Source organism: Dasypus novemcinctus, chromosome 29, assembly GCF_030445035.2.
Source record: "Dasypus novemcinctus isolate mDasNov1 chromosome 29, mDasNov1.1.hap2, whole genome shotgun sequence".
Lineage (NCBI taxonomy): Eukaryota > Metazoa > Chordata > Mammalia > Cingulata > Dasypodidae > Dasypus > Dasypus novemcinctus.
In genome coordinates this window covers 25,335,910-25,479,719 of record NC_080701.1, presented here as the reverse complement: position 1 = coordinate 25,479,719, position 143,810 = coordinate 25,335,910, and the positions used below count along the sequence as shown (strand labels likewise).

Here is a 143,810-nt window from a genome sequence, read left to right as displayed (position 1 = left end):
GGTGTTGATGCAAAGTACCAGAAATCTCTTAGCTTTTCCAAAGGGTATTTATCTGAAGTAGAAACTTAAAGTTCCCAGGCGATAAAGCATAATTTACTTCCCTCACCAAAGTCTGTTGCCACGTGTTGGAGCAAGATGGCTGCCGGTCTCTACGAGGGTTCAGCCGTCCTCTTCCTGTTCAGGCTCCATGGTCCCAGCTTCTTCCATTCTCAGCCATAGGTCAGAGGTCTCCCCACGGTACATTTCTCTCTGGGCTCAGCTGCTGTGCTCTCTCCACAAGGCCAGCTGTAAACCATCAGGCAAATGGCTTATTTCTCTTCCCCGGGACTTCTGCCATGTCAAATGGACCTTTTCTCTTTCCTCACATACCTGCTTCTCTGTGTTCTTTTCTCTGTGTATTTATTCCTGGGACTCCAGCATCAAAACCAAAAAACCTCTTCTCTGCTGTGTTGTTTTCTCCATGAGGATCCACCCACCAAGGGGGTGGGGACTAAATGTCCAACTGATAGGGCCGAATCAAAGCCTTAATCATAATTTAATCAAATGCAAGTGAAACTTCTGAATCAAATACAATCTAATATGCCCAGAGAAACTGACCAGTTTACAAACATAATCCAATATCTGTTTTTGGAATTCATAAACATTACCAAACTGCTACAGTGGCAAAGCTTCAATATGTGTTCATCAACTGTAACAAATGTACCCCACTAATGAGGGGTGTTGTTAGTGTGTGAAAGTGTGGGAGGGGGAGGGAGGGGGACATATGGGAATCCCCTATTTTTTTTTTAAAGATTTGCTTATTTATTTCTCTCACCCCCTTCCCGCCCGCCCATTGTCTGCTCTCTGTGTCCATTCTCTGTGTGTTCTTCTGTGTCTGCTGTATTCTCATTAGGTGGCTCCGGGAATCAATCCTGGTAACTTCCAGAGTGGGAGAGAGACTATCATTCTCTTGTGCCACCTCAGCTCCCTTTTCTGCTATGTCCTTATTGTCTCTCCTCTGTGTCTCTTCTTGTGTCATCTTGCTGCACCAGCTCTCCATGTCAGCTGGCATTCTGCATGGGCCAGCTTGCCTTCACCAGGAGGCCCTGGGCATTGAATCATAGACTGCCTATATGGTAAATGGGAACCCAGCTGCTTGAGCCACATCCGTTCCCACCCCCCCCCCCCCTATATTTTTTTAAGTAACATTTATGTAATCTAAAGTTTCCTTAAAATAAATAAATTAGATATATTAAAAAGAGAAAGAAAGATTCTGGAGGCAGGCTACCAGATCCACTACCTCCTAGATTTGTGAGCTTAAGCAAGATATGTAGCCTTTTAGAATAATGGTAAAAATGACCTCATGGAGTGGTTGTAATAATTAAGTGAGCTAATATATGCCAAACACCTAGAACTGGGACTGGAATATAATAACCTCAATGTGAGTGTTAGCTATTATTACTTTTCTTTCGAATCACTCTACATCTTGAATTCTCCCATATCTTGCACAGTTGGGGAAAGCACAAGCATGGAAAAAATCTAGTTTTTCAGAAGAGAGAAAAATCATGGTAGATAAGGCTTGAAGATGTATGGGGAAAGTTGAAGTCTTACTGCTGTGCTGTAATTTTCTTCTGATCCTGACCCCATCAGACCAAAGTCCTGGTTTCCCAGTTGAGAAATGACACTCAGTGCTAATCAGTTAAAATATGCAAGCTTGTCCAAATTGTCATTTTTATCTGTGTGGATGTATATTTTGGTCTGATTTATTTGGCACTTGTAAATCCATATTTCTACCTTGTTGCATATTTATTTTATGTATTTTGAAAAATTGAGACTTGTGTGAATGTGTTTGTATTTTGACCTCCCTCTCAGAAATAATTATGCCCTCTGGATTAAATTAGGTTGTTCAAGCAAAAACAAAGCAAAACAAAAACAAAACAAAACAAGAAACAAACAAACAAATTTATATGTATCCAGTACATTTAATAGAGAAGTGTATATTTTTATTCAACTGTTTTTTCTTTCTTTTAAAATTATTGTTTGTATTTTCAACTATTAAATGTACAAAATAAAGTTTTAAAAAAATCAGTTGACTGTTTTAGAAACAGTTAAGCCTTGTGTCTCTTGTGAGGAAAGGCTTTGGTTATCAATTCAATTTCTTTGATCATTTTGTTTGTTTGTTTATTGAGGCTTTCTATTTTTCCTTAAGATAATTTTGGTAATTGATGACTTTTAAAAGAAAATTACCCAATTCATTTAAATTTTCAAATCTATTAGCATTTCATTCATACCTGGTTTTTAAAACTTTTCAGAGGTTACATTGCCTTTTTCAGTTTTAAATATCGTTGATTTGTACCTTTTCTTTTTTCCTTGATCAGTTTTATTGCAGGTTTATTCTGTTAATTTTTATAAATCCCACCTTTCAGTATTATTGATACTCCCCATTATTTCTGTGTGTTCTATCTCATTAATTTTAGCTTTGACTTTTTTCTTCTCCTCCTTCTGCTTTCCTTGATTTATAATGTGGTGCCCTGTCTTGCTTTACAGGTTGGAGGCTTAACTGCTTTTTTGTCTTTAAAATTTTTTTTAACTGAGTGCCTTTAAGAGCATAACTTTACCTCTAAGTAGCAAAATAACTGCATCCCACTGGTTTTAATATGTACCAGTTTTATTGTTATTTGACTCTAGATATTTAACATTTCCATTGTGGTTTCCTCTAAATTCCAAGAGTGATTTTTAAAATTTGGCATATTTGTTTATTTCTCGGCTTGTGAAAATGTCTTTAATTTGCTAATGCAGTAAACAAATTCCAACTCTGATTGCTATGCAAAAAGAACAGAAGATAATCTGCTTCACAATGAACTTTATGCTCACCTTCAGATAGCCATCATTCTATACGATAAAATTACTAACTGAACTACAGGTTTTAAATGCTGAAAAAAGTTAACAGTTTATTATAATTTATTTTATTTAACAATCTAGGGAGTTTGAAGGCATCAGCAGTTGCAGCACAATTTTAGGTGTAATTGGGAATTTGGGAATTTCAGTGGAGCTGTTAGTGCAGTGAAACTGGGTAAAATACATGCATACTTTTGAAAACACCTGTGAAGGGATCTCTCTCAAATTGATCTTATTTGTTTCATCCTCAGCAAACTGGTCTGGGCCCTTTAACATGGCTTTTATTTTTCCTGATGTTAGTGCATATTCTCTTTTTACAATGAATTCACAACCATCAGAAGATATCAGTTTGACACATATAGCATTAGGGTCTTCACAGCCACCATTGGTTTTCTCCTCTCCATCTATTATGTTCTTAGGAAATTCTACTTTGGTTCTACAGGAACTTTAGTACTTTCTCATCAGCCCTGCAGCCACTGCAACCACCACAACTGACCACCGCCACAGTCTCTCCAAGAGTGATTGGAATACCTTAAAAAATTTCCAATTTTATGATTTTAAAAATTATCTCATTTTCTAGTTTAATTGTACCAAGATCAGAGCATGTGGTTTGTGTGACATTGATTCTTTGACATCATCTGAAACGTTTCTGTAACTTAAGATCTCTTTAATGTTTGTAAAATTTTATGTGTAATTTAAAAATTGTGTTTCCTGTTTTGGGGTTCTAATATGCATTTGTGTGTCAAAGAAAGTTGAAATTAATATTTGAGATGACAATTTTCTGAGAAGTGGGAATGATTTCTACCCTTTTTTTTTCCAGTTTTACATCATTTTTTGTACCCCATTTTCTTCCTTTGATGTATTGATAAAGTTTTCTATATTCCCCTTTTCTTTTCTCAGATGATTTGGAAGCCATGAGTGATATTTTCATTATTTGCAGACATCCATACCTAAGTATACATTTTTTGTAACAAAGTGTATTATTCAGTGTCTATTCTCTTCTTAACCATGGAAAAGAACTTATCACATGTTGACAACCCAGTTAGAAAGAACTTATCACACGCTGACAACCCACTGAGAAACCTTCTCTCCCCTTCCCTGCCAGTCCCTCACCTTGAAATTGTTGTGCAGATACCACTATCGAGAGCCACGTAGGTAATTTCAAATTTTGTGGCAGCCAATTAAGAAAAAGTAAACAAAAATAGTGAAAATAATTTTGATAACATATTTCATTGACCTTAACATATCCAAAATATCATCATTTCAATACTTTATAAATACAACTCTCCTGCGGTTTTCAAGAATACCCTACCTCCTAGCCTGCTACCCCCAAGCCACACACAAGAAGAATTCACTTTTATAGCCCCTTTTTGACCCCAGGCTATAGTGGCACTCCAGCCCTCTCCCCACAGGCTAACGTTTCCCTGCTATTGATGTGCTGTATGAAGTCATACCCACCACCTTCCACAAGTGGGATCAAGTCTAATCTTCAGACCCCCTCTGCTGGGAGAGCTTCTCAATAAACTTCCTGCCAACAGTCTTCAGTCTCTGTGTCCCAGTGAGTGCTGTTTGTCTCTAACACAGAATCTGGTGTGTGTTTATACGTCATCATATCCCAATTTGGACCAGCCCCATTTCAAGTGCTCAATAATCACATGTAGCTGGTGGTTACCATAATGGATAGTTCAGGTGTGTAGGGTTTTCTTTTTTTTTTAATTTTAAATGCAAATATTGACTATAATTATCATTTTACAGGTAGTAGTTGAATTTGCCAACAAGCTTATCCACTTTCGTCCTCAATATTATATCTTAAACTCCATCATTTTGTTAAGGGTTTTGCTTTTCTTTTTGCTGAAGTACTTCGTTTGTTGTTCTTTTAGAGAGAGTCTGTTATATATGAATTTTAAAATTCCTTTTAGGTCTAAAAATGTCCTATTTTTGTCCTCATTCTTAGGTTAAAATCCTAAATTGGCAGCTGTTTTCCCTTAGGGCTTTAAAGATACTACTCCATTGTCTTTTGCCTTTGAGCAGAGCCTGGTTCTGTCCCATCCTGCATGGGACACTTTCAATGCAATTTTTCTGCAAGGAGCTGAATTCTAGAGTTATTTTCCTGGTTCTGGACAGAATCTCAGCAGGCCAATAGCTTCAGCTTCACTCATTACTTTGTATTTCTCTTCAGTTTCTGATCTATGGTGATGCTTATCTTATTTTTGAAGTAGCTATAGTTTTCTTGTATTCTTTTTTTAAAGATTTATTTATTTTTGTTTGTTTATTTATTTCTCTCCCCCACCCCCCTCATTGTCTGCTCTCTGTGTCCATTTGCTGTGCATTCTTCTGTGTCTGCTTGTCTTCTCTTTAGGTGTAACTGGGAACCGATCCTGGGACCTTCTGGAATGGGAGAGGGGTGCTCAATCTCTAGAGCCACCTCAGGCCTGCTGAGTCTCTTATTGTCTCTCCTTTGTGTCTCTTTTTGTTGTGTCATCTTGCTGTGCCGGCTCTCCATGTGGGCCAGCACTCCTGCGTGAGCCAGCTCTCCACACAGGCCAGTTGGCCACACAGGCCAGCTTGCCTTCACCAGGAACCCTGGACCTCCCATATGGTAGACGGGAGCCCAATTGCTTGAGCTACATCCGCTTCCCAAAAGTACAGATCCAGTTCAACTGAGATTTTGAACTCAGATCACAGGATTCAGAATCCAGAGTGCTATTACACCATGGAACCCCACTCTTGTACTCTATTTTACATTTCATCTATCATTGCTAAGTGTCTGACAGACAACCATGAGCTTATGGGTCCATCTTATCCAGAAATCAGTGACTTTGTTAAAGTTAAACCCTGGGCATTTTATTTACTGTTCTGTTGTATCTATAGTATTTTTTCCCTTTACAATTTCTGTTCTTTCATTCATGGCACATAGGAAAGATAATGAGTTTTGCATGTGCATGTGTAACTATACACTGCCTGTCTTTTCTAATGCTTACTTTTTCAGCTGATTTTGTAAGTAAAAGGTAAAATAACTTCCAAATAATTTATTATATCTCCTCTTCAGATATAACTTGTATAAGTTTCTTTTTAAAATTTTATTAGATTAGAACTTACATGTTAGTCAACAGTGGTGACAATTAGTATCTATATCTTGTTTCTCTGATATATCTGCTGTCTCATCATCAAGTAAAATATTGGAACTTGATTTAAAATGAATTTACTTGATTCAGTTAAGGGAGTATTCTTTTATTTCCAGTTTACTGTTTTTAAAAGAAATAAGATATGACCTTTAAAGTCTTCTAAATACCTTAACTTTCCTTCAAGATAGTCATATGTTTTGACTTATTATTGTGTTAATGTATATTGATTTAATAAGATTGAATCATCCTTCATTCCTGGAATAAACCTTGCTTGGTCATGAAGTATTATTTTAATATACTGCTGGATTCCATTGTTAATACTTTAGTTAGAATTTTAGATTAAAATAATAAATGAGATTATCTTGTAGTTTTCCTTTCTGTGCTTTCTTAGGTTTGGTTTGTGAGTTATGCAGACTTTGTAAAATTAACTGGGAAGTTTTCCATCTTTTTATATGCTCTGAGAAGGTTTAAAAAACATGGGAATTATCTGCTCCTTGAAAGTTTGAAATAATTCATCTGTGAAACCATCAGATTATTGTTTCTAAATTGTTATTTTTACATTATGTATCTCTGTTTCAGAAACTTTTTTTTTAACATTTGCAATTAGTTAATTGACCAGACCTGCAACAGTTATTCTTTCTTAACCCTTTGTTTATCTGGTTTAATTGCTCTTTGTCATCATTTTATATATACCATGGCTTCTCTGTTCTTGGGCTCTCATTCTGCTGAGTGATATTTTAAGACTCTTTTAGGATGATTACATATGTTAAGATCTGGTTCTCATATGACTGTATCTTCATACTTGAAAATTAATTTTCCTAGGAATAAATTCTTGGGCCACAACCTCTTCTCAAAACCGTGTAGACTTCGCTTCTAGCATTAGTATTGTAGCATAGAATTCTAAAAGAGTCTAGTGTTTATTCCTTTGAAGATAATCTGATTTTAAAAATGTTATTCCGGGATCTTTAGAGAATTTTTATCTGTATCTGATAAGTTAAAAATTCAGAGATCTGCTTAGACTTGGGTCCCTGCTTATTGATTTTTGCCTGGATGTGGTTTATTCCTTCAATATGTGTTCCCTCATCGTTTTTTGGCTAAGGACATCCCCTTGCTTATGTATTTTACTTTGCATGTGTGCTTGAACATGTTTGTGTGTGTATAACTGTTTTTTTAGTTCTAGTTCTCATTTTTTATGTGATCAAATACTAATCCTTAGGTTTGACTATTCATCCATATTACAGATATTTGAGGGTGTGCTCTGTAGCAGTCTTTCTTAGACACCCATAGATAATTAGATTTTCTCCCACAAGTTTCTTCCTCTATATTCTGGTTTGATTTAGCTACCTTTTTAAAACTACCTTTTAATGCATTTTTAAATTTCTGACATACTTTTACTTTCTTTTTAATTCTTCCTCATCTCATCCATATATCTTTTCACCTCATCTTTCTACTCTCTTTTTTTTTTAGGTACTGGGACCTCATATGTGGGAAGCTGGTACTTAACCACTGAGCCACATCAGCTCCCCTGAGTTGTTTTTTTTCATTTGTTTGCTTGTTGCCTCTTTGTTTTTAGGAGGAACCAGGAACTGAACCAAGGCCCTGCCATGTGGGAAGCAGGTGTTTAGCCGGTTAAGCCGCATCTGCTTCCACTTTCACCTTTTCATGTCTTTTAAAAAAATAATATTTGCTTCTGTTTTTGCAGTCTCTTGTGGATATATGTTCAGTCCTAGAATCTTTGGATTGAGTTTCTTTTCCTTCCAGGCTTATGGTTTATGTGCCCAGATCTCAGCCCGTGTTAGACGTCTTTTGTTTTCCCTTCTCAGTACCCTAGTACCCTTCCTCCTCTCCTGCTAGAACTACCCACATCTCTTCTGGGAGCCGACTCTCCCCACTCCAGCCCCAGAATTCTGTCACCAGGCCACATTTAGGACCCCTAGAAGAGGCTGGGAACATTCACTTTTTCATAGGAATTTTGAAATTAGAATGATGACAGATCTCTTTCTCCCTGCTTAGCTGAAATTACAACATAAAATTTGGGAACATTGGCATCATGTTTTCCATCATGTGGACTGAAAAAATAGAGAAAGCTGATCCAGAAAGAGAGAGAGAAAAAAAGAGTAAAGCAGATAATCATGAAGAAACAGAAATGAGAAAGAATTTATAAATATGGAGAAGGGGAAGCTAAAATAACCCTGAAGTTTTGGACTGGTGTTAGCAGTATCAGTATAAACTCCAACTAGATATAGATGATTATAGATGTACATGTATGAATCTCCTTGGAGAAATGGCTGAAACTAGGTTGGGGCAAGGAAAGTACAAGATGAGAGATGGGTCTGAGCCACCTTATTGTATTAGAAAGAAAGGCTGCACTCAAAGAAAAGAAAAAAAGGGATGGCGTCAAAGGACACAAGTCATACAATGTATCTTCATTACTCCTATTAGTATGAAGCTAGAATTCAACAAGAGAGGGAGAAATGGGAAATTCAGATATGTGAAAATTAAACAATGCACTCTTAACCAATGGATTAGAGAGGATATCAAGGGAAATTAGGAAAAATTTTGAGGCGAATGGCAATAAAAGTATAATATACCAAAACATATGTGATACAGAAAGGCAGTGCTGAGAGGAAAATTTATAGCTCTAAATGCTTACATTAAAAAAGAAGAAAGATTTCAAATCAGAGAATGTGTTAGTTTGCTAAAAGCTGCCGAAACAATTTGCCGGAAATGGGTTGGCTTTTACAATGGAGATTCATTAGAGTGCCAGTTTACCGTTCTGAGGCTATGTGTCCAAATCATCTCCAAAGACTAGCACATGGAGGCATCTGCTGCTCTCCCTTCTCTTCCAGGCTTCAGCTGCTGGCTTCCTCTCTCTTGAGTTCCATGGCTTTCAGATCCTTGCTCTCTTTGCTTCCTCTCTCTGCTCCTGTGGCTTTTTCTGTCAGCTTCTGGGGGTTTCTCTCTGTTGTCCCATGTGCCTCTCTCCATAATCATCCCATTTATAAAGGACTCCGGTAAGAGGAGGTTAAGAGCCACCCTGGGCAATTAACTGAATGACCTAATCAAAGCCCACCTACAGCAGGTTCACACCCGCAGGAATGGGTTAGCGCTAAGGACATGATCTTTTCCACGGTCCATGAAATTCTCAAATTACCACATAGACCTAACCTCAAAACGGGAAGAACTACAAAAAGCAGACTATACTAGACACAAAGCCAACAAAAGGAAGAAAATAACAGCTATTAGAGTGAAGATAAAATAAGGAGAGAATTAAAAAAGCAGAATCAACGAAACTAAAAGTTGGTTCTTTGAAGAGATCAATAAAATTAACAAACATTTAGCTAGACACTGATGAAGGAAAAAAGAGAGAGGACCCAAGTGAGTAAAATTAGAAATGAAAAGGGTTTTATTACTACTGACCCCACTGAAATAAAAAACTGTAAGAGGATATTATGAATATCTATACCCCAACAGATTAGATAACTTAGAGGAAATGGACAAATTCCTAGAAACACACAAACAACTTATACTGACTTAAGAAGAAATAGACCTGAACAAACCAATAACTAGTGAAAGGATTGAATCATTACTCAAAAATCTTCCAGAAATGTGCTTGTGACATCAAATGGTGATGTTAGACATTGCTTGAAAAATCCTCTTCAGAGAGGAAGAAGTAATACTTTCCCTCTTGTAGACAGCATGATCCTTTATATTTAGTCTTCCAATCCATAGTATAAAAGGGAATGGAGTTCTGATACATGTGACACTGATGAACCATGAACACAACATTTTTTTTCAAGATTTATTTATTCTATTTATTTCTCTCCCTGTCCTGCCCCCCCACCCCAGTTGTCTGTTCTCTGTGTCTATTTGCTGCGTCTTCTTTGTCCGCTTCTGTTGTTGTCAGCGGCCCGGGAATCTGTATTTCTTTTGTTCCATTATCTTGTTGTGTCAGCTCTCCGTGTGTGTGGCACCATTCCTGGGCAGGCTGCTCTTTCTTTCGTGCTGGGTGGCTCTCCTTATGAGGCACACTCCTTGCGCATGGGGCTCCCCTACGTGGGGGACACCCCTGTATGGCAGGGCACTCCTCGCGCGCATCAGCACTGCACATGGGCCAGCTGCACACGGGTCAAGGAGGCCCGGGGTTTGAACCGCAGACCTCCCATGTGGTAGACGGACGCCCTAACCACTGGGCCAAGTCCACCGCCAAAGACAACACGTTGAATGAAATAAGCCAGGCACAAAAGGACAAACATGGTATGATCTCACTGATAGGAAATAATTAGAATAAGCAAACAGAGTCAGAGTCTAGAATATTGTTACCAAGTATAGAGTTTCTATTTGGGATGATGGAAAAGTTTTGGTAATGAACTGTGGCTATGGTAGCACAACCTTGTGAATGTAATGAACAGCATTGAATTATATATTTGAATGTGGCTAAAAGGGGGAAATGTTAAGTTGTATGTTTGGTAATAGAATAAGTTTAAAAAAAATCTATGGACCTGCACAATACAAACAGTGAACCCTAAGTTGAACCATTGGACTATAGTTAATAGTACAATTATAAAAATATGCTTTCACCAATTGTAACAAATGTACCATGCCAGTGCAAGGTGTTAGTAATAGGGTGCTATACGGGAATCCTGTATCATATGTAAATCCACACCTTCTCTAATAACTAGAAAAAGAAGGATGCAGGAGCCAACCTGAAGGTGCTCCCACCAGCCAAATTTAGAACATTAAACTAATCAACAATAGTATTGGGTTCTTTAATTTGCAACACAAAATCTAATTGGGACATCAGAAGTCCTTCACAAAGATACTGGACTTTAACCATATGTGTAGGAAATATATTTTTAGTCAAAATATTTATTTAAACATTTCAATAATCTGTTCCTTTTAGAAGGAATCATCTCACAGTAAGTGGACCTCATGGGGAAAATGTTGAAAAAAAATAAGTAGTTCCCATCACAGAGATTCCACTCACAATCCGTTCCCCTCATCCACACGTTATTCATTCTACTGAAAATTCTTTTTACACCATCATTTGAGACAGGAACAGATACATAACCCTGAAACGATTTCAACAAATGTAGACTAAAACGTCAAGAAGAAATACAGCAGGTGTACGGCATTTGCCACGACATCCTTGCCTACTTGGGCTTTTTATAAAGGATATTGCTCTGGCTATGAAATAATCATGCTACCAATTTGGTACAACAGAAATTTCGAAGTGTTCGTAATAATGAAAGACATGGCTCGTAAATTTTCATTTTGCTGGGCAGGAAGCCAGAACTCTAATTCATCCGTTTGACAGCAGACACTTTGGAAGCCCCCTTCCAGAAGGAACATTTTCTTCCTCCTACTCCCTTGGATTTAAGGCTAGAGGTGCTGCCTCCAGACAGTGACACCCGTCTGCCGGGAGCTGGGTCCTGGTGATATTTCTCAGGGCTGAGCTTTCAGGGAGGGAGGGTGAGGAGGAGAAGCAGGCTCTGTTCTTTGCTGTCCTCTGAGGTGGCCCCCTTGGGGATCTGAGCCAAGAAAAGGCTGCCCCAGACCCTCGAACCGGCTCTCTAACCCTTGCTAAGTGTTAAGTGACCTCAAACAGTCCATCTCGCTGTTTCTTGGCTCAGGTGATGTAGAAAGGTTATGAAAAGGCCTTTCCACCAAATTCAAACATTTGAAGCTGGAATATTTAAAAACCAGAACAAACTGAACCAAACCGAGCAGCGTTATCGGCAAGACGTTCCTTTCAAAAAGTGGTAACCACGTACTGGTTTTCTGCCCCTCTAGGATTAATTGATGGATCTTCTACCCAATTAACTATGGCAAACTTCACATTTGCATTACTGCTCCCTTTAGAATCCAACGGCACTCAAAAAAAAAACAAAAACATTCAATGGCTCATTTCAGCTCTACCTAAATGTCCTTACAGCGCAAACGTTTGCTTTTGGCTCAGGGCATATGCTTTCGGCTATCTCCCAAAGGCTTTCTCCCTCCCTGTCTGTGGCAACCCAGCTTTGCTGAGTCTATTCAGGCCCCTTCACATTTGCATGTCTATCAGTTGTCTTTCACAGCCCAGTGGCCCCAACCAGCACTTTCCAATGGGCGCTTTGTTCTCCAGAACCTCCCCAAATCAGAGCCTCCAGCTTCCTTCCCGCCTTGCTGCTGATTCAAGTGTGGCTGAAACACCTGTTATTTTTCACGGAATCCTAAAGCCTTTGGCTTCTACTTCTGGGAATTTTACCTGCCCGACTTGCTGAGATGATTCTTTGGAAGGGGAAAGGCTAGAGTTTTTCCTCTTGGTAAAGCCATTAGAAACCACATCAAGTTTTTTATTAGTAGCATTTGATCTTCCTTATTGCTCCTTTCCAATTCATCCAAAACAGATGGCAGACAGGATTGACAAACGCATAAGGGAATGAAAAATATTTGCTTCTCTCTCTCTGTCTCTTTATAAATTTAAAATTTCCCAAAAGTTAGAGTCTGCATGAATATATTGTGATTATATTGATAATACTGTGAAATCAACAGTTCAAATTAGATGATTAAAATATCACTATGTTCAGGGGAATGAATTAAAACTTACTTCAGATACACCCTCTAGGCTTTGGCAGGTCCAATGAGCCCACTTTTACAAAAGAGTGGAGTCTGAGTAGATATTTCTGTTTTGACTTGTGCAGTTGTATGGCTGCATGCGTATCTATATGTACATGTGCATGCGTTGCACATAAATGTGTACTATAAATGTACCTGTGTATATTTGTTTGCACATATACACATTCATGATTACTTATATGCCTTGAAAACTAAATCATGTCTTTCATTTGGTTCTTTAAAATCTGTTCTTGGGCTCTGTACAGGGATCTGCTCCCCTGTAAATCTATGGAATCCTATTATATATATTAATTTGATACTCACTTCAGTCCTGAGAGTGAGGCAACCCTGGATTTTTATTTCCATGTGATGAATGGAACATTATCTTTACCATTAATTACTTGCCTAAAGACATTCTACTATGTGGAAGCAAACTCAGGAGAAGAACTGAGGATTTAGGACTTGTGGTCTACCCCTGTGCTGCCTTTTCCCCAGTGTTCCCAGCTTCATGGCAAACTTCCCCCAAAGTTGCAATCATTTTATACAATCATAGCTCAATTTTATTGCATTAAAATGTTAAAAACAACCAGCAGATAATTAATAAGAAATCAAGCCATAAAATTTAGTTAACTCAGGTAACCCTTACTTAGATGAATAAATTGTTTAAAATCGTTCATACTCTCTGAGTTCAATGAAGCTGTTGTATGTTCTTAAATTTTGCACTGTTGCTTCCCAAACTTTTGCTTCACGATCCAGAAAGTTTTATTCACCGTATTTTAGAAGGGTAGCAAATTTGTATTTGGGTTGGTTTCAGCAAATCATCTCTGGGTTTCTGTGTAAACTGTATATAAAATATCACTCTATTGAGTCACCCCAGAGAAAAAGCACACATGGCCATTTTTGGACATTTTTGTGATTTTAGACAGAGAGAGAGTTAAATAGCGTAGCGTCTAAGGAAGACTTTTCAAAGCTTGACTACCCAAATGAATGTGGCATGAAAGACGCTCAGTCCCCAAGTCCCCGAGTCCCCTGGCATCGTTATGACATCAGGAAGACAGTGATACGTCAGTGCACTTGTTCAAAGCTCAGCCTCCTATTATCTGGAACCCCCTTTCCTTTTCCTTCTGGATGGAAGCATTTTCTCCAACCACTGGCTAAGAGTCCCTGGATTTACCGCAGCAGACTTATATTAAATCTCCCAAGTGGTTTTTTTTTTCTTTTTCTTTTTCTTTCCTAGGCTTAGAGCAAAATTGGCTGGGGGAAGGAAAGTTGGGACTATCTGAAGGCAGGATGAGGGAATCAAAGAGTCTGCTGGAAAGACTAGTGTTCCTGGGGGGAGAAGGGGGAAGAAAAAGGGAGAGAGAGGGAGAGAGAGGGAGAGAGGAGTCAGCTTCTAAACTGTGCTGTGTGGAAGATGAGTTGCAACCACCTGGCTTGTGGCAGCACAGAATGCTCACTCAGCTCAGGGCTCTTTCTGCCCCGTTTTCTCTGGGGAGTGACCAGGAGAGAGGGCAACAGTGTCACCGTGTTTCCCAAGGAGCAAACAGTGGAGGTTGCCAGAGGTGAAAGGTTAAACACTGGTGTCAATAAAGTGAAGGGGATTTTTGGGGAGGGGGAGTAGGTCAGCAGGGAGGTTGGAGAAGAGGTGGAGGGAGGGAGGTGAGAGCCATGACATGCCTGTCCCAGAGTTGAGACAAAACAGACTGATCTTTTCCCCCTCCCTCTGTCCCACGCCCAGCCAACTTTAGACCATGCATCTGTGTGCTGGTGGCTGTTTTTCAATCTTTTGCCTCCTTGGGCTCTGTGGTTTGGCATTTGTCTCATTGCTATAGCAGAAGGTGGGTCTCTTAAATTATTCTGAGCCTGCCTAGACCTTGGCTTCTCCGGAAAATACTCTGCTCTTGGAATTGCCTTCAGTACTGGGGCATATTTTTTTCTCCATATTGCCCTAATGGTTGCTAATCTTCCCATAACTAAGAGTAGACTTAAGTTTTGGAAAAAGCCCCACACCAGTCAGAATAAAAATCTGAAAAAGGTGGAGAATGAAACTAGGCCTGACTGAAAATGAACTCCTTTGAAAACGTGGGTTCCTAGGAAGTGTAACTTTCACACTGCTCTTATACATTTTGTTTTTCCTAGAAACATCTCAGAATAAATCTGCTGATTGTTAATACATTTGGAGGTAGCTCCTCAAAGTGACTGGTCATTTTGAAGGGCCAAGTTAGTTTCTAGAAGATTTGTTCAGAAAGAAAAGCTGTTTTCTTCCCCTCTCATCACAGCACTTACGATGGACTCTTCCTCGACAGCTGAAGAGAGGCTCTACTCAGAGCTTAGGAGGAGTTGAGCTCTTGGACTCAGTTCAGGTTGGTTGCCAGGATGCCTTAGAGGATTTTTGCCACCTAAGTCAAGAGGAGAAAAGTACACTCTGTTCTGATGGTGAGATTGGAGGCAGGGATACCCATCAGGAGACCTGATGGGTCCTTGCTGATGGATTTATTTGGCGATTTTGCCCCTGACTTCCTTACTAAACTTAAGATCCCGCAGTTGGGTTTTTGTTCTCGTATGCATAAAGTAGAAACCATGATTTTTCCTTTTGCACCACCCAACACTAGGGATGGCTGTGAAATTCTGTGGGTTCCAAGAGGAAAAAGAGAGAAGCAGAAAAACATAAGGAAAGATAAGGGGGAGAGAAAAACAGAGAAGGGCTGGCAGGGAAAAGGGAGGAAAGGAAGCAGATGGAAAAAGAGAAGAGAGGAAGAAAGGAAGAAAGTAAAAGGGAGGAAGGAAGGCAGAAGGAAAGAGCAAAAGAATTGTGCTCCCCAGGGAAGGGACAAGGGTAAGCTTGAGGATATCTAATGCATCTCTGGGGAGAGAGACTGAGATTTGGTTTGAAAATCTTCAGTGGGGACTTGATTTCCTAGAATTCTCTAAATGCCCAAAGAACATCGTGTGTGTTCTTTTGGTGGTGGTGGTCCTGGGTCTGGGGGGAGGAGAAGGAAACTCTCTGCAGAAACAGAAAGTAATGGATTCCAGCTTTGGGTTTGCTATGGGAACTCAAAGCATGGGGGTTGGGGTGGGTAGGGCACAAATTCTCAAAGAGGGCAGAATTTATAAGTATCTGAGGTGGAATGAAACCATACAACAAACATGAAATCATGTATATAAACTTCAAAACGCATTATAGTTCCATTTTTTATAGGAAATGTAAAAAGAAAAAAAAAATCACTACCAGGCCGGAGTCATCTGTGCCCATCCCCAGCTCGCACATTCAAAACACGGTCGCCATTCTCTGCTTGGGCATCGCCATGAGCTGTGGCTTCCTTGTTGGCATGTTGTCTTACAGCAACCTTGTATTCTAAACCCAAAATGGAGACAGGCATCTTCACACGAGGTCTGACGTGGGGATGGCGTATGTGAAGTTAGGTTATTCTGGAAATCATCAAATTTACAGACTTCTCATTTAAGCCTCAGACTGAATCACAGACCTGCTTTATCCTGACAGTGAGGGGACCCCAATTCCCCACAGGGAGGAGGCCTGTTCCCTCAGAGTGAGGGAACCCCGATTCCCCACAGGGAGGAGGTCTGCTCCCTCAGAGTGAGGGGACCCCGATTCCCCACAGGGAGGAGGTCTGCTCCCTCAGAGTGAGGGGACCCCGATTCCCCACAGGGAGGAGGTCTGCTCCCTCAGAGTGAGGGGACCCCGATTCCACACAGGGAGGAGGTCTGTTCCTTCACAGTGAGGGGACCCCTATTCCTCACAGGGAGGAGGTTGTTCCCTCACAGTGAGGAGACCCCAATTCCCCACAGGGAGGAGGTCTGCTCCCTCACAGTGAGGGGACCCCGATTCCCCGCAGGGAGGAGGTCTGCTCCCTCATAGTGAGGGGACCCCGCTTCCCCGCAGGGAGGAGGTCTGCTCCCTCACAGTGAGGAAGTGCTGGTTCACCCACAGGACCTACCAGCCTCGGGTCTGTGCCTGGAAGCACGAGCCAGCATTAGCTCTGAGGGATTGTCGTTCCTCAGAGCAGGTTTCTTCTCCCTGAGTTCCTCAGGGTGGAGAACCTGAAGAACCCTAAAGGGGCGCTTCCTCTGAGGAGGGCACCGCAGGGGGTCCCTGATTTTGACTTGGCTGTCGGCATTAGGCTGCGTGCTCTCTCCTCCACAGGAGCCAAGCCAAGGAAAAAAGCAAAAGGATAAGCAGGGAAGCAGTATGGCTGGTTTGAACCCAGGAACGCTAACAAAATGCAAACATTTCCCCTGCCCCCCACTCCTCGTGCCCCCACTTCCCCAGCCCCTCGCACCACCCCTCTCCTGCTGGTAACGCAGGGTGTAATCTCACTTCTAAACACAGAATTACAGAAAACGAGGGGGAAAAAGCCCCGAAAAGAATAATTAATTTCTGCTTCCTCATGCAAATCCTTTGGCCAGTCATTTAAGGTTCAGAGCAGGACCAATTCAGGGCCTTGTGCAAATTCCAAGCTGAAGGCATTTAGAAAAGAAGAGAGAGAGAGAGGAGAGAGAAATTGAATGGATTTACTTTTCTAAGAACCAGAATTAACAAAGGTTCCATTTTCCATGGTTATGGGTCTGGCTAGACAGCCGGCACTGACAAGCTCTCCAAACACATGTGCTGGCCTGTTGAAAAGGCCTCAGTGTTGACTGACAGATAATTGAAGTGACAAATTGTTTCATTGTATTTGGCAGGGAGAGTGCTGTATTAGATAATTATGGGGAACAGAGGAGCTCTGGGGTCTCAGGTCACAAGACATGCCTGACCCTATTTTCTGAAAACTCTGAATGGAGTTCTTGGTCTCAGCGGACCTGAGTTTGAGGCTGTCTCTTTTTTGTTGCTGTGGAGGATTTTTTTGTCCCCTTTTCCTTGCCCTCCGCCTCTGCTCCCCCACCCCTGCCTCTTTTTCTGATCTAATGATTAAGAGCTAAAGAATATGGAGGGAGACCTCCAGAGCGAGAGCACTGGCCCCACTCCCACCCTGCCCACCCCTCACCCCCATTCCTTGCCTTTTAGGAAAACAACTTGAGGATTTTTTTTCCTGGGTAGCAAGTGTACAAACCCTTCCTCTTATCTGCTGCCCGAGGTGGTGGCCTGAGACAGGCTGTTCCTAGAGGGATGGTGGCTGGAGAGAAGAAACAAGCCGCTGAAATGGTTGAGGCGCTGGGGGCGCATCCCGGCAGCACAAGAGCTTCTGCGTGTGGCCTTGGCAGGAGGGATGGTCTGTGTCACCAGTTCCTCCTATCTTTGGTTTTCCTGAGGGAACATTTTAGGCTGGAAGAGACTTTAAAGATTAGTGGGTTATTTTGCAGCTGAGGAGATGAGAGGTTCAGGCCCGCATCGTTTGTTAGGGGCAAAATAGGGTAGTTCCTAGGTTGTGAAATGCCCTATCATGCGTTCTTTCCCTCCAAACCATGGTGCCTTGTGGAAGATAAGTTCACATGAGTGTAAAACCCAAATGTACTGTTTTCCTCTTCCTTCATGGCTCTCCTTTACTGCTATATAAGAAACTGGAAGTATCTTCTCAATGAACAATACCGAGCCTCATGTTTGCCCGGGGGCCTTCTCTTGTATCACGCAGGCCAGCAAGGGCCCTAGCTCATCCCCTCCGCTCCGCATTCTATTCCCACTGGAGCAGCGATTTGACCGGAGAAAGAGACCTGCCGAGTGGAGATATTCCTTGATGGTGCAGCCCAGAGCCCAGAGCTGGCCACAGGGACTGGGTAAATAGCCTTCTCTTTTAGGGGGAAAGTTAAAGAGCAGCTTTTCTGCTTCTCGGCACTGCAGCCATCATGTGGTTGCTGGTGGGGAAGGGGTATGGTAGATTGGAGTGGGGGATTTCCAGTATAAACCTCATTTTCTTCTCTATAGAGCAGGGGTGCTTAACCTTTTTTTGTTCCATGGACCCCTTTGCCAGGCAGGTGAAAACCACAGATGCCTTACTAAGTCCACACTATCTTGTGTATTATTTAATAAATACATCATACCTGCACCAACACGTCCCCACAAGAATCATATGTATTTGAATTTTCAATTTAAGCTCACGGACCCCCTGAAATCTCCATGGACCCCTGGTTAAGAACCCCTGCTACAGAGCTTTGATGCTTCTGAAGAGATACTTTGCTTTCAAACAGAAAGGTTTTAGAATTAAGGAAATTCTCAAGATGCTTTTTTTTTTCAGCTGAGTTTTCACTTTTCCCCCTTCTGTTTTTTCTCCTGTCTTTTGGCTTATCAGTCTTAAAATAAGGCCAGAGAAGAACCTCGGAAAATGGTTTATTGATTAGTTTCTAATTTTCTTTTCTTTAAGGAGCAGTTTTATTGAGATATATTCACATACCATACAATACATCCAAAGAGTACAATCATCTAATTTTGTCTTCTGAAAAACGAAAGTATGGTTGGAACACCTGAAAATAGCTGGAGTATGTGTGATACAGCTGGGTCTCATGGGACTTTCCCTGACTGTTTTAAAAGCCCAGTAAATGAAAAGAAGAAAACATTATCCGGTGACTTCAAGGCAGCCACTTCTGGGTCAAAAACCTATTGTGCTCAATTCAGGATTGGCTTTACAAAGAAAGTCATCAAATGTCTTTTCTTTGCCTGTAGAAGATATACTTCCTAGTAGAGGGCATTAATTAGAGGGCTCGTGAGTTTTAGGGGCAGGGGATAGAGGCCGCACAGGGCCAGAAATGACTAAAATGGTTTCAGAATCTTGGAGTAAGAGAAAAATATAGTCTAATAATGAGGGAGAGGGTCTCCCAACCTGGCTGCCCTTCACCCCCACCCTCCCTGTGCTGCATGCTGCTCATCTCATCAAGAGGCAGAGGCTAATCCCTCTCCTCTTGAAACTGGGCTGTCCTTAATGACTTGCCCGAATTATAGAATGCAGTGGAAGTGATGTTCAGGGATTTCTAAGGCTAGGCCAAGAGGGTCTTTGCAGCTTCTGTCTGGGTGTCTTAGAAAGCTAGCTTCTTGGAACACTCCCTCTTAGAACCAAGCCACTGTTCTATGAGAAGCCCAAGCCATATGGAGAAGCCACATGAAGACACTTTGATTAACAACCACAGCTGATGCCCCGCTGCCCATCAGTATCAACTGTCAGCCATGTGAGTGAGGCAGCTTGGATGTGACCTTGCAGTCTAGTCGAGCCTTTGGATGACTCTACATGTAGTCTCCACCCCCCTATAATGCCGTAAGAAAGCATAAGTGGAAATTGCCCAGCTGACCCAGTTGACACACAGATAAGTGAGAGGGAATCATAAATTGTTGCTTAAGCCCCTAAGTTTTGGAGTGGTTTGTTACACGGCAGTAGCTAAGCAGAACAATGAGGCTTTTGTCCCTAAAGCCTGGTCTCAGAGAAGGTGCCGAAGAGAAAAGGGGCTCTTCAGAAGAGGTAGGAGAACTGGAACACAATCTATTAACCATAGACAAAGCAAAGACCTGGGGGCAGGTAACAGAAATTCTAGTGGGCCAAAGGACCTTGCCCAGCCACAGATGTGGGGCCCCAAAAGATCTGCAGGATTGGGGGGAGTCTTTATTTTTCTCTCTTTTTCACTAAACAGATGGGTTTCCCTCATGAAATGGGTCTGCCTTCCCACCCCCACCCCCACCTCCACATTTGGAATTGAGTATTAATGGACTTGAAAGGGAAGGAAGATAATTTATGGAGTGGTCAGAGTACGGTAAGTAAAGATTGAGGATGCCTTAATGTACAGAGGGTTGTGAGTGAACTTTCACTCCCAGAAGCTGAAGGGGCTGACAGAAATCCCAGGACACTAGGAAAATAAGCTGGACTCCCTGTGGTCTCTGTCCCTGGGTCTTTAAAGTACCTGGCCTGACCACAGGGCTGGATGTAGGAGCAAGCGCAAAGCCAGCAGCATCAAAGGACCCTGTCACAGGGTTTCAATCTCCCTTGCCCAGTAGGCTTGTTATTTCTTGTTTTCTTTTCCCTTCCACTCCATCCCATTTCTTCCTCTGGCACAGATTCTCCCACACAATTCAATGACCTCTTTGGGGGATGATGATCTCATCTCTTTCTCTTTTGGAAAATCTTCCTCTTGGAACTGGGCTTTGAGTGCATCATAGGACCTGAGTACAACTCTAGCTAATAGGTGCCCCCAAGAAAACTACATCTGCAGCATTTGCAAAGGATCAGACATGCCTTTGTGCAGTCTGCAAAGAGCCCAAGTTAGCCCAGGGCTTCCTGACCGTGTGGGAAAGCCCTGCCCTCTGTGACCTCACCTCTGTGCTGCCAGGTTCTGCATGATGCCTTCTTCCCTCCGCATGGAGGGGGATGCCATTGCTGTGTGTGTGATGTGGGTAAGTTGGGGGAGGGGGCCCCTGGGCAGGTATAACCCATCTTTCCCAACACATCTGCTGGAGCTTGAATTTCATTAAGGTCCCTTTCTCCCCTCCCTGCTGTCAGTCTAGCACAAATAATAATTATGAAAGTCTCTTGCCCACTATTGAAATAAAATACAGCCAGAGAGCCAAAGCACAGCCAGTCCATTGAAAGCCGGTTGAAGCTACATAAGACCAATAATTCAAAACAGATGAACGGAATGGCAAATACTATGGGTTCAGTATCCCAGGCTGACCCGACCTTTGAATCTTGCTGAAAGTTATCCTTGAAATTCCCCAGAACTCCTTGAATAACTTCTGTAAAAGGCTTATTTATCACAGAGTCATAAATAATATTTGCTAGGTATTTGCTCCATCTATCTAGAAAATGAATTAGGCTGGAAGACATGAGCTCAGTGGCTGCGCTGGGGTTGGGGGTGGAGTGGCCAGGGTGGTGGGGGCACTGTTCACAGTTCTGGGAGGGAATAAAGGAGACGCACGGCTTTCCATCTTCCATAAGTAAGTGGGGGTGGGGTGAAGCTAGGGCCGCTGGAGGAACTTGGGTCAATAGAGCGGTTTTTAATTTCACTGTGTCTACACAGAGGTGGCTATAGACTGCTGTCAAGAGATAGAGCTCTGGTAACTAATTCGAGTGATATTTTTACAATCACCAAATTGCCTCTGGGCAAGAATCTCAAAGTTCCTACCTTAAGAGCTACAGAGGCTCTGTGACTGCCTGCTGTGAAAGCTGGGGTCTTCATTCATTCATTCACTATTACTTCAACAGCTTATCCAAAGACTTTGTCCTTTTTCTGGAGGTGCTGCAGTGATGCAAAGGTCTTAGTTACATCCCTCAAGGAACTTATTGCCAGCAGGGAGATAAGAAAATACGCAAATGGCTAGGACACAAAGTAGACAAAGAGGAGTGTCCTAGGACAGGTACAGACTCAGAGCTATAGGAATTTAGAGGATGGTACCATGACTTCCAGCTCATGGGGGGTTGGTGATGGGAGGGGGCAAGGTAGGAGATGGGCTGTTTCCTGGAGGAGGCTGCATTGTAGCAGAATCTCGAAAGCTGGGTAGGATTAGCAGGATGGAGGTGAATCTCTCCAAGCTGGAGGAGTGTGGGAGGATCAGATGAAAGGTCTGTAAAGGGCTTGGCCCAGAGCAGGCTATTGAGTCCAAAAGGTGGGTAGGAGGTGGAGAAACTAGGGTGTGAAGATTCTGACAATAGTCCTGGTGAGATGAAGCTTTTATGGACGGTTAATAGGGGTTGGCTATTGATTGGTGGGTGCTGGGGAATGGGGAAGGGAGGTAAAGGAATAATCCAGCGCTATATATATATTTTTATTTAAAGATTATTTTTATTTATTTCTCTCCCCTTCCCCCTGTTGTCTGCTCTCTGTGTCCATTTGTTCTGTGCTATTCTTTGTCTGCTTGCATTTTTGCCAGTGGCACCAGGAATCTGTGTCTCTTTTTGTTGCGTCATCTTTCTGCGTCAGCTCTCCGTGTGTGCGGTGCCACTCCTGGGGCAGGTTGCACTTTTTTTGAGTGGGGCGGGTCTCCTTGCGGGGTGCACTGTTTGAGCGTGGGGCTCCCCTACGTGGGGGACACCGCTGCGTGGCAGGGCACCCCTTGTGTGCATCAGCACTGCGTGTGGACCAGTCTACCACAAAGGTTAGGAGAGCTGGGTTTGAACCCTCTACCTCCCATGTGGTAGGTGGATACTCTATCTGTTGAGCCAAATCCACTTCCCTAGCAATATTTTTAAGAGCATTTCTCATCTTGAATGCATGGTGCTATTAAAGATGAAGCTCAAAGTCTTAGCTGACATGGCTGGGAATTGGGGGAGAGCAGGGAAGTGAGAAAGAGGAGCCTGTTTGGGAGAGAGTGTCCTGAAGGGGAATCAACAGAATCTCATGTGCCGACAAATGGGGATAAGGGAGGATGGTGGGATGTGGTGTTTGTAGGCAGAGAGGAAGAGGAAGGAACCAGTGGGGAGAAAGGCTGAAGATAAACTGTGGGCCAACATGCAGAGTTGAGGTACAAGGAGAGGGGGAATATGTATGCCTGCAGGAAGGAAAGAGGAGAGGATGAGAGTGTGCCCAGGAAATTTGGAGAGGGAGAGGGAAGTTGAGAGAGCTCCTCCCGCATCCTGGTGAAGTCCCGCACCACGTCTTGCCCTAATTTGTACTCAACACAAGGGGTTCTTAACCTTTTTGTTCCATGGACCCCTTTGCCAGTCAGGTGAAATGAACGCGACTGTAATTTATTGCCTACGTTCGTAAGTGAAGGAAATGCTAGATTTCTGTTAGAGGTCAGAGAAAATAAAGATAAGTTGATTTTTTTTCAATTCAAGCTCACGGACCCCCTGGTTATGAACCCCTGCTCTACACCCATAGCGGGTGGTCTCAGTTGGGGTGCTGTGGCAGCCATTTGTTCCCTGGAGTAGGGGGGCTCTGAACTGGGTGATCGAACTGTTGGTTTTCACCAGGGAAGCTGGATAACGACCGGGTGAGAGATTGCGGAGAGCAGATTTGTCCCTGGCCAAGGAGCTCTTTCTAGGGGGTGCTATGAAGACTGCCTTCCTTGCTGCTTTCTGGCTTTTCTGGGTTGGCTGCACAGCTTTCTGTGCAGCACAGGATTAGTCGATGTGATGCATGGTATCGCTCAAGTGCTTATCACGGTTCTTGACCTAGAATATTCAAGCTTAAAGGGGCCTTTGAGTTCACATAGGTCAGGGGGCCCCCAACGTGTCAGCCCAGAAAAGGAGACCCGGATGGAACTCCACTTCCTTTTTTTTAAAGATTTATTTTTTATTTCTCTCCCCTTCCCTGCCCACACCCTACCCGCCAGTTGTTTGCTCTCTGTGTCCATTCACTCTGTGTTCTTCTGTGTCCGCTTGCATTCTTGTCAGTTGCACCAGGAATCTGTGTCTCTTTTGGTTGTGTCATCTTGTTGTGTCAGCTCTCCATGTGTGCAGTGCCATTCCTGGGCAGGCTGCACTTTTTTTGCGCTGGGCGACTCTCCTTACGGGATGCATTCCTTGCGTGTGGGGCTACCCTACATGGGGACCCCCCTGAGTGGCATGTGCAGCACTGCTCATGGGCCAGCTCACCACGTGCGTCAGGAGGCCCTGGGTTTGAACCCTGGACCTCCCATGTGGTAGGTGGATGCTCTATCCGTTGAGCCAAATCCACTTCCCTTCATTTCTTAAATTATGATTACAGAAGGAGCCAAGGTAGGGGACTTCAGGCATTTGAGTCTTAGTTTCATTTTCTCCCACTGCTGCCACTAGCCTTTTCTCTCTAAACACCATGCCCTTTAGTGGTTTTAAACTAAAAGAGCTGGTGTCCTTCAGTGGGGTGTGGGGAGTGAAGGCCCTTTGAATGGTAAAACTACATTCACTCGCTCACTCTGCCCCTCATTCTTCTCTTTCATTGTTTATCTATTTATGCATACATTATTTTTTAACATACTCTATGATTCCATTTACATAAAATGTAAATATAAATCAATTTATCACAATGAAATTAGATTGGTGGTTATGTAGGGCTGGGGAAGGATAGAGGGATTGCTAGGTGACTGCTAAGGGGTGTGGAGATCTTCTTTTGGGAGTAATGAAATTGCCCCAAAGTTCTCTGTGGCAATGAATACACAACACTGTGACCATAACAAAAGACACCAATTGCTTACTTTGGATAGGTTGCGTAGCATGCAAATATATCTCGATAAAACTGCAGGAAAAAAAAGAAAGTAATAATACCATCATCATAATCCAGGAATACCCCAATGTGGCCTTTTCTACATACTGAAGTGAGAGTGAGGAGGAGGTAAAGAGGCTGCACTGCTCATTCTCTTTGATGCAATAAAGTAGAAAAATTCCCTTGGAATTCACCAGCGTTATCATTGCTCACTGACCAAGAATCATTACAAAACCCAACACCCTGGTTTGAACAGCTCTCCACTTAGATCTCAAAATAATGTCTGCTGGAAGTGAAGGACTCAGCTCCCCCCTTACGTGTACATTATTAAATATTTATTTGGACACCTATTATAAGTCAGGAATAGTAGAGAAGAGCTGTTCTTGTAAGAGGACTAGGCTAATAAGAGACAGCCTGATGCTTCCTTCAATCCTGGTGGTAGAAAAAAGTGAGCACAGATTCCTCCCCTCCCTGGGTTCACACCCCTCCCGGCTGTAACTTTGACTGCCCACCCACTCTGAGACTTGACTCTGCCCTTGGACTTGCTGAGGCTGTTGAACATCTGTGCCAGGAGCTCATCCTCTCCTGCGGCCTTTTCCATCACGTGAAGAAGCCTGGCCTAACTTCTGGTGATGCCTCCGTCATCCTGGCTCACAACCTGCCAACAGCACACCAGCGACCAGAGCCGCTGAACTTGGCAGCTGTTTGTTTGACAATAGGTAACTGATAACACACTCCCCCTCATTATCCTTGAAGAGGTTAGGATAAGTGAGGAGCTCGTATCTTTCCCACCCAGAGCTTCCTTGCACCATTGTCAACATCCAGTTCAATTCTGCAGGGTCTTGTTTATCTTGTTCACACTTTCCTGAAAGCCCCTAGCTCACTTACAGCTTCTGGGCAGCGAATCAGCAATAATATTTGTTGGGCTCTTAGCCACAGATAAGACACAGGGTGTGGGCAATTGTCATCAGGTTCCCAGATCTGATTGGAGCACATCAGGCAGATACACTGGAGGCAAAAGTGAGCATTTGAGGTCAGCACCTGCAGAGGCTCCCTTAAGGAGCACAGGGGAAACCTGCTGCTTCAACCAAGGATGGGGGTCATTCCTCCAGGCCAGCTGGGGGGACCATCCAGGAGGACCATGTAGCCTTGAACGGTCAGGGACAGCCATCCTCTTGTGCTTCCCCTGTTGGGCAACTTCTCTGTTCACCCATTCAGGAGTCTTCAGCAGTTTAAGGGCAGGGTCTCAGTTTGCAGAGGATGAGGTCTCAGCGGAGGTGTCTGCACTTTGTCTGTAGAAGGGGAGAGTTCCAGAAGTTAGGGCTGGAATCTGTTTGGGGCAAAGGGGCTACTCTGTGACTCAAGTGGTCCTTGGGTTGGTGAGGAAGAGAGTTATGTGGGTAAACAGGGATCAAACACTGGCATAGGTACTGTGAGAAAGCAAAGAAGATGCAAATCAGCCAATCAAATGGTGAAGATAAAAGCAGTAAAAGGAAAAGAACAGCTCTTGTTTATTGAACACCAGTTGTTTACCAGGCAAACACTCTAGATAAATTTTTGTGAACGTCCCTTGCCAAACAACACTTGCATTCTCCACCAGGTAGGACATAACGAGCGCCCAGCCGGTGGGGCAGGCACTAAGGGCCACAGCTCTGTCAGTGGAAGTGGAGGAGCTCATAACCCTTCCAAGCTGAGTTTGCCACCTCATCTTTCTTACCTTGGGTCAGCCCAGGTCAGGAAGATGAAGCATTTATACTTGATACCCCTTCCCTTTGGGCTCTCCCACCTGCATCCTCCAGACTTCCCTCACCCCAGTCCCTTGGATAGCCCCTTGAACATCTAACATCCCCTCCCCAAAATCAAATTGTCCCCGTCCTCTGCAATAATCCTCTTTTGGCTCTGTTCTCTACCAACAGGCAGTTTTGCCCAGATAAAGGCAACCTCACGCAGTTGATTGCTAGCTCACGTGTCACCCATTCCAGATAACACAACTCATTGACTCAGATACTTTGCAGGGCTCTTGAGGAAGGCCCTTAAACAGCAATCCTCAGGCTGGAATTTGCTAGTACCTTGTGGGTCCTGGGGGAGCATTTGAACAGATGGGGTTTCATGGCTTCTTCTAAACCATCCAGAAGGTGGCAAGCTGGTCTTCATATGTGTGTTTGATTCCCGACCTCTGGGAGCCAGGCAGTTCTGAACTGGTGCAGTGGGAAAGTCATCAGCCTTGGAATCAGATGAATATGACTTTGTCTCTTTGAAGCTTTGTGACTTTAGTTTTACTAAACATGTCTGTGTCTTAGTATTTCTCCTAAGAAATACTTATACCCACCTTGTAGGTTTGCAGTGAGAATTTCAGAATATATTAAAAAAAAAATGTTTAACTCACTCTAAGTCTCCCCGAGGCAAGGCTGGTGTGGGAAAGTCCTCTGGTCTGCATCCACGAGGTGCAAAGCAGAGTGCCGGTGCATTGCTCTGGAGCCAGATCCTGCAGGCTCAAAGGCTGGTTCTACACTAGTTAGATATGTGGCCTTGAGAAAGTTACTCTTCTGAGTCCCAGTTGCCTTATGTGTAGGGGAAAGTAACAGTCCTGACATCATAGTGTTGTTATAAGATTAAATGAGATATTTTAGGTACGTTATGGAGCTGGCACTGTGCCTAGGGCAAAGGCTGGCCAGAGAGGACAGTCATTTGGGAATGGGTGTAAGGACTTTATGGGTTGACTGTTCTGTTTCCTCCTTTTCCCACTTCCAGCCTTCCTGTTACTGCTGAGTTGCTGTTCTCAGCAAAAGTATTGAGGAAGCATGAGTGTGGGGCTGGAGTTTTTTTGCAAAGGTGGTAGCTGGACAGGACACTCCTCGTCTCTAGAGGGCAATGTCCCAGGGTTGTCTCAGGGTCTTATGATTCCAAGAAGCTCTTCTTTGGTGTCAGAGGAACTGTCTATGGACTGGAGGACTTCTTATTTTAATCAAACCTGGAAGAGAAATCTCCAGGAATAATGGCCAGGACCTGGGTGGGTAAACGTGGTTTGGAATGTGGAAGGCAAGAAAGGACACTCACGTTTGTTTAGCTCCTACTGTATGCAGGAGACTGCGCCAGGCACTTTCATCTACATTGTCTTAACTAATTGTCACAACAACCTGATGAGGGTACATTATCATCACCATACTTTACAGATGAGGACCCTGAGCCGGAGAGATTCAGTAACTTGCTATCTTAGTTTGGCACAGAGCTGCTGATGCAAAGGACCAGAAATGGGTTGACTTTTATAACAGAAATTTTATTAGGGGAAAATCTTACAATTCTGAGATGGTGGAATGTCCAAACCAGTGCACTATTAGAGATGCTTTCTCACTAAGGCTCACTGGTGCCATGCGGTGAGGCAAGATGGTGGGTCTGCCGGTTTCTCTCTACTTTCTCCTTGAGCTCCCTGTGGGCAGTCATGCATCTCCTCCTGGGCTTCTCTCTTCGAGCTTCTTGGGGTTTCTCTGTCTTTCTGCAGCTATCTGTGAACCTGGAGTCCTCTCTCTGCTTTCTCCTTTCTCTCACATGGCAGGATCAAGATGGCAGCCTCCTTTCTCTGTGTCTCTCTGTGTGTTTTCAGATTTTGTAAGACCCAGCAAGAGGGCAGAGACCCAAGGTGGGTCATGCCTCCTTGACTTAGTCCAATCAAAAGCAATCTAACCAAGTGATCTAATGGAGGCCCCTTAACTGAGTCTAATGCAGTCAAAAGGTCTCTTTTCTGAATCTAACCAAAAGGCACTCCCCCATAATTGGCTTCCATGCATGGAATGGGTTAGCTTAGGAACATAATTTTCTGGTACCTACAAAAGACTCAAACTAGGATGCTTGCCAAGGTCACATAGAATAAGTGATGGGAAAGAGATTTGAATACTCATCCGTGGGATTCCAAAGTTCTTGCTCTGTTTGCTGCAGTAGAGGAAACCCTTTCTTGGGCAAGGCGGATGTGCAATGACAGGTGGTTGGGGGCTGGGAGCTTTAGTCACCATCCTGTCGATTTGTTTTTCAGTCCCCAGGGAGAAGGAAAGAAGGCTGATTTCCTGGAATCCTTTGGTGTGGGGTTTTGTGAATTGAACCAATCAATCAACAAATACAGGCAACTTTTGACTTACAAATGCAGAGCTTAGGGCGGCTGCATGTTCTCATTTTGGGCAGAGTGACTAGGGCTCCCTTTGCTAAAATTGCTCCTGAAATTCCAGACGCCCCCCACTCCACATCTCCCCTCTTCACCTCCCCCCCCCCCAACTCTTTGACCGCATTTTATAGTCAGTTCGTATCTTGGGATTGTTTCTCCTTTTCCTCCTAAGTGGGTCCTAAGATGGAAAAGAAGATACACAACACAGCAAAAAACAAATACCAACTTATCGAAGTGAGGATTTCAGGGGAGTTTGGTTAATTGAAGCTTCACTGTTGAATGTGAGGCTTCTTGTCGTCAGCATTGGCTTAAGGTGGAGGCTTTTGTGTGTCTGTGTGGCCTGGAGGATTTGTCACAGCCAGTGACAACCAGTCACTCCCTGGGTGAGGGGATTGTGTGTGTGGTCACAGTTGGCTTCCGGGGTGTCGGGGCTGTGGGATAAAGAGGGCCCAGCAGGCTGGCCTGCCCCTGGCTGATTTCCTGAGGAGGCAGTGGCCCTTGAAGAAGACGATTTCACGGAGCAGGGCCACCCCTGCTCTGACTTTGCATATTTTTCCCTCAATGAGCCCAGGCCCGGGTGACAATTGCTGCTGAAAGAAGGCCACAGGGAGGGGAGGAGGGGCAGAAGGAAGCCGTTCAGACGCAGGCCTGCACTTCTACCTTCTCATCTTCAGGGAGCCAGGATTCTGGACACTTATTAGGAAGCTGCTCGAACCCCAGGGCAAAGGAGTCTTGCTTGTTCATTTATTTCCTTGTACATATGTTCATTCCTCTTTCCTTCTCTCCTTCCCTTTTTCCATCCATCCATCCACCCTTTCCATCCATCCGTCTTTCCATCATCTATCCATCCATCCATCCATCCATCCATCCATCCATCCATCCATCCATCCATCCATGATATATTGTGCAAGAGTTGTGAGGGAAATATACAAGATAGGTCCCTATCTTTTGAGAGTCTCCAATCTAGGATGGAGCATATGACAAATGCACATGAATGCAGGGTAGAAAAGCAGCAGGGTAGTATGGCAAAGCACAAACTGTCATTCAGAGAAGGGATCCTGCTAATGGGGGTCAGGAGAGACTTCTTGGAAAAGGGGGCTATTGAGTTGAACCTGGAGGGACAGGTGGGGAGATTTCAAATGCTGGAGGTGAGGGGATGAACTTTTCAAGAAGCTTTGGAAGGTGGTAAAGCCTTGCGGGTGTTGAGGGAAAAGTGAATTATTCGGCTTTGTCCTGGAGTAGGCAGGAGTGGGAGGTTGAGCTGGAGGGATGGTTTTGAGCCAAATAGCACAGGGTCTTGAAGTCAAGATTTATTGCGGTTGGTCATCAGAATGCTCTCAAGGCTTCTGGAGAAATGTGTGGCATTTTCAGATTCGTGCCTTGGTACTAGCGAGCTGACGGAGACATAGGCATCCACAGGGATTCCTCATTGCTCTTCTCGGATGCCACACCCACTGTCACTACTCCTTGACCCTGAGAAGTTGGAGCCCTTGTTGGTCAGCCTGGACTGATCTCCGCTCTCCTTCCCTTCCTGCCCAAGTTCAAGTGGTACTTGTGGCAGTGGCCACCCAGGGCCGCACATATTAAGGTGGGAATCCAGGAAACAGACCCTGGCATGAGAAAGCACCACCATGCATGGCTCATGACTAGGGATGGACAGTCTTTGTGGAAGAAAACATCAGCCAGGAGAACTACCTGAAGTCTCTGGGAAGCAATTAAACTTTGTCACAGAGAGGCACCGTCTGGTGGGTAAGAATGTCCCAGGCTGCCCTTTAAAACTAGAGGTTAGCTAACTTCTGAAGGTACTTTCATGAGTGCCAAAAGGCATTTTGTTCTACAATAATTATCACCACCCTGCCCCCATATCTTAAGTGTCCACCATTAAGCATTCTTGTGGTTTGAGGATTAGAATGTTCCAGGAAGGGAAAAAACATTGGGAACCACTGAGAGCCTCTTACCTTCATACAAATGGGTTGCTCAGGCCAGCAAATCCTGCCTTCACCTTCGGAGAGATCCACACCCAGAGACTGAATGGATAGGGATTTAGACAAATATTTAACAAGAGCCTACTGTGTGCAACCGTGTAGGCTGGGCCTGGGTCTGGGGGAATGAAGATGAACATGCCTCAATTACTATCAGATACTCAGATCAAAGAAGATTGATCACTACTAACGTTTTGGAGGTAATGAATACTGTTTGGCAGGCAGGCATTGTTTTTAAATGCATCATGCCATCGAAACACGCTAATATTCCCTTATAAGATAACTACTATGATTATTGCTGTTTCAAGATTAAGAAACATTCTCAGAAATGTAGGGAAATAGTCTTAAGTATCAAACGAAGAGGCATTGTGGGATGGACAGGAGTTGGAGAGGGACTGAATGCAGACTTAGCCAGCCTCCTGCTCCTGTGTTGTAACTATGGGGTTATGAGGTAGAAAGGTCATTATAAAATCTTACCCCAGCAGTGAGATTGATAGGAGGCAGGAGAGTAGAGTAGATGGGAGCCAGGGCAGAGCTGGAGCGTGGAGTAAGGACGGGGTGACTAGTTGTAGGAATGATTGCCTCTTCTTCACATAGTATCCCCATACCTGGCATAGTAGGTAGGTACTTGGCTAATGCCGCTGAATTTGTTCTTCTTTTTTCATCATTAAATTGAGGCACTAGGATCAAAAGAAGCAACTGTGGGAGGCTTCTAAACTTGTAGGGTTCACTTAAACAAACTGAATCCAGGTCCCTCCCAGATGGGACCTGCCAGTCCCCAGATATAGTGAAGTTTCAGTCAAATTCCTCCTTTCAGATGCCGTGATAAATTTTCATGCATTCCCAAAGTTAGGTTCGGAATAAAAGCTTTGCCTGGGGGATCCTGGGAGGGTGTGTGTGTGTGTGTATGCATCAACCAAGCTCTCTCACTCCCATGCAAACACGGATGGCTTCCCTTGGAAGGTCAGTGACAGCCCAGCCTCCCATTCAGAAGTTGGAGAAAGAGCATTAATCTTCTTGACATGACAGTGGTGGGGGAAGGGGATTCGAGGTGAGAATCCGTCAAACGGGGGCATCCCTGCAAGTAGAGAGACCTTTGTCTTACTTGGCTGTGTGAATAAACTATAGTTGATAAGCCTAGGGCATCAAAATGTCTAGTAGGCTTTAAAACATCAAGTAGCATTATAAAAAACTAATATTCAAATACTGTTTCTACTTTTTTTGTTTTTTTTTTTGGTCTTATTCCTTTCTCTTGGGTATAGGGAGGAGTGGAGAGGACTCTGTCCCAGGGAGGAACTTTGAAGTGTTTTCTGAAGACAGGAAGAGTAGGCAGAGTGTGCAGGATGAGAGGTAACTCATGCTGGATAGAGAGGGCAGGGCTGGCTCAGTCTAAGCTTGTGAGTGGAAAGTAATTGATACAGCCAAGGTTTTGCAAAGTTCTGGCAAGCTGGTAGGCTCTCCACCTCTTGCTAATGGAGTCCTCTGCATCCCTGGATATTCCTTCCCAAGCCCTTGGCCTCTGCTGACCTGGGCTCTGTAGCTACAAGTTGGGGCTGGCCAAGAAGGGCCAGGATCTAGAGACCAGAGAGGCCCACTGGAGTAGGTCTCATTCATCTGTCATGAGGAAGGAAGGACTGGAAACAAGGAGAGTGGAGGGCACTGAAGTGCCCAGATGCAACAGTTAGAGAGACACAGGACCAAGAGTCAAGGGGGTTTACCCACCTCCAGCGTGGTCCCTCACCATCTCATGAGCAGGCCATGTTCTTTCTGCCCCTTGCCCTAGCTCTAGCCCTTGTCCCTGGCCCAGAGCACCCAGTAACCTCGGCTTGGGCCGGCCCTCCTCCCCAAAACCCGCAGCCCCGTCCAGCTAGGTCCAGTCCCTCCTAACTTAGCACCAACTTGCTCCCTATTTGCTTTGTGTGTGATAGCCCTGACCCTCAAGGTCTTTGCTCTCTTTTTTGGGGAGCTGGGACTGTCCTAGACCTGCTGTTCAGGTCTCAAGCCAATTGTCAGAGAGGGCTTCCTGATCAAATCACCCAGATGGAATCACCCACTTCTAGTTTTTATTTCTATAGCACTTTCTACTTTCTGCATGCTTGTTGATGTACGTATTTTTCTTTTCTTGTCTTACCCCACTGGAAAGTAAGTACCATGAGAGAAAGCAACTTGCCTGCCTCTTTCTCTCCCGTGTCCCCAAGGCTGGAACAGTGCACAGCATGTTGTAGACTCAAAAAATAGGTGTGGACCAGTCTGATGAATGAATGACTCCATTTCCCCTCTAGGGTGATAGCCAACGCAGGTTTGCTAAGGACTGGCGCACAAATAGCCCACAGGAAAAAGCTAAGGCCAGCTCGGGAAGGAGCAGCAGAGGGTGGCGCTGGCCAGAGAGAGGGGCCATGGAAAGACCTGGGACTAGGTTTTGGGTCTAACTCCATCCCCTGGGTGACCTTAGGTGAGTCCCCTGAGCTCCCTCTGTTTGCATGATACAATCTCTGTGGTCACTCCCAGCCCTTCCTCCTGTGCTCCTGGAGCTCTGGAGGTGAGAACATTTGGAAGACTCTATGCCTGGCGTGGGAGGCTCTGGCTTGGCAAGCGGACCTGCCTTGGCAGCGGGAGCCCTGCGTGCAGTGGAGGTGCTCCAGTTACCGCCAGGGGCTGGAAGGCTCTTTATGGAGCCACTGAAGCAGGGCATCGTTAGTGAGGAGAGGAAAGGGGAACAAAGGGGAACCTTCCCAATTATTAATAAGGCAGCAACCCCATCCATCTTAATGAGACAGGACGGAAAAAGAAAAAAACAAAACAGCGGCCAGGCAGCCTGCGCACAATAGGATACAATGGGGATCTTGCTTTCTTTGGGGCAAAAGGGTGGGGGGCAAGAAAGAGGCAGAGAGAAAGGAAAAAGCCGCACAGATTAGAAGGCAGCTCCAAAACGTCCACCTCTGTGCCCCTCTCATCAGGTGTCATCCTGCTCTGCAGCTGTTTTAAAAGGCAGAGGACATGGTGGTCCTGGGGTGGGACGGGGCCACTTCCCGGGCAAGTGGGGGATGCAGCAACACCCATCCCAGCAGAGCTCGTTCCCGGGGTGGTGCGGCCCAGTGCACAGGCCTAGGGCACAGGACTTGAATGCCTGCTCAAAAAGCCACTCATTTGTTAGCCTTTTGAATGAAAAGCTCCCCTCCCCCACCCACTGCCACCATCTCATACAGTTTCTGGGGCTGTGATCTTGGCTTCTCTATTTGTTAGTGGTGTGACTTTGAGCAAATCACTTAACCTCTCACCCTCGGTTTCTTCAGGAACTTATTTACCTCCTAGACTTGTTGGGAAGAGGATACTGTGCTAATTACATATCAACAATTATCAAGGAGCCTGACACTGAACAGGCATTCAGTAAATCTTAATGGGGATCAGAATCTGAATCTTCAGATGTGGACAGGTGAATGAGGGAGGTCTTCTCCAGGACGCTGGGAATACCTTGAGAGTGAAACAAAATCATAGTAGCTGAATGACGACAGAAGGCCAGAACTATTTTAACTTTGTCAAGACAAGATGTTGATCGAGTGGAGAATTTTCCTTCTTTCCGGAGAATGTCTGATGGAGCGTGATGCTCTCATCAGCCACGGCTCACCCTCCACCCCCAGGTAGGCCTCCCAGGCTGCAAGGCCAGCTGGGAGAAACTGCCAAGCTAGTCTACTTCTGCTTGATGTTCTCCACCTGCATGGGAGTGCGGGAACAGGAAGATGGGAAACGCCACATGTGCGCAGAGGGCTCCTAATCGGAGCGCTGGAGAGTGGCTTGGACACAGATTAGACTGGAGGCCCAAAGCACAAAGGCGGGGCGCAAAGAATGGAAGGAGCTGGACTTTTCTCTGCCTAGGTTGAAACTCACTGGGGTTGTGCCGGTGGAGATGTAGAAAGCATTTTTTAAAAAAGATTTATTTATTTATTTTTAATTTCTCTCCCCTTCCCCCCCCCCCCCCCCAGTTGTCCGCTCTCTGTGTCTACTCGCCGCTTGTTCCTCTGTGACAGCTTCCGTCCCTATCAGAGGCACCGGGAATCTGTGTCTCCCCTTGTTATGTCATCCTGTCACGTCATCCTGTCACGTCATCTCTCTGTGTTTGTGGTGCCACCCCCAGGCAGGCTGGGCGGTTCCCCTTACGGGGCGCACCTCCTGCGCGTGGGGCTCCCACATGCAGGGGACACCCCTGTGTGGCATGGCACTCCCTGTGTGCATCAGCGGTGCACATGGGCCAGCTCCACACAGGTCAAGGAGGCCCAGGGTTTGAACCGCGGACCTCCCATGTGGTAGACGGACGCCCTAACCACTGGGCCAAGTCTGCTTCCCATAGAAAGCATTTTGAACTGGAGGGAAGAAGAACTGCTGGTAAGGTTGGAGACCTGCTATGCAGTGTCCCAGGCTTGAGCCCCACCATGGGGACTGAGGGTGGGGCAGAGAAGGTTCTGTGGAGAATAAGGCTCAGCACTCTCACATACTCAAGTCTTCAGGAGAAACTGAGCCTGGATCCCTTTCAAGCCTGGATTCCTTCCAGTGTTTGCAGTCCATCTGCCCAGATCCTTGCAAGTTTTGTGGGAAGCTCTTGTGATCCTGCTGTGTGTCTGGACATACTCTCCAATGTCTGAGCCACCAAGCTCTCCGCCCCCTTTCCCTTTCTTGGCGAGACATGGCTTGTCCAGCACTTTTGTAGGACAAACACCTCTAGGCCTCTGCAGGAAACAGAACTCTCATTCTTACCCTGAGAAGTCTTTTACCGCCCTCCTGTCCTGGGCCAGCGTCCGGTCCAAATGGGAAAGGTGTGTTTCGTGTGGCAAGTTATTACAGGATGAATCCCTGCAGCTTGAAAAGAGCGTCTGCCGAGCATTCTCCTGGTATGACAGGCCTATGACCTTCCAAGTCATCCTCTTGGCATGGTTGCTTCTGTGGTGATGGCCTTAGGCAGTGCTTGTTCCAAAATAGAGTACAGGCAGGAAGGAGGAGGGATCAGAGGCGAGCATGCTGGCAGGGAGTCCAGAGGCCTGGGTGTCAGCTGTGTGTCCACTAATGGCTTGCTGTACCTTGAGCAGGTGGTTTAACTTCTCTGAGCCTGTTTCAACCTCACTGAGGCTTCCCTAACCTTGAACCCCAGAGTCAGAGCTGACAGAAGCAGCCCAGAATCTCTTGTCTTAGGGGGATGCATGGTTCAATGAACAGACTCCCAGACCAGGGTCTGTCATGCCCAGGGAGGAGGCCAAGAGAGTCGGCCTGGCCTGGTGAGAGGGACAGGGGCAGTGGCAGGGTGCTGGGTGCGAGGGAGAGAGACAGCAAGGATAAGCACCAAGTGCACAGAGCTGCATGGAGTAGGAGCTTATTAAATATGTGTTGATTGACTGTTGGCCATCAGCGTTCTTGTTCCATGGCTCACGTCTGTGTGGTCTGGAAGAAAGATGTAGAATATGACTACACATGCAGCATGAACTGGACAATGGGGGCAATTATCCAGAAAATGGGAGCCATTGCTCACCTTCCCTCTAAGTCTTTTGCAATAATTACTTGATATTTCACATGCGTAATTGAGTCTAGTATCAGGGACTCAGATTGTACTTTCTGCCTCGGAGAAAAACTATTCATGCCACTCTATTTTTACCCATTATTTTTCTTTAATATAAATATTTATACTCTTTTTTTTTTGTTTGCAAAAGTGATACAGGGTCATGTTATGTGATACAGTTCCCCAGAAAATGAGGAAATACAAGGAGATAGCTTAACCCACTTATGATCCCAGTAATCAGAAAAGTTGATATTTTTGATATTTTAGTGGACATATTCCCACTTCTTTTCTAAAAAATTTAATTCTCTCCCCTATGCTCCCCCCCCCCCGCCCCTGTTGTCTGCTCTCTGTGTCCATTTGCTGTGTGTTCTTCAGTGTCTGCTTTCATTCCCATCAGCGGCACCGGGAATCTGTGTTTCTTTTTGTTGCATCATCTTGCTGAGTCAGCTCTCCGTCTGTGTGGTGCCACTCCTGGGCAGGCTGCACTTTTTTTGCATGGGGCGGCTCTCCTTGCAGGGCGCACTCCTTGCATGTGGGGCTCCCCTCACCCCTGAGTGGCACTGCACTTCTTGAGTGCATCAGCACTGCGCATGGGCCAGCTCACCATGTGGGTCAGAAGCCCTGGGTTTGAACCCTGGACCTCCCATGTCATAGGTAGATGCTCTATCAGTTGAGCCAAATCCGCTTCCCCACTTCTTTTTAGTTATGTTTTCTTTTTTTCTTCCCCCTTCTTCCTCTTTCCTTCCCTTCTTTATGCAAAATTGATATCATGTTGTATATGTGTTTGTATCTTATATTCTCCTTATGACATTCATTCATTGATCTATTCAGCAAGCTTTTATCTATTGGGTGCTTCCCAGATGCCAGGGCACTGTTCTATGGGAATACACCTATGAACAGCACTGAAAAACCTCTGTCCTTGGGAAGCTATGTTCTATGGGAGGAGACAGACATAAACAACAAAAATGAGCAAACCATGTGTGTGTTGGATTACACAATTATGTATGACAATAAAGCAGAAGAGGGGATAGGAGGTGATGGAGAGAGTTGACTGCAATTTAAAATAGGAAATGCCTCACTGAGAAGGTGATGTTTGAATCTGAACTGGCAGGGCACTATTCTCTCTTAAGAACTTCCCCTCACCTTTTTTTTTAGGTACTGGGAGTGGGGCTTGAACCCGGGACCTTATACATGGGAAGATGGAGCTCAACCACTGAGCCACATTGGCTTCCCTGAGTTGGTTTTAACATTTGTTTTACTTGTTGTTTGTTTCTGGTGTTAGGCACCAGAAACTGAATCTGGGTCCTCCCATGTGGGAGGTGGGCACTCAACTGCTTGAGCCACAAGCTCTCAAGAGACCCCCTTTCTAACATCATGTCTTTGGGTGATCAGAATGATTTTGCTAGGTGCCAAGGAAAGTCTTTGGCAAAATTTTTGTATCAGTGATATGGATAATACAACTGCCAAGAAGAAGAATGCAAAGAAATGTGCTAAAATCTTATGACATGCCTTGCCACTGTGCATACAGGGAAACACCATTTGCAGTGATGAAAGGCAAAACAGTACTGCAAAAAATGTCACTACAAAACATTTTCATTTTTTCATTTTTTGATACCCCAGTTATTTTTACTTTATTTTTCTAAATTAGTATGTATTCTGTATCTAACCTTTAAACCCATCACTATATTCCATTTTACTATTAATGGAACCTGGCAATATATTAGGCTTCATTTTTTAAGAAGTTTTGGACCACAGAGAGGTTCAACTATGGCAGGGGAGGTACACTGGTGTGGGGTGTTATTGATGGGGTCACATGGTTGGGAGGGAGTTGTCCAGGGCATGTATACAGAGTACATAAAAATGTTTAATATTTTCATAGTAGTTACAGTTAAAAACAACAACTGAGGGAGTGCTGAGTTCCTAGTCAGGGGAGCTCTATCACATTCCCCAATGGAACAGCAACAATCCCCCAAGTGCAATGGCAAAGACCAACAAAGAAGGATGGTCCAACAATGAGCCCTTGATACTGATGACTATGCTTATGAGCCTGTGTACCTGAAATATGATCTAGGCCTAGAGCTGCAGGGTGTCTAAGAGTTACCTCCTGAGAGCTTCCATGTTGCTCAAATGTGGCCACTCTATAAGCCAAACTCAGCATGTAAATGCATTGCCTTCCTCCCAGCATGGGACATGACTCCTGGGGATGAGCCTCCCTGGTGCCAAGGGATTCCTACCAAGCACGAGCTGGTGATGTAACTAGAAAAAGACCTTGAATAAAAGGGTCAACTCAGACCAGTAGAATATCTCAGCCTACATGTAGGATCAGGTGTTAAAAATTGCTTTTTGATCTTGAATAAAAGGGGAAAATGGAAAGGGCAAATGAGTTTATATGGCTATGAGTCTCCAAAAAAGAGTCAGGAGGTCATCAGAGAGGTGGAGTTTACACACGCCTCAGCAAGATCCCAGAGATAGCCAAAGTAGATACAACCCCAGGTACTGGTTCTCCTGAGGATTACAGAGACCCACAGATTCTATGGTCATGGCAGATGGCTCTAGAATTAAGTGCCATGTCAGTTGGCCCTATGGTGGAGTTTGTGTTCCTGAGTGTGATGGAGTTGGACTCAGATGTGACCTTTCTACACATGCCTCTTCTGTCACTTTTACTGAACCTGTGGTTGGTGCTGGGGTTGGTGTTTACTCAGGAGATCTGAATCTCTGGACTGTCCATGTGACAGCAGGGCCCTGAGCCTCAGCAGTCTTGCAACTCCTACCCTCTCGTTCATTGGACTTATACCAGCCAGCTAACAGGGAGGTGAAGAAGGTCAATCACCACACCAGGGAACTGAGAATGACTACAACTGCAAGCAGGAGAATTGCATTCATCATCCATGTGGAATCTAAACCCCCTTTTGATATAGAGGTGGAGTGGACATACCATCTGAGGGTCCACAGGATGGAGGAATAGAGTATGGATTAGAATGGACTTGCTGATATTCTACTATGGAACTATTGTGATTAGTAATGGAAGAAATTGTAGCACTGATGTGGAGAAAGTGTCCATGGTGGCTACTGAGGGTAGGGAGAGGGAAGAAGAGATATGGTGTGGGGGCATTTTCAGGATTTGGAGTTGTCTTGGGTGGTACTGCAGGGACAGACGCTGGACATTGTACGTCCTGCCATGGCACACTGGGTGGACTGGGGGAGAGTATAAACTGCAATGTAAACTACTATCCATGTGGTGCAGCTGTGCTCCAAAATGTATTCACCAAATGCAATGAATGTGCCGCCATGATGAAAGAGGTTGCTGATGTGGGAGGAGTGGTGTGAAGGGGGTGGGGGGTATATGGGGACCTCTTATAGTTTTTGAATGTAACATTTTAAAAAATAGAGAAAAAAAGATGGTTTACTATGACAGATCACCTCAATAAAAAAGTATGCAAAAATGGAAAAACGGGGGGAATAAATGATGAAAGGCTTATTAAAACCAAATAAAAAGTAAATCATGAAAAAAAAATCTTATGACAAGTCCTGAATTTCTCTGCAAGTGTGATTCGAGTGTGACCACAATAAAGAGCATGAGTTGGGTGAAAGCAAACTTGATACTGGTACGAGGTGGGCACTTTAATCTGTCTACTTTTATGTTGTGTTACAAGAATTTTTTTAAAAAGTCACATTGGAACAGTTCTATATTTGATGTCAACATTCCTCTGTTCCCATTGATCTTTGCCAAAGGTCATAATTATCGCCAACATTTGCATCAGGGTTTGCTGTTTTCAAAGTCCTGGTATTTTCAGAGTTCCTAATGTGGCATGGCATGGTAAAGGAAGAATGATCAGAGTTTTCTTTGTACCTAAAATTTATATGTTTGATGAGGTCTAAGGTCCATCAGTCCAATCTCCTCATATGACAAAGATCTGAGGTTTAGAGAAGGGGAGAGCAAACGCCCCTTGGTTACCTTCGGCCTGACAAAGCTGGGTTCAGCCTTGTGTTCTTTCCACAATAGCAGTCACTGTCACATCTTTTGACATTACTATTGGATCATTCCCTTCCAGAAGCCTGGTTGGGCTGTTCTGGAGTCAACCACTGGGACCAGGGAAGAACCCCTCAAAACCAAAATCTTTCCTGCCTGTTTTCAGAGCAGCAGCTTCTTTGGCTCTCTGGGGACTGGCGTGGACGCTGAAGGGCGCTTGGAATAAGGGCTGTCAAGGGACAGGGACAGGGTGGTTGGTGTGAGCCTCAAGCCTCCTTCCTGAACCCCGGAATGCTTTGGGCGCAGCCTGCGGTCCCCAGCAGAAGACCGCTGCTGCCCCAGAGCCCATTAGCCAACCTCTTCCGAAATCCTGAATATAGACTTTGTCTGGCAGGCTCCAATCTGCTCCTAATGGACTAAAGCCAGTCATTTGGCAAAAATCAGCTCAGTTGCCGCCATTGTTCTTAAAGAGGCAGAGCTGAATGGGCTGCGGGGACTAATGTATTCTATTATGAGCCTGGAGGCTGGCCTCTGAGGGGTGGGGGAGAGAGCTGCATTCCACAGCCCTGCCCGCCCCCAGTTCCCTGTTCTCCAGAGCTGCAGGTCCCCTTCTCAGAGAATTGCCACTCAGCAAGCTGGCCTATTCAGAGCCCCTGGGAATCAGCTACAGGGGAGGCACCCCACCTAGAAACCCTGGGGTGCGCAGCAAGGGTGTTGAGAGGATGAGAGTCCAGGAGGAGAGTCAGGAGAACCCATGGAAGGACGAGGAGGCAGGGGGCGGCCGGGTGGCTTCTCTGTGCCCAGGCATGTCTCCCCTTGGCCGCCCTCACGCCATGGCTCCTCAGGCTACAGTCACCCAAAGTGCAACGTGGGTCTGCAGCCCCTTTCTCCTCGGCCACCCATTCCCTATTAGGAACATTCCTCCTCCCGAGGGCAAGGAGGGGCATGGGATTTGTTCTGAGCAGCCTGCAGAGTTATGTCTGAACCAGGAGAAATACAACGTGTGAAAGATAAAGGAGAGGGGGGTATGGAGACAGAGAGCCTGTGCTCGCACATTTATCTTCTCTGCCCTTTGACGCATACAAAGGGGGGTTGTTGGAGCCTTTGGGCCACTACCTTGGTTCCTTCTGTTTTGCAAAGCTGGGCTCCCATCCAGGTCTTCCCTTCACCTTGGAGAGGCTGGAGGGGAACTTGGCCAGGGAAGGAAGAATGGGTGGCAGGGTGCGATCTGCTGGTTTAGGTGTCTTTCCTAAAAGACAGAGATTGGGAAGTGAGCTCATTCTTCAGAGCTCTCCCTCCTTTTTTTGAATGTTAGCCCTGGCTGTCCCAATTGCTCCCCCCGCCCTCACTTATAAGTGCACTGATGCTCACTGACAACACTGCCCAAGCTGTGGGAGAGCTAGCTGAAGGTGGAGAGCCTGCTTGTTTAGGACACTTAGGGCCAGGCAGGGAGATGGATAGAACGGGGATCCCTGGGGGCCTCATGCCACAGTGGGGGTGATGGGGGGTTCCTGGTAGACTTTTTCTATGTCCCTAGGATGCCTGCTGATTTCCCAAGGTTGCTGGACAATGGGTGGGCAGGTGAATCCTCCAAAATGAAGCAAATTGTCCTGGCTGGCTATGACATCCCAAGTCCAAGCCTGTCCCCACATCTGCTTTCCCCTACCCTTTGCTCTGAGGGCACTGCCTCCTTCAGTTGTCTTTGAATGTGTACCTCCCCGCCACACACACCTGTATGGTTCTTGGGGTTAGAAATAGCATCTTCCATAGCTTCTCTTTCCTACATGCCTCAGTGCAGGGCCAGGCATACAGTAAGTGATCACTTAACACCTGCTGATTCATTGGTGCCTAGAATAAGGAGGGACATAGCTCCGAGAGTGCCAGCCAAGGGCAAAGTTGGCTATGTCAGGAGAAAAGAGAGGATGGAATTAAAATCCAATCTGAAATCTCCACTAATAACAAAGAGGCAATTTCCTTGGAGGTATGGATGGAAATAAAACTGAAAATCTGGGAAAGGGGTGAGTTAAAATCATGCAAGTTGTAGAGCATGTCACCCTCCAGAAGGAATATTTTATTCTCTTGTCAAGGTGCCAGTGATAATGGAAATAAAAGAAAGCATAAGTCATGGTTGTAAGGATTATGCAACAATTTAGGAAGCCACTGGTTATATATTTATGGACCGAAATGGCTGGAAAAACTCTCACACCCGAGGAGTGAACGCAGAACTTGGAAAGCACTCCGAGGCTGAGTGGCTGTTCTTGGGAAGTTGTTATTTATGGAGCTTTATACTGTGTGTTAAGCAATTTGGTGGTCTAGACTACAGTTAAGAAAAAAAAAAGAACAAAAGGGTTTGAGGGACAAATTACACTTTTCTGGGGAGTGGGGCTGGGTTATGGCTTTCTTGACAGTGTTAGAAGGATTTGATAAAAGACCACGTTTGTACAAGTGGCAGATATTAAATATGATAGAGTGTGAAACTGCTGGAAGATTACAGAAGCCTCCAGGTATACAGCCACTTGCGTTACCGAGTATGGGGAAGAAAGAGGGGTCTGTTTGGCTCCTGGCTGCTACCGCCAACCTCTGAGGGCCGAGGGGCAGCGCTTCTTTACTGTGGACACGGCTGCTTTGTGACATCCTTGCAGCGCCTGCTGCCTTAAAAAAAAATGTGGATTGCCTGTCCCTGCTTTGTGCCTGAGAACTTGATTTCATTTAAAAAAATTGTCCGGAGGCTGTGTAATTGGGCTGTCTGATGAACTTCTCTGGGATTCAGTCTCCTCTTCTAAAAAGAAAGCCACACTTAGAAATGGGGTATTTTGCAGCTGGAAGGATTGAATCAGGAGAAAGAGATAGAAACTTCTAGGCACGTGGAGGAGTTTCTAAGGCCGGTGCTTATCAGCCTTAAATGTGCATGGGGATCTTGTTAACATGCACATTCTGAATGAGTAGGTTTGGGGTAGGGCTCGAGGTTCTGCATCTGGGGACCACACTTTGAGCAGCAAAGTCCCAGGAGATGGAAAGGAAGAGAACTTTCAGGCTTTGAGCTCCCTGTCTACTGCAGGAGTCCCCACACTACAGACCTGTGGTCAGTTAGGTTTGACTTTAGCTGCAAGAAACAAAACTCAAATAAGTTTGGGTTTCACCAGGTGAGAGAAAGGGATTGCACTCCTTCCAGGAGTGGGCTGTTCAGGGTTGACACGGTGGCTCCATGTGACTCAGGGCAGTCCACAACCTGGTGTGGAAGGCATTTACCTCCGTGCTTGGCATGCAAGATACTTGCTGCTCCTTTTGGTGTCACATCTGAATTCCAGGCCGGAAGAAGAGGGAGAAGGGTCAAGGTATATGTCCTCTACATAGACTTTTTAAAAACTTACCAATTTCTACTTCCATCTCATTCGTCAGTATCATCCGTGATAGTCTGAAGCTGGATGGGCCCCAGAAAATTATGTTCTTAAAGGTAATCTGTTCCTGTGGGTGCAAACCTAATGTAGGTGGGGCCTTTCGACTAGAACTTCAGGAAAAGTGTCCCAGGGTGGGTCTGAACCCTCTTACGGGAGCCCTTTATAAACAGGATAAAGGGATGAAATCAGACAGAGGGGGAGAGCCACAGGAACAGGAAACTGAAGGCAAGGAAGGCTGGAGGAGAAGGGAGAGCCCAGTAGATGCCGCCATGTGCCTTGCCATGTGACAGAGGAGTCTAAGATCACTGGCAGCTGATGGCGCCTTTTTTTTTTTAAGGTTTATTTTACTTTTATTTATTTCTCCCCCCCCCCATTGTCTGCTCTCCTGTGTCCATTCACTGTGTATTCTTCTGTGTCTGTTTGTATTCTTGGAGGCACTGGGAATCTGTGTCTTTTCTTGTTGTGTCATCTTGCTGCGTCAGCTCTCCACATGTGTGGCACCACTCCTGGGCAGGCTGTGATTTTCATGCAGGGCGGCTCTCATTGCAGGGCACATTCCTTACACATGGGGCTCCCCAACGTGGGGGACACCCCTACGTGGCAGGGCACTCCTTGCACGCATCAGCACTGCACATGGGCCAGCTCCACACGGGTCAAGGAGGCCCGGGGTTTGAACCCTGGACCTCCTATATAGAAGACAGACACTCTATCAGTTGAGCCACATCCGCTTCCCCGGATGGCTCCTTAATTTGGACATTTTCATAGCCTCAGAACTATAAGCTTATAAGTGAGTAAATCCCCATTGTAAAAGCCAACCCATCTCTGGTATATTGCTTTTGCTAGCCAAGCAGACTAAAATACCTTCCATATGAGAAGGTGGTTCACTCTGGGCTCATTCAGGCGTCACATGTAAACCGTGCACCTATTATATAACAGGTATTGGACTAAGTGCTGGAAATACAAAGTTTCCTCAAGAATCTTCCAGAGGAACTCCAGACATGTAAATGAGCAAAGGAGTGTGCAAGAAGAGATGTTCCGACAGCCACCCTGCACCAAGGACCCCTTTGGCAGTTCTACGGGGCAGACCCTGGGAATAGTCAGGAAAGAGAAGATGGCTCGCTGAGTGCTGGACGATGAGTAGGTGGACATGGGCTGGGAGGAGGGTCCAGCTTGGAAGGGCAGGGTGAGCTCAGGCATGGAGGCTCGAGGAGGGGGGCAGCACGGGGCATTCTGGGGACTGCATAATGATCGTGTGGGGCTGCAGCCTGATACACCACCTTACACCTCCATGGGCACTGCCCCAGTGCTCAGCTGGCATCCACCTGGAGGGATGCACAGGTGGATTAGGTTTGGCATACATTCTGGTGGGTCAGTGCCTGTGCCATACCGGTTTTCAAAAAAAAATTTTTTTTTAAGATTTATTTTTTATTTATTTCTCTCTGCTTCCCCCCTCCTACTGTTGTCAGCTCTCTGTGCCTATTTGCTGTGTGTTCTTCTGTGTCTGCTTGGATTCTTGTCAGTGGCACTGGGAATCTGTGTTTCTTTTTGTTGTGTCATCTTGCTGCATCAGCTCTCTGTGTGTGTGACCCCACTCCTGGGCAGGCTGCACTTTTATCGCGCGGGGTGGCTCTCCTTGCAGGGCGCACTCCTTGTGCATGGGGCTTCCCTACTTGGGGACATCCCTGCGTGGCACGGCACTCCTTGCGCACATCAGCACTGCATGTGGGCCAGCTCATCACACGGGTCAGGAGGCCCGGGGTTTGAACCCTGGACCTCCCATGTGGTAGGCAGACACTCTATCTGTTGAGCCAAATCCACTTTCCCAAATATTTTTCATGTCACCTCTGGAAAGATCAGGTAATTCTAAATCTCTAGGTCCTAGAGCAGCCTACAGACCTCTTGCCTTACACCGTGGGTCACGTCTTGGTCAGTTACGCCTTCTTAAATGGGCAGCCATCGTGCTTGGCTCAAGCCCAGCATGGCCCAGTCTTTCCTCCTCTGGAGCCAGTTTTCTCTGGGCATCCAGTGATGGCAGGTCAGCCACACACGGTTCATTGGCCGCTGTCTGCACAGAGCACTGTGCACCCATGATTTCACTGACCTTCCTACACCCTTCCTTGCAGCAGCCCTACCCCTCATTCCTGGCCCCCCACAGACATGCCCTGCTCTGTTCCACCACTCTTCTTCCTTTCCAGGCGCCCACAGCAGGACAGCTCCTGGACAAGCTGAGAGCTCCAGGCCTATCTTGCCAGCCTCTCCTCTTTCAAAACCTCTGGAACCCAATGGCTTCGAGGAGTCTGAAAAACAAATTCACAATGTCAGTGACTACCAAAGCTTTTCCAGCTTTCTCTGCCCCGGGGACTGGCATTTAACAAAGGCCTGGTGGAAGGTCACCCGGATTTGGAATCCCCAGATCTATGCTCTGACCCGGGTGCTTTATGGCTGGACGGCTGTCCCCCTGGAGCCTGTGTCTTCCTCCGTAAAATGGAACAGTGACCTTCCCGGCCAGCTCAGCAGATTTTGGTGAGACCTGGTGATCAGGGCACATTTAGAGTGGACTTTGGGAAAGACTGCAGAGAGGCAGCATCGGACTCAACAGGGGAAGCCGGCGGGGGGCGGGGGGCGGTGAGTTCTTAGAAGGGGTCGGGGGAGCCCCCTTGGCACTGTGCAGATGGACACGGAGGTGAGCGTGCTCGCGGTGAGCCTGAGGCCACCAAGACCCGGAGAGGAGGGAAAGGCGCTCCGGCAAGGGGGACGGAGGGGGAGGACGGCTCCGTCCCCGCGCCTGCCCCCAGCACCTCATTTATATCCGAGCCGTTTTGGGCTAAAACCCGTCTGGCGCGCCGGCCGCGAAGGGTTAGGCAAACACGCACGCGGCTCCCGGGGGACCGCGCCCCGCCGCGCCGCGAGCCCGGCAGATTTATGGGGCTGCCGTCACCCAAGCATGTGCCACTTCACTTTCACTTCCCGGGGATTACCAGCGGGGAAGGGGTTTCCTCCAGGCCCCTTTCTCCGGCAGAGCCGCGCCGGAGCCTCCAGCCCTCAAGCCACTGCGGGGATTGACTCTCTTCTCTCGCCCACCCACCCCCTCCTCTCCCCGCTGCTGTTAAAAGCTTCCAGAAGCCCCTGCCTTCTTGGCACCGATGTCCCCGTTGTGACACAGGATTGCATCGGGATTTGGGGGTGCGTTGTCCACGGAGTTTTTCTAGGAAGTTCTGCTCTCCAGGAATGGGCTGCTCCACTCACCAACCCACCCTGTACTACCGATACGGTGCAGGTCGGTGGGGACGGACTGAGGAGCGACTCAGACCTGGCATCTGTCCCCAGAGCCTCCCTAGGATGGCAGGAGGGCACACAAAAGTCCCACCATCTGTTTACAGTCTTTATAGAAAGCACTCGATGCTAAATACGTTTTTGGAATGCAGATCTAGAAGAGGTGTTCCTTTCCTGAAGACAAAGAGAACCACGTGCATTATTCCTGGTTCTTAGGAAACTCAGTGCAAAGCTAATACTCCCCGGCAGTGTGCCTGTTACTCTAAGTATTTATTTCACACATCTGCTGCCCTCTACTACATATTTATTCATGTGTCGGGAGAGGTGGGTTTATTGAGCATTCAATATGCCCGGAGCTGTGCTAGATCCTGGGGATACAGGCAAGGGTGAGACAAAATAAGACAAGTTCCTGGCCCTCCGAGAGCAAACTGTCTTGTGGAAGATAGGGAAAAGTAAACAGTAATAAATTATGGATGTGAGTGCCAGCATGGGAAGCACAAGATGCCCTGGGCACAGGGAATGGAGAGGGTCTGAATCCAACCAAGGATGGAGCAGGGAGGTGGTGAGCCAAGAGGGGGTGAGGCAGGGCTGCAGAGAGGAGGAAGAGAGGGTAGGGTTATCAGATAAAAAATGGGGCATCCAGTTAAATGCGAATTGCCGTTAGCTAATGAATACTATTTAGTGTAAGTATGTCATGTGCAATACTTGGGATATACTTATATTCAAACTTTATTTGTGACTTATCTGAATTTCATATTTAACTGGGCATCCTGTATTTTTGTTTTCTGTCTGGCAACTCTAGGAGTAGGCGTTTGCCAGGTGTACAAAGGTGATGGAAGGCACTATAGGCAGAGAAAAGAGCACATGCGAATGGCACGTGCAAAGGATGGAAGTGGGCAAGAAGCTGTTGTGTTGGGAAATGCAAGTACTTCCATTACCGCATTACCTGGGGTGGTAAGAGGGAGGGTTGGGAGATGAGGCTAGAGGGACTTTTGAGACCCAGATCTTGATGTCCTGTGGGAAAGTCTGGGCCTTTTCCTGTGGGGAATCAAAAAGTTGGGGAGGTTTTAATCAGAGAAATAGCCAACCAGATATTTTCCCTTCTATTTGTTAAAAGTAGGCCTTTATTTTTAGTTCTCTCAGACTCTTTCTGGAAGCAGGTGGCTTATAAATTGTATGTCATATATTTACAAGTACACAGGCTTGTAAGTGGGCAAACATCATCACACCCCGTTTGGCAAAGCCTCATCTGCAGAGTGAGTAGGGCAGGAGCTGGCATCATGTCCAAGGCGGCTCCTGGTGGATTAGGGTGAGCCCTACTGCTAGGGAGGCTTTGTGGGCACCAGGGGAGCATTTCCCTTCAGGAAAGGAAGAATATTCCAGTGGAGTTGCCCGCACTTGGTGACCATGCACAGAGAGGTGAAAGGATCACGGCAACAGGTGGGATGCTAAGCCAGCCGCCACGAAGGATGGTGCGGGGGGGACTTGCACTGGGAGGAAGTGGGGCAGGACTTTACTTTCAACTCCAGATTTTTATGATTCTCCCTAGACGTTCCCAAAACTAGACCGCAGGCAGGCTACTTCTTCCAAGAGGCAGGTGGATGGTGGCCGATGAGGAAGCAGTGCCAGTGGGGGCACAGTGTTCGCCCCTCAACAGAAGTGGAATGGAAACGAGGCTTGTCCAAATAAGAAACTGCAGTGCTTATGATGCCCTGCAGTGAATGCCACTGGACACTTCAGATTTTATTGAAGGCTTAACTATGTGCCTTCTATTACACTAGACACTGAGAAATCACATGCTTTAGTTCATGAGGTAGCAGGGCAGATGTTAATAGCTGTTTTACAGATGAAAGCTTGTGACACTGCCTGTCATTCAGCTTGTTAGGAGAAGAACCAATGCCATACTCTGTTTTTCCAGACTCTGGGGCCAGGAATCTTTCCTGTTCTAGATGCTGCACTGCCCAGGCACACGTCCAGGCCCCCTCCTGCCCTGCTGTGCTGCTTCTGGCCGATGGAGAGCATTCTGGGTGTATCTTTGGAGAGTGTCAGAAAAATCGCTGATGATATGACAACAGAATAGGAGGAAAGGTCTGCGGACCGCCCTCCCCCCCCCAAGGTTCTCTAGGAGATGATGGGAAGGAGCTCTGTGGGTGGGGAGAGCCCAGCAGGCAGGCCCCTGGGTGACCCCTCCAGGACCTTGCTCCAGCTGGGCAGTCAGCTCTGGGCGATGGGGAGCTGAAGGAGGCTGATTTAAGCGGGCGTAAGAAATAACAGGGGGGCCGCGGACTTGGCCCAGTGGCTAGGGCATCTGTCTACCACATAGGAGGCCTGGGGTTTGAACCGCGGACCTCCTTGACCCGTGTGGAGCTGGCCCAGGAGCAGTGCTGATGCGCGCAAGGAGTGCCCTGCCATGCAGGGGTGTCCCCGCGTGGGGGAGCCCCACGTGCAAGGAGTGCGCCCCGTAAGGAGAGCCACCCAGCGCGAAAGAAAGTACAGCCTTCCCAAGAATGGTGCCCCACACACGGAGAGCTGATTAGAAGATGATGCAACAAAAAGAAACACAGATTCCCGTGCCACTGACAACAGAAGCGGACAAAGAACACGCAGCAAATACACACAGAGAACAGACAACTGGGGCGGGAGCGGGGGGAAGGGGAGAGAAATAAATAAAATAAATCTTAAAAAAAAAAAAAGAAACAACAGGGACCATGCTTCCAATTTTCATAGATGGGCATCTGCATCTGGTGGTCCCATTTTTGAAATGAGAAAGACAGGTTTAAAGTTGTAGTTCTTTGAAAACCATCCAGGAAGGAGGAAAGTGTGACTCCTGGCTCCCAATTCTCATTCCCAGGAACCCTGGTGTCTCATAGCTGCCACGTCATTAGCCTGTTTACCGAAACCCTTGTTCTAGAACTTTCTCCTCTACACACACACACTTTTTGCTGTTAGGGGAAGGGAGACTGGACTTTGAACTGCCAAGGTCTGACAATGTTAAGGGCAGAAATAACGTATGCACCCCTAAAACATGAAGGATGCAGCTGTGCACGTGGTGCGTGAACTGAATGGCAGTGGGTAGCCACGGTTTAAGATCGCAGGTGTGGATTAAAGTCTCTCCGCAAGCACCAGGGTGGGGCAGCACATGGGGAGAGGGCACTGGGGCCAGGAGGGGAGCACATGGGGAGAGGGCACTGGGGCCAGGAGGGGAGCACGTGGGGAGAGGGCACTGGGGCCAGGAGGGGAGCACGTGGGGAGAAGGCACTGGCACGAGTCTCCTTCCTTCCAATTGGACCTTGGGAGGAGCCAGAAAAGCACGGGGGTTGGAATTCTGGGACCTAATTTCAACAGCACCGCCCCCCATCCCCCCCTTTGCGTGAGGCAATCCTGTCCCTGTCCTGTCCCTGTCCTGTCTCTGTCCTGTCCCAGGAGGTTATCTCTAAAGCAGGAAGACCATTTGGGGGTGGGGTGGGGAGCTGGCGATTGGGGTGACCCAATGGGGAATAACAAGATCCTCCCATGAATGGGCTCGTGAGATTTACTCCCCGACCCAAGCCTTCCAGGGGGTGTCACCTGGAGAAGTCTGCCCACCGTTTGGGGCAACTCTACACACACGAGGGAGGGGTCAGCAAGCCTGGATTTAGAAATGAGAGGATGTTATCTACAAATACACCTCTCTCCAATGAATGAGTAAACAGACACATTTGGCTTGGGACGGGGGGCCTGGCTGTGGGAGAGAAAACAACCCCCTACCAAACAGCATTTTTTTTCTCTAAATGTCCCTTGAATTGAGACACAGTTGCCTGGTCTCCTGCGGTCTATTTTCTGTGAGGAATTTCTCCGACAGAGCATTACCAATTGTTTTGGGATTAACTCTTTACCAGCCAGAGTCTTGCTCTATCTCTCTCTATTTCTTTCTCCCGGTCCTATCCCCCCTTGCACTGGGGCATCTTTCAGTGGCCAAAAGGGGCAGGGAAGTGGACTGTCTTCGGAGCCTTGCTGTGTCCACAGTGCAATCACAATCTCTTGATGGGCATGATGGCTTTAAAAGAAAACAGCCCCACTTCTTCACAAACTCCAGTAGTTTTACTTGGAATCTCTCCATCAAGAAATTAGGTTTGCAGAGCCCAAAGCAAGCTTCCTTGGAGCTTTCCAAACAAGCTGGCCCGGCAAGGCAGCGCCTCCTGCAGTGTCCGCCTTGAGTTCTAAATCTGATCCCTTTGCCACAGGCTCAGCTATGGTTTGGAGCATCCTTTGCCGGCCTCCACCTCCTGCTTCAGGACACAAGCCGTGTGAGTTCCCAGCAAACTTCCTAAATTGCTTGCTTCCCTCTCTGGGATTGCGTCACGGTCCCCTTCCCAGTTCTCTGAAGTTCGACCCTCCCTCTCAGGGATGCACGCAAAGAATTCCCAGGAATTCCTCAGGTGGAGGGTGGAAGGGAGATTCTACTGGGTGTGTGTGTGTGGGGGGGCGGGGGGGGGGGTAGTTAGATGAGAGAGCTGAGCTCTGTCTCTGCTAATGCCTTCTTTTGTCTTCTGCCTTAATGAGGATCCTTGGCTTTGACCCTGGAGGTCCCTGAACTCAGCCTAAACCTAACGTGTGCCTGAGTGATGGACTTGGTATTTACACAAGCCACGCTGATAAGTGCACATGTGTTTTTAATGTGTGGCCTTTCGACACCACAACCATGTCAGTGTGTACATACTTGCCCACTGCCGGGTGGGCGCTTGAGTACCAGGGTTTGGGCTGTCCCCGGGGAAGCCAACATCTTTTGACCAACATTTCCCAGCACCCCGAGCAGCCAGTCACCTGGGGCCTGGCCGTGTAGCTTGAAGGGCATGTCTCACCTGGAAAGGTGCAGCCTTTTGAGCCCCGCCAACAGACCCGACCCAGCCTTCCCCTTGGCTGGGAGGGAGCCAGCCCGAGCTGCTGGTCATCTGAAAGCAGACCACCTTGTCTTCAGCCTCTCTGAGCCCCGGTTTGTCTGGAAACGGCCTTTGCCGCGACGGAGAACAAAACGCAGGAGGAGAGCCGCTCGCCTGAAACTCGGGAGGGAAAAGCGTAGAAGAGTCTCGAGGAGCCCGTGGGTGTGCAAGTGGCGCCGAGGCTCCTCGCTCTTCTGCAAACCGACTCAAGTTAATTATGGCATTAAACGTCCTCCGTATCCCCCCCTCCCCACTTCCATCTGTCCCCCCTCTTTCTCTTCTTTTCCTTTTCTCTTCTCCTCTCGGTTTTGTTTTTTAAGGGGTGTTGACCTGCGTCGAGTTCTAGTAAACCGAGCCCTCTAGCAAGTGAAGCGATTGGTTAATTGAGGCGGTGACTGACGTGGTGCCGGAGTGCGGCTCGCAGCAGCCGGGAGCTGATTGGCTGTGCGGGGAGACTGCGAGGACTTTGCAACAGGCGCGCCCCGCACTCGAGTCCTGCAGCCGCGCGGATTAGGTGCTGCCCGCCCGCCCGCCCGCCGCGCGTCCGGGAGCCGGCCCCGGGACCCGCGCCGCTCGCCCGCGCCTGCCCCGCGCTCCCCTCCCCGCGCGCCCGCTCCCGCAGCGGCTCCCGCCGCAGGCCCGGCACCGGCGCGGCGGCGGGCGGAGGCGGGCCGGGCCGGGCACGGCGCCTTTTGTCCGCGGGCCGTTCCTAGAAGGCGCCGGCGGCGGGGCGCGGCGGGACGCGCGCGGGGCCGGCATGGGCGGCGGGCGCGGCGCGGGGGGCCGCCGCTGGGCCGCCTGGGGCGCGCTGCTGGCGCTGGGCGCCGCGCTCCTGGCCGCGGGCTCGGCCAGCGAGTACGACTACGTGAGCTTCCAGTCGGACATCGGCGCGTACCAGAGCGGGCGCTTCTACACCAAGCCGCCGCAGTGCGTGGACATCCCCGCCGACCTGCGGCTGTGCCACAACGTGGGCTACAAGAAGATGGTGCTGCCCAACCTGCTGGAGCACGAGACCATGGCCGAGGTGAAGCAGCAGGCCAGCAGCTGGGTGCCGCTGCTCAACAAGAACTGCCACATCGGCACCCAGGTCTTCCTCTGCTCGCTCTTCGCGCCCGTCTGCCTCGACCGGCCCATCTACCCGTGCCGCTGGCTCTGCGAGGCCGTGCGCGACTCGTGCGAGCCCGTCATGCAGTTCTTCGGCTTCTACTGGCCCGAGATGCTCAAGTGTGACAAGTTCCCCGAGGGGGACGTCTGCATCGCCATGACCCCGCCCAATGCCACCGAAGCCTCCAAGCCCCAAGGTAAGTCGCGCGAGCCACCCTCGCCGGGCCGGGCCCCGGCCGCGCGCGATCGGGGCTGCCGCGGGGGCTGCGGGACGGCCCCCGCCTCGCCGCGCTCCTCCCGGGAGGCCGGAGGTGCTACCTGGAGGTCACTCTCCAGCAGTGCCGAGGGCTTTTCAAAGGCTTCCAGTCTGTGCCACCAGTCCTGGGGCGCCTCTCCCGACCAGGTGCCCGGAGGGGCTGCGGGCCAGGGGCGACTGCGCCGGGGCCCCGCCGACCTCGGGGACCGGCTCCCATCCCTGCGGCGGCTTTTCCTGGGATCCAGTCGCGCTTTTCCCCGGCCTGAAACAAAGCCCTCCGCTTTCAGTATACGGCGAGCTCTGCTCTCCTCTGGCCAGGAGTCGAGCCCCCACGCAAGTTTTAGCAAACGCAAGAAGCGATGTCCCGCTTGGAAAAAAAGAAAACTCAAACCCCCCCCAAATGTAGAAAGCTCAGGAAGGCAGAATGCTCGGCGCAGCTTTGTTTATTTTCATAGGTTCGGTGGGGGATGAAACACGCACACGCACGAACCTCTTTCCTTAGTCCTTCAGCCAAGTATCCTCAGGACTTACTGGAGAACTGGCTGGGAAAAAAAAGTTTAGAAACTGCGCGAGTTTTTGTTTGTGCGCTCAGGTCAGGTAACCGCTCGCGATTTAGGGCTTCGGGATGGTTGGGGGATGGAAAATCTCTTCCCTCTCATTCTTGCCTACCCCCAGCTTCCTACATTTACGCAAATCCTCAGGTAATTAGAAAGATAAAAAAAGTAATTAGCTCATTGTTCATCCTCTCCTAGGGGAGCAGGGCGGAGGCTCTGCAAATTGGGGACTTTCCTAATAGCCTCGGGGAAGGGCCTGGTGGCCTTCTCAGACCCCCCCATCCGCCCCCACTGCCTCTTTCTCATTTAAAGTTAGGCTATTCTTGAGTGCGAGGAAAAAGGAAAAAAAAAAAAGCCCCGGGAAGGGTAAATCACCACACGGTGATCTGGCATTTATAGGAGTGAATTCGCTCCAGAATTCTTTGGAAGAAGAGTTTAGACTCAAAGATGTGGACAAAATCTGGCATGGGGGAAACTGTACCCCAGGTGCGCTTAGCACAGGGGCATGGATCCTTAGAGTTTTTTTTGGGGGGGGCGGGTTGAGGATGGGGGTAAGGGCTGCTTCTTCCCTTAGCTGATCATCCTGCAGCGGTCCGTGCGTTTCGCCTCCTCTGATATTGATCCTGAAAGCAGAAGTGTCCACTGAGAGGCAGTGCAGTTATCTGCAGCCCCTGGCGTGAGCGTGGGTGGGGCAGGCGGGAGGAGAGGGGCACCTCTGATTTTAACTGCTTGTGCTTATTCTCGGGAGGGAGGAGATGGGCCGGAAGTGGCGGAGGTTGGTTGGGTGGTGCGGGCCGGGTGGGAAGGGCTGCTCTCTGCCTGCCTTGGAGAGGTCCGGGCACCTCTGCTCTCCGCTTCCTGGTTGTCTGCACAGGGTTAACCCTGGGGAACGTGCAACTCCTTGAGAGTAAGCTGAGCAATTGCCTGGAGCAAACAAAGCACTTTGTGTTCTGTCCCAGGGGGGCCATCCCCTGCAGCCCACAGGATTTTCCTTCTCCCCTTCCTCCCTGCCCTGAGAGGTGGTAGCCAGCTCCCTGGGGGCTGAGCTTGAGTCCACCCCCAATGGCCATTAGTCCTCGCTTTCTGGGACGGTTGGTGGATAAGAAGTGGAGACCTGTGGCGGGCTAGCTATGGAGAAAGTAGCTGGCAGTCCATGGGGGTGGTGGGAGGTCTGGATGGGCTGCCTCCTTATGAGGGGAAAGCATCCACCCGCACCCCAAGCCCTCCGAAGGCTGGCGTGGAGTGGGCTGCCCTTGACACCTTGGCTGCAGTTCCCCGTGTTTGCTGCCTCACCCATAGCATCGGCTGGGCCCTTGTAGCGTCGTCTTCTCTCCTTCCCGTCCACCCCGAGGGTGTCCATGCCATCACCCCTCCCAAGACCAGCTGCTGAAAGAGAGAGCGAGAAGCTGTGAGAGCACCAGCCAGCAGTGGGAGCTGGGACCGGGACCCACCCCCTCAGCATTTTTGGTGAGAGGCAGTGACCTCTCTTTCCCAGGAGACTGCAGTCCCTTGAGGTGTGGGAGCTCCCAGTCAACTTCCTCTGGGCCCTCAAGGCCACTTACTGCCAACTGAGTATGCAGGTGGCAGGGCAGGCTCCGTGCATGTGTGTGCGGGGGCATGCGGGGGCATGCGGGGGCAGGTGGAGACAGACCCAAGCTGGCGGCTCTGGAATAAGAACTGGTTGTTTGGGACGAGAATAAATACCCAGGCGCTACTTTCATTCTTTAACATTAAAACTGAAATTTCAAAGCGGCGTCCTATCTCAGCATACTCGTAGGCTGGTTTCTGTGTACACTTTTGGTGTATTGGGCAGATCTTAGTGGCCCTGTGTGATTCAGGATAAACCTGATAATGATAAATGACTCAAAAGGCATCTTCCCCCCCACAGGCTGATACCCAAGCTGGGTCAGCATCGATGAGCGGTGAAGCAATTGTTCATTTCCCTGGAGAGCTACTTCTAAATCTTGCACTTCCAGTGAGCTCTGTAAAGCTCCCAGGCTCGTCGGTTGTTTCCTCTCCCTGCTAGGTTTTACTGATTCGAGTATGAACACATACTTTAGTTTTATTTTGTTGTTATTTAGGCATATTGGGCATTCAATCAATCAACCTGGCTGTTTTATTCACAGATTGCAGAGACTGCAGTGCTATCATGTTCTCCCTGCAGCCTTCCCTTCTCCATGCCTTAAGGAGCTGGCTGGGAAAGACGAGCTGTATGTGTGCATGCCAGGTTGTGCTTTGGTGTGTGTGTTGATCTTTAAAAATCCATGTAATCCTGATTCCAGGGTTGAGCTCTCCTCTCTTCCCCTTCAATAGTAATAAAACACAAAACCTTTCGGTTTCTCCTTTATGTGTGTGTGTGTGTTAGGCATGTTTTATATGTACCTTAAAGCAGTGATTTAGTTCCACTTCTCAGATGGATGACCTGGCAGATTTCTCCCACGGAGGCGGCTGCAAGGGCCCCAAGGGCCCACCGAGGAGGCACGGATTAATATTGCATGATACATTCCTGCTCCTTTCTGTGGATCAAGCTGCTCCAGAGTTGGCTGTAAGAAGAGTCGAGATGGAGGAAAGCCATGTTGAAAACATGCAGCCTCATCCCAACGGACTTGCCTCCACGAGAGGCACTCAAGTCCAGAAGTAGTTGGAAGGATTGAGGAAAATGCCCCCGGGGGGTGCAGGGCCCTTGGCTACTGTTCAGGTCAGGGGAACTGAGTGTGTCCAGAGGAGATGGTGTGTGTGTGTCACGAGGGGCGTTTGGGGCGGGGGGATGAACTTTATGTTCTCATAGCCCCGACCCTTTATCTTCTCCCAGACTTGCTTAAGATTGTATTCGTAGAACCTCACAATGCGGTAATTCCTATTTTCCACATTTTGATAACCTGGACAAGGGAAAGTCCAAAGCCCAGTTCACCTTCCTGGCCTTGCCAGGTTGGGAGATGTCCTCATCCAGCTTTTCTCCCCACGGAAGCGAGAACCAGAATGCAAAAATTCTGGGTGGATTTTCTCCTTTGTCAGAAATAGCACACAAGCTCAATTTCTGGGAGCAAAGCAAATGTCTATCCTCTGGGTCCCCAACATAGTCACCCTGTCTTCTGCTTGGAATGAGGTTCTTGCCGCACTGAGAATCCCCAGGGAGTCAAAAGACTACGGGGCGTGGCCTCTGCTGGGCCCGGCAGGGACCTGCTTGGAAGTGGGGAGTGGTGGAGTAGTGAGGGAGGGACGTTCCCGGCGTGGCCTCCTACTCAGGGGATCTGCCAGCTGTGGGCCAGCTGTGCCCTGGGGCAGCATGGCCCTGGGAGGGCTGGGCCACTCCCTTCTCTCCCCCCATCTTGGAAGGGTTTGCCCGTTTCACCGTGTGAGCCACGGAGGTGCTCAGGGTGTAGGAAGCTGAGGAGCTCAGCGCACCACTTCCAGCCAGTTTTCCACCACTCCCTGGGCTTCAGTTCTAAGGGGTAACTCGTCCGTACCTTTCAGCTCCAGCCACCTAGCCCAGTGTCCCGTGAGGGGCCAGAGGTACGGCGCCCTTAGAATGTCCTAATGCTTTCCTAGATCAGTGGGTAAGCTTCAAGTTGTTTGATAGCTGCTGCTGAAGATGATGACCTTCTGGAGCTCCCTCTGGGCTGCTTTCTCTGCGTCCTGCTGTTGCGGCCACCCTGCTTCCAGGAGCTCTCTCCTGCTTCCATGGCGGTTTGCCTTGGAGCAGGGGTTCCGGGCCAGCCTCGGCAGTGTCCTTCCGCTGGGGCTTAGCCGCGGCCCAGTGGCCTGTATGCCCCCCCCCGCCCCAACACACCTCCTCTTCAAAGAGCACTTCACAGTCACTCACGAAAGGGCCTCCCAAGAGTGTCCCTATGGCGCGCTGGCCTTCCATTTGGCAGCTCTTGCTGTTGCCACCTCCAGCACACACCGCGGCTGCCCCGGCGTCCTGCTCTGGCAGAAGCCCTCACTGGAGCAGCCCTTTGGGAGCGGAGTTTTCAGGGCCCTGGTGTTGGAGCTGGGGCTTCTGTCGTTGCTGCTTTCTTGGTTGGCACCTAGAGAGCTGGTCAGGTTGATCCGCCCTCATTTTGGATGTTGGAAATGGGAAAGGGGCAGGGATCAGAAGGGACTTTTTAAAGAGAAAAAGGACAGGAAACAAACAAAACCGAACTAGATCTTTTGGGTCTAAAAGCCAGCTTTCCCCAAGGACCCACAAAACCCCATCAACTCACACTTCCCAGAGCCTTGCCAGTACCTGGCACCAGACAGTGGTGGTTTATTTTGTTTAACAGCTCTAGCTCAGAAAGTTTCAAGGGTGTACCCTATGCCTGCTTGAACTCCTGGGCTCAAGAATTATTCTTTTTCAATTCTAAGGTACTCTTCAGAAATTCCAGAAGACCTTTCACTACTTTCAGCCTGTGCTGAGCTTGACCCCGGGGTGGTCCCCACACCCCACATTGCTTACAGCTCCCGTTTCTCCCCTTTATCTTTCCTAGGCACAACCGTGTGTCCGCCATGCGACAACGAGTTGAAATCTGATGCCATCATTGAACATCTCTGTGCGAGCGAGTTTGGTAAGCAAGTGCCCCTGGCCTCCTCTGTGAGGTTAGGAGTCCCTGCCTTCTCTCTGTCCCTGTTGTCCACAGAGAGCCTGCTGGTACATCTCTTTGGAGCTTTACATTCTCTCTCTGTCCTCATATGGCCGCTTCTCTAGAAGACTAGAATGGGTAGAAGAACTGGTCAGTTTTTATAAAAGTCGTTCTTCTGCCCTTCTGCGTGGGATCCCTGCACAGATCTGGGGGAGGGGCGCTGCTCTAGGACTAGAGGGAGGCAGGGCTGGGGGACAGCTTCTGGGGAGACTTGGAAGCTTCCAGGGGCACCGCCTCCCTCACCCTCACCGGCAGCTCTGGCCGGGCTTGGAGCCTCTCCGGGCTGGCTCTTTTTTTGCATCTACCCCTAGGTGTCAGCACTGCCTCACGCAGCAGCATCTGAAATGGCCCAAAGAAAGACTGACCACGGGGTCCCTTATCAGGCAGGGGGGTTGGAGGCTGGGTTTCAGTGCTGAGGGGATTCAGAGAAGGCTCCCCCCAGCCTGTTCTTCCAGGTAAGGAAAATCGATCTCCCCACAGTGGCCTGATTACATCGGGTTAAAAGAGAATTCGGAATCAGCACCTATAGCGCAAAGAGTAGGGCCGGGGAGCCCAAGAGGGGATTTTCAGGGATGGTTCCCTTGACTCTGGCCTGCGAAAGACCCAAATTCCAAACGCCCTGGGAATCTCTCCTCTGGGGAAAGTAAACGTAAGCCCCATCCTGGCTCCATTTTACGTGGATGCTGAGAAGTGGTTCAGTCCGGGCCCGCTTTGCAGGACAGAGTCAGCCCGAAGCTGAACCGTGTGTTCCTCCAATTCTTGGATGGTGTCTCTGAGCTTATATTTCTTAGAGAACTCTTATCAGGAAAAGCATCAAGGTAGGTCCTGTGAGTTTTCAGAGCTACCCCTTCCATGTTTTCATTAATTGAACACGACACAGTATATGAAAGGGCCCCGCACTGGTAAAATGCCCTGTCTAAATGAGCTGCACGTGTGTGCACACACAGGCAAGTTGAAGGAAACTTTGCGTTAGAACACACTTACCTTCTCGGGGCATTTGTGATTGTGAATGAAGATGGAAGTTGGAGAATTCAGACCCTTTGCCACCGGAGAGTGTCTTGAAAGTAACTACGGTTTGCGTGCTTTATCTTTAAATGCATTCCTGCAGGCCTCCTTTGTTCTCCTGGAAAGACAACAGAACCTGCAGAACAAACTCCACTCAGTACACATTTTGCTGCTTGTGTTTGAGTCCTGCCCCCTTTTCCTGTTGCCATTTTATATGAAGTTGAACAAAATTGTAGAAGGCACATGCAGCGATGGATGCAGGCTCTGTTTACCCTGCCAGCTAAGTGTGGTCACATTTGCTTCTTGATGTTAACACTCTGGCTTCATCAGGGGATGTCCAAGCTGGGCCGAGCCCTAGGGGTCTCCTGCTGTAAAATCTGTGGCTTAGCTTTCCATCCAAAAATAGGGTTGCAGGTCCTTCCCAGAGATGCCCTTGGACACAGAGAAAGCAAGACGTGAGTAAAGCTCCAACGAAGAAATCCTTGCGGGAAGCCTTTTGCTTTGTGGGGCAGGAAGAATCTGCTCAGATAGGGCTGTGATGCCTAAGAATTCTTACAAAGGATAACTAAGGGGCAGCTCTTTTAAATTTCATTGAGCCTCTTCAGCTATTCTAAATCAGAATACTCATATTTAGAAGTTGACCCCCTGACATTTCAGCAAATCCAGGAATCATATTTGGATAAGCTTCGAAGGATAATGATGCTTTATAGTTGCCTGACTTCTTTTGGGTTCATCTCCTAAGGGAAGAGTGATGCAAAACCTTGGGACTGCGTGTGTGGAGGTGACTGGCAAGTATTGCCTTGCAAGTGGGGAACTGAGAATTCAAGTTGTTCCATCATTTATTCATTCACGTATCCATTCATTCAAAAAGGTTTTGGTCATGGATAGTGGTGATGGTAACACAACATTGGGAACATAATTAACAGCCCTGAATTGTATATTTGAGTGTGGCTAAAAAGGGGAAATGTTAGGTTGTGTATATGGTAATAGAATAAAGATTTTAAAAAAGATAGGACCGTACAACACAATCAGTACCCCTTATTGCAGATGATGGACTGTAGTTAATAGTACAGTTATAAAAATGTTCTTCCAGGACTTGTAACAAAGAGACCACACTAATGTGAGGTATTACTCATAGGGCGGAATATGGGAACTCTGTATTTTATGCATTATTTTTCTGTTAACTTTAATGTATTTTCAAACAGCATTTATTAAGTTCAAATCACTATGCTAGGAGCTGTGACCCAAAAGCACCCAGAATAAATTTGCTTTTTCTAATCCTGACCAAACACCAGGGGTTGTCTAGAGAGTTGTGGAGTCATTTTATACCTCAAGGGCCATGGAGGGGGCTGTGGGAACCTACAATGTTATTATGGACCTGTGAGAAATGGATCCAGGCCTGTACGCTCAGAATCCTTGTTTGGAACGCACCAATCTGAAATTGTCATTGGCTCTCCTCCTTACTCCCGCAAACGACCACCCAAATTCTGGCACCCTGGCGTTTCATGGCAACTAGTTAGACTAGAGACATTCCCTGGAAGTGGGCTAAAGAGCCAAATCTTGGGAAAGAATTTGAATGTGGTCTAAAAGGGGCTCAGAATACTCACCTGGGATTGGACATCCTTTATCCACCAAAGTAGGTGCCTGCTAATCTGCATGCCACCTCCTTCCTGCTTATAGGAAGTGAGTAGGTATGTCTTATTTAAATAGCAAGCCGGGGCTTTTTTGGAAATGTGTCCCTTTAACCCTGAGATTATTTTCCTCTGGGGTTGATAGAAGTTTTGAGTTTTTCCTGGACCTCAGAGGTCGTCTTAGCAAGTCAACTTATTTGATAAGTAAGGGATCTGACTTTCCCAACTAGATTTCTTTTTTTCTGCATCGTGCTGCCTCCTTCTTAAGAGAAGATGAATGCCAGCTAGGAGCTGGTGTACAAAATGGCTTTGCCCTTGAGCTTCTAGTTGGAGCAAGAGGCACTTGTCTCCTAAGCACAGGTATGGGGTTGATCTGTGACAGATTTCTTTGATCTGGATGCAGTAGAGGCTTTTCTGTTTGTTTGCGATATTCTTATAAAACAATAAGTAGGTTTTTCTTTCTCTCTCCTTCTGCAGGGATTGAGCTTAGCCCTGCTCTTCTCAGCACCTTGGAGAATGCAGCCCTGTTGAAAAACTTGCTTCCTAACCCAGTTCAGTTCAAGTCAGTGGGGCAGTCAGCCACGCTGATGGGATTCAGTTAGGAAACAAAGAAATGCAACCATCCAAGCTGACACACAATAGAGAAGAAAAAGACGGTTTGACTCTCTACTTCAGGGATCAGACTTAGCATTAAGTGGCCCTGACATCCCCAGTGGGAAGATCTCAGGTTGCTGAAAGGTTCTCTCTGAGCTCCAGGAACAAAGTGCGCATTCCTTCTGGGTCAGCACGTACCCTCGCCCTCCCACCATGCACCCCAGCGCTCCTGCAGCCCCCGTGGGGCTGGCATGCCCAACCCATTACCATCTCCCCTGGCAGTGCAGTTTTCACTCTCTGGTAGGTCTGCTTGGATACTCTATTCTCCATCCCTGTACTGCAGCCCCTCAGTTCAGAGCACATTTTTTCCCCCCAACAGGGAAAAATCATCAGTAGAAACACCTGTGTGCTGATGCTCAGGAATGCAGCTGGATCAGCCTGGATCAAGTACCAGATGTGGGAAACCCAAAGTTGGATGGGATGGTCTTTGAATTCAAGATGGCAGCCCGCCGGCCAGCTGTGCTTACATTAGGATGCACTGGTCTGGCTTTGCTGCTTTTTGGTTTCTCTCTGCTTTTCAAGTGAGAAATTCTTGTCCTGCTGTATGATAACAGGGTACTGCTCTTAAACTGGTCAGTTTGGAATTTGACCACACCAATAATCTTGTTAACAACTCAGTGCCCACAGGTCATCATTCCTTCAGGTTGGTTTATTCCAGAGTTGTGAGGATGATTTATATAATTGCTGTGAAACTAGGACCCCCACCTGCAGCCACCGTCTCTAGCTGCTTCTCCAGAATCTGTAAACACCCTCAAGCTTTTCTGGCAGAAATTTGCATTACGATCTACTTTTATTAACACAGTTGTACTGGCTTCTCCAGTTTTTCGATCTTGAGAGTTCAGGTGGCAACTTCTTCAGCCCAGGCTTTCCGTGCTGTGGAAAAAAGAGTTCTTTGCCCCCAGAAATTTTCCTTGCCTTCTGGAAGGAATTTTTTTTTCCGTTTATATTTATACCTTTCCTCATAAAGAGTAAAACTGTACTTTCAACTCTGAAATTAGCCAAATAGGAAAGAAAAGAAACTCAGTACTCACTGTTAGCCTTTGGGAGTGTTTCCTAGAAAACAATATTTTCTGAGATCCCTGAACCTTCACTAATCTCTTTCTGCCATCCTCTTCTTCCAGACTATCCCGATGGTGCTATTGTTTGCAAGCAGAATGTTTTACTCTGCAGGGCAATTAGGTATCTTGCAGAAAGTGGGCTCAACCTTTCCAAACTAAACCTGTATTTGCTTATTGGAGAGAAGGAAAATCTGCCAGCACAGTAATTGCAAGCAACGCCATTTTTTACTAATCTAAGAGGCCCGATAAAAGCTTGTCAAATCACAAGGCATGGCAGGGCTATGGATATTGGACATCCCCTTTTTTTAAAAACAAAAGAAAAAGAAAACTCCTTTCCAAGCAAATATGTGCAGCTCTTTTATTAAGTTCAAGGAAAACTACATGCCCCTGGTTCGGGTGACTGAGCATATATGTTTATATAAGTGAAAAAAGCAAAAATAAAAGCCGTGTCATCCAGAAATGTAGTTTAGCCAAGGTAAAATTAAGTAGACATGGGAGAGAACTGTTACCCTGGGGTGGAGTTGGCAGGCTGAAAAAGCCTGTTTTTTTATTTTTTATTTTTTTATTATTATTGTCATTGAAGATACCTAAAATATATATCCCATTCAGGTATGTAAATGCTTAGGATGAACTGTTACGGAGTTTCACATGTATGAAAACCTGGGGCCAGACCTTTTGGTAAGTGCCCTGGAAGTATAACCCACAGCTCCCTGCCTGGGTCCCATTTGAAACAGTCTTCCCATGCCCTGGGATGGGTCATACTGCACAGAGGACACAGCTAAACCAGGAGCCTTTGAGGCGGTGGGCTGAGTTTGTGATGTCGGTGACCAGGTTGGATCATGTCTGAGCAGACCCTGGAAAACCTGGGGGTCTGGCCAGAAGCCCCGGGCTCTGGGCATTTTGTGCTGAGGTCACAGGGGACCGCTTTGCACTCTGAAGCCATGTTGAGGAACCACGAGGAAAGCCTGGGAAAAGAGCCAAATTGCCCCCTCTGGTGAGCTCGGTGCATCCTTTCTCCATCTCTAATTTTCTCTTGGCTCTAACTGTGCCAGGAAGGTACTTATTTAAGGCAGACTTCAATGAGAAACATATTTCTTTAGCTTCTTTGTACAAGGGAAGGTATATTGAAGTAGAAGAAAGGACACAAATTCAGGATCCATGGATGGGGCATGATGGCCTCTGGAACTGAGTTCAAATCCTCCTGCCACTGTAGGAAGGCTCTGCAACACTAGGCAAATCTCATAGCCTCTCCAAGCCTCAGTTTCCCTCTAAGAAATGGCAACGGATACTCAGTTTACAGGCTGCGTTTACAGATGATAAGGTGTCTGTAAAGACTCCGGCACACAGACTGCACTGGGTGAATGTTCATTTCAGTGTTGGTTTCAGGGACAGAAGTTAACCAGCCGTCTCTCCCGGGCAGGCGAGGCCTCCCTTTGTGGCATCACCAAAGTGAGGGGCGCCTCTCAGAAGTTCTTCTGTCCTTCCACTCTCAACGTATTTACTTAGGTTTATTTAAATGGAACCCTGATTTCAGCCCTTCCCCTCTCTTTGTACCATGATGGAATGATTAATTTGCTTTGTCCTAAGACAGGCGTGGGTTCAGCAGTGGCTGATGCGTGGCCTCTCACTTGTGGCAAGGCCTTCCTCCCTCCAGTGCTGATCAGGGGATTCCTTGGGATGGTCAGTTGCCAAACCGTGTGGCTGAGAGGCCCTCTGGAGGACTCCCCAGTTTCTTGCAATTCTGTGATTCTCTGGTTGCCAGTGGCCCTGCCCCATTTCCTAGCTCTCTACCTTTTGCTAAAGGCATAAAAGATTGTGGCAAGTGGGAGGAAGGAGAAGGATTTCCTTCCAGTTCACTCTTGCTCTCTGAAGCTTTTCAGGGGTGAGGTGGAGAAAGAGGGAAATGGCACGAGGCAGGCAGCTGCTCGCCGCCCACCCCACTTTGGGTGCTGGGCTGCTCATCCAAACCACTTTGCCATTCTAAAGAGAACGCAGAGTGGATGGGACCACAGAGCTTAGCCCGTCCGGTCTGCCCTCATTTCACAGATGGAGGAAAATCAGGCTCCGATAAAGGAGTTAGTCATTTCAGACGACCGCGGCCTGGCGTCCCTCACAATTTTCGTTTCCCTCAGTGTACTGGGCCAGATGCCACACCCGAGTTTCTTCATGTCCTCTCATGCCCGTCCACTCCCACCCTGCCAGGAATGCCAGAGGAAGCTCCCCGAGAAGAGGGCAGCCAGTGTTCCTGTACGACTTTCAGAGTTTGTGGACGTTAGATGGACGGACGTGGGTGCCTAGCAAGAAGGAGCTTGGCCGGCGCGCGTTTCCTTCTTCCCGGAGAGGCAGGCTGGGCAGCAGGGAGAATGTGCGTGGGTCAGACAGACTTGGATTAAATCCCGACCCTATAAACGGAGGCAACTATGCGAAAGCCTCTCAGCCTCCCTGAGCCTATTTCCTCGTCTGCAAAATGTGGAGAGTAATTTTTACTTTCCTGTATTCTGGGGAGAATTGGATTGCTCAATTGTGTAAACTTCCTGGATTGTAGGCGCTGCTCAGTTCGTGATGATTATATCTTCTTAGTGAAAAGAATTGTTCCAGAAATGGCAATTAGGCTAGAAAGGAAGATTCTCGAACTCAGGAAATCAGCATGTTTAGGAAAAAAAATTGGAAAGTGGAATGGCATGTCCTGGTTAATTCTCTGGTTAATGGGATTAAACTGATAACGCCTTTTAAATAAAACCATTTTGGAAAAAAATTTAAAAGCTTTCTACAGCTTCAGAGTGTTACAGTTTAAAAAAAAGAGAGAGATGAAATCTGTGTTAGATGACACCCTTAAGTCATTGTAAAGGTGGAAGACATCAAACAATCCTAACTGCAGAATACAAGGAGCTTTGATTGAATATGCACCGATTTCAGAACATGCTCGCAGCAGAGTTTTGCTTTGTGTTTCGGTGTGTTTTAAAACTCTTATTCCTAATGTGTTTTTCTGTTCATCACTTATTGGGGACTGTTTAAGGGAGATTTTTAGAATACTTTTGTGCTGTTTTACTTTCCTATACCCTTTTTGCTCAAGTATTATCTCTAGCCTTTTTCTTTCTTCTCCAGCTGCTGCCTTTAAATAAAAATAGGCTATATTCAGAAGCAGAAGAGAATTTAAATATTGGTCAGTTTCTTTCAGTGTTACAGAAAGGGGCCGGAAGCTCCAACCTGAAGATAGTGAACAAATGGCCAAAGAAATGTCAGGCCCTTGCCCTGCCCCAACCTGCTTCGAGGAGCCACTTAAACATGCATTAGCTTCGGAAAGCTTCTCAAAGGCCTACAGATTGCGCTTGAAATCTTTGTTTAGTCTTTGAGGAACACTGTCACACGGATGATTTATCAAAGAAAGTTGTTTATCTGGCAGTAAAATAAACTCTGGGCCTGTTCAGACTAAGATTTCCCGTGAATTTCTACCAAGGTAAACACTGGTAACTGGCAGGTTGCAAATTCCGTGTGAAAGCCAGACACATACAATAAATATTTGAACTGCAGCTTTGCGGCGGAAGAGGCCCTGCCTGCCGGTAGCACAGCGCTGTCACTCCCGCTGTGCCCAGGAGGACCTGGCACCACGGCCTGCCGGCCGGGCCACCAGGAAGCACGGGCAGCGCCCGGCTCTGCAGGAGCCAGCCCTGCTGCATGGGTCTCCCGGGTCTGAGGGCCACTTAGTGCTGGCAGCTGGGACATCCGGGTGCCGAGGGCAGGGGGCCAGGGTGGGGGGACTCTCAGGACGGCTTCCCTTAGCATCACACAAACAGCCTTGTGGTGAGTTATGGGGGAGGTGAACCAGAAGCAGCCGCCTTGGGTTTCTTTGCAAATAGACATTTGTTGAACCAGATTGGCTGGGGGGGACAGAGGGGATACTGGATGTGTGGGGCTGTGGGGCAGGGAGCTGGGGCCAGGCCACGGCGGGAGGGTGTGAGATCACCCCCCGAATCGGGGAGCTCGGTTCATCTTGGCGGAAATGGCTGTCGGTGTTTCCCAAGACCTTGGCTTTGCTCGCTGGTGGTTGTGCGGGACGCAGCTGGGAATAAAGAGGACGGCCCCGGCGCTGGGAGGCTGCAGGACGAAGTGCCCTGCGCGTGAGCAAGTGGGTGAGCAGATGAGTGGTGATGACGGGAAAGAGAAGACAGGTCGCTTTCTCCGTCTCTAACAGGGCGATGGTGTGGGGGTTCACGGTGAGTTTTCAGGGAGGGACCACTGAGTAGTAAATGGCTTGTTCTCAGACACTCCTTCCTGGAGGTACCTCCAGTGACTTCAGCGCTTCGGCGGTCCTTGTGTCGTACTTCCTTGGTGATGCCGGGCCAGGGCTGGGTGGTAGAGGAGCTGCTGGCATGTGAGGCCAGGCTCTAGGGATCTAACCTTAGTGTGCAGGTAACAGATGGGTATTTAAGAGAATGACAAGAGGATTTTCTTTTTTTTTTAAGGTCCCAGGGCCAGGGATTGAATCCCGGACCTCATACATGGGAAGCCGGCACTCAACCACTAAGCCACATGGGCTCCCCTGAGTTGGTTTTTTCGAACGTCTGTTTGCTTGTTTGTGTTTTGGTTTTTAGGTCTGGGAAGCAGGCGCTCCGCTGCTTGAGCCTCATCTGCTCCCCAGAGGATTTTCCTTAGGGTAGAAATGAAGGGAAAGCACTTACACATTCTGAAAAGGTGTCGGCGAGTTTATAAAGAGATACCCTAACAGTACTTTGACAGCAGGGCGGATAATTAGGAAACAGCTTTCTTTCCTAAACGATGTTCTCACTCGTCCAGGCAGAATTATCGGAGGGATTTTCTCTCTGTTGTTTCCTTTAGCCCTTCTATAAGCTTTCTCCCCAGGACACTTCCTTTTTGGACTTCCTCAGATGTGTTCTCTTCTCTTTGTAAAAGCCCTTTGAAAATTAGTTTGCACTGGTGTGTCTTGCACAGCAGATCAGTTCAGCCTTTGGAGATAGCTTTGTGGCTGAAGGAAATCCCCGTTTCTGTGCCTGGGGCACCAGCGCTGTGGGCCGGGAATAAGGACTTTAAACCCTTAGAAACAGCTGGTTCCTGCAGGGCAGGTTCCCACTGCAGCAGGGGTCCACGTGGGTGCTGCGGAGCAGCCGGCGATGCAGCTCTCTCGGCCACAGGCGCTTGTCCCTGCTGCAGGAGTGCCAGCAGAGGCTGCTTGTGTTTCTTCCTTGCTTCTGTGAGCCACGGCTCCATGCAGGGACCTGGTTCCCATCCTCAAGAAATTTAAGACTCTAATGGGTGAGCCAGGCCTTGGGCGCGCTTGTTTGGTGCTGTTCACCAGTGACTTCACGGTGTCAACGGTTCCAACTCCCAGGCCTGAGGGAGGAAGGGCTCTTCTGTGGGGGCTGGAGAAACTGGTTTCCTGGAGGAGATGCATTTTCTAACTGTCAGGATGAAGAGCAAATGGAGAAAATAAAGAAGGCATTTCCGGGCATGGGGAGATTAGGGCGGGGAAAGGGCATTAGGCCTCAGACCCAGGAGTCATTCTTCAAGATGCAAAACCCAATTCAGGTACACAAATACAGGTAAGGATGATCCTCTGTCAGTTCCAGCAGCTGACTCGGCCTTCTGGGTCAGCGCTGGGGCCCTGACCACAAACTTGGGCCTCGGAGCCCGAGGTGGGATGGGAGGAGTTAGGCTATCTGCTTAGCCACTGCCTGTGTGCCATGACCCCTGTGCTGTTGGAGGGACCAGGCGTCTCACAGCCGTCACTGCTCTAGCCGTGGCCATGGGCCACGTCGGAGATGCCACCTGAGCAGGGCGAGGCTGCGGGAGGGAGAGAGGTCAGGCCAGCAAGTACTAGTTGTCTGCCCCTGGCAAGGTGCTGAGAAGTGGAAGGGCAAGACGGAGCCGAGGAGGGCAGCCTCTGACCTACCACATGACCCTCAGCCCCTCTGACCCTGAGCAAGCAGGGCTAGCTGGAAAGAGTCACCGGTTTTGGTTTTGTGCTGACATGCAGAAGCCCGAAGAAAAGGGCAGCTTGCATACTTGCCAGGTGCCAAGCACTGCTGGGCCAGCACCCAGCCTCTCTCTTCTTTACTCTTAACACGTATTTGTTGTTTTTTTTTTTAAGATTTATTTATTTATTTAATTTCCCCCCCTCCCCCTGTTGTCTGTTCTCTGCGTCCATTTGCTGCGTCCTGTTTCCTTGTCCGCTTCTGTTGTCATCAGCGGCATGGGAAATGTGGGCGGCGCCATTCCTGGGCAGGCTGCACTCTCCTACGCGCTGGGCGGCTCTCCCCATAGGCGCACTCCTCGTGCGCAGGGCTCCCCCACGCGGGGGACATCCCTGGGTGGCGCGGCACTCCCCGCGCGCACCAGCACTGCGCATGGGCCAGCCCCACACGGGTCGAGGAGGCGCGGGGCTTGAACCGCGGACCCCCCATGTGGCAGACGGACGCCCCAACCGCTGGGCTAAGTCCGCTGCCTCGTATTTGTTTTAAAACAGGTGTGATGTGTGTTTCCCAGCCCTCCCCCCCCTCCCCAATCTAACCATCCACAGGCATCATGCACTCTTGCATAGATTTAATTCAACAGACAATTGTTTAGGTTCTACTGTGTACCAGGCCCTGCTTAGACCTTACACTCCATTTACTGACTTTGGAATCCTCATCCAAAGAGGTTTTTGTTGTGCAGATAGAAGTATTTGTATCATTTCTTCCTGGAGCCGGGGAAGGAGGGACATTGTCATAGTCAAAGCCAAAGAGGACAGCTGTGGAAAGAGCCATTCCTGTTCCCTCTTAAGCGTTGTGCAAGCTCCTCTTCCTTCTGGATGCTCTGAACTCTGAATTGAGTCCTTGGCAAGGAAAGTAAGACCTTAGTTCTCTTGACGATTGCTCACACCTGTGCTCATGAGTAGAAGTAGGGGAGCTTTCTAGAAGGTCAAATCAGTCTGGTTCCATGTGGCCTTTGACTCGTATTCTGAGTGAGGAGCCCTGCATGGAGCTGGAGAGCACTCCACTTCATCATGCCTGGTCTGACTGCCTGGAGCTGGTGAGTTTGGAAGTGGGGCTGGGAGCGGCCAGGCGTCTATGGTGAGCTCATGGGAGGACCAGGGCACCTGGGCATCCCCATTCCTGGGGCTGGCTCTTGGGAGCACAGCGACCCAATGGACTTAATCATGGGTTAGCATTAGAGATGTAATAAGGTTGTTAGCTGAGCTGAGGCTGTGCCATATGCTCAGCGTTGGTTACTGGACTTCAAAGAATGATTGGAATATGGCTCTTGCCCTCAAAGGACTTGACATCTGGATGGGCTATGGAGAAGGATATGCTGTGTGATTAAATGCTGTGTGATTAAATGCTGCCTTTTTTGCACTGGCTCAACATGGAGGAGCCATCTGGCTATAGAGGAAGGAACAGTTCTTTTGAGGAAACCTACAGAAAGGAGATGCATTTGTACTGTGTTCTGTCAGGCAGAAAAAATGGGCATAACAAGTTTGTTCCAAGCAGAGGGCCCAAGAGGATAAAGACATGGAAGTGTGACATTTCTGGTGTATTGGAAGTAGTGAATCTCTCTGTGGTTAGCAGATGGGGTGTATGGTGGTGAGTGTCTGGAAATGAGGTTGGCAAAGCAGCCAAAGGCCACTTGTGAAGGACCTTGACTACCAGGCTAAAGAATGGAAAGTCTGTCCTGCTGGCAGTGGAGTGTCATCAGGATGCTGTGTTAAAATGTCTGTGGCAGTTTGAAGCTTTTGTGGACCCCGAAAGTTATGTCCTTAGAGCTAATCCAGTCCTGTGCATGTAAACCTGCAATAGGTGGGGCCTTTTGATTAAATTAGTTCACTTAAGAGACTTTGATTAGATTGTATGACCCAGGGTGGGTCTTAATCCTCTTACTGGAGTCCTTTATAAACAGAAGAATAAAAAGCTACAGAAGCAGAAAAAAACTGCAGAGACAAAGGCGGAACCCAGAGGCTGAGAGCTAAGACCCCAGGAGCCAGAAGCTGAACTCAACCGAACAGAGGAGCTGAGAAGAAACCACTCTAGCCAGAAGCTGAAAGTAATGAGCCTGGAGGAGACGGGAGAGGCCAGTGGACACTGCCATGTGCCTGGTTGCCCACAGCTGCAACTCTGGGGGAAAGCATCTCTGATGAGGCCTTGACTTGGACACTTTCACAGCCTCTGAACTGTAAGCTCCTAAGTCAATAAATCTCCATTGTAAAAGTCAACTCATATTGCTTTGGCAGCCTTTAGCAAACCAAAACAATGTCATTAACATCTTAAAAGAGGACCTCAAAAAAAAAAAAAAAAGACAACTTCAAAGAGAAGGTACTCATCCATCTAAAGTAATGAAATACTAGTGGCAGGACTTTAAGCCTCAGTGGGTGAGATGTTTTTGGCCAGAAGAGCCTTGCGGGTGAGGGTGAGGAGTGGGGAGAGAGCTGGTCCTCAAGTCACATCCCTTATGAGATGCAGGGCAGGGCAGTGCTGGCTGGGTGGAGGCCACCCACTTGAGGGAACCTTAGAGAGGCTGGACTGGGGAGGTCAGCAAAGCTGCTCCAGCAGCCAGGGCAGGGAATGTGCTGCAGTCAGGGCCCTGGGAAGCCTTTGTTCTGGGTGTGCGGAGCGCGAGCCAGGGCCTGCAATCAGCTCATACTTGGGTCACCGCAGAGCTGGTTATTACCAAGAGCCGTCGTCATTAGGCAGTGTCATAAATTGCCCTGATTTTGCTCTCCAGACCTTGTTAGTGGCCCAAGCAGGCAGCAAAAGGCAGCACTTCTGGAGCCAGCCCATAACTGTTGGACTGGTAATGGGATTTGGCAGGGCCTGAGGGGCCGGGTCAGCTCAGGTGTTTGGGGGGGTTCTGGAGGAGGGAGGTGAGCGGGGCTCGTTGAGGGACATGGGGTGATGCATACTGATGGACATGGGCATGTTTCTGTCTGTGAGGCGTGAGTGTGGATGCATGTGCGTAGTTGCCTGCTGTTGTGGGCTGTGTGCATGAGCACGTGTGTGTGTTGGTGTTGGTGTGTGCACAGCCCATTTGTTTGGAGAGCATGAGCCATGCCAGCCAAGTGCTTGCATAGCTAATAGGAACACTTAATCTTGACTGGCTAGGTCAGAGGCGTACTCCTTTCCCACTGCTTCAGAGAGAGGCCTTCCAGAACACACTGCTGATTGTCCTTACTCAGGAAGGGCCTTAGAGAAGCCCGTGACGGCTCTGCCACAGCGCCGTCATGCAAACCAAGGGCCATCTTTGTAAGCTGGGGGTCACTCCTGAAGTCTTGGGTGTTTTGTTTCTTACTCCAAATGCCAAAATGGGCCTGTTTTGTTTAGTTTTTAGTGTTTGTGGCAGGTCCATTTAGAATGGCTGGTTCTTCAAGCAGGAATCACTTCCTGGGCAGATTTCAGTGGCCAGCAGGGATTGTCATAAAGGTTTGGTGAAATTCTTGGGATTTAAGAAGTATATTGGAAAGAACATGCATCACCTTAGAAGTCATGCGGATCTGAATTCAAGGCCTGGTTCTACCACCTACTTAGTTACCTTCGGCAAACCACTATCTTTTCTGTGACTCAGTTTACCCACCCATTAGAAAACAACAAAGCAAACTTCAGGGGTGGGTGATAAAATATGATGTGACAGAAAATAACACAGATTCTGGAATTCTGGGATCTAATGACAGGTCTGCCACTAGCCAACTTTTCGATTATGGGCCAACCCCTGTTTTCTTAAGCAAAATGAATGTGTCACCGCAAGCTCCTTCCTCTGAAATTGAATGGTTTTGTTCTGCAAATACTCTGACTTGGGTTCTTGATATAGTACCCTTGTTGGCACCTCTCTGCTCCCCAGGCCTCTCCACTGGGAATACCTGGGCTTCATCTTGGGCTTCATCTTAAGCACACGTGGAAGAGAAGCCTGTGTCTAAGGAGATGGAACAGGTGGAAAGTGCCTTGGCCATACCAATTGAGGAGTTGAGTTTGGGTTGGAGGTGGGGGCTGTAGGAGCACCGCAGAGGGCAGTGCATTGTGTCCCTTGCAGATCAGCATTCTTTGGCTGGGGTCTCAGTGTCTGTTTTCTTTTAAAAGATTTATTTATTTATTTAATTCCCTCCCCTCCCCCGGTTGTCTGTTCTCTGTGTCTATTTGCTGCGTCTTGTTTCTTTGTCCGCTTCTGTTGTTGTCAGCGGCACGGGAAGTGTGGGCGGCGCCATTCCTGGGCAGGCTGCTCTTTCTTTTCACGCTGGGCGGCTTTCCTCACGGGCGCACTCCTTGTGCGTGGGGCTCCCCCACGCGGGGGACACCCTTGCGTGGCACGGCACTCCTTGCGCGCATCAGCACTGCGCATGGGCAGCTCCACACGGGTCAAGGAGGCCCGGGGTTTGAACCGCGGACCTCCCATGTGGTAGACGGACGCCCTAACCACTCGGCCAAGTCCGTTTTCCTCAGTGTCTGTTGATCCTGACTGCATCCTCCTCTTCTTGGTGGCACTCATATTTGGGGACCCTCTCCTGAAAGTCTTCTGAGGTTCTTCTCCCTGGTGCTTACTCAGAATCCCCAGGATGGACTGCACAGGGACCTTTTTGTCTGCATGGGCTGATAGAGCCAATTGAAAAGCAGTCATGAAACATGAACCAGTGACTTTCTAAGGTTTCAGAATTGGATTTTAGTTCCAGCTCCATAATTTATCAGTCATGTAACCTTGGCCAAGTCCATTTCTCCGTCTCAGTTTTCTCTCCTGCCAAATACGAATAAATCATACATGCTGCACAGAGCTTGGAGACATCATGAGATTGTATCTTAGTGTCCTGAAGACTAGAGAGTACAATTCACAGCTAACAGGTTGTTACATACCCTTTGGCAGCTGCGCACAAGTACCATCCTACACCTCTCCTTGACATCTTTAGGAAAGGCTTTCTGTTCAAGTAGGGGCTGTTGACATGCCCAGCATGGTGTTTTTATCCCCTAAAGCCTGTATAACATGATCCATATACTTGGATTAAAAAAAAAAAAAGTAAAAGAAAGCGTGAATACATTTTACAGATATACCAAATCAGAACCAGCATAGTAATGTTCGTGTTTTCCTCAAAAGACTTAAAAACATCTTAGAGGTTATTAAAATACAGGCTAACCTAACTCCTGAACATCTTTGTGGGCTCACAAGGGGAGCAGATAGGAATAAAAACTGAGGAACTAAGCATTGGTTGGGAGAAGCCACTTGGAAAATCTAGGATTGAGACTTTGTGACAGCCTCACCCCCAGGAGGGTCCAGTGCCCATTAAAAACCCTGGTATGGATGTGATACACCTTTGGGGGCCTTAGCCTCCACTGGTGAATGTGATCCGGTACTTTGTTTCCTCCTCACCATGTGTGGAATGAGTGCTCAGCATTCCCTTGGCCCCTGGTGGCCGAAGGCAGATATTTTGTGTTACCAGGACCTTTGAGGTGGGGGAAACTGAGTTGCCAAGCCATTGTTTCTGGATATTGAGGTGTTGGGTTGGGTGTTTGCCATTTTCCCAGGAGCCTGGCTAATCTCCATATCCTCTCTTCAATAGGACAGGCTTGTGTGTTTCCAGATGTCTGTCTTCTAGGGGTACAGGTGTCACAAGGAAAACTTTGAGTGACCGGAGACTTCCTAGTCTGGCAAAGGGAAGACTTGTTCTGGGTGGCTTTGGTAGAATATGGCTTGTTGAGGAAATAAAAACCTTGCTCAACAAAGGGATGTGTTGCTTTGTCAGGTAGTGGGGCTCCCTTTACAGTGTCCATTCAAAGGCTGGATGGCCTCTTGCCTGAAATACCTTGGAAGCCTCCGTTTGGCAGGAAGTCAGAAGACAGGGCACCTGTGATCCCCTACAAACCTGCAGATTCCATGAGTCAGTGATTTTTGAAGCAACTGCCATTTGCCTGCCCACCGATGGCTTCTATCCTGGAGATGGCTGGGTTTGCGGGTGAACCTTTCTTCTCTTGGGGTAGAAGGTGATTTTCTGGAGGAATGCAGAGAACTAAATTGGGGTCCCCCAGCACACTCTATCAGCTATTTAGGAACCCCACCCTTGAAATATGTTTCCTTCCAGTCCCTGGCCACACGTGTAGATACTCTCTTCAGTGAGGAAGGAGAGGGCTCCTGGGTGTGCAAAACCAGAACCTCAAAGTCATTCTGAGTTGAACGCTTCAAGGTGAAGAGCAGATGACTTGCAGCACCCCATTGGTCATGACTTTGGGGAATGGCCCCCACTTGCCAGCAAAGAGGCCTGGAGGATGTGACTTAAAATCCAGGCCCTGGGCATGGTCTCCTCTTTCTCCTTCTCTCCTCCTGCCCTGTCTTCCATACCAGCAGGACCATCTGATTCAACCCCCACTCCCTGTGCCTCCCTTGGTATCAGTTTTCCTGGTGATATTTTTTAACATCCTTCTTTTTTTGCCTTCACAATTGTATGACTGTGTGTGTGTCTGGGCTGGGGGAGGGTGATGAGAAGGTTGAGCATGGAGCTGTCAGTCCGCTGGGTCAGGAGTAAAATCAATACCCCCTGTTGACTTTTCTCTGTGACTGACAGCTCTTTGCCTGGAGCCTTCTTCTCTTACAGCCTTAATGTGTCTTCTGGCAGATTTCCTTGTTTTGAATGATTATTCGAAGAAGAGAACAGGCCAGCTCAGGAAGAAACGACGGGGTTTTCCCTACTTTTTCTCATCGTCTCCATCCCTGTCCCCTGCTTCCTGATGCCCTTTGAGAGTTGGGTTGGTGAGAGTTGTCTGATCAGGGCCGGCAGAAAAATCCCTGTGATCCCACCTTGCCCTCTGGCTTCCTTAGTAGGGGAAATCTGGGGTGGAGGTGAGAACCTGCCTGTTCTCCTGTGGGGCCCTCAGCTTGGCGCTTCCTGGGAGTACCGCAAGAAACTGCCACAGGACACCGCCCAGCTACTTCTGAGGACGCCTGGATGGATCGTTGTCCTCTCCTGGCCTGAGCACGTGGTGGCATGAGGTCTGTGAACCGAGTCCTGGGGCTGCTCTCTGACGTCAGCACGCACAGGAGCACATCCTCTGTCCTGGGTCCCTACCTGATCCCAGAATGCTCGGAGCTCAGCAGGGCAGGGACACTCCTGGACAAAGCCCTTGGAGAGCTCACGGAGTGTTTGCTGAGTTGGAAGGGGTTGAGGGCTGGGTTGCAGCCCCACTGTTCTATCTGATTGGGGGGCCCTGGGGATGTGGGAGGGGGGCCAGGTGGTTCTCCTGGAAGGGGGTGGGCAGGGGTGGCCGAGGGGCCCCTGGACCCTTGCTTTCCTCTCTACCACAGCCACGTTTCTTACAGGAAATGGCTTATCTGACAGTGAACAGGGGTGGACTTCTTCAGCCTGAAGTGGGGCTCAGTTTTTCTGGTTTTTTGGCATTTTGTTCTGGCATCGAAACGGAGAGGATTGCTTGCATTTGGAGCAGGAGGAGAGAATTCCGGAGCTGTTTGATCCAATGGGGCTGGGGGTCACCCTTCTGAGACAGAATGTGTGAGGAAAACAGAAGTGAGGGGGGAAGGGACGCTTGGGGATTTCGGGAAGGAGGACCCACAGTGGCTGCCGGGAGAAGGGCGTCTTTATCAGCGGCTGCTGGCGGAGTGACGGTGATACTCATTTCCCTTCTGGGCCGTCGTTTTCTTGGATGGCCTTTAAAGTCCCGTTCAGCTCTAAGAATCTGTGCGTCCATGTCCTGAGTTAAACACACACATACGCACACACACGCTCAACACTCCGTGAAGCAGAACGCTTGCTTCAAGGAAATCTTCCCCCTTAATTCCGTTATGGGGAACTGGTCAACCTGGACCACTGGGTTGGAGCAGGGAGGACCTAGAGTCATGTCTGCTTGGCCACTCCTTACTCCCAGGGCATGTCTATGGTGTGACACTTTTTGAAGATATGAAAGGGGCATGTGGAAAGGTATCTGGCCTCAGGACAGAGAAATAGGGGTGGAAAGATGGCAGTGAGATGCTTGCCCTGTCCTCTCTTCCTGGGCTTGAAGCTGTGGGACCTTTCTGGGCACCACCTCTGGGGACAGGGCTACCTTTCCATCCACATGGTGTGAGCCTGCTAGCCTGCGCTTGCTCGGATTCTCCAGCCCCTTACAAAGGACTCGTGGGCACCCTGGCTGGGCAGGGTGGTGTGAGCAGCCCCTGCAGTCTCTGCAGGCAGATGCCGGGACTGGCTGAGGCTGCCTTATTCGCTGCTTCTCTATCCTGTCCCTGGTCCTGCCAGCCACACTGGAGCTTCCCAGCCCATCTACTGCCAGGCTGAAGATACCTGCCTCACAGGGCCCCATGAGGATGGGAGCAGACCCTTGAGTGTGCTTCTGTGGGATGGGCCCTACAAAGGCTGTCTGGGCCTCTGGTGAACCAGCTCCTTCCGTTTATTTATAAAGCACTTTCACCCCACAGTGTGGAGAGTTCTAACAGCTCCTGTGCTGAACCCAGCTCCACCGCACCCTTCTCCCCTCAGGTCCTGCTTCGGAGTGTGGGCTGATCAATTAAACTTTTTCTTAGTCCTTTGGATTCCTCCAGGGGCTTCACATTCTAATGCAATGATTTGGCTCTGCTTAATTCCTCCACATATACCTGCATTTGTTTGGGCCCCACTCACTGTCCAGCTTGGGTTTTGTTTTCCCCCAAAGGTTTGTCACCACTCGTGTAAGTGGTCAATAGTGATAGTAGGTTTGGGGGGTGGATGTCACCCAAATGCTCTGCCAGCTAGGACACCTTGAGTAGAGTGATAGGCTGCTGGAGTAGTCAGTTTAAGAAAAGAAATAAGCTCTAATCAACTTTATGTATTAATTGAACTCATCAGTAGATGAATGAAGGCAGGAAAGATTTTTTTTTTTTCCTTCTAGAAAAATTAGTGTTGATCTGGGAGGTTTTTATAAGTTCAGCTGCTCATTTAGGTTTCTCCATTGGATTGTCTTTAATTAAATCTTGAGAATGACTGAAGAAAGCAATCTGGTGCCTGCATGCTGTCTTTCCAAGGATTGTTTCACTGGGTTTGCTATCCAGCTGTCAGATCTGTCTAATCTGGAGGATGTGAGAAAATTCCAAGGAAAAGGCCTAAAGACCATTCGAGTTCCATTTAAAAGAGAAACCACACACCTTGAAAGGAGATGAGGAGGAGGAGATACATGTGTAGACTGCCAGGTAGTCTTTCTAATTCTAATATTTGTTAGAGAAAAATACTTTTTTGTTGTAGGAAAGGGAAGAATAAGCAAAGATGTGATTGGGTCCTGAAGCTGAAGACATAAAGATATAGAGATTCAAATGCCAGAAAGAGAGGAGGAACAGGGAGGGGAAGATGTGTTGTCCAAAGTGCCATAGTAAAAAGCAAGAATCTAAATTCAGCAGTGCTCTTAACCAGAAGACAGTCTGAAGTTGTCACTCTTTGGGGAATGAGATCATAGTCACAGAGACCTTCTTGAAATTACACAGAGGAACAAATAAAAATTTCTGAAGCTAGAGTTGTTTTGGCCTGACCAAAGTAGAAGGCTTTAATTGTACTTTCTACTTCTCCTGAAGGCAGAGAAGTACTTAAAAATTGGGCAGAAGTTCAGGAGAATAAAATGTATGAAGGAATGGATAAATATAAATAAAAATATAGGCGTAGTGTGGCAGTTTGAGATTATTTATGAATCCCAAAAAGGGAGATTATGTTTGTGAACTGGTCTGTTCCTCTGGGTGTGATACCCTTTGATTGTATTAGATTTAGCTAAGATGTCTTTGATTAAATTATGTTAAGATTAGGGCTTAATTCAACCATGACAATAGGGTATAACTCAGTTTAAGTCCCCAACCCTTGGTGGGTTATATAAATGACACTCATTCAAGAAGACACACAGAAGAAGATACACGAGAATAGAGAAAGAGCTCCCTAACTGCCAGAGGTGAGAACTTTGTCATGACACAGAAGAGGAGAGAACTTCGATCCTGCAGCTCTGGGAAGAGAGACAAGTCCTATGCCAGCCTATAGCTGAGATCAGAAGAACCTAGGCCCATGGAGCCTTAAGAAGAAGAAAGGAGAGACCAGGCAGAGACCGTCCGCCATCTTGCTTCAACATGTGGCAACTGACTTGGGTGAGAAAGTATCTGTTATGGTACCATGAGTTGGACTCTTGAAGGCCTTGTAACTGTAAGCTTTTGTCCCAGATAAATACCCTTTTTAAAAGCCAACAGATTTCTGGTACTTGCATCAGCACCCCTTTGCCTGACTAAAACATGTAGACTTGTATTTATCAACATAATTTATTTTCAAATATATTATTACTTTTATAAGCAATATATTCTGAGGGTATGAAATTAAAAATATACACGAAGACAGAGCTACAAGTCAGAGGAGCTGTCTTCCACTGCCAAAATGCTTTCCCATACATGATCTCATTTTTCATTTTGAGCCTACCAACAACCCTGTGTGGTATGGAAAATATTATCTCCGTTTTTCTCAGTTGAGGAAAATGAAGCTGAGAGAGATAAGTGATTAGTTCAAGGTCACAGAGCAGAGATAGGGGTCAAATGCAGGGCAGCCTGGGGAGGCCATCACGAGGAGGGAGCCTACCCTCTCTGTTTCTGTTAGTTGATGGCCCACCCAAGTCTGCTGAAGTGGTGCTGAAGGGTGAAGAATTTGGGCTCTTGAGCCACACCACCTTAGAAGGAACCCTGCTTTGTCACTTACTAGATATTGGAAAATTAGATACCTAAGTTTACTTGTCTTAGAGGTGAATGATAGGACTACTGTTTGACTGGGTTGCTGTGAGGATTAAATAAAAAGCACTCAGAACTGTGCCTGGCACTTGACAGCACCAGGAATCCCTGACGAATCACACTTGGTAGGTGGAGAGTGAGGAGGGACGATGAACTCTTTAGCACCCAAAGAAAAGCTGACTTGATGTCCTGCGTACTGAGGTGTGAATCTGGGAATGGGTTTCCAGTGAAGAAAGTGTTCTTGGTCTGGAGCACCGGCTCGGCAGAGGAAATTCGAGACTGGGGGTGAGCCGCCAGGGGATGTTGGGTTACCAGGCAGGCCCTAGCTCTGGCAGCCACTGGGAGGGTTGGAGTAGCTCAGAATGGAGGCAGTGGCTCTGCTGTTTACCTGCTCTGGCAGGGGTTGGGGTGAGGGGGCTGCGAGGGAGGGGGTGGTGTTTCAAGACCTAAATTCTAACATTACAGGCAAGCGTTGTGAACAGAGCCAAAGAAAACCCAGAGCCATGAGGCTGTGTGCGCCCAGCACAGCTGAGGGAGAGGACATCTGCTGGGTACCCAACAAGGGAAGTCGGGTGTTTAGACATGGAGGGGAGCCAGTCAGCTACCCAAAAGGCGTCTTGGGAACCGTGTCCTAAAGGATGACTTCAGAGGGGCCACTCTGGAGAGGGCTCTACCATGCTCATGAACTGCCCCAGCAGTTCGTTTTCAGCGCTTTGAAGAAATGAGGATCCTTCAACAGCTCTGGTTGTTGAGCATTAGCTACAATATAGGCATTCACCGGGGGTAGCTGGGAGGAATCACTGTCAGGGTGGATTAGAACACCGGAGAGCAGTCAGCAGGGCTGCAGAGCACTCCAGGACCTTGAGACTGTGTCCTTCCTGATTGGTCATGCAAACGAAATTCTCCCTCCTCTAGGGTATGAGGGTTTATTCAGAACATTGCATATACCTCCCCAGGCTCGTGTTAATTATTGGCTATGGCATGTGGGCCAAGTTGAGGGTCATTTCACAGCAAAGTCTCAATCGATGACAACTTGTCTCCCACTTTATGCGTCCGTTTACACAAAGGCATACACTGGGACTGGGTACTTGAATAGCACCTGATGGTTGGCCAGATACCTTGACCACTTGCCCACATAACTGAAATGTTCTTAAGGGAGCTATGAATGGAGACATTTTCTGTTCAGAAAGGCCAGTGCTGTGTCTATGATTGTAGGCAGGACGGTGTTCAACTTCCATCAGCCCTTCCATGCTGAGATGAGAGCGAAGCGGTGGTCTTGTTTCTCTAGCAAATTTGTGCTAAGGACCTGCTCACCCTCCTCGACTCCTCCAGCTCTGTAATGGGGAGAACACTGCTGGGAGGCCTGTGAGAGGGAGGTGTGTGATGAGTGTCCTCTGGTGGAACACGGTGGCCTTGGAATGGAGCAGAAATAGAAAGGACTGTCCCTCACTCCCTGCGTGGGACGGAAGTCCATCAACAAGATGTAGGAGCCCATGGCAGGCGAAGCACTTGGAGGAAGTGTGAGGGTCAGCAGTGGGCGTGCCTGCTCCAGGGAGCTGGGAGCTTACAGGACTGTCTCCTGGGGCCCTTAGAACCAGTGCTCCTGTCCCCTGGGATTTTGACTGTCTTCAGTAGGAAAAGAAGCAGCATACATGGAGAGCACTGTAGCCCACTAAGAGAAAATCTGTCCTTTTGGAGCCAGGAAATCAGGGTACGTATACCCAGAAAGCATTTGCCTTCTGAACGGTGGGAATGAATTTGGGAGTTGGTGAAGGTGCCCCAGAATGTGCTCTGAGTACCTGTTTCCCATTAAGCTATCTCAGCTGGACCCCACGTCTGCCCCTCCACCAGAGTTGATGGGGGACCTCCTCTGGGGTCACTTAGGGCTTATGACCATAAGCTTCCATAGCCATGGGGTAGTTCTTTTGTTTCCCTGTTTTTTTATTTTCTTGGTTTATTTTTCCTGAGGAAGCCAAAAAAGGAACTCCGAGTTGGGCCATGTGAGTTTCAGTGCCTGTTCCTTGCACCTCTTGCTCCCCTCAGGCCCTCCGAATCTTTGGCTCACTACCCGCCTGCAAGTCTCTGAATGGGTTGAGAGAAAGAAAAGAGACTCTGAGTATCAGAAGACCTAGAAGCAGGAGCCAGGACGTCTGGCTCGAGGCGGATCCCACCGGCCGTCCTGAGTGCGTGCCAGCTGAGAACGGGGGACCTCAGGAAATAGAGGAGATAAGGGCCAGCTTGCAGATAGGACCTGGTGCCAGGTCCTGTTAACATCTGAGATTCTTGGCTTCGGCCAAACCTATCCCAGGCCAAGACAAATCTCACCTTTGGGAGACCAGCATTCCTCTCCATCCTGTCTCGTGTACGTTGCAGCCCAACTGGTAGGAGAGCCTTGGGCACTCTGTTGCCCCCGCCCCACTCAGCTCTTGCCGTGGGGCCAGGGCCTCCCACGGCAGGGGAAGCTGTGTGCCGTAGGCCCCCGCTCGGTCTGGGCCTCGGTGCCTGCCAAGGGGCCAGCGGCGGGGCAGGCTGCCAGGGCGACTCGTGTCTTCCCAGCCTCTCTGCTTTTTACACCAAGTCTAGAAAGGCTGGGAAAAAAATCGAGATGATTCAAGTGTAGCAAGTTGGATATTTAGGGTTAGAAATATGATGAGTCAGAAGAGAATCTGTGGCCGTGACACCACCAGGGGATGGCCGGGACCAGGTCCAGAGAGACGAGCGTCCGTTTCTGTGCCAGGGAGGATGGCTGGAAGGAAGGGTTTTCCTCTGGAGCTTTCTTATCTCGACTTTGGAGAAGTCTACGGTGAATGAGAGGGCTGCTTTTGTCTCTGCATCCTTTTATACCTAGGACGCCCTCGGGAGGAGAGTGCAACAGCAGCCCTGAGCCCAGGACAGGGGTCTTCTGTTCTGGTTCTGCGCCCAGGTGCTCTGTGGCCTTAGGCAAATCCCTGATCTCTCAGTGTCCTCACCTGTAAACCAGGGACCTGGCCTCAGAACGCTGGACTGTCTGTCCAGGTTCCTTCACGTCATGATGCTGTGTTTTCTCGGCTGATTCTCTGAAAGCCAGGTGTCCTTCTCTTTGACTTCTGTGAAATGCCTGGGACCTCCCGTGTTAGCGAGACAGCATTTTGCTTGGATTCCTGCTCTTGCCAGGGGGCTTAGGAGCCCAGGAGCGGGACAAGGGGACTGTTCTCTTCCCTCCTGTTGGCTTGGCTGTCACGCTTCCCTGCCCTCCACCCTTTGCACCCCAGCTACATCTTTAAAACATAGACCCACTCTCTACGTGGGCCAGTCTCTCGCTGGGGTGGCCAAATGCCCTGGCTTGCCCAGGATGGTCCCAGTGTATTCCGCTGTCCTAACATGATAATTCATTATTCATTGACCTCTTTCACTCACTAAAGTGTCCCAGTTTGGAAGCTAAATTATATGGTCTGTCTGCTTCCTTTCACCCTCAACCCCCATTGCTGCTTCTCAGAGGTCACCATCCTGAGAACCTTCACGGGGTGGCAAGGGATTTTATTTTATTTTTTTGGATGGGAAGTCCTGGTCAATTATTTAATTTGGTATCCTCTGGGATTTCTGCAAAGTTGCAGCAGAACCTCTTAAAAGGCAACAGAAAGTAGTTTCCCGAAAGCCAGTTGATGAGATGAGCGGGAAGAGATGTAAACTGTAGGTTCTAAACATCTCATTTTCCCCAAATCCGTTCCTGAAATGACTTCTGTCTTGTTTGTCAAAATTTTTTTTCCTCGATTATAAAATACATACTCATTGTATAAAACTCAGAAGATAGTGTAAAGTATAATTAAGAGCTTAGAAACCAGCCATCCTTTCACTACCAAGAGACCGCTGCTGTTAAAGCTTTGGTGTATTTCCCTCCTCCTTCCGCATCATCGATATGCACAGTCTTGCAGATTGATTTTATTTCCAATTACCATTATATAACCGTTTTCCCTTTTCTAAAATTACAGCTTCCCTCATCCTGGACCTCTTAAAAGTCGAAGTTTCTACCTGCCATTGTCAACACATCCAATTAATATCACCTTATTTTAAATTACTGGAGCCATCCAAGGCTTTAAAAGGCACTTCTGTGTTAGTGCTTCTTAGGGACATTGTTTGGGATGAATTTGTGGGAGAACATTCGCTGCATGTTAAGAAGAAACTCGAGACTCAGAGCAGAGTGGTTTCCTGCTCAGGCCTCTTGTCGTCCAGGTGTTCTCAGGTTACAGTACGGCCACAACTTCTCCAGCCTGTCAGTTTTCCCTCTGATACTGTTTACACTATGTGAGCCTGACTCCTTGGAATGAATTCCAGCCATAGGACCTTGGTCTAATTACTCAAACTGTTTTTTATTTTTGTTTTTTTAATATACTTTTAAAATTTTTAAAAAGATACTTAGATTGCGTAAAAGTTACATAAAAAATATAGGGATTCTCATATGCCCTGCTCCCTCCCCCTCCCACACTTTCCCACATTAACAGCATCCTTCCTTAGTGTGGTACATTTGTTACAATCGATGAACACATTTTGGAGCGTTGCCACCAAGCTATGAGCATGAAGTATGATCCACCCTTGAACTGTCTTGTGTCTCCATTTCCTTATCCACAAAGTTGCAGATCTAAAAGCGTCCACCTTCCTGGGTCCTTGGGGGATTTGACGAGTCACTATGTGTCAAAGCGCCTAGACCTGTGCCTGGCGTGCAGCAAGGGCTCAGTAACTTGTTGTTATTATTAATGGTAATGCAGAGCTTTAATTTCAGAGCAGATAATTCCAGTCCCTCACCAGTGAGGCTGGTGTTTACAGCCTTGTCTTCTCCTGCCTGTCTAATAGATGTTTGGGCACTCTGCTGGGCTGGACACGGTGCTGGTTGTTGAACAGAGGCACGGTCCATGCGCTGCACAGGCTCCTGCCTAAGTATACCGGCAAGCGATGCCAAAGCAAGATTCAGACAGGGAGGGCCGTGAAGGCCAAGGAAGGAGCGGTCCTTGCAGGCTGGAGTGGGATGGAAGCTTCAGGATGGTCCATAGCTGGGCCTGAAGGATGGGTCAGTAAAGCATGTATTTTGTCTGGACTGCACCCTTGCCTTCAGAGGGACCAGCTGAGCAAAGAATAAAGGCAGAAGAGCTGCAGTGGGCCTGCAGCAGGTTTTCAGAGGCACTGGACCCAGCTCCTTTGGGACTATCCCAGCCAAGACATCCCGGCTTAGAACCTTTGAACCCCCCCTGGCTGCCCGTCCCCTCTTCACACACCTCCCCTATGGCCTCTGTTCGCTTCGTCTGTCAAATGGGATAGCATGCAGACCTGCTGAACCAGGCTTGGAGTAGCTTTCTTGTGCTAGGGAGGGTGAAGGATGCTTTTCTGGGGCTGCCTTTGAGTTTTGTCAACTTCATGACCAAGAACAGACTTTGGTGCCATCATAGGATTAGGCCATGAAAAGTGAAAGCAAGGTCCTCAGGCAATGTGAACAGCCGGGGACAACAGTTATGATTTGAGATGTAGCATATTTTTCCTTTAATGATCAGGACTTCTGTATTGAATTTCAGAGACAGTGGAAGGAAATTCGAAGGTTTAGAAAGATTGCCAGTGCTGGAGTGGAGATGGAGATGAACTTGTTCAGTGCCCCCCTTCTGCAAATGTCTATACTGACAACCAGAGAAGTAACGTGATTTATTTACCTAGTTTATCCAAAAATTTAGTGGTGAAGTCTGAACTCCAGGAGCTGGCGTCTGCTTGAAATGTGCTGCCTCTTACTATCCAAGCCTTTGTTTTCTTGACTGTGCAAGGATCCACAGCTATGGGATAGGAGCAGTGCTAGAACCGGTGCTAGAGCCAGCTTGTCTTGGGTTAACTTGGCCTTGCACCTGCCCGTGCTGATCTTGTTGACTTCAGCCTGAGTCTCAGTGAGGTTGGAGGGCTTCCCTGGGCTGGAATTTTGAGCCATCACCCAAAGAAAGAGGCCTCAAAATGTGCCACTGGGGAAGATCAAGGTAAATCAAAAAGCCCAACCTATCCCTAACCAGTGGTTCTAAAGTGTGGGCCCAGATTTGCAGCATCAGCAGCCCTTGGGAACTTGTGAGAAATGCAAATTCTTGGGCCTCATCCCATTGCTACTGAATCAGAAAGCCAGGGCGTGGCTCAGTCATCGGTGATTTTAACAAGTGTTCCAGGTGAGTCTGATGACACTGAGATTGGAGAACCCTGGTCTCAGAGATCCCTCAGGGCCTGGGATAGTGCTAGGCTTTCCTGACCCTGCCTCCTCCCCTGTCCTTTTCCTTTCAAGAGACCCTCCCGCACTCCAGCTTGCCCTTTGGGTGAACAGTGGGGGATGGAATGGAGAGGAATGGAAAACCAGTGACCCTGCAGCAGGAAGAGCTGTTTGCCTTGGCAGGTTTGCCTGGACTTGGAGCCAAGATTCAATCTATCCTAATAATTGGCTTTATTGAAGTGATTCTCATATTCTCTTCTGCATCTTTTTGGGGGTGGGGGTGAGGGACTCGTCAAGGAGCTGGGAAGGAGAAGGACTAGAGCTATTCTTTATCCTGCTCTGATGCTCCCACCCTTGCTGCCAGAGCCACGAAAGGACATGTCTTCCCCAGTCAAACCAAACCAGGGGGCTCTCGGCTCTCAAAGCGAGGTTTTCATTTTGAACCATTACCTTAAATCAGTGGGGACTTAACACAATTCATGAAATCAAGCGAGTTTTGGGATGACTGGCATTGACATGGCGGTGGGGTGGGGGTGGCAGGGTGGACAGTGAAGTTGTAAACTCAGCTTTCCTGCCTGGCTCGCTCTCTCCAGCCCCACCTGCCCAAGTTGTCTGGGATCTAGAAAGCAGGGACAACTTCAGTTAAAGCATTGGCCCCAAACGAGTCATTCAGGAACATTTTCTACATCTATTTTTTTTTTTCAGTGAGAGGAAAAGAATGCTGTTTTTAATTTTTTTAAAAAAAATATATGTCCTTGTAGTTAACAAATGCTTGTCAGTATGCAGACTGTGGTTTGTGGTCAAGGAAGGGAGTCTGAGTTATTGTGACAGAGTGCAAGCTCCTTTCATTGCTAAACGAATTAATGATTCCAAATACTGGCTCCTTCTGGGAACGGGCAAGTCTGTCCAGCTGCCATTTGCTCAGCCTTTGTCAGTGGGCTCATTTGGGTCCGAATGCCCCCAAGCCAGCTCTCTACTGTGCCCCGACCCTCTGCTGAATGCTGGAAGGAAGCTGCAGTCCTCACAGCCGGCAGCCCTCACCCGGCACTGTTACCAAATCTCATTTGCACAATTGGATCTTGGGCCTGGCGCTTTCTGCCTCAGGGTTGCCCACCCAAGAGATTTGTGAAACTGGGCCTGGGAAACAGAAAATCGGATCCTCTATCTCTTCCGAACTTATAAGTGGAACAGACGTTTTAACGGGGAGGCTTCCTGTGGGAAAGGGGCGGGTGTCAGGCCGGGCCCACAGGGCTGGTGCACGGAGGGAGGGGTCCTGTCTGTGATCCTTCCTGATTGATGGGGCACGTTGAAGCCAGTGGTGATAGGCCAATTTGTGACGGGCTTCCTCTCGGGTTTCTCCCCCTGCTTCCCAAATTGTGTGTTTGGGTACCTTAGCCATCTCTGAAAGAAGTAATATAGGAAACTGTGCGTGTAGCCTGCTATCTGCCCCAAAGGTGATTTTTAATTAGCACCTTTTGGAGAGAATGCATCCAAACTGCTTGCCCCATTGTCCCCAGAAGCTGCCCATCATCTCTTCCTGCTCTCCTACTTAGAGGAACTTAGAATAAAGCAAAAACTCTGGGGGGAGACGTGGGAGCAGGTTCTAGTCCGCTGTATGACTCTGGGCAAGTCATTTTACCATTCACAGCATCAGGTGGGATTTAACATGCCTTCCAGCTCAAAGTAAATAATCTGAATTGTAACCTAGTTATTTTTTACAGTAATAGAAGTCTTCTAACAAAAAACTGTAGTCCCCTGTCCCATGCCTTCTCACCTCATTCCCATACCCCAGAGGTAATCATTCATCTATTTTACCTGTTTTTTTAAATTGAAAAATATAAAATAAGGAAATAATATCTTTTATTTTGATTTCTTGATTTTTATTTTTAGACATTATCTATTGATTCATTTACGGAGGATAAAGATTTAGCCCTTCTTACATTATCTCCCCACTCCCCTTCTCTATTCTTTCCAAAATGGCGACCTCTAGGCCTGCTACACAGCTGGTCTGGAACCACCATTGTAGGTCTTTATCTTATGTTGGAGCTTTGTCTAATGTCTTTGTCTAATGTCTCTTTCTTTCCTGTTGACTTCTACATTTTTGTGGCATGCTTCATCAAGTTGTTTCCTAAGAGAAGATACATGAGAGATACCTTTTTTTAAAACCTTGGAATGTCTGAAGATATCTTCATTCTCTTCTCATACACTGATTGATGTTTGGCTTGATATCAGATTTGGGAATTTTAAAGGCATTGCTCCATTATTGTTCAGCTTCCAGTTGCTGTTGATAAATCCAAATGCTATTTTGATGTGTGATCCTTTGTATTAGATGTAGTCTCCCTTTTTCTCTGAAAGATTTTTGAAATTCTCTTTATCCATGGTGTTTCTAAATGTCATGATTCATTGAGTTGGATGCTGTTTAATCTGAGAACTTGTGCTTTTCATTTCTGGAAAAATTTCTTTTGTTGTTTCTTTGGTATTTTCTCTCATTTGTTTCCTTGGTCTTCTCTTTCAATAATGCTTTTTATTCAGATGTTGAAACTCCTGGATTGATCATCTATTTTACCTTTTTCTGCCCATTTTTCATTTCTTTGTTATTTTGTTCAGTTTTCCAGCAAATCTCTTTAGTTTTATCCTAAAGCACTGGTATTGAATTCTTTATTTCTGCTCTTATACTTTACATTTCCAGGTACTCTTTCATGTTCTGTGGGTATTCCTTTTAATAGCTTTCTGTTCTTGTTTGATGAATACAATGTCTTATCATCATTTTTAAAAATTTTCTTATGTTCCCTTAATGTCTTTGTTATCTCTGAGTTCTTTGGTCTGTTTGTTTTGTATGTTTTAGTGACATTTATAGGATTTCCTTAAATTCTGGCTGGTCCTCAGTTGTCCATTTGACTTTGATTTTTTTAAGAAGTACAGGGGATTGAACCCAGGACCTTACATGGGAAATAGGCACTTAACTACTTGAGCTACATCCACCCCTCTGTCCATTTGGATTTAAGACTGGAGCACTAACAATCTATTTGGGAACTCTTTGGTTTATGCATAACTGGTGGTTTGTTGGGTCTCATTTTAGAGTTTTGTTGGGGAGACCTGTCTTTTCTTTTGGGCTGTTTCTTTAGAGAGAAACCCTTTAATCCTGTGACTGGAGGATAAGATAAGAATTTAGCTACTAGTGTTCTGAGAGCTGAAAGCAGACTTTTACTTAACCTGCTCCTCTGTGTCCAGCACCCCACCACCCTCACCCTCCTGTGTGTCTGGTAGACCTGAGCCCACAGTGTTTCTGGTTCAGACTTTATCTATAGGATACACCTCTTGGCTTCTGCTGGGTTGGGAAGGGACAGTCATCTGGCTTCATGGCCCAGGGGAGGGGATGTACAGACTTTATAATATAACCTCTGCAATGGAATTCAGAAGTTGCCAGTGGCTCCAGTACATGAGTACTTGTGGGTTCCGCCGTGTGGATTGGCTTGCTTCTCACTGTCATCCTGAAATGTGAACAGCAAGGCTTCAGTTTTCTTCCTCTGTCAAGCCAGGTTCCACTATCCATTTGCTTTCTATTACGCAAAACATTGTTGATATGCTTTTGTTTTCTTTATCGTTTTCTTGCATGTGGTTATAACTTAAAAAATCCCTAACTTTAAACTGATTTCAGGAAGGAGTGGAAATGATTGTGTGTGCTTAGTCCAATATGTTTGGATAGAAGTGGCCGGTGACAACTCTTCACAGACTTTCCAGAAGCTTGCTGGTTGTCTGTAGGGCATACCTTTTCTTTTCACCTCCCGTTGACTCTACTTTTTAGCTCTTTGGAACTCACCCTCACCCCTGGCCTCCCAGAGGCCATCAGGGACACCTTCACTGCCAAGTCAAGTGGTCTGTTGTTAGACCTCATTCTTTTGAAACTGCAGCATTTGGGATGGATGAACACTTCCTACCTTTGGAATTTGCTTTCCTCCTGTGGTTTTTGTGACACTGAGCTGGCCAGGTTTTCCACCTGTGCCTCTCATGAGTTGGCCAATAACTCCCCTTCTTCCTCTCACCCATCCTTCTCATCATGACGCTCCCTAGAATCCCTCTTCTCTTCTTTTCTCTGCACTTTATCCCTTATCTTTTATCTGTAATAGGATGACTTACAAATCTGATTTTTAGCTCAGCCCCATCCCCACCTTTCCCACCAGATCCTTTTTAGATCCTTGCAGCACTTTCACGTCATTGATTGTATAAATGACTGGCACTTGACAAATGGTTGCCTTAACTGCAAACATCATGCTGACGTAATTGGAAGAACGGTGGTACCACTAGTGAAAACAGGGCAGTCAGGAGGAAGACATGGAGCCGAAGAAAGTGAGTTTAGGATGGGTGTGATGAATTTCCTCAGAAATATTACTAAGCCTTGTGGGGAGGCTACCACGGAGGTATAATTTCTGAGCAAAAATATATGGTTTGGATGACTAAAAGTGGACTGAAACCTTAAAGATTCACTGGTTTGGATGACTGAAAGTGGACTGAAACTTTGAAGATTCACTTGAATGCCAGATAGCTGTGAAAGACCCCGACAACCCTTAACTGCAGCTTCAAGTTTGGGTTTTAAAAGTTTTGGGACCTCTGAATTCTTGCTGGTGGTGACCCACAGATGGGAGTGGATCTTGTTCGATCACAGGAAAGAATTCAAGGACCGAACTAGGCAGCAAGATGGCTTATCGAACAGCATTCCCGGAAGGAAAGCGGGAGCAAGTGGATGGGGCGTGTGGTAGCCTCCAAAAGGAGAGCTACTTCCAGGGGTTGTGAGTTGACACCTTATAAGTCTTTGGGCAAGGGGGCAGTTACTAGATCAGTTGAGCCATTGTTTGCCTAACATTAGGCTTCTGTATCTTGCAAGCCGGTATCTTTCTCTGGGGAATCTAGTTATGTGCTGTCAGCTGCTGGTCTTTCCTCCCCATAGAGCTATCTGCCTCTCCACCTTCCCCACGTGTCTAGATAAGGGACTCGCCACCTGCCCCACGTTCCCTATTCTTCTACCCCAATGTCCTACCATTGGCAAATGTTAAATCCTTGCTTTAAAAAATGGTGGAAGTGGCCTTTGTGTGTGTGTTTCCGGTCCAGCTGTGACAGGTAGCTGAGACCAAGGGTCTGGGAAAGGGAGTTCTGTCCCAGGCTGAGAAGGGCATGTGCAAAGGAGGAAAAGGAGGGCAGGGGAAAGGCTGCCGACTGAGGATGAACTTTGCTGGCCCCCCCCAGGACTGCCCTGCATGGAAACGTGGCCAAGCCGGCAGTCAGACTGCACTCCGGAGACTCTTGACGGATGAAAAACTAAGACTCAGGGAGTTCAAGACCAGATTTTGTGGTCACACAGTTAGAACCCCAGACCCAGTACTCCGTCCAGCACACCAGCTGCCTCGGCAGCTGCTCCTCCCTGCCTGCCGCCACCATTTGCATTGCAAACTGTGAACAGCCCCGGGGAAATCCCTTTGGTCCGGTCCCTGCCAGGACCGTGGGGAGGAAGGCTGGGGCGAGCTGGGGAAGTGGTGAGCCATCCCAGGCCGCTCCTGAGCCGTCACCCATCCCTGCCCAGCAGCCTCTGGGGTGGGGAGGGGCACCCACATCCACGAGGCCCAAGGAAATCCACCTCGAATAGCTAATCGCCTATCCAAACACTGCTGGCAATCTGCATCCCTAAAATAAACCCTTGGAAGATGGAAAGATGTTAGTAATTTCGGGCCATATGTGCCTCCTCCTTCTCTAGCCTCCCCGCCCCCTGAAAAGAAAGTGAGCCAAATGGCAAGAAATAAAGAGTCTAATGCATAACACATTTCCATCATTTGATTTCCCCTCTTTCCCTCTCTGCTCTCCCCACCCATGTAAACTAAATTCCTTTACACGGTCATGGCAAAAGAACATTGATTTTTGATTTAAGTTGTGATTAAAAACAACACAATCAAAAGAGCGAAATAGTTTCCACTGAAGCAATGTCATTCTAAGCCGAGTCGTGGTATAATAGGAAAGATCATGGACTTTGGGGTTAGATAGGGGCTCTAATCCCGGTTCTGTCTCTAAGTAACTGTGGCTTTGTGCTGCCATTCCTGAGCCAGAGTCCTTCTCCTTGGCTGTCATAAGAAAATAATGACACCTCCTTAATATGGTCCCGGTGAGCATGAAAGAAAGAGCACCTTTGCCTGAACCAGGCATGTAGTGGATACTCAGTAAAGGATGGCTCACCTCTCTGGAGAAAAGGGGGTGCCCACCTTGTCAGCTGGTGCTTGCCTGAGTCTTTGCTCATGCTGGATGGAATTGATCACTCCCATCTCAACACTTGGTTCGAAGCCTGAGACTTTGGGAAGTAGCTTGGAACTTGTCTAACAACCAAGGGCTACTTCTTGGAGGAGTTTGTGAAAAGAGCAGACTAGCTCTTACTTTCTCTTCCATCTGTGCAGGAGTCTTTACAGCCTGTCTTTGAGAAGTGCTTTCTCCTAGCCCCATATAGTCTTTTTTTTTTTTTTTTGCTGAGGGGTTATAGGGGCAAAGATGGAGACTCGACTTTGCATAGGCTTGGGCAGCGTGCCTCCTCTTGCTGGTCTCTCCCTCAGCCCTGTGGAGAACAGAGAAAGTGTGTTTATTGAGTGAGCCACCAGATACAGGGTTTGTAAGGCAAAGAGTAGTAGAAGCCGAGCTAGGTGTGGGCCTGCTTGGGGATGTCCAGGCAAGACCTTCCAGGGGTGTGTGCTGCTCTCTATTTCCTGTGCTCTGGCCTGCTGGTCCTCACCCCACTCTATCCACAGCAAGGGTGGGAGTCAAGTATAATCAGAAATGCTGGGAGATAGCTGGTTTCGGATGGAGGAAGAGACTTCCCTATGGAGGATACAGAACTGGCACATCTTTGCTTGCCACATTTTTTCTGTTGACTCTCATGCTAGAGTCAAGAAGTTGCCAGAATGGCCTTTCTTAACCAGGAGGACTTAACTCTTCTACCATTTCGTACATCAAGTCATTTTTTAAAAAAGATTTATTTTATTTATTTATTCCCCCCCACCCCTTGTTTTTGAGCCCACTCTCTGCTCTCTATGTCCATTTGCTGTGTGTTTTCCACGTCTGCTTGTCTTCTCTTCTCGTCTTCTCTTTAGGAGGCACTGGAAACCGATCCTGGGGCCTCCAGTGTGGCAGAGAGGTACTCAATCACTTGAGCCACCTCAGCTCCCTGGTCTGCCATGTCTCTCATTGTCTCTTCTCTTTGTCTCTTTTGTTGCTCCAGCTCACCACACCAGGCCAGCTCACCTTCACCAGGAGGCCCTGGGAAATGAACCCAGGACTTCCCATATGGTAGACGGGAGCCCAATCCCTTGAGATACATCTGCTTCCCAAGTCAGGTCATTTTGAAATTTAGGTGAAGCTGAGAAGAGGGTCTGAGCTTCTCCCACTTATTTTCTTGGTCAGAGTAATCCATTTGGGGTTCATTATAAAGAAGTTTGGAACCATAGTTTTCTACCCAGTGGAGAAAACTCACTGGGAGAATGAGTTGAAGAAAGGAACTGAACTTGACTTACCTACAAGTGTGCCATGATGGTTGGGTGTTAATCCATAGCTAGAGAATTTGGCTTGTGGATGTCAGTTCCTGAACTTGCTGCCATCCTGAGGTTGAGATGCTTCTCAAAGGATACCAGGCTTAGGGTATTAGAAAGGTCTTGAATTAAGTAGGCTTTCAGATCTGGAACTCTTTCATAAGAAAAAGAAAGCAGTGTGAGAGTGTTTAATTTACTGGCTTTGACATATTCATTAAAGATTTGTTCCTAGCTTTTTTCTCCCCCTTATTACTGGGTTAGCCAAGGGTGTGTTTTTCTAATCGACTAAATATTAAACAATAAAGTCTTCACAAATCTGCTTTTTTCCTTTGCCAGAATAGCTTTTTTTTTTTTTTTTTTTTTTTTTACAAGGAGGAACTGTTTTAGCATTTCATAAGTAAAGTCATTTTGAAATTTAGGTGAAGCTGAGAAAGAGGGTTCAAGTTTTTCCCCTTTATATTCTTGGTCTACCTAATCAGTTTGGGGTTCATTATAAAGAATTTTGGTACCATAGAGTCAGTGTGAACAGAAAGGTGATTAAAAGAACACAGTCAGACAGAGTTTTACTTCAGGATTTGTGATTGGGGACAAGTAAAGTTAACCTTAAGCCTCAGTTTTCTTATCTGTTAGATGGGGAAAATAATTATATCTTCCTCATAGATTTGTTAGGATTAAATGAGAAAATGCAGGTAAAATACTGAGCACGCTTTTGACATGCCATATGCTTTGAAATTGTTGGCTACTGTGATTTAGTTCAGATATAAGACTTTCCTCATAGAATGTGGGTGGAAGTTTTGAGTTATTAGAAAGAAGGGGTTTGGGAATTCGAAATGTAGATGAATTCAGAGGATATACAAATTATCTGGTATCATCTAAGAAATGCATCTCTCAACTCCTTCGGAAATATCTAGTTTAGGTCTGGGCAGTCTTAGAGGGGAATTGTCAAAAAGGGTCTCCATTCCCAAAAAGATATCAGTGACACCACATGCTTAGTGCTTTCACAGCTTACAATGTGCCTCTGCTTGATTGATTATCATCAATAGGCCCAGTATACCCATCACTAAAGTATTTGTCCACAGGTTAAAAATAATGACAATTCAGGATCTGGTGAGACAAAGGCAGAAGAAAACAAAAGAAGAGGGCAGAGTTGATGGATGGGCCAATTTTTCCACTTTGCTGGGGCTTGTGTTGAGGACCAGAAGAAGCCAGGGTACCATATTAGCTTCGTGGCAGAGATTAGCACCATGATTTATCTACTGGGACTTAATTCCCCTGCTCTATCAGGAAGCAAAGGTAGAGTCTGACTCTATGTGGGTCTACTCATTGGACTGACAGAACATAAGCAATACCTGCTGCTAAAAGCAGCTGCCTTAATGGTGCACTCTGAAGGCCCTGCTTTCTCCAATGCTGAAGTTGGACTTTGATGTTCTGTGTACCCAAGCATGACCATTTTAGGTGCTCTTTAACTTTCCCTTATCAAAACTCCATACATCTTGTTTATAGGACTCAACTCTCAGGAATTTTAGGTTCTTTGGATATTAAACTCAACAGGTAACTTTCTCTTTTAAAAAAATCAGTGTAATTTTTTTTTTTCTGAGATCTATAGCTTTAGATTATATGGATTATATTGAATTATATAATTCCCTTAAAGCATTATGTGATACTCTGAGTCACTGAATTTTAAAAAAAGAAATATGATTTGGCTTTGAATTTTATTTGAGAATCGCATGTCACCCTGTGGCAATTATTGACATACCATTAGATGCCACAAAACCAAGGTTGCAGAATCAGTAGCATAAAGAGTGAGGCCTCGAATTTTATAAATCTACCTCTGGTGTTCTTTTTCTTGCTATTTGCTTTTCATTTGACCATCCTCTTCAGTCTGGGTTATTGTTTTAGATGAAAAGCTGTGTTCTAAAATGCTTTCTCTCCTTTTCTCCTCCCCACCCCACCACCTCTAGCACTGAGGATGAAGATAAAAGAAGTGAAAAAGGAAAATGGGGACAAAAAGATTGTCCCCAAGAAGAAGAAGCCTCTGAAGCTGGGGCCCATCAAGAAGAAGGAACTGAAGAAGCTCGTCCTGTACCTGAAGAACGGAGCCGACTGTCCTTGCCACCAGCTGGATAACCTCAGCCACCATTTTCTCATCATGGGGCGCAAAGTGAAGAGCCAGTACTTGCTGACAGCGATCCACAAGTGGGACAAGAAAAACAAGGAATTCAAAAACTTCATGAAGAAGATGAAAAATCACGAATGCCCTACTTTTCAGTCGGTCTTTAAGTGATTCTCCCGGGGGGTAGGTTGGGGAGGGCGCCAGCGGGTTGGGGCGAGGGGTGGGGGAAGAGCGGGACGACCCTGGACCCATGGCGGTCACACATTGCTCCTTCTGTCGGTAGTGGACGTTGTAATCCAGTCGGCTCTGTTCTTGCAGCCTTCCCACGTCCTTCCCTCCACAGCCACGCTCCAGATCCCCGTCTAGCCAATATTTAAAGCTGCACGTTCAGGTAAAGAAAGGGCCATTTAGATTAGGAAGCCATTTTGAAGACCTGCAGTGCGAAGCAGCAGGCACTGTGCACAAGAAGGCGTGGGACCGTTTCAACCAGACACATGGCCACTAAAAGAGAAAATTGTTGCTAGTGAAAAGAGGGGCTTGGGCAAGAAGTGAGTCCACCACAACAACCAGGTTGTGCCACTTTCTTGGTGGTGGTATCATTGCTTTCTGGATTTATCCGCTAATAGCTGGCTTTGGGGGGTAGCAAAACCTAAGTCTTGGTAAATCATGTTTCTTCAGTTACAGAGTAATTTCTCTTTCTGCCCTTTTTAGACAGAACCAGGCACAGACCACCTTGGCAATGTAAGATCAATTCCAGAGTGTTAATAGGTGCAGGGAAGAAAAGCTCAAGGTCACTACATAATAGAGCAAACGGAGGAGCTAGAAGGGAGATCATTACCTGAGCATTTGTCATTCTCTCCCAGGGATTTTCTCTTGATAGGAATCAGCCCTTCTCAGATGCCACGAAAGTGGCAGTTGCCGTGCACCTCAGAGTGTGGACCTACCTCTGGAGATACGGAGGGGTGGCAAGTGCCTGACTCCCTGTAAAGAAAGGAAAACATAGTGGGCACCAAACCCACTGTGGGAGGGACCATGACTTTCAGACAGAGAAGGCAATGGTCAGTGGTTTTCAAAAAACAAATCTAAAGAAGGAACAAGAAGGACAGAAAGAAAAAAGTGTTAGAAAAGCCCAGCAAAGTTGCTAGTCACGGTGAATCACGATTGGGTTAAGAGCTTAGTATTCTGATTTCATCTGCTTGTTCACCTCACATTTTTGAAAGGCCAAAAAACCCCACTTACTTTACAAGTTTTTTTTTAAGTCAAAGTTGTACTCAGAGCACAGGCTCTTTATCTGTGCTTGTAGCATAGGAGTGCAGTTTTCCTTCCAGAGTAAGATTTGCTTGCCTTCTTAATTGCCCTGGCCCCAACATAAAGCTAATCAAAACAGTGCTTCCAATTCTTTCTTTTCCTGTGAAGAAATGTATTGCTTTACACTTGATTGCCTGTAGATGGAAGAAAATCAAACCAACCTGTCTGTCCCTCTGCACTTTTCTTCTTTTTGTCATTTCTGCAGAGGGAAAGTTGTGCCTCATGCATCCCTGCCGAAGGAGATAGTTTTAAAGGCAAAACATCCCTGCAGCTTTTCTCAAGTACCCTTGGATATTTCTCAGAGCCCTTGAGTTTAATAAGTGATGTATATAAACCTTTTCACTTAAAACAGTACTACCAAACTCAATTCATAAGATGCAATTCTAAAAATAAAATGTTAAGTTCTTTCCTAGACCCTGATTCTTAATTCTTGGGAACACCTCGATGGCATCAGTGATTGTCCCTTTTGGTGAGTTGTTTCTAACTCAATCTGGATGCTGCAGTGAGGCTGGGAAATGTCAGCCCAGGCACCCCTAGCCTAACAGAAACAGTGGACGATTCCTTTAACCACTGAAGGCTCCAGTCTAAAAATCAGCCTGCCAAATTCATTACCTACATGAGGGTTTTCCTGATAAAATTAACCTTTCACAATTAGTGGTGCCATCATTTTATACCTTTTTTTTTTTTAACCTTTTATCATGAAGTTTTGGGGAACTTATATGATTTGCTTGTAATTTCAGATTTAAAAACAACGTATGTGTCGTACTTAATTAGAAACTAATCCTGTTGTCCAACTAAAACTCAGAGTACTTTTATGAGATCTCAGTTTTGGTTGATTGAACTCAAGAGCCCAGTGCTTTTACGTATGTGCTCATTTTGACAAAGTGCATCTTGCAACACACAGGGCCTTCTATCCCGGGCCAGGGCTGTAGCTGGTTTTATTTGGGATGTTTGTAGTTACAGCAGAGGGAAAATTATGGAGGAATTGGTGGCCATGCTATTTGGCTTTCTCAATGGGAATTCTCAGAAAGTGCAATTTCAAGAAAGTTCAAAACTAAATTGGAGGTGTACATTGCAGCTGTGGGTTTCCCCCCAACTTCAGAGTCCCTGGGTGTGACGTTTCACTGTCTACTTTATGAAAACTTCAGACAGACACCAGCTTTGTTGCATCACATCAGCAATGTCAGGGCAAAAGGGGAGGCTTTGGGCCAAAAGCTGCATTTTTTCATAAATCTTTGTTTTTCTCATGAAGGCTCTTTAACAAAACCAATGTGCAGGCTCATTGGATTGGTCATGCAGGTTTCCACAAGAGGAGGTCATATCAGTGTGTGATTTGGTGTTTGTTGCTAGAGCAAAGGTCATCATTGTGAAAATTTAAAATAATCGTTCAGGGTGGAGTTGCGGAAGGTAATTGGCAGAACTCAGCTAAATCTTTGAAGAATATTAGTCGTTATCTTCGAAGATAGAATGTCAGGTATGAATTCCAAGAACATTTTATTTTTAAGATATTCTGTGTAACATGTGGCTGTGGGTGTCCATGAATGAGCACTGACTTCTTCCCCAAGGCAAAAAACCAAGAGGAGCTTAAGTTTTCATTTGGATCTGTAAATGACAGAAATCCCATTTCCCAAACCTAGAATCTGTTTTTCTCATCAGACTCCAGCTAACTGTTGCTCTTGTAACTCCGTAGATGTGATGGCCTCGGACAGGGAGGCACCTTCCTTGGGGTAGCGTACACTGTCCTTTCTGACTTGTCACCAAGAGACATGTAGGACAGAGATGACGTTCCCTTCTCCTCTAGTTCCTTTGTGGAGCACGCCTCCTTTAGAGTCTAAATATTTTACGAAAGCTTGGAATACTGTGAAAACGTTTTACTTTCCTTTTCATTTGTGTTGTTCTTTTTTTTTTTTAAACTGCATTTTACCAGATGTTTTGATGTTATCGCTTATGTTAATAGTAATTCCTGTATGTGTTCATTGTATTTTCATGCTTTTCCTGCCATGTATCAATATTCACTTGACTAAAATCACTCACTTAATCAATGATAATGTGAATTGTGAAGTTTTTCCCCCCAATCACACACCACTCGCCCTTTACACGACGCACACGGAACCCTATCCTGACTTTATTTTTTAAAATGATGGTTCTGGTCCCAGATCAATAGTTTTCAGGTGGTATCTGGGCGTGGGTGGGCTGGAGGAGCACCTGGAAGGCACCACAGGCTCCCCCCCCCCCCAATATTACCATCTGCTCCTAGGGATAACTTTCAGAAGTATTTCTCCAGCTGTACATGTTTCAGATCAGAGAGAAGGTTAAACCCTTACCCTAAAAGAATGTATTTTTCAGCCCTGCCTGAATTTCTTTTCTGTTTCTGGTTTCCGATGCTCCTCTCCCTCCAGCCCAATCTGGATGAGATCTTGGAAAATACCACACCCACCCCTTCATTCACAGACGAAGAAAAGCTGTACGGCCAGGATTTCCCAACTAGTTTGGGACCCCAGGGTCCGTGGCATCGCTGGGACTAGAACCCAGGACTCCCAAGCCTGGGTGTGTAGATGCTGTCCATCACCTGCCGAGTTTCTCTTTGGACCCAGGGTACTGCACTTGTGAACCCAAACTGTTTCACATTAGAATATATGCTTCTTAAAAAAAAAAAAAAGGAATATACGCTTCTTGCGTAAGGAATTCTTCAGTGTGACATTTAATTCTGTAAGCAATTACAGTAACAACAGTTGCTGCCTGATTCATAAGGCACCTCTGAGCCCCAGACACCTGGCATTTTTTTACCCAGAAGAGTGTAAATACTCCCAAGTCACCCCAAATCACACCCGAGCACAGAGACCCCATTTCTTAGGCATGATAATATATGAGGATTTATAAAAATTCCGTCGAAGTCATGCTCTAAAATAGATTTTTCACACACCAGGGTACCCCACTAGTAAAAGAGCGATATTCTAACACAACCAATGAAACGGTGGGCTTTTCCTTTCCGCTATCTTGTGGTTGATAAGAAAGAAAAATCTCTTATTAGGCTGGGCATAGATATCATTGGCACCTCACCAAAAGCTTTACCCTCCATGGCCCAATAATTCCCGGTTGTGGTTTTGATTTTTTAAAAATAACAGGCAAGCGGATTTGGCCCAATGGATAGGATATCTGCCTACCACATGGGAGGTCCAAGGTTCAAACCCAGGGCCTCCTGACCCGTGTGATGAGCTGGCCCAGGCGCAGTGCTGATACGCGCAAGGAGTGCCATGCCATGCAGGGATGTCTCCTACGTAGGGGAGCCCCATACGCAAGGAGTGTGCCCCATAAGGAGAGCTGCCCAGCGTGAAAAAAAAGTGCAGCCTGCCCAGGAGTGGCACCACACACATGGAGAGCTGATGAGCAGGATGATGCAACAAAACGACATACAAATTCTCGGTGCTGCTGACAAGAATACAAGCGGACGCAAAAGAACACACAGCAAATGGACACAGAGAGCAACAATGGGGGGGCGGGGAAGGGGAGAGAAATAAATCTTTAAAAACAACGAAAAACATTAGCAAAAGAACAATGTAGTGTGTGTAAAGGTAACTCAGCTCTAGCTGCTGCAGTTGTCCTGGAGCTTGGGGTGCCCAGGAGTCTGGGCTGGTTGAGCTTGTGCCTGAGATGCTGGCAGGGCCGCAGAAAGACTGGGAACACCGCAAAACACCACAGAATGGCTGGGACACCACAGTTGGCAGCACCACACTTTGTATTGCTATCCCTTCTGAAGTTCCGTGAACGACTCATACATGGTGTAAGTTAATAGAGGTAGAGACACACATGAAAAACCCTAACTCTTCTCTTTAGAGCTGGGTGCATCTGGCTCTTCAAAGAATGCGTCTCAAATTTTAACACACAAACGAATCACCTGGCAACTGTGTGAACGTGCAGTCTTGGATTGGGTAGTTTCTTTGCTTTGCTGCTGAAAGCAGATACCATAAAGCGCACTGGTTTTAACGATGGGAATTTATTAGCTTACAAGCTTAGTTTTGTAGCTGTGAAAATGTGCAGATCTAGGTATCATTGAGACGATGCTTTCTTCCTGACGACTGGCTGCCAGCGATACTGGACTCTGTCACATGGCAAGGCACGTGGCAGCATCTGCTGATCTCTCCTTGCTCTTTGCTTCCAGCTTCTTGTTTCTGTGGCTTCTCTATGAATTTCACGCTCTTCTAAAGGACTCCAGTAAGAGGATTAAGACCCACCCTGGGCCACGCCTTAACTGAAGTCGCCTTACGGAAAAGTCCTGCTTACGACAAGTTCACACCCACAGGAATGGATTAGCTTCAAGAACATGATTTTCTGGGCTACGTACAGTTCCAAACCACCATGGGTAGGTCTGGGGAAGGGCTGGAGCTGTGCATCTCCACTGGCTTAGTGTGCCAGTGATGCTGGTCTACAGAGTGCACTGTGAACCACAAAGGTCTAAGAGGAGGAGGGAGAGGGCTGCTGTAATAACACTGTCTCTGGGATATGTACGTGGAGCTCATCTCCCAGAGAATCAGAATATTAACCATGCTATGGGCTGAAAAGAAAACCAATCCATGGAAGAGTCGCTGTTAGGCCCTGAAGCCGTAGGCTGGTTCTTTGAACCCCCTCTTTAGACTTTGCTTTTGTCCCAAACTTTAGGGGTTGATTCTTTTTTTCCCTCTGTGTCCGTGTATTCAGAGAACTCCCAGATTCCTTCCCATTTCTTTCTTCCTCAGTGGTCTATTAGCAATCTAAGTTGTACTCTTTACTAAACTTCCACCCCAGGCTCCAGCCCTGCACTCAGCAGGGGTCCCTGGAGTTAACCAACTGGTGGTAAAGCCTGCTGGCTGTTTCCTTAGATGTTTTTACCTTGATAGCTGGAGTAATATCGGAAGTTGACAACAGAATTTGGACTTTCCATGTTCCATTTGTTCACATCTGGGCAGTTTCAAACTCAAGTGGTGGGAGGGGCCAAGAAAGGGAGGGTGTGGGAAATCGAAGTATTTAGAGGTGAAATCCCATTTCTTTGATAGATTGAAGACGGCCTTCTGAGCAGGGCTGATTTACTGGGGAGCAGGTGTTAGGAATTGCTGTCAGCAAAGGCTGCTTTTTGTAGGCTTGCAGAAGATGGGTCCCAGAGCAAGCGCCAAAGAGGAGCGGAGAGCGCCCATGTCCTTACACATCTGTGGACTATTTAGATAAGACGGGGCTGTGCTTAATCACGGAGAGAGTTGTTTGCTTAAATAAAGGAGGGAAAGTTGCACGTGTGTGTTTAAGGAGAGAAAGAGGCGGTAGGAAGGAGGAGGAGGGAGCCAGCAATTTTCCACAGCTGAAGCCCCACCAAGTGGTTTTAATTAGGATGCCTTTCCAATCACCTGAGTGCCAGGATTGGTTCAACGGGGGATGAAGGATTAGGAATTCTCGGGGTGTTGTCCTTGGGATTTCAGCTAAGATACTGCTGTGGGCATCTGTGACCTTCAAGGAGAATCTTACCTTGCCCTTCCCAGGAGTGCCTGAGACCAGGTCTGTTAGACTGTGTACCATTAAGAAGCCTTTCCCTGGCTGGCTAGGGGATCCCCGGCCAGGGTTTCTCTTAAGTTCCTTGGGTGTTAAACTGATAAAACAATCAAAACCCAGAACTGCATTATCAGAGTTAGAAAGAAAAGGGGAGACCCCACTAAAATGCTGGGTACCTGAACCCTCTCTGTTAGACTTAATGATCCACACCTGAATCCACAGTCTCTATTTGTACCTGGGTCTGGGTTGATGGGGAGATGGGGCCTCTGTTTCCATTTTTGCTACCTATTCCCCTGGAGAAGTATGTAGACCTGGGCAATTTTGCCTTTTTAGCGAGAAGATTAAGTCCATCATCTGAAAGAATAAAGTGGATGAATGCCCCAACTCAAGTGTCCATTTCACATTGTGGCCCAAGGACAGCCAGGGTGGGGTCCACAGAATGAACTGGATTCCTCTGGGGTCAGCTCCCTCCCAAAGCTGGCAGCTGAAGCCATTGGGAATCTAACTTTGGCTGCCTGTCCTGGCAAGTTACTCAGTGACTTCTAGCAGCAGTACATCCCTCCAGCATGGCAAATCAGGCCTTGATCTGGACCAGGCTTTGGGCAGGCCCCAAGGCCCCAGCAGAGGAGAAAAAGGAGGAGGATGCATCAGTAGCTGGCCAGAGAAAAAGCAAGCACCAGCCTGCAAACTGCAATTAATATCAGCATGAAGCCTTCCTGGCTCTGCCCCCATCTTGCCAATCACTGCCATATATAAACTGAGTCTCCCCATAATTCTCTCTGCTGCCTTATTTTCTGATGCCCCTCCTTGCAGTGCCAGGACTGACAGCTTGTTATGATGTTGAGACTGGAAACTTCCATGGGTGTCTTAGTTGGCTAGAAGCTGCTGGGAGCAATGTACCAGAAATGGGTTGGTGTTTATAATGGTAATTTATTAGGGTAAAAGCTTACAGTTCTGAGGCTATGAAAGTGTCCAAATCAAGGCATCATCAGAGATGCTGTCTCATCAGAGAAGCTGTGGGGAACCAGGCATATGGTGGCACCATCTAAAAATGCTTCTCCCTGAGCTCAGCTGTGGGCAATCAGGCATATGTATCCTATGCTCCCTTTCCTTCAGGTCTCTCTTTCATCCTTTGGGGGAGGGAGGGTCACCTCTGTGATCTGCTGATTCCAGCCTCTGGCCTCCAGGCCCCCTCTCCCAGCCTCTTGGCGCTCCCCTGTCTCTGCTGTTCTTTATTGTGTGTCTCTGCAGTTTCTCCCTTTTATAAAGGACTCCAGTGAGAGGATCTGGATCCACCCTGGGTCATGCCTCACTGAAGTAATCCAACTGATGGCCCCCCAACTGAATCCAATCCAATCCAATTAAAGTGTTCCAACCCCACAAGAATGGATTAGCTTCATGAACATGACCTTTCCTGGAATCCACAAAAAGCTTCAAACGCTCACAATGGATGATGGAGGTATCCCATGATGTAGACTAGGAAGGTGAAGTCTAGATGTACACCGGGCTTGAGAGACTTGCATCCTACTTGAACATTTGCTGTGAAAGAATGCTCCATTCCAACCTTAGAAACTAGCTTGATTGTGCTGTGAATTTTGATGAAGAGAGAGGACAGCTGGTATGGGCTCATCAGCTCAGCTCCTAGCAAGATACTTCCATCCTCAGCCTTCCTCCTTGTGAGTCTCTCTCTAGCCCTAAGCCAGAGACCATCATGCTGGCCTTGGCGACTGGTCTTCCCTCCAACTCTCAACTTTTCCCAGCAATCCTCAGACTGAATCTGGAGCAGGTCAGTGAAAAATCCTCTCCTCTCTTCTGACTCATTGTTTCTTCCCTGCCTGGCGGATGGAAACATGTTTGTTCAGAAGTGGTTTTAACTGCAAAGAGATCCAGCTTTGAAATCAAGGCAGATAAAATCTACGGGTTTCAAAACATGCCCACGAATGTGTGAGTGCCAAAACACACACAGACACAGAGGCCCACTCAGACACACACACACACACACACACACACAGACATACACACAGACAGATGTACGCACAGACCCACTTACAGGGACAGAGACACACACATGCACAGGCTCACACAGAGAGACACACACACGGACGCACGTGTTTTCTCCCATCAGGCACAGGGAGATGGTCACAGGCTCTGCCCCAGGAAGAACATTTTGTGTTTTTTTCAAAGCTCTAGCTGCTCTGGGTCTTAATGTGTTGTTATCATTTTTCACAATCACTGTCATGTGCTCAGATGATTGGAAGCTGCATTCAGAATGTTTGTGCTCATGTAATTGCTTGTTTCCTACTGAAATGTCCATGTCAGACCCCTTCATTTTTCTCATCATCGCTTGCCCAATATACTGCCTGACCAGGGAGGTCCAGCCCAGCCCATTGGTACTGATTAGGGTGCCTGGGTGCGCTGTTAGGCGCTGCCCACAGGGACGCGGGGCCGAGTGCAGGAGGGGCTTGGTCCAGCAATGAGGGTGGGCGGGGGAGGCACTCCTGGTTTCTCCGCCAGACACTAGGACAAGGCCAACTTGACAGGACACTGGCCCACCTCCTGATTTTGGATTAGGCTACACTCAGAGAACATTTTGCAACCCCCTCGCCTTGCCCCCAAGTATTTCCGAGGAAATATGACCCTTGTGTTTCTGATTCATGTGCACTTAACTCATTAAAATGCTGATTTACAAAGGGCGTGTGATGTCCAAACAAACCTCTGGGGCCTCGATTCCAAGCCAGCCCTTTTTTCTTGGTGACTTCTTGAGTGGAGAGTAGGAGGGAAGAGGAATCAAAGATTTTTGTCTTTGAACCGGGAAGTTACATTCCATTGGGAATAAAACTTGGACCTAGTGGCAGGAACGCAGACCTTTGGAATAGACTGGGTTCTTTAATGGACAAGTCATGTGCTTCTAAAGCTAATCAGAACCACCTGGACTTTCTTGAGGTCACTGTCCACGCCTCATGAAATGTTTGAACTTGACCTGGGCTGAACATAAGCCAGGGTACATAAAAAGAAAGACCAGTGTCCATTTACAGAATGAAATGTATGTCTGTGGAGAGCCCTTGGAATCCTGGGATGAACCCTCCATGCCTGGCTCTTCTCATCTTCACCTGAAATTCTTAGCACCTACTTCAGATGAATGTTGGTTTTAACCCTTAAAAAAATCCCTTCCCAGGGCTGAGGCAGCATGTTCTTACAGGGCATCTGGAATGCAGCAAAGGGATATTTACATGATATTAGTTCTGTTGTGGGTGTCTTCTTGAGAAAGTTCTCACCAAACTTCTTTAGGAAGCTCTGGGCTTTGGTCCATTTTTCATGTCTTTTGTAAGAGGAAATCTTCATTCATCCCTGGGCTGTGCGAGAAGAGCATCTCTCGTTTCAGGGCATGTGTGTTTGTGTTCGGATGGGTGCCTGTGGATGTGGGTATGAGTGTTGGTATATTATGGGGTCAGAACGTGAAGGTGTTGGTGTTGGGATATCTGTGCTTGTGTGGGCGCCTTCCATACCAGGCCATGGGACTTCCCACTCCTCGCAGGTCCCTCCCCAGAAGCACCTAGAGCGCTTGCTGGAAAATGGAATGCCCAGTTGTCTCACCCCTTGGGCCCATCCCTCTTGCTTCCTGAATGTCTTTTAATCACTTCAACCTGTTTGCAGATATAACAAAGACAATCACTATGTATATAATAGAACCTCTGTGCCGGCCTCCCTCCACTGCCATTGTCTTATGCATAGTGCCATTGAATTAAGCTTAGTGCCTTACCCATGGCTTATACTCAAGGAGAAGTAGGACAGGTTGGAAACAACTGGACTTCAGTATGCTTTGCCTTGTGGCCTCTGTGGGACCTCCCAGGAGAAAGGAAAGCTCCTCTTAATGGGTGAAGAGGTTGGGCGGCATTCCAATAGCTTAGCTGTCCATGTTTTAGAGCCCCTGCTAAATAGTGCACTATTGTGTTTGAGCCTTCTTCAATTAAACTAGTTTGTCTTACCATTTTGAAGGAGGAAAATGGTGAACTCGTTGTAATAGATTTGAGTGTGTTAAAGGTTGGTCGGGCTTCACAGACGGTGTCCATCAGCTGCTGACATACCAATGAAATTAAGAAAAAGCTAGTTTTCCAGTACTTCTTTGGCAGAGGACCCAGCAACTGACAACCGGTTCAGAATTATGGCTCATAAAGCAGAGAGCCAGCGGCCTGAATGCTGTATGCTTTCTTAGGAGAGACTTTCAGCTTCTTATCTTTCAGAACAGTTAAATGTCTGCCTTTGGGTCATTCTCTTTGGGACCAGTTATTGAATATTTTGGAGGATCCCTTCTGGTAGTCAAGACTTGCGCAAACCTGGCGCAGTTCCTCTTATATCAGTGATTTATTTGGGATTCTCAAGATTCTTTGCTGTAGAATTGCAAAAGCATCCTCCTGAAGGCAGGGAGAAAACACTATCTGCATCCCAAAGAAACCCATCCGAAAAACAAACAAAAAAGCCACAAGGAAGGCCCTAAATTTAGCATAAGTCTGCAAATAAAGAATTTCTGATGGCCTCCTGTACAACTCCTGACAAGGAAGGTGCTAGAGAGGGAGGGTGAGCTCTATTGAGCCTGGCCTCAACACGGGGCACGCCCAGCTCTTTCTCTGTTCCTCTCTCACTTCACAGCATCTTGAGAAGAGCCCTGGGATTGGGTTTGGCTTAAACTACTGTTCACTCTCTCCTGAGCACTTCTGGGTCAAGCCAGATTTTCCAAAGTCCAGGAATATGCGAGTTGGAAGCTGGGTACCACAGACCCTTATTTCTGAATTATGCAGTGGAGTGGCCTCCCAATGGAAAAAAAACAAACCCAAACTCCATGGAGTGCTTTTTCCACCTCCTTCTGCTTACCACACTGAGAATTAACAAGAGGAAAACAGCTACCCCCAAATCAAAAGTGATCAGACCTCTCACAGTGGCAAGAGTTTCCAACTCTGGCAGACAAGATCTTCATCCCTCCCCCAAAGCACTCCCATGAACATTTTCAGCCAGCTCAGCAGAATTCCTCCAGAGGGAGATGCCACTGTTTCCCCAGCCTCCCTGCTGGGTGGGAGTGGAACATGGAACCCACTCTCTGGGCCTCCTGGGTGGAAGAGGAAGGGAAAAGTAGTCAGTGACAGCTCCTGGCTTTATCTGTGTGGCCCTGCTCCTTGGTGGTGTGAGAAGAGGGCGGTTGGACAAGGGCCCCACCTTAGAGGAGAAATGTGCCTAGAAAGTATTTTCTGTCAATACATGAGACTTTCCAAACTGTTCCTGTTATCATGGTTTCTTCCTCACCGTTTCTTCTCCCCCCTTCTCAAATGTCTTTATTTTTTACCTGCACACTCAGTCTTTGGCCTTTCCTCTTGCTCTTTTCCCCACTTTCTTTTTAACAATCATCTTCCTTCATAGCGCTCCCTCTGACTCCTCCAGCCCCACCCTCTATCTTCCTGGCCATTTCCCTTGCTCCTTCTTTGTCTTCGTCTCTCCCTTTGCTCCCCTTCACAGCCAAAGGAACAATCACTGGCACAGGGACTCTTGTTCAGATATGGGAAGCAACAGGGACCCTCTCTGAAAGCTGCTGCTCTCAAGGAATTGGTCCCTGCTTTAGAGGGTCGAACATCTTTCTTTAGAAAGGCAAAGCCAGACCCCAAGTTCTCACTCCCCATATTTCCCAGCCACTTCCATCAACCTGCCTTTGACTTAGGGGTAGCCAAGTCTGACTTACGGCAGGGGCATTTTGGTTAGATTACAGGAAAAGCTGCCTTTCTGAAAGGCAAAGTGGACGTGGGTTTGGTTCCCACAGGTATGAAATGTGGCACATTGTGCCTCCACACTGCCATCCATCCTGGGCCATCCTCAACTGCAGGAACAAAAAAACAAACCATTGTTGTTTTCCAGCCAGGCGGCACATTCCTTCCACAGTTCATCACCCTGTAATCAAGACTCGTGCCCACCATGCACTTCGGGAGCCCAAACAAAAGTGGTTTCCCTTCACACAACACTAACCTATCTTCCATCTGTCAAGTTGGCTTTCCCATCTTGGGACAACTGGCATTTGGGCTCTGACACCTTGCTAGGCAGTAAGAAGCTGAGAGAGATGAAAGGAAATTTCCTGCTTGACTGAGACAAGGGACAGCTGGTGTCCTCATTTTACTGAAGGGCTGAGAGAGGCACAGAGTGTCCACTTAGCAACCAGTCATTTTCTCTGGGCTCTTGGGATTTCCTTGGCCAGGTTCCATGAGGTCCTGGACCCTCTTGGCACTCAAGAATAGGAAGAACAGACAAACGGCTATTTATCTTTGCCCAGCCGCTCTTTCTAGACTGGAGGGAGAGAGTTCTGCTGTTTTTTTAATTAAAAAAAACTTTACTGGGCAGTACTGGGCCACCTATTATGAAAGATGCAATCTTATAGGGAAGGTAAGACATAGATATAAATAACCACGGCACTGAGTAGGAAGGTAAACATCCAAGAAGAGAAGCGTGGGTGAACTGTCCTGAGAAGACTGAGAGCAATGACATCCAAGAAGATCAAAATGATGGAGCAGGCGGCACTGATGTTGGGCCTCAAAGAGAGGCTAGAGCTGGGTATGCCAAGCCAGGAAGAAGACATTCCAAGCAGAGGGTACAGCAGGAGCATTGAGATGGGAAATTAGGGTATGGAGTCAATGTTGGGGGACCCAGTGAAAGTTGATACACAGGAGAATGGCATAATCAGAGGTCGCTTCAAGGGGGCTAGAGAGGGCAAGGAGAAATGAAAGGCACAGTATGATCAGTCAAATGATCTTCAAGTTTCAGTGACTAGCTACCTGAGAAGTGCACTGGCAGGACTGGCTGCCATTAACAGTCCCCAGCTCAGAGCTTCTGAAAGCCTGGTCCATGGACTGGTTGTTATAGGTCCATAAGTTTTGAGCTTGGAGTTTGTAAGCTCTTTAAAAAAAATTTTAAAATTTTTTCTAAAATTCATTTTTATTGTAGTTTACAAGAGTATAGGTCTGTCACAGACTGGAAAGAAAGCAAAACAAAACCAAACACTGGTCTTTCATGACCCAGAGTTTGAGAAGCACGTCCTTAGTTTATCCTTGCCATTATTCCTGGACAAGTGTGTTCTCCTTGATTTCCTGAAGGCTCCGTGTTCCCTTAGTGATATGTGCTCAGGCCTCCCAGTGTTTGCTGAGGTCTAGTCTATTTCCTCTCTCCAGATGGACACCAGATAGTGCAGGTCATGTCTGGACTCATGAGGTGGGTGGGGAGGGGTTGATTTGCTAAGGTGAAATGGGGGCTGGTATTTTGGACCTTTCCTACCTGAGCATCCATGGAGTGAGGTGGGTCTGGATTCCATCTGGCCATGGCTTCCTGGCAAGGCTACCAAATGTTGACTGATACCGGGAAGGCTGAGCAGAACTGTGGCCCTCTGGATTTCCATCCTTTTTTCCTGTCAACTATTTTCACATGCGAACCAGTAGTCTGAATGAGCTGGACTTGGGGTAAAAAATAATGAATTATAGTCTATGTGTTACCCCTATGCCTTTCCCACTTGCTCCCTTTGATCCCTGTCTTAGCAACTCATCTAGATTCTGTAGACTTTTGGTCCCTTTCAGGTGGCAAGGAGAAGTTTCATTTTCATGTACCAAAATTACAGATTAATCTAAATGAAAATTTCAAGCTCTTATTCAAGTTAAATCTCCCTTCCCCCTGTTCCCTTTCTGAAAGCCTCAGAAGCCTGTACTGGAGAAGGGGTATCTCTTCTCCTAGTCTTGTCTGCTCCCCAGCTATTTCTGCTTCTTGGGTGTTAGGGGATGGATAGAGGAACTGAATAAGTATGAAAATCTTGTCCTTGGCTAGTGTCATAGCAATCTCATTTAGGTGTCTTCTAATATAGCTGATCCTTAAAGCTAAGCTCTTTCTTTTTTGGGTACCTCTGTGAATTATTGGGATCCCCTCCCCATGGAGATCTCCCATGTTTCAGCTGACACAAAGAACCCCCCTCAATTTCCTGCTTCAGGAAATATAGCCCGCACCTGTCCGTTGGGGTCTCCTGGTTCTGAAGAGTGTTCTTGTGAGTGTGGTCCTTTGGACGGCTTCTGCCTCCAACTCATAGAACACCTGGCACTGTGGCCCTGCCAGGCTCTGGAAGTCCACTCCCACTGACCACTTTGCCTTTCCAGATCACTCTCCCCACTCTTCCCCTTCAAGATTCTGTAGTTGACATTCAGATACTAGGTCCTGGGACCTCCAAACTCTAGGAATGCATTTTATGGTCCACTAGAAACTCCTACTCTCCTCTAGTCCCAGGACCCCTTTGCATGAGGTGGGGAGAGGGAGTGGAACATCCATGTGCTCTACTTTTACCAAGCCCCCAAGCCTCTTGCAAGAAATGCATTCCCACAATGCCCTCTCTTCATCTCTGTTTCTTACCCTTATAAACTGAAGGAAAGTGGTTGGCATTTCAGTCAGGGTCTTGACAGGAGAGAGAAAGCACACATTATTTTTAATAGAGAGAATGTGATACAAATGCTTGTTAACAAAATAGTGGTGAACTGAAAAGGCAAAACAGACTACAAAGTTATTACAGAGCGAGGAACTGTGGTAAACAGCTACCACCCCTCAGGGACAGAGGGAAGAGGTAGGAATTATGAAAACTGAGAAGCACTTCCCGCCATGAGTAGTAACAGTGTCTGCAATTGCCTTCCTGCTATAAACAACCAGAAGACCATATGAAATGTATGAAATAACTGTTGTCAGACACTGGATACTAGGCGGCACAGGATTGTGATTTCGGAGAGATGGAAATCAAAAGAGGTGAGCTCTACGATTGCCGTGGCTCTCTGCCTGGAGTCAATTTCTGAACCATGTTGCAGGGAGAGGGAAATCGAATAGAGCCTAGTGTTCTGGCTGAGTTAAGGAGATGGAGATTGGTGATCCAGGAGGCTGAGGCAGCTGGGATTTGTGAGGTAGAGTACCAGAGATGAAAGGGCTGTTCAGAGAAGGAGTCCAGAGAAATGCATGGACTTGAGTCTTTGGGTAATACCAGTGTGCATATGGACAGGGTGACAATCCATGAGATTAGGCAAATAATAGCTTCTAGGAAAAGAATAAATGCTGAGAAACTGTTGGCCAACATATTCCCAGAGCCCACACTGGCCTGGAAATCATTCATTTCTACCAGTGTGAAGAAAACTTGTTGGATACAGTAAATAATCCAGAAGGAACTCTCCTTAAATAGTGGGGTTTAACTAACCTAGAAAACAGCTATGCTAGACCCGCCTGAAAAAGCTTCTTTTTTTTTTTTTAAAGCCCCAAAGAGTGAACTGATACAGGAGTAGCTTAACAGAACAAAGTCCAATACTCTTTAAAGAAAAGCAAGAAAGCCCAGCACTCAAAAATGTAAAAGTCACAAACGTACTAAATTTACCAAGAAAAAACAATGACTTAAAAGCAACAAATGGCAGAGCTGACAGAGTTAGCAGAAAAGTGCTTTAATTTCTCCCAACCCCACCCCTCTTGTGTATGGCTGGACTTTGTGTCTCATTACCAAAGAATAAAGCAGGGAAAGGGCAAAAGAGTAACTTTACAGTGGAAATGCGTGGCAGATACTACCGTCACCAAGTGATCAAAGTCCATATGGCTGGTGATATTGTGTAATACCGTAAACCCCCTCATGCGATGTGATGAGAAGGGCGTATCACTCCAGCTTAAACAGCAGGAAAACATCAGAGAATCCCTAATTGAGGGACATTCTACAAAACACCTGACCAATACTCCTCACAACTGTTAAGCTCATGAAAAACAGGGAAGGCCTAATACACTGTCACAATCCAGAGGAGACTAAGGAGACAGGAGGTAGTATCCTGAATTGGATTCTAGAACAGAAAAAGAACATTCATGGGGAAATTGATGAAATTCAAATGAAGTCTGGGGTTTACTTCATAATGCACTAACGTTAATCTTGGTTTTGACAAACCTGCTATAGTTATGTAAGATGCTAACAATAGGGGAAGTGACATATGGGACATTATCAATTGATCAGCATGCGTGTAAGTCCCACAGAAAGGGAGCAGAATAAATACCTGAAGAAATAATGCCTGAAAGAGATACTTCTAGAAATGAGGGTGGTCTTTCTGCCACCAATTTCCACATTACCATGCCCAAAATGAGCCTCTGCTCAGCCTCCATCACTTCCCAGGTCTCATTTCATTCCTTTCCTCTCTCCCTCTCCTCCACCCATTGGCCATGCTCCATCCATCTGCTGTGCACAGAGAGGGTGTGCTTTCATTCTGGGGACAGAGTGACCTGGCGGGAGGGCAGAATCAGGTTCAAGTCCTGCTTCCCAGCCTTGTGTTGCTGGGTGTCTCTGCTGGCCTCTCAGGGGACCATACATCCCATTTTGCCCTGGTTGGTTCTGGGTTATACAATTGTGAATAGTGCCCCGTTTCACTCTCAAAACTGTGTGGATGAAAAATTTTCTGGTTGCCATGGAGGTGCCTAGGAAGAAGAATGGGAGCTTCAGGATGGTTGGAGCTGGAGTGGTCCCAAGAGATGTAAGAATGCCTGGATAGTCATGGGTTGTTCAGTGGTGGCACAAGGTCATCCAGCTAGCTAGTGGCAGTGCTGAGAGATTTTTTTCAGGTACGGGGGTTGGGAAATGAACCCGGCAACCCAGTGCTCGACCACTGAGCTACACCAGCTCCCTTGAGTTGGTTTTGTTTGTGTGCTTGCTTTTGTTTTTGTCTTGAGGAGGTACCAGAGATCGAATCCAGGACCTCATACATGGGAAGCAGGTGCTCAACCACTCGAGCTGTCAGTACATCCACTCCCAGTGTGGAGATTTAAGGCCAGATCTCTGCTCCATCAGACCGACACTCAGCCTCTCTGAGGCCGTCAGCCGGCCTCAGTTGCTCGAGTGCTTTTCTAACACCTCTTCCCCAGAGATTCTTCAGGAACACCTAGATTTATCCGCCCTGAGTGGATGTTTTGAGTTCGGAAAGTTATGGCTGTGCCCTGCCGGGTCTGGGGGCTGAGCCAGCAAGGGAGCAGGGCTTTGGGAATTAACAGTGTTTAAGGAAGAGACACAAGTGCACGTCGTAAGTCTTCCACTCTCATTCCTGTCCAGAGTCAAGGCACTTTTTATTTCTGCACAAAACTCTCTGATGAACGGCAGCCATTCAGCACTGTAGATCACATTCTTGCTGGGTCGCTAGGACGGAAGGTTACCTAGTGCGGTTTTCGGCACACTTATTCCAGAAAATATTTGTTCAACAAACTGCCGAAAGAATGGTTGTCAGAACTAACTTGTGAGCTTCTAGGGGGCTGGGAACTTGCAGTTCATCTTTGAACAACTTGGGCCTTGCTGTAAGGCTGAGCATCTGTCAGAAGCTCACTTTTCTTGCCCTACATTCCCTGTTTCTGACAATGAGACCCCATCTTTCCAATCTTCCATATGCGAAACTTCATTTTCATACTTGACACATTCTCCTCTTTCCCCTGGCTGGGTGCCCTGCACCTGTAACCATCTCTGCTGTGCATTCTACCCCTTGTGACCTCTCACTTCCGGCCCCTCTTTTTCATTTCCTCTCCTAAGGCTTTAGGCTGTCATTAGCAATCACGTGGACCCCTGCGAAAGGGTCTCTTCTGCCTCAGAACTAGAATGCAATGAGAACGTGAGCAGGGGCAGGGATTTTTGTTTGCTTTGTTCACCAGTACATTCCCAGTGTCTTGAACAGTGCCTGATAGATACATAATGGATACTTTTTTTTTTTTTAAGATTTATTTATTTATTTCTCTCCCATCGCCCCCACCCCGGTTGTCTGTTCTCTGTGTCTATTTTGCTGCGTCTTCTTCTTTGTCCGCTTCTGTTGTTGTCAGCAGCATGGGAATCTGTGTTTTCTTTTTTTGTTGTGTCAGCTCTCCATGTATGCGACACCATTTCTGGGCAGACTGCACTTTCTTTCGTGCTGGACGGCTCTCCTTCTGGGGCACACTCCTTGCGCGTGGGGCTCCCCTACGCGGGGGACACACCTGCATGGCATGGCACTCCTTATGCGCATCAGCACTGTGCGTGGGCCAGCTCCACACGGGTCAAGGAGGCCCGGGGTTTGAACTGTGGACCTCCCATGTGGTAGACGGACACCCTAACCACTGGGCCAAGTCCGCTTCCCCATGATGGACACTTGATAAATAAATGAATAAATCTTTCTCCCGTTTCTACTGTAAGATTTATCTCTCTAAAGGACAGTCACCTGAGGCTCAAAAACTTTCAGTTATTCTCTACAAATAAAGTGCTTTTTTTTAAAAATTTTATTTTATTCATTTTTTAAAAAAATTACATTAAAAAAATATGAGGTCCCCATTCACCCCCACCGTCCCCACCCCACCACTCCCCCCACTGTAACACTCTCCCCCATCATCACGACACATCCACTGTATCTGGTGAGTACATCTCTGGGCATCGCTGCGCCCCATGGCCAGTGGTCCACACCATAGCCCACACTCTCCCACGCTCCATCCAGTGGGCCATGGGAGGACACACAATGTCCAGCAATTGTCCCTGCCGCACCACCCAGGACAACTCCAAGTCCCGATAATGCCTTCACATCTCTTCTCTTCCTCCCATTCCCCGCACCCAGCAGCCACCATGGCCACTTTTTCCACACTAATGCCACATTTTCTTGATTATTAACCACAATAGTTCATGAATAGAATATCATTAAGTCCACTCTAATCCTTACTGTATTCCTCCTTCCTGTGGACCTTGGCTTGGTTGAGTCCATTCCACATCTATGTCAAGAGGGGGCTTAGATTCCACATGGATACTGGATGCAATCCTCCTGCTTTCAGTTGTAGGCACTCTTGGCTCCATGGTGTGGTGGTTGACATTCTTCAACTCCATGTTAGCTGAGTGGGGTAAGTGCAATAAATCAGAGTGTAGGAGCTGAAGTCTGTTGAGGCTCAGGGCCTGGCTATCATATCGTCAGTCCAGAGATTCAAATCCCCTAGATATATCTTAAACCCCAGCACCAACTACAATTCCAGTAAAGTAGCATGAAAGGCTTGTAAAAAGAGAGAACATCTGAGTCCAGCTCCATCACACAGAAACACCAGCTCCAAAGAAGGGCCATCTGCCATGGCAGTGAACCCCATCTGCCATGGCCTTAGAACTGTGGGTCTCTTTAGCCCTCAAAAGAACCAATACCTGGGGTTGTATCTACTTTATCTGTCTCCGAGACTCTGCTCAGGTGTGCATAAGGGCAATCCTTCTGACAACCTCCAGACTCTTTTTTAGAGACTCATAGCCATATAAACTCATTTGTCCTTTCCTTTTCCCCCTTACTTTAGGTCAAACAGCATTTTTAACTCCTGTTATTATGTGTAGACAGGGATATTCTGCTGGTCTGCGTTGAACCTAATAAAGTGCTTTTATTTACAGAGTTTGGTTACAAGTTAGGTAATCTCTGAATACATCCAGAATTTGATATATATCATTCTCATACTCTTTTATGCAACTTTTTAAATACTATTTCTATATAGTATACATCTATAACTGTATCATAATACATTATTTTGCATTTTTTAAATTTTATTTTTATGGTATCACATGTACTTATCCCTCTGCAAATTTTTAAAACTGAACTTGCTGTGATTTATCCATGTTGATTAATTAGATTGCACATTTAAACTTTCTAGCACTCTATTGTATAGACATAATTTCTAAATATATAAAAATATATAGGCATAATTTATAAATACTCTTGCTGATGGATCAATAGGCCACTTCTATTTCCTAAAGAAATCTAAGAAGCTTCTCTGGGCTCTGTTGTTTACCTTCTCAATCCTTTCCTAATCTTTATAATAAAAGCCTAGAAATGGAACTGTGAGCAAAGGTAGAAATCTCCTTAGCAGGGAAGGGGAGAGGAGAGGCTTTGAATACTTGTTGATAAATATATTTTTCCCTGGTCCACTAATTATATTTATTGGGCATCTTATTACCTCTGTACCAACTGCTCTGCTAGGCAACCAGCTAGACTCTGCTCTCATGGAGCCCATCATCAGTAGGAGAGGCTGGCACGGATGGAGAGCAGACTTAGCTGATGTTCTAGGGGGAATTAAGAGATGCTCAAGTTGGAAAAGGGCCGCTAGTACTACCTCAGGCTACTAAAGTATTCTTCCTGAAAACGTGCCTCCCAACTGACTGGTGGACTGGGATGTTGGTAATTAGCCACAGTTAATGGAGTCATGAGTGGTTTGGGTTGTACCCATGGGGATAGGTGAGCTGGTATGGAATCCTCATCAGACGCAAAGCAGTGTTTATGAAAAGCCAGGAGTGACTGGAGCTAGTTGCCAAGCAGGAGAACTGTGCAAGCAAAACTAAACCAGGGTAAGTCAAGAACTGGAGAAGAACTTCAGAGCTAGCAGAGATGCTTGCGGACTCCTATGTCAGGACACTGAGGCATTTAGGTGGCAGCTCTGCTGAATTTGTAGGGATAGCCTTCCACCATTAGTATCCTCATGGAGAGGCTTTTCCCAGCTAGTTTCAAGAGAACTACTCTCTCCAGGATCTGATTGAAAAACTGTAGGCACAGTCTCATAAGTCTCATAGAATAGTAATGAAAACCACCTATATGACAGACCCCATTCTATTTAATGTGCAAATAACTAACTCATTTAATTTGCAAAACAACCTTAGGGAGGTTGGTACAGATGAGGAAACAAGGCACTGATAGGTTAAGAAACTTGCCCAAGGTCCACAGCAAAGAAATGGAAGAGTTAGGATTTGAACTTGACACCTAATGCTCTAGTCTATGAGGGAGAGCATGGCCAAAGGTTAAAGGCATGATCTTTAGTGTCAGGCAGCAAACCCTGGCTTTACTTTGTTATAAAATTAAACATGCACCTACCCAATGACCTAACAATTCCACTCCCAAGTAGTGGAAATGAAATCGTGTGTCCAAACAAATTCTTCTACAAGAATATTCATATTAGCTGTTTTCAAAATAGCCCAAACTGGAATCCACTCAGATGTCCATAAACAGGAGATTGGATAAATATAATGGAGTGTGTTTATACAATTAAATAAGACTCAGCAATAAAAGAACTAACTACTTATAGACTCATGACATGACTGAATTTCAAAAGCATTAAGTGAAAGAAGGCAGACACAAAAAGGTATGTATTCTTTTTTTTTTTTAAAGATTTATTTATTTACTTATTTCTCTCCCATCTCCCTCACCCCCACCCCAGTTGTCTGTTCTCTGTGTCTATTTGCTGCGTCTTCTTTGTCCACTTGTGTTGCTGTCAGCGGCACGGGAATCTGTGTTTCTTTTTGCTGTGTCATCCTCTGTCAGCTCTCCGTGTGGGCGGCGCCATTCCTGGGCAGGCTGCACTTTCTTTTGCGCTGGGTAGCTCTCCTTACTGGGTGCACTCCTTGCGCGTGGGGCTCCCCTACGCGGGTGCACTCCTTGCGCGCATCCGCACTGTTCATGGGCCAGCTCCACACGCGTCAAGGAGGCCCGGGGTTTGAACCGCGGACCTCCCATGTGGTAGACGGATGCCCTAACCACTGGGCCAAGTCCACTGGCCCAAAAGGTACGTGTTCTATGATTCCATTTCTATAAAAACCAAATATAGGCAAATCTAGTCTACAGTGAAAGGTAACAGTGGTTGCTGGTGGTGGTGGAAATGTTCTGCACAGTGTTTTGAGTGGTAGGTACAATAGTGTATACAGTGCTCAACATTCATCAAATTGAAAGCTTAAGATTTGCATCTTTATTGTGTGCTAATTATACTTTACTTAAAAAGTAAACTCTTGTTTACTTTTGGCTCTGCAATCTGATTGGTGAGTTACTTTACTTCGAAGCCTGAGTTTTCACATCTATAAAGCGAAGGACTTCGGCAGCTCTTTCAATCCTGATATGTTGTTATTCTTTATTCCCCTTAATCATCTAGAAGAATGCACGAGAGAACATTTAACTCAACTTAAGATGGGAGAATTTTATAATCATAAAAGCCATGGGTTAAATCCTAAAGGAAACTGTTGTTGGATTTATTAAAAAGAAAAGAAAAGAAAAGAAAACCTTCTGTATTAAAAAAAATTAATAAATCTATAATAAAAATTAAAAGTGAAATAAAGAAAGGGCAAAAATGTTTGCAATAAATATGACAAAGAATAAGTGGCCTTAATTATATCAGTAAAAAGATGTTAATATCCCAGTTAAAAAATGACCAAAGAAAATGAATAGACAATTAATAAAAGAAGAAATCCAAATGGTCCCCAAACCTAAAAAATGCCCAATAAAGCATTAATCAATGAAGTATGAAACAAAATAATGAGATATCATTTCCTCCTATTAATCTGAAAAAACATTAAAAAATACTGACTTGTTTTTGCAATTCTTTTTGCACGAATGCATTGCTGATAGGACTATAAATTGGTACAACATTTTGGAAACAATTTGTCAGGAAGAATTTACTTTAAAAGGTTTATATCACTTGTCACAGAAATCACACTTTTAAGAACCTCCTAAAGAAAATAATCAGAAATATGATAAAAGATTGATATACATGGATGTTTACATGACAGCACTGTGAGTAATAGTGAAAGCTTAGAAACAACTAAATGTCCAAAACATTTTTTTCTGCTATAAATAAGGTGCTTTGAAAGAATATTTAATGGCAACAAAATATTTATAATAATATATTAAGAGAACAAATCAAGGAAAAAAAGCACATACTTTACAATTCAATTTTATTTAAAGATACAGTTTACATATATGCACACAGAGAAAAGCCTAGAAATGAAGACACCAAACTGTTGGCAGTTGTTATCTTGGGGAGGAGAAAGAGAGACTTCGGGTGATAATGATTTTCTTTGAATTTTTAAGTGTTCTTATACTTCCTAATTTTCTATAATAAGCATAAATTACTTGAATTTTATTTACTTTTGATGAAAAAATGTTTTACTTTTACAATCAATGAACATAATAAAATCGTATTTGAAAAACCCCAAAATGACCAGATTTGAAGGCATCTGGCAGGAAGCTCCTCTGAGGGTGTGGGCCAGCGGGGGCCAGCAACCTTGCCCTTCCCTGCGGCGTGAGAGCACTCTCACGCCCGGCTGAGGCTGGGTGCAGCTTGATGTGGGCTGGGCACTGGGGAAGCCTCACATCTACCCTGGACCTGGAGGTTCCACATGCTGGCTGGAAAGTGGAGCTGGTGAGGCCAAGGCTGGGTCTCTCCGTGGCCTGTTGGCTTCCCCATATGTGGCCAACAACAGTACCTTTGACTTGGGCCAGTCAAGTCTTAAACATATTGATCATGGTCTGGAAGAAGGCGTGTGGATGGATCAGCATACATCTATTTCCCCTGGGAAAATAACTAACTCACGATACTGTGGGTCAGGAACGGTAACCAGCCCCACCACTTTCTAGGTTTGTAATATAGCCAATGCCGCTTATGCACCACCTGGGCTCTCTCAGTCTCACCTATCTCTTATTCCAGCCTTCACTGGCTCCCATTGACTCCTGGCAGCTATCACACGGTGGTGCCTCACCTCATGCGTCCTTTGGGTTCCTCCTGCCTTCTGCCCTGGGGCTTTCCTGGGGCCCTCCTGCCCCCAGATGGGCCACCATGAGTCTCACTTTATGAAGCTTCTTAGGGGACAGTCTTATGGGGCCAAGCAGTCAGTTGTACATAGCAATAACTAGTTCATTGATCTCTCCCTTCCTTCTTCCTTCTCATTCTCTCCCAGGGGAAAACGTCGTAATAAAATACTAGCAACAGAAGCCCTTGTTTCAGAGTCTACTTTCTGGGGGAGTCCGTGCTACAATATGGAAGCTGGGGGAAATAGCTTCACTCTTCTGAATCTCATCATCTTGAAAATAGGGACACTTTAACCGTATATAACTTCTAGGGTTGTTGGATGAATACATGAGCCAACATATAAGGATGTTGGAACAGTGCTTGGCATATGGCAATGTGCTCAGTAAGCATGAGCTGATTTTTTGCTGACTGTCTATGAGGAATTGGATACTATCGTATGCATATAGAGATCTTGCTTTATCATTACTGCAACTTTGCAGCATGGCTATTGCTTACTATTATCTCTTTTTTGTTGAGGAAATGGCTTCTGAGGGAAATTAGTTCACAGAGCTTGGCCCAGGCAGTGCCCTGATCACACTCTGCCCTTGATGTGAAAGCCAGTGCACTTCCCTCTGTACCTCTCTGTTCCTCATACTCCAACACAACAAAGTCTCTGGCCCCCAAGTCCTGGCTCTACTACTTGTCAGTGACTGTGGAGAATCACTTCAGTATTCTGAGTATCTGGTTTTCATTTGTATAATGAGAAAAATATCTAACCAACCTATGCCACAGGGTTGTTATTATTCAGGTCAAAATGAGCAAAAAAAATATATATATATATCTATATAAAAGTATTTGTAAACTATTTGATCATAAACATGTAGCGTAGCAGCTGTTTCAGTTCAGGTCTTCAGTGTAGACCCTATAATCTCACCAGTAACTCATAGTAACGAGTTCTTTCTCAATCATGTCAAGTCCTATAGGTAGACCCTGGGCTCTGCTCCATATGGGCATTCAGGAACATAATGGGCTTCAGACATGTGGTTTACAAAGTTGCCCTGCCAACCTTCTTCAGGATATAAGAGAAAAGAGTGTGGAGAAGGCACATCTGTTTCTTGTCCATTTTGATCCAGAAGTGACCAAATTATTTCCACTCATCATTCCAATGATGAGACTTAATCACAATGAGGTCTGGGAAATAAAGGCCCTGCCTGGGTAGCTGCTTTCCAGCAGCAAGTCTACCCTGGGGAAGGGGAGTGCAGATCTTTGGTGGACATTTAGCATCTCTCCTGAAGTGGCCATACAGTTCAGTCACCTTCTTTTAGTTAAAGAAGAAAACTAAGGCAGTAATACTGAAGCCATATATTTAGGATCATAAAGCCAACAGGAGAGCAAGCTCATGAACGTGGGTCTTCCGACTCATGCCAAATGTTAGCATTATCATCATCTTCATCATTATTGGGAGGTCACTCAAGGGAGGAACTCTTCGTTGTCCAATACCTTCTGTAGAGCCCTGGAAAAACAAAGCTAGGATGACTGTCTTCTTTGGGTTTTCTGTAATATTGCTCTGAATTCTCTAATGTAATCAGCTGAATTAGGGTTGACAGGACCTATCTCAGATGTCACATTGACTTGAAGTCTTTCAGGGTAGCCTTTTCTCTGTTGAGTGGTGTGCAGTTATTCTACTTTTGTGCTCTTTCAGAAAGGGCAGCTTCTTTCCGGTTATAAACTCAGGCAGAATGCTACAGAGATGTCCCCACTGTCCCTCAGAGGCAAATCTATGCCCTCCCCACCTCCACCCACATCCTTTCTATCCTTTTCTTTGCATCTCTTGCTCTGCTGGGAACAGAGTACTGACCCCATTGATGAGGATCACTGGGAAGGCTCGTTGTGATTCTCTCATTTATAGACTGCCACGGCTATTTCCTTCCTGCCCGCCGGCCTTTCTGGAGGAAACTTAAATATGTGACAACTTTCCTTCCCTGTGACCTTTGGAGAGCTGACTAAGACATCAAGTGTCTTTGCCTTTGGCTAGAATTATATCAGCTCAAGGCAGGAATGTTGGCTTTCTCCGGCTGTTGAGCAGCTTGGATTGTCTATTAGTCATAGAATATGGGAAAACATTTTAATTTGGTATGTAATAAACACATTTTTAAAATGTAGATAACATTTTTAAGAAGAAGATATCCAGAGCTAAACATTGATAAATGTGCCTTGGTGGTAGAAATGTTGTGAACCACTACTATCTCTAAATCATGACATGACTGACAGACATGAGGTCTTGCTGGTTTGACACAATTAAGAGCCTCTAACAGGACAATGGTTAAGATAGCTTGTCAGTCAGTGCCTATTAAAGTTGCCAGGTCAAAGGTCTGAGATAGCACTCTATTATCCCAGGTTCAACCAGAGAAGTAGACTCACTAGGTGACGTGGGTTGAATTAAGTACCTCAGATTAGACATGTGCTTGATTTTGGTCCACATTCTAAGGGGTATGGACCCACTGTAAATAAGATCTCTTCAACAAGTGACTTCAGTTAAGGTGTGGCCCAATTGGATCAAGGTAGGCTTTAATCCAGATTACGGGATTCCTTTATAAGCAGAGTGAAAGTAAGATGGAGTAAAAGGCCACAGGGAGCAGCCAGAAGCTGCAAGTCAAGGGAACCCAGAAAAGAAAGGAGAATAGCTGCCATGTGCATTGCCATGTAACAGGAAATCCAAGCTTTGTAATTCCACAGTCTTTGAGAAAAAAGCATTACCTTCAGATGCCTTGATTTGGACTTCTCTTAGCCTCAAAACCATGAGCCAGCATTCCTGTTATTTAAGCTAGCCCATTGTAGAGCATTTGTTTAAGCAGCCAGGAAACTGAAACACTAAGATATATAATGAGGAATTTATTATAGGGATTCGACTTTAGGCAACTGTGGGAGTTGTTTTTTTTTAAAGGTTTATGAGATGCTGTTGCTTCTCCGTCTCGTGGTGGGTCCTGAAGTCAGCAGGATAGACAGTTGGAAAGAAAAGATATGCTTGAAGTGGGAGAACCAAGAGCCAGCTGAAACTTACGCAGAACCCACAACAGTCTCTCACTGTCTTCAAGTCTGCAATTTTCATGATAGGTGGTGATGGGAAGGAGAAGCTGACACTCTCTGTCATAGAGCTAAAACAGGCTTTAGCCCAGAAGTTGGATAAGCTTAAGGGAGACATCCAACAGGAGTTGGAGTTGCCTAGCTCCACATAACAAGGTGAGCCAGCATAAAGAATATAGCATCTGCTGCTCTTTTGCCTTCCAAATATCATGCAAAACTCTCTTGTGGCTGATGGTAACTTAGGACTTCTGGAATTCCAATTTAGTCAAGTTGATACAAGATAAAGTCACCACAATTCACCCACCCCTTGTAAACTTCTTATCCACACATAGCGATTTTAACATAATTTCCTGACAGGGACAATAGCAAAATCATGCTTTCACCTGACATAATGCAACTATCCCTCATACAGTTGAAAACCTGTTTTCTCCCTGAAAGAAGACACAAAGTCCATTCATCCACCTGTGGGTGGCATTCATTCCACATCTAGCTGAGTTATATTCTCCTATTAATACAATCTAAATTAAATACTGAGATATAAAGTTAACTACCATTAACACAACTTACATTAGATTTCAGGGGATTGGAGGAGGGTAAGAGAGAAAATAATTTGCCAATGAATGGACAAATATGTTCTTACCAAATTGAGAAAAAATACACATCCCTGTTACAGTTCTCATTTCTGCTATCATTCCCATGGTTGTAGCAGTTATTTATAACCATCTTTCTGCAACTACTCACTCCATATCTATTCCTTTGATTCTTAGAGAGCACCTCATCTGGTCGTAGTTCCCTGCCTAGTGGGGTGATCAAAACCTTAATTCTACAAGTATCTAGGCCATTCCATCATTCCAGTCTTGTCTGTATTAAGTTGTGGTGGTTCGCTATTAATTTAATCACAGAGAGTAGGACTATGAAGAAACACCCTGAGGGCTCTCCTGTATTCCATTATAATCTTTCTTATCTCTGCTGTGTAGTGCAAGCCCAAGGTCCCTTGATAACCAGGATCAATCACTCCAACCAGTGTAGTCATCCTTGTTGGCCTGTTGATTTACTGGCATGAGGAGACCCTATGTTCAAGTGGTAGTATTAACTTTGAGTTTAGTAGAATCATTGCTGTGTTCCCAGGTGGAAGCATGCCTTTCAAGGGGACTAAGACTTCTAGAACAGAGCCCAAAGTTGCAGGGATAGAAAGCAAACATTTCGCTAATGGATCATTAGGGGGAATAGAGAGAGGGCTACTCAGTTCCACCCCTTGGCTTCTGTACTTGGTTTCCCATCCTGACTTTGGAAGAAACAGCACCATATAATTAGAGAAGATCTCGCATGCTGTAGGACATTATTCTGGCCATGCAAGAATTTGCCCTCAGAAGGCCATTCCACCATTCTATCAGACCAGCTGTTGCAGGATCATGAGAACTTAGTAATGATACCAGTGAATTTCATGAGTATAAGTCTGTTGCCACACTTCATTTGCTGTAAAATGAGTTCCTTGGTACAAAACAATGCTTTGTGGCTTTCTAAGACAGTGAATAAGCCAAAGTACATTGATGATGGTGTTGACGGAAGAACATGGGCAGGGCAGGCGAATCCATGCTAAAGTGAATGTTTATTCCAGTGTGAACAAAGTGCGGCCCTTTCTATTACTAAAGTGTTGACTGGCTGATCCACCCAGGGATTGGTGCCATATTGCAGCTCAGTGTTGGACTCTACTGCTGGCAGATCAGACACAGTAAGAAGTGACTTGGGGGCTGGAAGTCCATGCTGAGCTCATGTAAAACTTCCATATGTGTTGCTAACGCCACTTTGTTCATGAGCCCATTAAGCAAGGACAGGGGTTTGCAGGGAATGAGACGGAATAGGTCATTTTATCCATCTGAATATTAAGACACTTTTCTCCTGAGGAGCTCTTCAAAGAGCAGTCACAGGGGACACAAATATCTTCATACTTAGTGCCCATTCAGAGAGTTCTATCCACATATCTCTTTCCCAGAACACTTTGTTACCACTTTTCCAATCATGTTACTTACAAATCCCTGACCATCCTGCCAAATCATTAGCTACTGTCCTTACCTCTGGCTATCTGTCTTTCAGGCCAAAGGAACAATCTGTGTTCTCTTCAAAATTCTGCCCATTGTGAGGCTTTTCCTTCACTACTTTGGGCCATCCAGAGTTGGGCTGTAGTGCTTCGGCCATCTGTTTCAGATAACGTCAGCCAATGTACAGAACTACTTGTGAACCAGGTCTAAAGTTTTTCTTTCTCAGACCATATGCTGTAGGGATCTTCCCATGAGGTCATAAGTGTAGACCAAGAGGGAGGAGGCATGTGGTAGAAGAATGGGTCATGAGATCTGCACCACTGAGCATGCAACTTTGTGCTTTCAGGACATGCTCAAGTATGATATCATATATACCACTTCCATTTAAATGGTGGGTTGCTACTGTGAATGCCCAGTTTTATGGAGCTTGGTGGGTCAGACAGTGCCCTTTCATGATGGGAACCTTAGGTCACATGATAATTGGCGGCATTTGGTCTCTTTTAAGACCAATTAGCAAACCAGAACTGTCCTTCAAAAAGATGATAATTAGCTGCAGAGGATGGCATTATTTCACTCAAAAATCTTAAAGGTTGTGCCATGATTCCTATATAAAGGCCTGCCAAAGTTTCCGTACAGCATTCATATCTGCCACAGACACTTCAAGTACCCTCAAGTTTCCTGCATCAGATGACTCACGTCACAGAGCAGCTTTTGTGACCTATTGCAGAGTCTTCTCTTATTTTGGACATCACTTAAACCTAGTAGCTTTTTGGGTTCTCGGTTATACATCAGAGTACCCAAATGAGATATATGTTACCTTCAAAAGTCAAAGAAGTTCTGTAGGCATGATCCCTCTATCTTTTAGTGGTAGAAGGGGCCAGATGCAGCAACTTGTCCTTTAGTTTGGAAGGGGTATTTCAACATGCCCCAGATCAGGAGAATCCAAGAAGTTTCGCAAAGGTAGAAAGCTCTTGAATTTTTGTGGAAAATTTATTTCCTACTGTTTGGCATTCATATGTTTTACTAATATGTCTAGTGTAGTTGCTCTGTCCTGCTCACCAGGCCCAGTTAACATGCTATTATTAATGTAATGGATCAGTATGATATAGTGAGGAATTGGAGAGACTAATAGAAGTCCCAATGGCTTAGATGATGACGTAGGGCTGTAGAGCTGTCCTGAGACAAGGCAGTGAAGGTGTGCTGCTGGTCCTGTGAACTGAAAGCAAACTCCTTCTGATGGTCCCTAGTAAGAGGTATAGGGAAAAAAGCATTAGACAGGTCAGTAGCTGTCTACATATGCTAAGGGATGTGTTGATTTCTTCCAGCAATGAATAAATATTTAGGGACAACAGCTTCAGTTGGAGTCCTCACATAGTTACGTTTATGATAATCAAACGTCATTTTCCAAGATCCACCTTTCTTCTGCACAGGTCAAAAAGGTGAATTGAAAGGGGAAGTGGTAGGGATCACTACTCCTGTACCTTTCAATGTCTGAGTTGTGGCACTAAACCCTTTAGACCCTCTAGAAATGTGCTATTGATTTTGGTTTAATATTTTAGTAGCTAGAGGCAGTTGCAATGACTTCTAGTTGGCTTTTCCTACCACAATAGCTTTTAGTCTATGAGTCAAGGAGGCATGTGGGGATTTTGTCAACTGTGGAGTATATGTATTCTAATTAAGCAGTCTAGACTGAAAGAATACTTACAGAGTGGGTTTGAGCTTTGTGGATCCCCTGAACACACTGTAATATGGGCCTGAATTGAAACTCCATTGGTGAAGGATGTATCTTCTGGAACCTCCCAGCAGATATATCTATGGGTCCATGGAAAGATCTTGCCTGTAAAATCCATTTTAGCTTTCTAATATCCCTAAGTTCCTTTCTTTTTGTTAAACTTTTTATTTTGGAATAATTTTAGGCTCACATTTTTTTATTAATTATTTTTTAATTTTTAAAGCAGATTTAGATTACATAAATGTCACAAAAAAAATATAAGAGATTCCCTTATGCCTTACTCACTCCCCCTCCCACACCTTCCCACATTGATAACACCCTTCATTAGTGTGATACATTTGTTAAAATTGATGAACACTTATTGAAGCATTGCTACTAATCATGGACTATAGTTTACTTTATAGCACAATTTTTTAGGTTGTGATAAAATACTTAATGGCCTGCATTTGTCATTGCAATGTCATGCAGGACAATTCCAATGTCCTGAACACACCCCTATATTGTACCTACTGTTCTCTCTCCCTCCCCTTAGAACTTCTGGTGGCTAAAGCCACCATCAGTGTTAAGAGTTCTTCCGTTGCTAGAATAATAAGTCTATAGTAGAACAATAATAAGTCTACTTTAGTCCATTGTTCTTTCCCCAATCATTAGGATTTGGGGATGGTGATGCCAACTCTGCTTCTAATTGAGAGGGGGCTTAGATCCCACGAGGGTAGATGGATGAAACTATCTTGCTTGCAATTGCAGACACTCTCTGTTCCTTGGGATGGGTATTGTCCATCATCATCTCCTTGTTAGTTATCCTGGGTGAGTCCAATGAACTGGAGAGTAGCTATTGCAACTTTGCTGAGATTCAGGGCTCAACTGGCACATGGATGGATCAAATATTTAAGTCTCTGGGACATATATTCAACAAGTACAGTGCTAATTATAGGTTCAAATAAAAGTGGCAGAAGAGCTATGTGTAGGGAAACTATAAATGAGTCTAACTCTGCTGTACTGGGGAGCATAAATTCTAAAGTAATGCCCACTGGACAGGGTGCCAAATTCCTGAGCTGTCTGCCCTGCTTATAGTGTCTGGAAGTCTCTAGAACCCTCAGGACACCCACTGTTTGAGGCATTGGTTACTGTGGCAGTCAATGAGATCCTGCTGAGATGTGCATAAGCTAGATTCACATTTTGAAATTACAAAATGGTATAGCAAGTTCCATTACTTTTCACTCAGCTTCTCCAAATGACAGCACATTACAATAGTCAAAACCAGGAAATGTCATTGGTATAATACTGTTGTGTCAACTATAGACTTCATTCAAATTTTTCCTTTTTGGGGGGCATATAGTTCTATAAAATTTTATTACAGGTAGAGATCCATGTAATCACCACAACAATCAAGATACAGAATAAAGGACTGTTCCACCACCCCACAGAAACTCCTCCAACCCTGGCAACCACTGATCTGTTGTCCATCACTCTAATTTTGTCATTTTGGAAATGTTATATAAATAGAATCATATAGCATGCAACCATTTGAGATTAGCTTTTTCCAATCAGCATAATGCACTTGAGATCCACCTAAGTTGTTGTGTGTATTAACAATGTTGTTCCTTTTTATTGCTGAGTAATAGTCCATTGTGTGGCTTTACCACAGTTTGTTTATCCCCTCATCCATTGCAAGAAATTTGAGTTATTTCCAGTGTACAAGGTTGAGTAGTGCTCCCTTCACCAAAATTCCCGTCCACCCAGAACCTCAGAATGTGATCTTATTTGGAAATAGGGCCCTTAACAGATATAATTAGTTAAGATGAGGTCATATTGGTTGAGGATAGACCCTAAATCCATTGACTGGTAAGAAGGCCACATGAAGACACAGAGACACTGAGAAGAATGTAAAGATATGATCCACGTGATGTGAAGATGTAGGTAGAGATCAGAGTGATGTGTCCACAAGTGAAGGCATGCCAAGGACAGCCAGCCACCACCAGGAGTGAGAAAGGCTCCCCTGAGCCTCCAGGAAGAACTAATGCTCCTGATGCCTTGACTTAGACTTCTGGCCTCCAGAACTGTGATAGAACAAAATTCCATTCTCTTAAGCCACCCAGTGTGTGGTAATTTGTTTCAGTAGCTATAGAATAGTACATTCACTTTTCAGCTATTACAAATAAAACTGCTATGTATGGGTTTTCGTACGAACAGGAGTTTTTATTTCTCTAAGATAAATCCCCCGAAATGGAATATCTGTGTCAAACATTAAGTGTATGTTTAACCTGCAAAGTATCTGCCAACCTCTTCCAGAGTGGTTGTATCATTTTACATTGCCACCACCAACGTATGAGAGATTCCATTTCTCCACATCCTCTCCATTTCCATTTTAGCCATTCTAGCAGTTTTGTGGTGGTATCTCATTGGGGCTTAATTTTGTTCTTCCTGGATGGCTGAAGATGATTGATATTTTTTTCATGTGCTTATTTGTCACCCATATGTCCTCTTTGGTGATATGTCTATTAAGTCTTTTGCCCATTTTCAAATTGGGTTGTTTCTTGTTGAATTTAAAGAGTTCTTTCTATATTCTGTATACAAATCCTTTGTCAGATATGTGATCTGCAAACATTTTCTCCAAGTCTGTGGCTTGTTTATTCATCCTCTTAATCCCTAAGGTTTTTGATAACTTTCTCTACAATATGCCAAGCAAGATTTGGCATTTAGTGTGGGTCACCTTTTGGTCCAGGTTTCCATCAACCAAATAAACAAACTGTTAGAGCTACTACCAGTCCTTGAGTTAACACATTGAATCTGATCTTTCTGTTTAGTGAACCCATATGAATAAATTTGGTCTAATCCAACTTTATATTCCTTCCAGTCTGATCCCTACCTCTAAGAACCATTCCACACATATTTCCCAGGTTCTTATCAGTATAAATTGGCAAAATCATGCAGTTTTTTTGGTGTGTAACACACTTCCTCATGGGTCACTGTTTTAGTTTGTGAAAGGCTGCCAATGAAAAATTATCAGAAATGGCTTTTATAATGGGAATTTATCAGGGCAAAAACTTATAGTTCCAAGGTTGTGAAAATGTCCAGGCATCATTAGAGATGCTGTTTCACCAATGGTTGGCTGCTGGCAGGTCCTGGAGTCCTGCCATGTGGCAAAGCAAAACGGTGGCTCTCCATCTGTGTATCTGCTTTCTCTTTCAGGCTGCTTTCTCCTCGAGCTCAGCTGTGAGCAATCAAGCACATGGCATGGCTCATCTCCTCAGTTTTGAGCTGCTTTGTGGGCCTAGCCTCTCAGGGGCCTCTTTTGGTGTGCTTGTGTTTCTGCTGATTCCAGCCTCTGGCCTTTCTCTCAGCCTCTCAGTGTTTCTCTGGGCCTCTCTTGCAGCTGTAGCTGGTCCTAGAGTCCTTTTCCACATGGCAGGGGAAAAATGGCAGCTGTCTTTCTTTGTGTTTCTGCTTCCAATTCTCGGTTTATGTAAGACCCCAGCAAGAGGGCAGAGATCCAACCTGGGTCACACCTCACTGACATAGTCCAATAAAAGGCCCTAAAGTGATTTAGTCAAGTGAATAAGGTCCCTTAATGGAATGTAATGCAACCCAAGGACCCCACAACCACAAGAATGGATTAGTTGAAGAACATCATCTTTTCTTTTCTTCCAAAAAAACCCTTCAAACTGTCACAGTCACACTTTTTAATTAGGCCTGTTGGACTTGAGTCTGGTTATAGGTCTAGCAGCAATAAAAGATCATTAAATTAGGACCAAAGAGATATGATCCCCTACAAGGTGGTTATCTCAAGGAAGGCCATTATAGGCTCTTTGGCCTACCTCCTCATTCAAGGGCAGAAATACTGGAAATGTGGTTTAATACCTTTTCCCAGCCTCCTTGAAATCAGCCTATATTTCCCTGTTTCAGTGTTCAGTGTTCTATTACTTAAAATCAATTCCCTAACTTTAATATTGGAGACCCTGAAAGGTTAAGAATTCAACTCAACTTGCAATTTAGCCACCTGGAAGATTAGACTTTGAGTTTGGTTTTCAGAAATCTCAACCTGTTGGCTCTTGGAGATAAAGGTTCATTTTAGGGTCATAAGGAAATCTTCCAAGTCACTTACGTGAACCTGGAACTAGGAATTTAAGCCTTGATCTCATCACTTTTCTGACTGTATTATTTATTTCCACTCAAATGTTCAAAGGCAACACATACTTGATTACCCAAAGCCTTCTTTCTATAAATACTCGATTACAAGTGCCTGCAGGTAATAATGTAGGCATCTGTTTTGCTACTGATTACATGGACGACCAGTGCCCCTTATACCACCGGAAACAAGATCACTAACATCTTTAAATTTAGTCAAATTAGAAAGCCAATTTTAGGAAAGCCAGGACTAAAATCTATTCTTAAGACCTGTTCCTATGGAACCACTTCCAGCACCAAATTCTGAAACAGGGTTTGATCAGAGAAGCAGAACCACTAGGAGCTATACACGATAAGGAATTTATTATGGGAATTTGACCTTATGCAACTGTGAGAGCCCTGCGGGAAGCTTTTCTGAGTCTGATGCTGGATCCTGAAAGCAGGAGGGCAGGCAGAAATGGTTGTGAAGTGGGGACAGCAAAGAACAAACTGGAACCTACATAGATGGTGCAGAGCCCATGAGGACAGACTGGAGCCATCTCTAAGCCCGCAATTTCGAAAATGAGTGTTGATACACAGGAGAAACTGGCACACTTTGTCAAAGAGCTCGGAAGTGTCTGGCCGAGGAGTCAAAGATGCTGCATTGGGAGATCTATCAGGATCTGGAGCTGCTGAGGCCTGGCAGTTTCCCCACACCAAAACAGTGAGCTAGCAGACACATGAAAATGTGCATGAGCCATGACAGCTCTTGTTACATGTACTGATCTTCTGAAGGTAAAAAGAATCTGGCTACTGCTTCACGTCTGCCTTCTCCAGCTTCCAAAATGTTCCCCGTGGTCCATGCTAACCCAGGACATTGCAAAAGAAGGCATTTGGGATACATGGTTTGTACCACACAAATGCACCACAGTTGCAAAGCTTGGGAAAATGCTCTTCCCAAGATCCTGCTATTCTTTTAAAAGCTGACCTTGAGAGGCAGAATTACAAGGGACTTTGCTGCTGGACCTCTGAGAATAAAAACATATTATGTGTCCTGTGCTGACGCCGATGTCTGAGACATAAAGACCTCACCCCAGGATGAGATGGACTCCCAGGTTCTGGAATGGACACAGGCCTGTTCTTCCTTATGTCATCCCACCTCAACAAGGTTCTTGTAAGACTTTGTCCTCTGATACCCCAAATCTCTGATAGTTGTGTTATCTGTCAAAAGTGCTTTGACATATATTTTCACATTAGGTTCTTGCAGAAGCTGAAGCTAAGAGAAGTGTGACATGTCTAAGTCATCTCCAAAAGAGGCAAGCTGGCATGAGGGTCCTGAATCAGGGGCTCAGGGTCGTTTTTGCCTTTGGAGAATCTTCCTATTCAGGACTAAGAGCTGTTCTGCTGTTATTAATGATCTCCTTGGCAACTTGAACAGGCATTGGCAGAACCAGGGACCAATCATGCTACTTATCCCTTCAACAGCTTGGAAGCCAACATGCTTTGACGCAAATCCAGGAGGCCCTCAGCAAGTGTTTAGGTCTCAAGGGTTCTTTTGAAAACACACATACTAGGGGACCTATCATATTTTTAGGGGCATATTTGGGGTGAGAAGGTGTAGTAGGTGGATTTCTGATACCTACTATTCTAGTCTTGACACACAGCATAATACCAGGCGATAACTGCTCTAATAATATAGTTTGCCTGGCCAATAGGCCTGTGTAATTATAATGATACAGAAGTATTGGTGAAGATCTTCAGAAAAATTAGAGTAAAATTAAATGTTGCCAGTAATTCAGGAGGTAGCATATCCAGGTGCTGAATTTATAAGTAAAGTCCTTTTGGACTGTACAACAAAATTATATCCACATTTCATCAAATGACTTGGAGAACTACAGCATTGGTGGATCTTGTTATAGTAAATTCATCTCAAGGAACAGTTTGGTTCTCCCCAAAACAGTCATTTTCCATAATGAAAATGCTGATGCTGTGCTAGCACCGTGGGTGTGCTGGAAGAGCAGAAGGGACCTGCCAAGGCTTTGGGGTGTCTTCCTTTTCTGCCATGACTGCCTATCTACCCCATTCTTTTACATCACTAACATGCCAAACGACTAAACCAGTCTTCTAAATCAAACACTAAATAAAATGGCCATGCCAGATCATGGAAAGGTGGGTAGTATTTATACACTTCATCCATATCCTCATTTGATTTCAGAGAATTTGTTTGCCTTGGTAAGTTCATTTTCCAGTAGATGGCATCAGATATATTTCATGGCCAACCCCTACCAAGTAGGTCAGCAGCATACAAATGACCTTAGTTGGACAATGTTATAACAAATCAAATATGCCTCTAGTTGCTTAAAGCCAGGGATCTTTCCTCTTGGCACTTCGTATGGTTAACATAGTATCTTCCACATAGTTAAATGCTCAGTAAGTATTTGTGGTTGACAGTGATGAAGGACTTTAATCCAATCTGATAGGAGGCTTCTAATCCTATTGTGGAATAATATGATAGACTTAGTTATTGGAATCTGCTGTAATAGTAGAAGGATTGATTTCTGAAAAACAGCAACTCTCTCAAGGACTAATGCATGTATTTTAGGCCACATTTTTACTGGACACACAGTTATCTTCTGTGGAAATCCACAAAATTCTGGAAAGGGGGATAGGTGAAAAATAAGCAAGTGTTTATTGAGCACTTACTACATTCTGAGTATCACACTTGAGACCATGAGAACACTCAGAAGAAGGCATGCTCTATAGGCTCAAGAAACTCATGGTCCAATTGGAGAGGGATTATCTTTGGGGAGGTGAATGGTTTGGCTAATATATAAGATGACTGAGGAGAAGCAGAGTGGTTGGGAAAGGTTTCTAGGGGAGGGAGGTCCTGAACCAGATCCTTGAACAGTGAGTAGGAGCCAAAGAAGCTGTTCCTGATGAGGAGAACAGATAGAGAGCGAAAGTGGAGGGGCTGGCTTGGGGCAACGGTAGCTCACCACTTCAAACAGAAATGAGAGACGTCCATGATGGTTGAAGCTGTAATGTTCCCTCTCAGTTATGACTTTTCACCAAGCAAGAGGTCCACTCCCCACCAGAGCCAGTCCTGACCAGGGCAGGCCCATCTGACGACACATCCCTTCCAGCAAGTAGTCTTCTATCCTTAGTTTGGGATACTTCTGTGCCCAGTGTGTTTCTTCTCTCGCATCCTTCTGTGCTTAGCTAGCCTCTATGACCAGATTGTTGGGGTGATTCTCCACTTTATGGTCCACCTCAGCTGCTGAGGACCATCTGCTCCTGCAAGCTAGATCCTGGTTCCTCTAATTCCAGCTGCTGGTGGGTGACTGCTCTAAACATGAGGGACCAGCAGGAAGCACCCTATCCCTATTAACCTGCCCTGTCTACACCACTTCTGGGACCCCAGCTATGGGACCAAGCCCACCCTCCTGGGCTCTCCTGTGTACCTCCATGGGTCCTTGATTTTATGTGCCTACCATTGTGCACTCTGTGAAGTTTCTCCTGCAGAACATAAATTAGTATCCCCCCTTTCACAGATATGGAAATAGAAGCTCTGATGGGGTAAGTTTAAATGCACATCTCACTATAAAGCCTGTGCTCACTCCGGTGGATTATCACAGCTGGGGTGGGGTTGGGACCCAGCAGCAGCCTTGCATTTGCACCCAACAGGCCTCATTGTTAACCCAATCTGTGCTTCTCCCTCTCCTTCCTCTTTCTGGTGCTTTTGGGCCCTCAGCTCCCAACATGAGAACCTCTACACTATTTGGAAAAAAATATCCACACGGAGAGAGCCTCACACGTAAAATGTATAATTATATTAAAACAAAAAGAGAGTTAAAAATCCCAGCCCATGTAAGCAAATACACATGTTGGAGGCTTCAAATAAGCCTTGCCAGCAGTTGTAATCACACAAATGGTAAATGTTCTTTTGAGTCATTGTACTATACTATAAAAATAACTTTAATTTGGAGAAGATTGAACCTTGCTTGTGGAAGTTCTTAACTGATTCAATATGTAATAGTGAAGGCTATTTTTTAATTCTTTCTTTCCGAGACTGGGATTTAGTTCAGCAGAACAGAAATTCGGTGAAAGTTTGTTTTCTAAGGTAAAAGCTGAAGCTGTTGCAGATGTGGGCAGATGCCAAGGTTTCGGTAAAGCTCCTGGGGTCTCTGGAGTACGTTCACTTATTTTGGAAGGGCCCATCCAGTAAAGGCGAACGTGCCGGGCCAAGTATAGTGACTGCTGCTGCCCTGACTTTATCACAAAAAGGACAGATGTTCCTTTACCGGCCAACTAACAAGCCCTCATTACATTCCAGGTGGCAAAGGAATAGCAGCTGTGGTCTCTGATCCCAAGGATTCTGGATCTAAGTGAAGAGTGAGGACTCAGTTACTGGGAAACAACTCTATGGATGAAAATGCTAGAAGGGTTTAAAGGGAAGGAGGAGTCCCTGTGGAGTGGAGCGGGCAAAGAACATTTTCTGAAAGTAGGAGGATGGAGAGGGCCTTAAAGGGTGAGAACAATGTCCCTCTGTGGTGACAGAGGCTCTGGAGATGCTAAAGAAACCTGGGTTTGGTGAAATAAGATTGAGAGATGGTAAAGAGCTAGAATGCTAGCAGACCTTGAAAGTCAGATTGAGAGGCAGTTTGGGCGCAAGATGCTACTTCTTCCTAGCAGCTTACTGAAGAACCTTGGGGTGAATTTGCAGATGGAGGTGGCTAAGGAACCAGGGATATGGAATGAGTCTACAGACATGGGAAATGGCATATCCTATCCTTGAGGTTCTGGGAAAGATGCTGCTAGAGGCAAAGGGCTTGTGGGCTTGGCTCTGTTGTTTCTTTTGCATTTAATTATTATTAATTTCCTTGCCTTACCTTGCCTTGCTTTGCTTTGTCTTGTTAAGTTCTTAAGTGCTCCAGCTGCCAGAACCAGAAGGTGCAACTGAAGGCCCTCTGGGAAGATGGACCTCTGTTTGTCCCTGGTGTTTGGGAACCCTGTTGTTTTGGGAGAGAAGTAGTGTGTGTGTGTGTGTGTGTGTGTGTTTGGGTGGGGAGGTTGTCTTAAGCAGATGTACCCACTTACCTTATGTCTGTGTGCTCTGTGCCTATAGAAAATTAGGAATATTGAAGCACTGAGATAATTAGCCGACTTGAACTCCAATAGCAGAAAATGCGGAAGGCCTCTAAATTCTTTGTTAATGGTGACATTGCTAGACCTCAACTCCTGCAGGTGGCAGAGGTGGCTACCCTTCCTCTAACTCAATGCCCTTTTCCTGTACTGATTAGAGCCATGTAAGATATTAACTCCCTGCAAGTTAACAACTGAGAACCTTTAGAGGGACAAAGAGGGGCTATTATGTGCTGTGCTTTGTCAATCTGTACATGTCTGTGATCTCCACCATAAATGACCTTGTCTCTTTAATGGTTGTTCCTGTCCCTTCGGATTTGGCCTCCCAATGTCCCCTTTCTCTCTAAGTCCTTATTCTCCCTTGCGATATCCCTAGGAGGGGCTTGGGATGAGCTTCTCTTTACACTTCATAGGAATGTAGGGTATGGTGCTGAGAGTGGGCCCTGGAACCACATAGATTAGAGCCAAACTCTGGTGCTGCCACTCACTATACGACCTTCATCTCTTTGAGGCATGGTTTTCCCTCCTGGTAAGAATACCTATATCATTGGGTGGTGTTGAAGCTTAAATAAGGTGTCTGGCACTTAGTAGGGACTGTTTGGTCCCAATTATGGTTTTCCCGTTGCTTCTTCTAATTGGGGTGTCGTGGAGGGTGAGGCCTGAGGTAGGTGAGCTCCTGGATTCATCTTAGATCAGGGCTGCAGCTTAGCATTTTAGGGCATGAATATGGGAATCAAACCTGCCTATTGAGACAAAAAAGAGAATCAGTTCTTTTCCTCTGAATGTTTCCTGGTTGGTACTCTATCTTGATAAAGGGCAATTTTATTTAAAATTTATGAGATAACTTTATTTGGCTCACTCCTAACACCCTCATAGCTTTATAACCAGAAGAGGATGAAGTAAGAGAAAACCTCTTCCACCCAGAGAAAAGTGTTTATACTTTCCTTTCCATTTCATATTCTGCCCTCTCAGTCATCCTAAATGTTTATTTAACGATGGTCAAAGACCTTTTAAGCTTCCTTGGTTTAATGTTTGCTAAACACCCTGTCACTTCTACTTCTACTGATAATTTCCTGCTTGCTGCAAAATTGCCCAGGCTTACGCACCGTCTGGAAATTCTTAATAGAACGACGAAGGGCTCAGCCTTTTAATGACGGACTCCCCACAAGTGTGTGGGCAGCCCATGAGGTTAGGACACTCTTTGGGCTAGAGAAAATGAAGAGGGATTGTGAAGTTGGGAACTCACTTGGAATTCAGGAGTTCTTAAGAGTTTTGGCAGCAGCAATCTTGGTTGTCCCTAGATGGTCCCTAGGCCCTTGGCTTGGCCCAAAGCCTTGCCCAGAGTTTCTTCATTGTGTGGAGAGACTGAGGGACATGACCAGATGCCAGGCGGTGGTTCAGCATGACTCCTGGCACATGAACTACAGAATGCCAAGGATGTAAGATGGCTCTTTCCCAGGCCACAGGCTGAATGTTCAACCAAACTCTAAGCTCAGTTCATCCTCTGTGTGATCTTCTTTCTCTCCTGGTGGCCATACCTACAGAAAGGTGGACTCTTAGCTCTGGCTGCAATAGGAAGCTGGAGAGTCCTGACACATGAGGCTATGCAGGTGACACACTGGACAACTCTAGGGGGTGACAGCCACATTGTAGTCTAAGCAAATAGCACCCTCTAGAACTGTATAGTGACACAGGTGAGATACAGATCGAGAAACAAGTTGGGAAGGTCTGTGGTAAAGAATCAGGGCAAGGCTAAAGGCAATATCTGCAACGGTCATGGCAAAGGCTCAAGTAAGGACCTCCATACCATGCCGGCTCCAACTGCATCCTTCCCCAGTGCAATGTGAGATTGGAAAACTTCTCAGGAGTATATAGTCCCCTAGGGTTTTAAAGTCAGGAGTCCATTCATTCGCAAGAAGTATATCTTGAAAAATTGGAAGGATATGGGTTTCTCCCCCTTGAAGCGTTCAGTCTTGTGGCAGACATAAAACTGCTCATCAGGACTTGTGTTCCTCTAGTAAGGATACCAAATATTAAGAACTAGAGTATTTCAGAGCAAAGTGAGATCAGTGTCAGCTGGTGGGGTAAAGGAGTACTTCTTGGAAGAGATGGCTCTTCATATGTTTCTTGGAGAATGGGTTGCATTTGGATGGGTGTGGGGGGCAGAGGAAGGGTACATAGTTCTCACATGTCATGAACGGAGAAGTGGGGAAGAGTGGGAAGGAAGCATATGGGTGTTGGCCTTGATTGGGGGAATGAGCAGGAGATGAGAAAGCATGCTAGCTGAGACCCTATTCATGTCAAGTGGTAAAAGACATGCTGGGATGGTAAAGTGGGACCAAACTTGAGAGGTTTTGATCCAAGAGAAAAGTTTGGAAAATATTTGGGTGGGGAACAACAGAAGGATTCTGAGTAGGACATGCATGTGAAACCAGAAGGGTAGGCAGAGTGGGCCACACCTCCAATTTCTCACCTAGCCCACCCACCCACCCACCAGCTTAGGAAGGGCATGATCAGCACTAAATGGAGAGTCATCAATTTCTGGCTTGGGCCCCTCCCTTCATCTTCCCCCAGCCATCTTCCTTTCCCTCTGAGTCATGATAGTCTCATCCCCAGGGACAGTGAGTAACTGCCTTTACCTGAAGCAGAGTCAGTCTCCAACAGTAACCAGTGCACAATGGGACCTGAGAGGCCAAATTCCTCCCCATTGCTTCCCACTGATGGCTTGCTGCTTTTGAATGGCTGGTAAATGCTGCCACTTCCTGTGTTCTGCAAATGCCCCTTCCTGACCACTGGGAGTGGGTGTGGGGTGGGGGTAGAAAATCGGGGTAGGAAGAATCTTGGTGAACCCCTGGAGAAGAACTCAGCTAATCAGGGGATGCTGCCTCACTGGCATCCCTTGCCAGGGTGTCAGTGTCCAAAGGTACATCCGTAAGTTGCCATTTGGGTCATATTCACCAGAAAAAAACACGTATTTGAGGTGATGTTTAATGAGGTGGTCAGGGACAATATGTTTACCTTAGTCCCAAAGACCTCTGATAGTTTTTTTTTTTTTAAGATATATTTTATTTTTTCCCCCTTCCTACCCCCTGCCTGTTGTATTTGCTGTCTGTGTCCATTCTCTGTGTGATCTTCTGTATTTCTTTTTGTCATTCCCTTTTCACTTTTTCTCCTCTAGGATTCACTGGGATTCTATCCTGGGGACCTCTGATGTGGAGAGAAGTTCCCTGTTAGCTGTACTACCCTCAGTTCGTGGTCTCTGCCGCACTTCACCTTGACTCTCCCCTTCGTCTCTCTTTTGTTGTGTCATCATCTTGCTGCATGACTCATTTGTGCAGGCACTGGTGCACTGCTGAGGCAATGGCTCACCATAAGGGCACTGGGTCATCATGTGGGCAAGCTTTCTCTCCTTTTTCACCAGGAAGCCCCAGGGATAGAACCCGGGTCCTTCCATATGGTAGGAGGAAGCTCTATCACTTGAGCCACATATGCTTCCCCTCTGGTAGTTTTGGGAATGTGGCTTCCATGCAAGTCAGCTTTGCTCCCAAGGCCCTTTCTCTCCCAGTTTGAGCCTTTGTGCAGCTTCCCTCTCCTACAGGCCAGGCCAGGGATCCTCTGAGAATTAATGACCCTTGGGTTTTGTCCTGCTTTGAGCCTCTCCTGTCAAGTTTCTATTCCCAATCGGAGAGCAAACTGACAATGGATGAGAGCATTGGATATGTCCTGCTTCTATTCAGCCTGTCAGTGAGCAAAACCATCTGCTCACAATTATGGCTCTGGAGGTTGAGCAATAGATTGGCAGGGCTGGCTTCTGAAGCTGATAGAAAAACCCCATTTGTCCATAACTTCCTCAGAAAGTAGTCATTCCTCTCCTTATCTGCCTAGGGGAGTACTCCAGCCCCCAGTGATCTTGGGTGGTGACTGTCAGCTGGTAGACCTAAGCCCTGCAATGCAAGCGTAGAAAAATTGTTTCCATTCTAGCAATTTTCATTTCTGATTCAGGAGGCTCATTCTCAAACCAATGAGAATTTGGTGTTAAAAACAATGGGGATACAGGCCAACAGAGTTAATCCTGCTTTTTTTGTGTGTGTGACTTTGGCATGCAACAGGGATTCTGATGAGACAACATTGAAGCCAAGATGCAGTAACTTTTCAGGAGCAAAGAAAGGCACTCCAAGGAGTCAGAGTTTATACTACTGTTTGCTGGGGTCTGAGAGTGACTGACCCCCCCCACCCCCCATTGTGCATGAAGGGTCCCAGGAGGGAAAGACTTTTCTTGTCTCCTTGCTTTAGGAGACCTCTAAACTTTTACTTTCTTTGGAGAATGGTATTTGAATTTCTCTCTTGTGGCCTTTATTCAGATTATAGACTTGCTAGCAATTCTCTTTCCTTTCCTTTTGAGGGATCTGAGAGTCATTGTTTGTTGTATCAAAGAACCATAGATAAGCACAGTCATCAATATCAAGGGCCTGTCAATGGGCCATCCTCCTTCACTAGTCATTGTCCCTGTACTCGGGGGATTCTTACTGTTCTATTAGTGAATGTGGCAGAGCTCCCCAGGATGGGAATTTGATATTTTTTTGGTTTTTCTGTGAATCTCCACCCACCATGACAATGCTCCATGAACACTTGAACACATTTATATACCTTATAGATATGCCCCAGGTGAACTTTCTCCCATGTATCCCTCATCACTGACACCCTGCACCAATGATCCTCTCCCGTCATGGTTGTAACTCTTCTGTGATCCAAAACTTCTTCAAAAGTGAAGCCAACAAAATAACCAAGTGCAATTAATAATAATTATTTTTAAAAATAAAAAATAAAATTAAAACAAATTTTAAATTGGAATAATAAAAAATATTAAAATTTTTTTACCTTTTCTTTCATCACTCTAAGATCTGTTGTCTTGTATATATAGTGATATTTTCTTCCATTTATTCCCCCAGTGTCTTGCTTTTTTCATTTTGTCTTCAAAGAAGTTTTAGGTTGCAGAAAAGTCATGTATAGAATATAAGGGATTCCCATATACCCAATATCCACTCCCTTTTCCCTTTTCCTCTATTAATAACATTTTATATGTGGATTGTACATTGGTTATAATTGATGTACAAATATTTAAACATAGCTACTAACCATTGTCAATGGTTTACATTATGGTTTACAGTTTGGACCAAACACTTTTATAAATTTTGATGCAATTTAACATGGCCTAAATCCATCATTACAAGATCATGTAGAACACTTCCATCACCCCCAAAATGCCCCATGTTCTATCTATTCTATTTTTCCCTCTCCCTCCCCTCAAGGCCCATGGCAACCACCAGGCTTTACTCCTTGAAGAACAAGATTCGTAGTTACTTGCAACAATATCAGGTCTTGACATACTAGTCTATCCTCTTTTATTAGTCACTGCCTATGCTCTTGAGAGACTCCTGCCGCTTTATTTGAGAACATAGCAGGACTTCACAGGATGGGAGTCCAACATTTTCCCGCTCATTATGTGGGTCTCCACCCACTGATACAACACACTATGATAAGATTAACACTCACACACTCCCTAGAACCTTTACTTTTGAAATTGAAACTTAGCCTGGTATTATAGGGTGCCAGAGAGTTACCTCCTGAGAGCCTCCTTGTTGCTCAAATATAGCTCTCTCTAAGGCAAACTCAGCATATAAATGCATTACCTTTCCCCCAGTGTGGGACATGATTCCTGGGGATAAGCCTCCCTGGTACCGAGGGATTACTACCAAGCACAAACTAGCATGCAACAGGAGAAAGACCTTGACCAAAAGGGGGAAAAAGTTAAAGACAAATGAGTTCATATAGCTAAGAGTCTTCAAAGTGAGTAGGGAGGTTATTCCAGAGGTTACGCTTGTGCATGTCTTAGCAGGATCTCATTGACTGCCAAAGTAAATACTACCTCAAATAGCAGTGCCCCAAGGGCTCTGGAGACATCCCAACACTATAGTCAGGGCAGATAGCTCAGGAGTTTGGTGCTCTGGCAGTGGGCCATACTTTGGAATTTATGCTTCCCAGTGTGACAAAGTTGGACTCAGTTATGGTTTCCCTAAACATAAGGGGCTCTTTTGCCCCTTATATTTGAACCTATAGTTAGTACTAGAGTTGATAGGTGTATGCCCAAGAGACTTAAATCTTTGGGCTGTTTTTGTACTAGCTGGGTCCTGAATCTCAGTGGAGTTGCAACAACTACTCTCCAATTTATTGGACTCACCCAGGACAACTACCAAGGAGATGATGATGGATAATAACCATCCCAAGGAACTGAGAGAGTCTACAACTGCAAGCAAGAGAGTTCCATCCATTTGCTCTATGGGATCGAAGTCCCCTCTCAGTTAGAGATGGAGTGGGCATCACCATCCCTGAATCCTCAGGATTGGGGAATTTAGCTACTATGGACTAAGTAGACTTATTGGTATTCTACTATAGACTCATTGTGGTTCTAGAAATGCAAGAACTTACATCATTGATGTGGAGGTAGTGGTCACTGGAGGTTCTGTGAGGAGGGAGAGGGAAAAACAGGTGTAATATGGGGACGTTTTCTGGACTTGGGAATTGTCCTAAATGACACTGCAATGACAGATACAGGTCATTATATATCTTGCCATAACCTACAAAATTGTGTAGGAGAGCGTATAAAGTATAATGTAAACTATAATCCATGCCTAGTGGCAATGCTCCAAAATGTGTTCATCAGTTATAACAAATGTACCACACTAATGAAGGATGTTGTTAAAGTGGGAAAATGTGGGAGGTGTTGAGAGTGGTGTATATGGGAATCCCCTCTATTTTTAATTTATCACTTATGTAATCTAAGTATCTTTAAAAAAATAAAAGAAAAAGAACCATAGACTTTCAAAGTTGCAATGCATCTTAGATCTTATCTAATCCTGGATTTGTAGCTGAAGAACCCAAGGCCCGGGAGTTGGAGTGATACATTCAACACCATGTAAGTAGTTGGGGTAGTTTGAGGCTTTTATGAACCCCAGAAAATCCTGTCCTTAGAGCTAATCCATTCCTGTGTTTGTAACCTATTGTAGGTGGGAACTTTTGAGTAGTTTACTTCAGTTAAGGGCTTTTTGATGAAATTATATTACTTCCATAAGGTCTGACCCAGGAGGAGTCTTAATCCACTTATTGGAGTCCTTTATAAATGGGATGAATATACAGAGAGTAAGCCATGGGAGCAAGGAGCTGAATTCAACAGAATCTGGAAGAGAGTAAGGTTCAGGAGCTGAGGGAGAAAGCCAGAAGCTGAAGGCAATGAAACCTGGGAGAGAAGGGAGAGACCAACAGATACCACCAAGTGCCTTTTCAGATGACAGAGTCCAGGATTGCTGGCAGTTGGTCGTCAGGGAGAAAGCCTCACTTGATGATGCCTTGATTTGGGCATTTTCATGGCCTCAGAACTGTATGCTTATAGATTAATAAATCTCCATTGTAAAAGCCAACCTTTTTCTGGTATTTTGCTTTTAACAGCCTAGTAGACTGTGAATAAGGAGCTGGACTTTGAGAACCTGACCTCCCAGTTTCTAGATTTCCAGCCCTGTTTTCTTTCCACCCCACCAAAATGCTTTCCGTTTGCTAAATGTTTATATTTCAATCAGTGCTAGGAAAGAGGTGGGAGGTTCCACCTCTTTTTTTTTTTTTTTTTCATCTGCGGGAAGTTGGTGCTCAACCACTGAGCCACATTGGCTTTCCTGGTTTTTTTCATTTGTTTTGCTTGTTGTTTGTTTGTTTGTTAGTTTTTTTTTTCAGCAGGCACTGGAAACTGAGCCCAGGACCTCCCATATGGGAAGTGGGCACACAACCACTTGAGCCACATCCACTCCCCTCCATCTCTTGTAAAAGGTATTTTAAACCCACCATCCTCCCCCATACACAACCACATGATATACAGACATGAACACGCAGCTAATTCTGATGTGTGGTGGGAATTGAAAACAAAAACTCTAGGGCAG

General features: G+C 46.3%; 1 protein-coding gene across 1 annotated transcript; it reads left to right on the top strand.

Annotated features, from left to right (window-relative positions):
* The first annotated feature begins 52,390 nt into the window (after nt 1–52,390).
* On the top strand, nt 52,391–98,678 carry SFRP1 (secreted frizzled related protein 1). Its single transcript, XM_004468694.5, has 3 exons — nt 52,391–53,188; nt 58,271–58,348; nt 95,177–98,678. The coding sequence occupies exons 1-3, from the start codon at nt 52,645–52,647 to the stop codon at nt 95,497–95,499; spliced, it is 945 nt and encodes a 314-aa protein (XP_004468751.1). The 5' UTR covers nt 52,391–52,644; the 3' UTR covers nt 95,500–98,678.
* The last annotated feature ends 45,132 nt before the right edge of the window (nt 98,679–143,810 follow it).

Excerpts from the sequence above, each read along its gene's own strand:
- SFRP1 (XM_004468694.5), top strand. The coding sequence starts at position 52,645 with ATGGGCGGCGGGCGCGGCGCGGGGGGCCGCCGCTGGGCCGCCTGGGGC. Across the intron at positions 53,189-58,270 it reads CGAAGCCTCCAAGCCCCAAG|GCACAACCGTGTGTCCGCCA; the intron begins GTAAGTCGCGCG and ends TATCTTTCCTAG. Across the intron at positions 58,349-95,176 it reads TCTCTGTGCGAGCGAGTTTG|CACTGAGGATGAAGATAAAA; the intron begins GTAAGCAAGTGC and ends CACCACCTCTAG.